Source organism: Canis lupus, chromosome 24 (genome assembly GCF_011100685.1).
Source record: "Canis lupus familiaris isolate Mischka breed German Shepherd chromosome 24, alternate assembly UU_Cfam_GSD_1.0, whole genome shotgun sequence".
NCBI classification, from domain to species: domain Eukaryota; kingdom Metazoa; phylum Chordata; class Mammalia; order Carnivora; family Canidae; genus Canis; species Canis lupus.
The window spans coordinates 37,186,387-37,327,972 of record NC_049245.1 but is presented as its reverse complement, the minus strand read 5'-3'; the positions used below and the strand labels follow the sequence as shown (position 1 = coordinate 37,327,972).

General features: G+C 49.7%; 3 protein-coding genes and 3 long non-coding RNA genes across 16 annotated transcripts in view; 3 read left to right on the top strand and 3 right to left on the bottom strand.

Annotated features, from left to right (window-relative positions):
• Positions 1–2,488, top strand: part of LOC119865561 — a 5,025-nt gene extending 2,537 nt beyond the window's left edge. For 2 of the 3 annotated variants that reach the window (XR_005377404.1, XR_005377402.1), the window contains one exon: positions 730–2,488. This is a non-coding gene — a long non-coding RNA (uncharacterized LOC119865561). The remainder of the gene's footprint in view (positions 1–729) is intronic. The other variant, XR_005377403.1, reaches the window with a different exon arrangement.
• Positions 2,489–33,920: 31,432 nt separating this feature from the next.
• Positions 33,921–37,836, bottom strand: LOC119865687. The gene is made up of 2 exons (XR_005377968.1): positions 34,703–37,836; positions 33,921–34,129 (listed from the first exon to the last, which is right to left on the bottom strand). It is a non-coding gene; the product is annotated as an uncharacterized LOC119865687 (long non-coding RNA).
• Positions 37,837–40,222: 2,386 nt separating this feature from the next.
• CEBPB (CCAAT enhancer binding protein beta) lies at positions 40,223–42,062 on the bottom strand. Its single transcript, XM_038572578.1, has one exon. It carries the CDS (start codon positions 41,962–41,964, stop codon positions 40,924–40,926), a length of 1,041 nt encoding a protein of 346 aa, XP_038428506.1. The 5' UTR covers positions 41,965–42,062; the 3' UTR covers positions 40,223–40,923.
• Positions 42,063–54,130: 12,068 nt separating this feature from the next.
• On the bottom strand, positions 54,131–69,472 carry LOC119877485. 8 transcript variants are annotated; one of them, XR_005377962.1, is made up of 6 exons: positions 69,225–69,472; positions 68,844–69,079; positions 68,349–68,523; positions 66,036–66,291; positions 64,716–64,941; positions 54,131–54,921 (listed from the first exon to the last, which is right to left on the bottom strand). It is a non-coding gene; the product is annotated as an uncharacterized LOC119877485 (long non-coding RNA). The 8 variants fall into 8 exon arrangements; XR_005377963.1 differs by lacking the exon at positions 54,131–54,921 and adding an exon at positions 55,121–56,281; XR_005377964.1 differs by lacking the exon at positions 54,131–54,921 and adding an exon at positions 67,727–67,885 and having other exon boundaries at positions 62,764–64,941.
• Positions 69,473–69,901: 429 nt separating this feature from the next.
• LOC611401 (plasmanylethanolamine desaturase) lies at positions 69,902–93,381 on the top strand. Of its 2 annotated transcripts, none has more exons than XM_038572579.1 (6): positions 69,902–70,058; positions 77,809–77,928; positions 86,961–87,052; positions 88,192–88,336; positions 89,669–89,881; positions 91,891–93,381. In XM_038572579.1, the coding sequence occupies exons 1-6, from the start codon at positions 69,935–69,937 to the stop codon at positions 92,010–92,012; spliced, it is 816 nt and encodes a 271-aa protein (XP_038428507.1). In that variant the 5' UTR covers positions 69,902–69,934; the 3' UTR covers positions 92,013–93,381. The 2 variants fall into 2 exon arrangements, with proteins under 2 accessions (XP_038428507.1, XP_038428509.1); XM_038572581.1 differs by lacking the exon at positions 69,902–70,058 and adding an exon at positions 73,160–73,292.
• Positions 93,382–102,334: 8,953 nt separating this feature from the next.
• Positions 102,335–133,382, top strand: UBE2V1 (ubiquitin conjugating enzyme E2 V1). The gene is made up of 4 exons (NM_001205096.1): positions 102,335–102,372; positions 120,944–121,092; positions 130,201–130,326; positions 131,575–133,382. The coding sequence occupies exons 1-4, from the start codon at positions 102,351–102,353 to the stop codon at positions 131,719–131,721; spliced, it is 444 nt and encodes a 147-aa protein (NP_001192025.1). The 5' UTR covers positions 102,335–102,350; the 3' UTR covers positions 131,722–133,382.
• Positions 133,383–141,586: the final 8,204 nt, after the last annotated feature.

Genomic DNA, 141,586 nt, shown 5'->3' with positions numbered 1-141,586 from the left:
TATGCCGAGTGCTTTAGGCTATTAACTCCTGAAATCAGGGTCTGAGCCATGGGGAGACTGGAGCATTGCTTTTGGCCCTAAACAATCTCCATTGTCACCCCCCAAAAGCTGCTCCAAGTAATACAAGTGCAAAGAGTGGTCCTGCTGTGCCCAGTTTCAAGACAAATCCTCACAAACCCCAATCATTCCCTAATACAGAGAGACTCTGGCCCACTACTGGATTTAACCATTTTACATTTTTACATAAGGGGAAGAGAGGCTAAGAGAGGGCAAGTGACTTGTTTAAAACACTTGGCAAAGACGGTCTTGCTTCTGAGATCTTTTCCTCCTCTGAAAGCTTCCAATCATGACTGGACCCCAAGCCTTTGCCTTGCTGTTCCCTCTTCTGGAATGCCCTTCTCCCAGAACTTTCTATGCCCAAATCCTTTTCATCATTCTGTTCCCTGAATTCAGGTCAGAGCAGCCTTCCCAGACCCCTACCCCAGGGCAAAGTAACTCCACCCCTATCTTTCTCTATTATATAACCATATTTTATGTTAGCCAGATAACTTAGCACTATCTAAAATTGTTCTGCATATTGGTTCACTCACTTCTATATCTTCCATATGCATACCTTTATGACCTAAGTGCCACGAAGCAGGGCTTTTGTCTGTCTTGTACACGGTTGCATCCCAGGGCCTGACGCAGCAGGTGCTCAATAAATCGCTAATTGACTCTGCCGTTACCCAGGGTCCCGCAGCGAGGACATGACAGAGATGAAGGGACTCTGTGGCCAGCTGGGGCCAGCATCTCTGCTCTCCAGGCCCAAGGCTCCACTGGGTCCAAAGAAATTGGAAAGAGAGGCAACCACAGGGCAAGCTGTCCATCCTGGCAGGCCCTCACCACAGCCACCGTGCACAGGATGAAAGGGTCCCACACCTCGCTGAAAAAGTACATTTTTCGCTGTTAATATTTCTGAGCTGGTGTAATGGTATGGCTTTGCCCCCATGGTACTGTTAATTTTTAGCTTGCATTTTCCTCTTTGTATTCTAGTTTCATTTTTCCAGGCTTGTGGCATTTCACAGACACTTTAAAGCTCATATGGCCGCATAAGAGAGAGAAAAACAGAGAGTCAGAGACCACAAGAGACAGGGAGACAGAGTCCAAAACAGAAGGAGAGACAGATGGGGACAGGGGGACAGAGAGACGGGGGAGTGGTGATGGCGGAGACGGAGGGATCTGACTCCTACATCTTACCTAACGTGCACCCCTCTGGAAGAATGACTTTAGCATTTAGTGAGCACTTACTATACTGAACACCCCGTGTGAGGGAGCACCTATGATTCTCACAAGCTCCCCATAAGGTGAGTGCTATTCTCGTTCTTATTTAAAGACAAGGACACTGAGGCAGAGAGGTCACCCGGCTCGGCCCCAGTCATATAGTCAGTGGGTGGGGAAGCCAGGTTTGGCCCCAGATCTGCCCCAGAGCCAAGGCTAACCCATTTCCTTCCAGAACAGGTCTTGGGGTCTCTGGGTTTGTTTTTGGGCAAGTCTCAAAATTACCTGTGCCAGCCAAACAGAGGTCCTGACCCAACAGGGCTGGGATGAGGCCCGAGACACTGCACTTCTAACAGCCCCTCAGGTTGGCCCCAAGTTGAAGATCCTAGATCACACTCCACTAACAGAGTTTAGCGGAGTCTGTTCCTATGAGGATCCCACCGGCAGCCACTCCAACCATCACCATACCCACAGGCCGGCCCCTTTTGGTTTAAATTTCTCAACACTTCTGTGGGTCTGTCCCCAGATTCCCAGGAATCCCTCCCCACCAAGCAGCCTTCTCCTGCACACAAAGACAGCTGCACAAAGATGTTCACTGTGGCATTGTTTACAGGAAAGACAAATCGGAACCACCTAAATGTCCACCAAGAGAGGACAGTGACATACCCTGCGATCCATGTAGCCATGACTAATGATGGCAGAGCAAAGCTCAAAATACACATGACATCTGATCCAGCAGTTCCACTTCTAGGAATATATGCTACGGACTTGCACATGGACACAAAGACATTTGCACAAGGCTAACTGTTGCAATTTCTAGTGGCGAAAGCCGGCAAGCACCTTGATGGCCAACAATGAGAACTGGGTCATTAAATCCTGATCCACTTCCCCAAGGGACGACTTCTAAAGAAAAGAAGGGCATTCCTTATGCCCTGACGTGGACCATCGCCAAGATCTACTGTGAAGTGAAAAAACAAGGCACATAAACAGAGTGTACCGTCTTCTACTATCTGTAGGAATGGAAAAAAAGAAAGAAAATCTATGCTTCTGTTTGTCTATGCATAGAACCCTTCTGGAAAGCCAAACAAAACGTCCTACGAGGAACTGAGCAAAGGGAGGCAGGAGGAAGACAGACTTTTAACTGTATGCTTCTTGTACCTGTGTATTTGGTGCCAGGTGAAGGTGTTATCTGCGGACAAATAGTAATAGAAGTTAAAAATTTGTTAAATGACGGAAGAGCCCTACATTTTTGAATGTGGGAAAATGCTTAGGATAAACTATTGAGGGGAAAAGGAGGTGTCCCAATTTATGTACTATAATATCCACATATTTCCATGCATTAAGGCAGGTATAGAGAAAAATGTCCAGGGAGACTGTCACCAAATCGTTAACATCCAAAGTCGCTGTTATTTATAGGCTACATGAGTTCATTCATGGAGTTCTCAAGACAGTGGGGGGAGGTGGATAGACTGGTGCTATCCTCATATCACAGATGGGGAAACTGAGTCCCAAGAAGTGAAGTCTTCTGCCCAAGGTCTCACAGCCCAGGAAGGGGGGTGAGCAGAGCTAGGTTGTGAGCCACAACCATAGGACTAACAGACCCCTCTCAATTCAAACTGGGTCATTTATACTTTTTCTTTGAATTTTCCAGCATCATTGGAAGTTGAAATGATGAGCCCACATCTATCCTTCTCTCTCTCCTTCTCTGTCTCTCTCTCCCTTCCTCTTCCCCACTCCTTCTAAACAAAGGTTTTAAGAAAAGACCCTCAGGATACCCCACACCCCCAAGTCCTCTTCCCTAGCACCTGGTACTTGCTCTTGAGCTCTAGATATGGAGAATCATGAGGGAGCTTTAAGAAAGGGCACATTACCTATCACGCAAAGGCGGGGAGAATGTTCCAGACACCAAAGAGACTTGCCATCAAATGTAGAGCCCAATTCTTGATTGGAATCTGAACCAGGAAAAAACAAAAAATAAAAGACCCCAGCAACCTCAATAATTTGGCCTTGGGCTGGACACCGGGTGACAAAAAAAGACAAAAAACAAAACAAAACAAAAATGGGTCAATACTAAATCTCTCAGATATAATAACGGCATTGGTTCTGTGCATTGTGCCAAAGAATGCCCTATTCTTCAGGGATGTGCCCTAAAGTGTATAAGGTAAAGTGGCCCGACGTCTGCAACTAACAGTTCAGTGGAAATCATGCAGAGAGACCGAGAATGCACATGAGGCCTAGCGCTGACAGCTGGTGAATCTGGGAAGGAACAATCCGAGCTTCATGGTAAGGTTTTTGCACTTTTCTGTAAGTTTGAAAACTTCTAAAATAAGAAGTTGAGGAAGATCAGTGGTTGTCAGCAGCTGGTGGTGGGGAAAAGGAATCACTACAAATGGGCACAGGGAACTTTCTGGAGTGAGGGAAATATCTATCTTGTTCATGGTAGTGGATATGGAACTAAGTTTGTAAAACTTCACAGAACTGTACACCAAAAAAGGGTGAATTTTACTGTATGTAAATTATACTTCCAAAAAGGTGATTTAAAAAAAAAAGTTGTGGGACAGCCATTAGAGCCCCAAACCTACATGTGCTCTGGAAGCACAGAGGGTCCTGCCTTGAGCCAGCCTCACCTGAGCCTGTCCCACTGTGGACCCGGGATGGGGGGATGGGGCAGTGGGGTTCAGCAATGCAGAGGGGATGGCCCTCCAGGTCTCGGGACCCACAGCCCAGCCTTAGGGAGTGTGCAAGCACCATCGGGAGCTTCCTCCCAAACCTCCTTGGCCTGAGTCGGGCGTCTCAGGTTCCCCAGGGCCAGCAGAGACGTCCTGAAGAACCTCTTTGTGTGGCCTGGAGAAATCGGGTCTGGGTGCCCCTCAGGAGGTGTCTCAGCCTTACCAGAGACAGAGGGTCAGCAGGAATGACCATTTGTCATCACTCTGTCCGTCCCACCACCACTGATACAGCCAGAGCTACAGGGACGCAAAGGAGGAGAGCAACTTGCCCAAAGTCACACAGCAAGTTAGGCAGCTCTGTCTGGGATAGATCATTCCTAAACTGAAGCTTTGCGCCTGAGCCTGCCACATCCAACCACCCCCATTGCTCAGATGGAAGCCCCAGGCCCAAGTCTGTATCAGGGTGCAGATTCGCAACATCTCCGGACCCCGGGCCCTGTTGCCGTGGTCCTATTTGGCCTGGTTCCCACCCGCTTGCAGTGGGGAGCAGGGAAGTCCTGACCACCATCCTCGGCTCCCACCCCATAGGGGCCAAGGGAGGGCAGGGAGGAGGAAGGGGTCCTATGCCTGCCCCCCACGGCCCCAGGGAGCACCCACATGGCAAAGAGCCACAGATTTTGCCCAGCCCACGAAACTCACCTCACCCAGAACCTGTTTCAACTCCTCCAGCGCTCCTTGGCAGCCGTGGAGGCCTCATTAAGTGATGCCAGCACCTCCCACACACCACCCAAAGAAGGGGAGGGGGCACATGCCAACAATGGAGTCCTATGGAACCCTCCCCAGAGACCCCCAGGCCCCTCGGAGGGCAGAGGCGGCGCGGTGCCCCGCCAGGCCTGGGGAACAGGGGCCTCGCGGCGAGACAGCCCTGCCACCTTCTCCCGGGCAGGCCCGCATGGGCCCCACAGCGTTGGTTAACCTCCTTAATTAACCGGCAGTGATTAAGAGGCCACCTTGGAAGGCCCCCAGGGCTTCAAGGAAGGCTGGGGGCCGGGAACTGGGGGCAGGGCCCCCCCAGCCATGGCAGGCTCAGAGGCTCCCCCCAGGTGGAATATGGGGAAGGAGCCCCCATCCCAGAGCAGAGGGTTGGGGCAAAACAGCCCATCCTCCTCACACTGGCTGTGTGATGCTGGGAAAGCGGCCTCACCTCTCTGTGCCTCGGTTTCCACCAGGAGGGAGGGCAGGGTGGCAGCGAGACTTGATTAATGACTGTTTGTGAAAAGGTCCGGGAGATGCTGCTGATAACAGGCCCGGCTATTATTCTGAGAAGGCATCGAGGAGTGTCTGAGCCCATAATTACCGAGAGGATGAAAACAGTAAGGAGTGAGGAGGCCTCGCCCGGCCCTGCCCGCTGCCCCCACACCCACCCCTCCACCCTCCCACCCTGGCAGAGGCCCCTCTCCAGGCCAGGGAGACCCAGGGAAAGGAGGTCTCAGACCCCAGCCTGGGCCCTGGGCCTTCTTCTCCTCCTCTTAGCACCTGGATTCTTCAACTATTTCCATCCGTCCTGCACTCATTCATTCATTCCACACATGTTTATGGAGCACCTACTATATGCCAGGCAGTAGAGCAGTGAACTAAACAAGCACGGTCCCTGCCCACAAGAGCTCACCCCACTAGAGGAGGTAGATGACAAATAAAATTCCAGCGAGGGAGCAAGAAGCAAAAAGAAAAAGAAAAGAAAACGTGATGTGGTGGGTAGCCCTGGGGGTGGGGAGGAGGTGGGGAAGGGACTTGAGCTCAAATGATCAAGAAAGGCTTCTCGAAGAAGGTGACATTAGAGTTGAGAAATGAAGGATAAGATAGAGTCGCCATGGAAGAGAGTTCCAGGCAGGGGAGCTGCATCTGCAAAGGCCCTGGGGTGGGAAACGTGTTGGAGGAGACAGGAGCAGAGAGCTCCGAGAAGGGGAGAATGTGGGAGGGGAGGTCAGAGAGGAGGCCAGGGTGGGGAGCAGATCGGCAGGGCTCTGGGGGAGCCAGGAGCCTGGATTGCATCCTCGGGCTGTGAGTAGCCTTGGGGGAATTCTGAGCAGGAAAGGGGCGAGCGCAGGATCCTCTCCCCGGTGCAGTCTGCAGGCCCCGCTCAGTGCGCACATGAAGCCTGAACTAAAATTCAAATGGCTGAAGATCCTAATGATGACCATCCTTCCTGTTCATAGAAACACTTTCCTACTTGTGGTTCCAATCCCGGCCTCACTACTTCCTGCTTCTATGACCTTGGGCCTCAATTTCCTCTCCTGTGAAATGACAATGAAAACAGAGTCTTCCTTTGAAAGGGGGTGGGACCTTCCCAAATCAAATGACAGTGATGAGATGGATGTGTCAGAGTCCCCAGCTAGACTGGGAGCACGTTGGGGGCAGGAACAAGGTCTGAGGCATCCCTCTCCTGTCAAGACCTGGGCGATGTCTGGGGAGGGGAGGTGACAAGCGGAGTGAATGTATAAGGTGGGTAGAGATGGCAAAGCGGGGTCGAGTCGAGCTGAGTGGAGTTACATCAAGGTTAGATGGGGTGAGTCGAGGACAGAAGGTGAACGGTGGGGGGTGGGGGGTTGAGCACAAAGCTGAGTGGGACTGACTCTAGCTGAACTGATGTGGGTGGGATTGAGGTGAGTCGAGGTGAACTAAGCTGAGCTGAATTAAGGTGAACAACTAGTTGAGATAAGGTGAGTGAAGTTGAGTTCGGTTGACTTGAGCTGGATCCATCTGCGTTCTTTACTGAATTGCACTATACAGAATTGAGGGGTACAGAGCTGCTGTATACTAAGTGAGCCACATCGAGCTGAGGTCCCTGGAAGTGAGTGAGCTGAGTTTGGTTGAGTTTTGAGTTGACATGAGGCCTTGAGTCATATCAAGTTCAGGTGAGTTTCAGCTGAGTTGAGGTAAACTAATGTTTCTCAGCTTGTCATGGCTGCTGTTGCCCCCCCAAGGAGCATTTTCAGACACATTTGTTTCCTATCTATGCCCCCTAAGAAATTTTTAAGGCCACAGATATACCATGTGGTGTGTGTGTGTGTGTGTGTGTGTGCTTTATTTGTCAACAAGTGTTCTTCCCCTCATGAGAGTCAATTTCTACCCTCCTGGGGACAATATGGCCCCCCATGCCCACTCCACTGCCCCTGAGGATGGGTCAGTTAGCTGTCCTATCTTCCTGGGGGGAGGGGCCTCTGACTCCGCAGAGGGAGCTATGAGGCTGAGGCCGAGGCCGGGCCAACCCAAGTTCCAATTCCTTTGCACGCTGCATGGTTCCCTTCAGCCCCATTTCCTCACCTGTGCCATGGAGCTAGAACAACAGAAGCAACAACAAACACAGGCCCTGCAGCACAGATGAGCTCAGCACGTTGACTTTAGCTGAAGGAGGCCCATGTGGTTGGAGGAGTGAGGAGGAGACAGAAGGAGGTGAGGTGCTTATGGGACATGACGGGGGAGTTTGGGTTTTATCCTAAGGGCAATGAGGAGATATGGGGGATTCTGAGCAGGAAGTGACAGGACGGCATGGAACTGAAGCTGGCACCACAGGACAAGGCATCTGATCGGCTGCACCGGGTCCCGTGTCCATGCTCTAGATACAAGGGAGGCTGGAAAATGAGTGTCAGAGTCTCGGCATCCTCTGTGGGAGGTGGAACCTGCTCCAAACAACAGAAGGAGTTTCAGATCGGGACAGAAAAAAATGCTCCAAAGTACCCAACAGTAACCAAAAAAAGAAATAGGCAGAGTGCTACAGAGCTGGTTAGGTGGAAGGAGAAAGGCCCAGGCTGGGCCTGGTAGAGGCTGCCCCCTGCCCCAAGAGCCCAGGCCAGCCCCTATGTGTGCAAAGCCACCCCCCAGTCTCCAGCCTAGGAACGGGGGTGGCCCTGGGAACAGACTGCTGGATCCCAGAAGCTTGTGCCAAGAGTCACTGCCCTCACTGCTTGCTTTAATCATTAAAAAGCTGTTACTTCAGTGTCCATGGTGGACCTAAGGGGCCACAGGTGGGACATCTCTCCAGCAATGCACACACCAAAAGACCTTCCCCACCCCTAAAAAAAGACAGGTTTCAACTGTGGAAGCAGCCGAGATGTCCTTCGACAGATGAATGGGTAAAGGAGATGTGGTCTACGTACACAATGGAATATTACTCAGCCATCGGAAAGGATGAGTACCTACCACTTACACCGAAGTGGATGCAACTGGAGGGTATTACACTGGGTGAAATAAGTCAATCAGAGAAAGACAATTATCATATGGTTTCACTTATACATGGAATGTAAGAAATAGTGAAAGTGACCATACAGGAAGAGGAGAAACTGAGTGGGGAAAAATTAGAGAGGAAAACAAACCATGAGAGACTCCTAACTCTTGGTTACAGAAGGGGAGACAGGGTGGGGGTGGGGGGGAACTGGGTGATGAGCATTAAGGAGGGCACGTGATGTGATGAGCACTGGTGTTATACTATATGTTGGCAAACTGAATTTATTAACTTTTTTGGCAAATTGAATTTAAATAAGATAATTTTTTTAAAAAGATGGGCTCTAGAGCCAAGCGGACATGGGGTCCCCCCATAGGCCAGTGACTTCACCTCTCTGAGACTCAGTTTCCTCACTGTGAAAGTGGCAAAAGCACACCTACTGTGTGCAGGGCCCAGAATGGGTATGTTATTCCTAAGCTCCTGAGCCCCACAACAAGCCAGGGCAGCAGAGCCAGGACTCGGACCCAGCCAACACGACAACCCTGCTTTTAACCACAAGTCCATAAGGCCAGGGAATGCCAATCACTACTTTTTGAGCACCTGCTCTTTGCCAGCCACTTTGCTAAGCACTTCCATGGATTCATGTGCTTTATCCTCACGATGAGCCCCATAAGGTTAAAACATCTCCACATCTATGTGAGGAAACCAAGGCTGTGGTGAGGAGGCTTCCTCCCAAATATGGAGATGTGAAAAACTGAGATTTACATCCAGGCCTATCTGAGGCTAAAATTCTAGTACTTTCCACTATGCTGATAGGAAGAATAAAAATAATGGCTGTCACGTATTGAGCATTAGCTGTATTCCTGGTCCTGCTCCGGGCATTTATTCGGCATCTCACTTAGTCCTAAGCACACTCTGTGAGGGGGCGCTATGATTAGCTCATTTTCCAAACAAAGAAACGAGAGACAGACAAAGAGGTGAAATCAAACAATTCACACAACAGGAAAGGGGCAAAGCTGAGATTCAAGCCCAGGTGAGCTGGTCCCAGAGCCATGCTCTCCATCTCCCCTCTGCATACCTGGCTCCAGACACACCTCCTCCATGAAGCCTTCTCCAAGCCCCCCCCTACCTCTGCCCCCCCCCCCGCCAGCCCCCATAAGTGCATGCCCCCTTAGCACTCAGGTGGGCTCTTCCCATATTTGTTGACCATGAGCGCCATCTTTCCTAGACGTTCTCCTTTGACACCCCCTCCTGTGTCTCTCCACCAGCTTGGCCCTTCCATGGGGGCCCCTTGACCAGCCAGAGCCCCATCTGCCTCATGATAATTAAGCCCCCAACTGTGACCTGTGTCCCTGTCCAGGCCCCATGCCTGGTGACCTCGGCTGGGTGTGGTGAGAGTGGGAGGGATGCGGAAGCAGCAGAGACATTGTGTGGGATGATGGGGTCCCCCCGCTGTCTGTCTGCTCCCTGAGAGAAGCTTTGGCAATCACAGAAGGCAGTGGGTTTACCAAGAAAAGGAGGAAGAAAACACAGGCAGAGGGCAAGAAGCTCATGGGTGAATCAACACCCAGTGGGCGGGTAGAACCTGGAGAGTGGGCTCCATGCAGTCGCTGGCCTAAAGGGGATCAATGGCCCAGGAGGGGGACCAAAAGCAGAAGGACCTCAGCAGAGAGAGGAGAGGTATATGTGTTTTGAGCACCCATGTGCCAACCGTTATCCACCCAGACCCATTTAGGGTAGGTATCCACAACCCCGTTTAGTTGTAGCAAAACACTGAAGATCAGTGACTGAAGTAAAGTGACTTGCCCAAGGTCACACAGCATCTAAGTGGTAGAGCAGGCATTTAAGTCTATGGCTCAGAAAAAGAGTTAAAAGTACAGCCTTAGGGACGCCTCACTGGATCTGTGGTTGAGCATCTGCCTTGGGCTCAGGGCATGATCCCGGGGTCCTGGGATCAAGTTCCGCATCGAGTTCCCCGCAGGGAGCCTGCTTCTCCCTCTGCCTGTGTCTCTGCCTCTCTCTGTGTGTCTCTCATGAATATAAATAAAATCTTTTCTTAAAAGCACAGTCTTTATAGTCAGACTTGGATTCCAATCTGGGCTTCCCCACTTGTAACCATGTGCCCTTGGGTATGTTACAACTCCTCTCTGGGCCCAGTTTCTCTATATGTACAATGGGCCAACCTCATGGACTGTCAGGTGGCATCTTTGAGCCAGCACAGGGTTTGTCACAAATCAGAGAGGGATACTGTAAGGCTACCAGTGTGATCTCAAGTTGAATGCCCCCATTACTAGGGAGCTCAGTTCCTCACAAAATAGATATTTTTCCCCCCGTAAAACTTCTCCTTATTTTGAACTAAATAAAACTTGCCTTTTCCTGGGACTATCCCAAGGTGGTCATGGAGACCTCCCTGCCCTCTGCTCCTCCTCTGGAAAATGGGATGAGGCCATTCTCTGCACGTGACCTTGCAGAGAGGGTTCAGTCACTTGACATTTACTGTGCTCTCCCTGTGTGCCAAGCAGGGGTCTCAGCACTGGCGAAACACAAATAAGACCGACAAAGTTTCTGATAGCATGGAGCTGATGCTCTACAGAGAGGAGACAGACATTAAACACATAAACCCCTAAGAAACATAACCACTAAATGATCATTTATTTGGACAATCTAAGTACCAGAAGCATCCAAACAACAGAGAACATTTAGAGTTTATTTTTGTTCATCCATTTTGAAAATGACATCATTGTATAAATCAGATAATGTTCCTTCTTAGCTCAAAACCTTTCCATGGCTCCCACTGTCTTCGGGATCAAGTCTAGATGCCCTGATGCAGCCTACCGGGCTCTGTGTGGATCTGGCCCTGCAGACCTCTCTGGCCTCAGCCTTCTGGCCACTCCACTTGAGCCACATGGGTCTCCCCACTGTTCCTCCAACACAACAAGCTCTTTTGGTTCTCAGGGCCACCAGGCATGCCATTCCCTTCACGTGAGGCTCTTCGTCTCACTCGCCACTTGGCCAACCCCTCAACATCCTCCATCCCAGGTAGACACATCTGGGCCCTGTCTTGCCTATCAGCTTGGCTCACTTGGCCTCCTTCCCCTGGCCTCTGCGAAAATCCACGCAAAACGGAAAGAAAAATAGCCAAGAAGGAGCGTGAGTCATTTGTTTACAGGCTAATTAATTACTAAGCTCGAAAACCTGATTTCCATTCTTCCTTTTTTCCCCTCTCTGCCCTTTGAGAATGTTTGGAATCTACATTGTTTCCCAACGCAAAAGTATGTCAAGTTTATTTTTAGCAAATGCACATGATGGCTGGGACTGTTATTCATCCCCCCCACCCCCCACGTCAGTGGGGAGCCAGCCACAGAGCCCGCAGGCTGCTTAATGCTCTTCAGATGTGGATCCTGGGAGGCCAGCAGGTCTGTAAGAGCCATTGTGGCGCCTGATCCCAGAGACCCTACCTGGATCCAATGCCCAGGGACTGGGGATGGAGGTTCCGGGCTGCAGTTTCTCCTCCTGAGCAGAGGTGGTGCTGTAAGGGCGGGGAGGCATTTGTCCCAGGCTGGCTGAGCAAATGCCTTTTCTCTGGACTAGCAAGTGGGTAGCCACTTGGGTATCCCAGCAACTTGTCCCTCCACTTCTTGCCTTTACAAGGGCAGTGGGAGAAGCCCAGTAGATTCACCTTTGGTTCAACCAGGGCAGAAAAGTGGTGCTCGTGCTCTGTCCTGCTGACACTGTGTGTTCTCTGTTCACTTCCCACCCCAACCCCACTCCCACCCTCCTCACTCCCTCACCCAACCCCTGTCCCTACCTCCAGTTCCCTGAGAGCCCTGGATGGGGGATAGTGGCAGCCTGTCGTGGGAGCCCTTGCCACAGGCTTCCTTCCAAGATGCCTGCCTCCAGCCCCTGTCCTGGGATGGGGGCCAGCCACTACCCCAAAGGGATAAGGACCTGTCTCCAACAGACACTGTTTCCCAGCAATAAAGGTGACAATATGACTGCAGTGTGGAAGACTCTCACCCCCAGAAGGCAGCACTGTGTCTATGGTGGTCTTTCTGTGTCCCCACTGCCTGGTATACAGTGGGTGCTCAGTAAAGACTTGTTAAATGATGGTGACCTGAGTTCTAGCCTCACTGTGCAATATCAGTGAAGTCACTTGCCTTTCCAGAACCTCAGTTTCCATCTTGCAAATAGGTAACTGACCCCTAACCCTAGAGCAGGGGTTGCAAACTGAGCTGCTACAAGAGCCAGTCAGAGACATAAAAGCACAGCAGGTATGTGTTGCGGGGTGGGGGCAACTGTGCCCGTTTCCTGCCTGTGGAACAGCCTCTGGGCTCCAGGGCACAGTGCATGTGAGCCCAGAGTTCCCAGACCTTCCCACGCCTCAAGAGAAGTGAGAAATCTGGATGTTTGTAGACAACATCCTAATTTTTCAGTGTTGGCAACTCATATAGGACTTTCAGCAAAAGCACTGCACAGGCCAAACCCAACACACCTCAAGGCTGACCTGGCCCACAGACCACCAGTTTGAGTCCTTGGTGCTTAGCATTTGTAGCTCACTGAGGCCTTGAACAGGCCTGTCACGCCTCAGCTTGGGACAGGGGGTTGGGATGGAGAAGGCAGCACCAGCCTCACCCCATGTGGGAGTAGCTATTATCCTGGCTTATGGGAGGGCCGGGCCGGACTCGTTGGTGCTGGGGCTGTGGGCATCGCCTGCAGAGCTTTGCCTTCCACTTAATTAAGGAAGCCGATAATAATCTAGGTGGAGTGTGGAGATAGGTCGAGAATGAGTTAGCAAACTGCGGCCGGTTGATTGTATCTATTGTAAAAAGCCCAGATATAATATCAGATTAGTACACTTTGTGTGCCTATTATAACACCATGTCATTATAGGATGTGTTATAATTAAGGCCTGAGTGGGCCCCCTTCTCTCCCTGACTTTGCAGGTCCAGGCACTGAGGCTCCTCTTAACTCCCTCCTGGCCATGACTGGTCCTGTAAACGGGGCACGTGAGGAGAACCCTGATCAGAGCCACTGATGCATCCCACAGGGTGCCAGGCCTGATGCTGGACCCTGGGGACAGTAGTGCGACCAAGGCAGACAAAGTCCTGTCCTCATCTCAGAGTCTGGGGCAGAGGAAGGCTGATAATTATGGAAGCAAAAGAAAACAGCACTCCTGACAAGGGCTCTCATGGAGCCGGGGAGAGGGTCTGGGTGGGAGTTGGGCCAGTGGGGAGCCACTTGGCAGGGTGGCAAGGGAATCTCCTTCCAGCTGCGACCCGCAGAAGGTGGAACATGCTCTGGGCACCATCCTCAAGCCACTGGCCGGAGGAAGGGGACTAGTGGGGTTTGCTGAGACATGATCTAGGCTGATGTGGCCCCTCCTGCCCACCCATTCACCGATGCAGCAAATCTCTGTGGAGCACCTACTGGGTGCCAGGCCCAGGCTGAGTGCCAAGGGAGCATGGGTGAACAAAACAGACAACAGTCCCTGCCCTGAGGAAGAGGACAATCTAAGGAAGAAGACAGACATTAAACAAACAAACAAATGTATAACAAGGACAAGTCAGGAAGAAGAATGAAGGGGCTGAAGGTGACAGTGGAGGTAACCTTTCACAGGTAGCCATGGGGTGGCTTTCGCAGCCTTTCACAGACCACAGGGTGGCTTCCCCTAGGTGGTGACATTGAGATATGATCTGAATAAAATGAAAAAGCCAGCTGCATGAAAGAAATGGGGAAGAGCATTCCAAGCAGAGGGAGCAGCAAGTGCAAAGGCCCTGGGGTTAAATCATACCTGGCATGTTAGGGGAACAGCAAGGAGGCCATTGTGGCTGGAGCCAAGTGAGCAAGGGAGAGAGAAAGGTGGAGATGAGGTCAGAAAGGCAATGGGGCCAGATGAGGCAGGGTCCTGTGGCCCTTGAAAGGACTTCAGCATGTGTTCTGAGACGGGAGCCTTGGAGGGATCTAAGCGGAGACAAAATCTGACTCAGGATCCACTTGGATCACACAAGATCCCTTTGGCTACATATGGAAAATGGACTGAGTTAAGGTAGGAGCATCGAGACCAGAGGGGAAAGGCTTTGAATCCCTTGTGGAAGTGGAAGGGGGAAACCTGGTTGGATTCTGGATGTAGTTTAAAGGTAGAGCTGACAAGATTTCCTGATCAATTATTGGATGTGGGGCAAGACATAAACAAGTCACCCCAAGGCCTAGACCTGAGCACCTTGAAAGGATGGAACTGCCATTTCCTGAGACTGGGGGCGCTATGGGTGGACTCAGTGGCTGGGTCTGCTGCCCACTCCCCGAAATCCCCATGTTGACCGCCACCCCAGCCTCTCCCAGGTCAGGGCTGCAAAGGGAGAGAGTGAGGAGTCAGCCCCACCCAGGCCTCTAGGCAGGAAAGGGGCACCCAGGGCCTGGCCGCAGGATGACACAACACTTAATAATTTCTCCGCCGTGTTTTGCAATGGGCACCCTTTATCGGCTAGTAAAGGGAGTGGGGTTTTGCAATCCCCCCAGTGGGTGATCATGGCTGGTGCCAGGCTGGAGGGATATCAGGCCAGGCCACAGGCATCTCCTTCTTGACCCAAAAGGATTGAGTCCCAAACAGGCCATCCAAGGCTCAACCATCATGGTGGCAGGAGGGCTGGGAGTGAGCACTGCCCTGAGACCCACTGAATTAAAATCCAGCCCTCCACTTGGCTGGTGATGTTGGGCAAGTCACTTCCCCCTCTGAACCTCAGCTCTTCCTCTGAAATAAGGGGAGTAATTAAAGGAATTATTTTTATTTAAGATTTTATTTATTTATTCATGAGAGACACAGAGAGAGTGAGGCAGAGACACAGGCAGAGGGAGAAGCTCCCCTGCATGGAGCTCCATGTGGGACTTGATCCCAGGACTCCAGGGTCACGTCCTGAGCCAAAGGCAGACGTTCAGCTGCTAAGCCACCCAGGTGTCCCTAAAAGAATTATTTTTAAATTACTCTAATACTGTTATCTAACATACTGTTTAACAAGTACTGAGCCCTGACTCTGTACCTGGCCCTGTGCTGAGCACTTTCTGTACAACATCTCATTTAATCCTTACATCAGCCAGGGCACATGGGTGGCACAGTCAGTGGAGCATCTGACTCTTGCTTTCAGCTCAGGTCACGATCTCGGGGTCATGATCTTGGGGAGTCTGTGCTCAGCAGGGAGTCTGCCGGAAGGATTCTCTCTTCCTTTCCCTCCGCCCCTCCTCCTGCTTGTGCACATTCTCTCTCTCTCTCAAATAAATGAATAAATCCTTTATAAAAATCCTCATATCAACCTTTAAACTGTTATTTTCCCATTTTACAATGTGAAAAGGAAGGCTCCGAGAGAGGGAGTCACTCCCCAGGGCACCCAGCCTATCTGGTGTGGAGCAGGGACTCAGACCCCAGCCTGTCTGACTTCAGGGCCCGGTTCTGTTGTTAGGAAGTCACTGCAGCTCTCTGGGGCTGTTTCCTCATCTGTAAAGTGGGAATTACAAGATCGATGGGATTAAGCCGTGCTTCCCCTCATGGGGTTGGTGGCACTTGGGGAGCACTTAGAACACTGGTGGTCCTTATGGTTATGATTATTCCCCTGGGGGTGCAGGGCAGCCAGGATGCCCTCCTCCCTCCCCTCGCTGCCCTGGCCGGGCTATGTGGAGCCCAGACAGGACAGGGCTTTGGGTCCCCACCATGGTCCGGATCACTCCTGCCTTCCTGCTGTGCCCCTGGGGTGACAACTCCCAGCACTCCAGGCTGGTTACAGGCCAGAGGGGGCCGCTGGCCAGTGCGTGGGGCACCTCAGGGCGGTCCTGTGAATGAGGGTCATTTATCCCACCCGACAGAGGAGGACCCCAAGGCTCAGGCTGGACACATGACGTCCAAGCCAAAGAGAAGGGGCCGGGGACGTGGCTCTCCCACCACTCCAGCTGCTGATGGCAAGAGCCTTCCAGGCAGTCTCTCTCTCTCTCTCTCTCTCTCTCTGCTTCCCCCTCTTTACCTCCCCTGTTCTCCCCTGTGTCTCTCAGGCCAACCCTCCAAGTGCGGCTCCCTCTGTCTCTGCATCTCCCCCATGTCTCTCCGCCCCCCCCCCCACCCTCGGGGCCCTCCCTCCTCCTCTCCAGACACGTCCACTGAGGGAAGGTGTCGGGCCACCTCGGCCACCTCGTTTGCTCGACACAGCGCACCCGCCTCCCCTCGCACACCACCAGCCGGGGGTCCACACGGAGACGCCCGGGTCCAGGGCCCGCAGCTCGCCGCCTGCCCCGGGGCCCCAGGTGCATCCCCGGCCCGGGCAAGGGCAAGCTCCGCCCACCGCCCGGGGGCGAGCGCTGATTGGCTCTCGGCACACGTGGCCCCGGCGCCCCTTGCAGGGATTGGCTGCGGCGCGGTCTGGAATGCGTCTGCGGCCAGTGAGATGGGGAAGTCTGCCAAGGGCCTTCTGGGAATAGTTTCTTCATTCTTAAGAGGACACGTGAGGGCCTTTTCCTGCCTTGGCGGTGGCTGTGCGACAGCCAGATGGCGGGAGCCTTGGCCCCGTCGTGGGGCTGTGAGGAGCTGGGCTGGGAGGCGACGGGCAGGACCTGGGGCGAGCGTGCCCAGCCCCCCGAACCTCCAGCTGCCCGCCGCCGCTCGCTCAGCCGGACAGTATTTATTGAGCACCTACTCGGTGGCAGGCTCTGTTGCAGGCACCGGGGATGCAGCAGGGAACTGAGTCCACATGATCTCTGTCTTGCATTCTAGCGGACAGACCTCGACTGAATAAACATGTGAGAAACTGTAAAAAGCAAAATAAAACAACAAAAACATGGGCCTTAATGAGGGCTGCAAAGAGAGATCCACGGAGATGAGACCAGAAAGGGGGATCAAGGAAGGCTTCCCTGAAGAGGTGTCCCTGAGACCTGGTTGCCCAGAAGCAGAGCCCGAAACAGAGACTGGAATGCAAGTGATTCACTAAGAAATGCTTTGGGGAGAAAAAGAGAAAGTGAAACAGGACATGCGGGGAGAGCAAAGCTACGATGTGGTCTCAAATGAAGTCTAGCTTCAGCCTAATCCCATGGGGGGTTCTGGAGCATGAACAGTGCTGCAGAGAGGATCCCACCTTGAACTTAGGGGGGCTGAGCTTTGTTCCTCTGACTTAATCCGTCGTGACTGTGTCCACCTCTTTGGGGGTAAGAGGACCACATAGGTGGGGCAGCTCCTCTTCTGCGACAGCTCCAGAAAGAACTTCTGGCTAGGAGCCCATAGCTGCCAACACTGCATGGCAGCTGACAGAGGAGTGCAGGGTCCAGCAGAAGAATATCCAGGTCGGTCATCACAGTACCCACCCCAGGAGGTCCCCCTGATCTAAGGTCTGGGCACTACCTAGGTAAGGAGCAGCAAGAAAAGCATTTTGGTAGTGGAAGCAGCATGTGCAAAGGCCCTGAGGCAGGCAGGAGCCAGATTTACTGAAAGGAAACCAAGGTAGCTCTAGCAGAGTAAATGAGAGTGAGAGTAACCAGGAGATTAAGAGACATGGGTCGTCCATCATGATTAGGAGGCTAATGCTTACTCTGAGGGCAGCAGGAGTCATGGGAGACTGTTAAGCAAGAGAGGATGGTGATCCAGCTTACGTTTTTTAAGGCTTCGTCTGGCAGCACGCAAAGAATAGACTTAGGGCTGAGACCAGGAGCAGAGATCACTTGGAGGCTATTGTAATCACTCAGGTGAATCACCCCAGCTTGAATGGTGGTGGAGGAAGAAAGCACAGCAAGGTGGGGACAGGGTGAGGCAAGACTCTAGGAGGTGATAGTAATGGCACCTATTGATCACTTCCCACGAGTCAGGTGCTATTCCAAGCACTTCACAGAGAGGCTCTCACTTAAGCACATCCCCATGAAGCAGAAACTCTTCTTCCCCCTGCTTCACAATGAGGAAGCTGAAGCATGGTGGGATCAGTGCCCTAGAAATGGTTCACACTCTCACGTGCCAGTACCTTCTGTCCCACCTCGAAGGGCCCAGGACACTTGTAAATCTCCAGCATCCAGGGGGACCTTGGGGCGGGACCCATACACACACACTCTGAACAACCCCTAGTTGGGAACAGGTGGGAATCCAGCCATGTGTCCCCACTTTCTCATTTCAGCCTCCTTGAGAAGTCAGTGTAATTACTACATCCATGGACTCCCAGCCACAGACTCCATTTCTACCGAGTTGCTCACTCTCTCCTAGGGGGCAAGACACCACCCTGTGTGACCCCATAACCCAGAGAGAGGCAGGGACTTGCCTGAGGTCATTCAGTGTGTCCCTGGTTGCAGGTGCCTGCAGCTGAGGTGAGGCCACCAGGCCCGGTGCTGTTATCTGTGGCCAGAGGCAAGAGGCCCAATGGGATACCTGGGCCCCTGATACAGGGGCCTGTGGTCCCAGCCCCTGTGAGGACAGACAGGCCATGCCCAGCCTAGAGATAATCAAGACCAGATTCTGGCCAGTGGTTCATTACAACACCATGGCTAGGGCCACCCGTGGAGTCTGAAGACTCAGAGGCAGGACTGGCTGGTGCTGGGGCTGGAGCAGGGACAGGGATGGAGAAGGGAGACCCAGGGGTCAGGAGGGTCCCTTTCTAGGAGGAATCCACACAGCAAAAAATAAATGTCCAGACTGCTTCTTGGTGGTCAGTGTGGCTTGCTCGTGGAATACCTGTGGTGTGTCAGGTCCTATGGGACACAGTGGTGACCAAGCAGACCTGGCACCTGTCCTCAGGGAGCCACACTTGCATGGAGGAAGCAGCCATCAAATAAGGAAAACCATTAAGAGAATGTGTAGTGCTGAGTGTTGGAAGGAGAGATGCAGGGGACTGCTCAGGAAAGTACGAAGGAGGCCTCCGCAGTGAGGAAACCTGGAGCAAAGGCCTGAAGGATGCGTAGGGAGAGCTCTGGGAGGAGGTGGAGGAAGAGGAGGCTAGAAGGGGATACAGCGAAGGCAAAGGTCCTGAGGTGGGCCAAGTGTGGAGTGTTGAGGGTAAGAGGGCGGAAGGGGGGGGGGGCCACAGTGATGCGGGAGGAGCATGAACAGATGGGCAGGTGGATGGTGAGGAAGTGAGGCCAGGGTAAGGAGCTCGGATTATAGTTTAAGGGCCACGGGAGCCACAGAAGGCTTCAGGCAGGAGCTGTGGCGGACGTGATTAGACCGGAGTGCAGCGGATCTGTTGTATAGGACGGTGTGGAGGGACCCCTGATCAACTACAGGTCCTAAAGCCTGAGGATCCGGGCCTCCTGGGTCTCCTCCCTCCCAGTATAGAGGGCTCTATAGCCAGCAGGCAGAGGCCAGCTGGGCCAATCCCAGGCACCCTGTGGCCCCTGGCTGTCTGCCCCCACCTGGACCTCCTAGGGAACATTCCAGACAGCGATTATCTCAGTTCTGAGCACTAATTAGCCCGATTTCACCTCAGGCCTTCCCAGGGCTGCTCTGAGAGGGCCCCCTGGGGAGGCAGCTTCCAGGTACAAGGTCCCAAGGGAGGGCTGGAAGGCCGAGAAGGGGCCCAGAGCTGCTTCCTAGGACTAGGCAGGCCTGCAGAAGGGTGGAACCCAGGGTGCTGGGGATGTGGCTTCAGCACCCAGAGCCCTTGGCCCACACCCTGCCGCCCTGGCACTCCGGCACCTTGGCCAGCCCCATGCACTGGCCAGGGAGCTCAGCCCCCACCCGCACCCCCACCCGCACCCCCACCCCTACCCAGACCCGGACCTGGACCCGGACCCAGACCCAGAGAGCTCCACGGTCGCCTTCCTCCTCACTGATTTATTTGCCTCTCTCAGCCTGAATCTGGCTCCTGCGTGTGCGTGTGTGCATGTATGTGTGTGTGTACGTGTGCACGTCTTTCTCTTCCTCTGTCTCTGTCTGCCTGGCTCTTTCACTGTCTCTCTCTCCCTGTCTCTCTTTCTTTTCTCTCTTTCTCTCCTCCCTGTCTCTCTCTCTTTTCCACTTCTAGCTCTGTCTCTGTGTATGTGTCTCTCTGGTTCTCTGTCCCCTTGTCCCCCCAGACCCTGGCTCACTGCCAGTCATTGTCCCCTTTCCCCTGGTCTCCAGCCTGAAGCTTGGGGGTGGCAGGGGTGCTCTTCGGGTCTCAGCCCCTCAGGGGCAGCAGGTGGGGGTGAGTGTCCCCAAGCAGCCTCCAGGCAGAGGAGTGAAGATGGTGTGCCTGCACAAACTGCTCCAACCCTGCCGGTTTTTCCAGCTCAGCCCCACCCTGGACCTGGGCCGCCCCCTCCCCGGGGACCCACCCTCCCTGGGCCCAGTGGGGCTGCTAGAAGGTGAGGCCCAACCAGGAGTGTCCTGGGAAATGGAAGCTGGAGCAGGATCATGCTGGCAAGGCCCAGGCTAGCAGCTTTACAGCACATTTACATGAGGGGAAACTGAGCCTCAGAGAGGGGCATAGGGGCATAGGGCATAGGCACACAGCTAGTTAGGGTCAGAATTCCAACCCCAGACTCAGGAAAAGATTCAGACACAACCAAGGGTGTTTTTCCTGCTCCTGGTCCCCCAAGTCCTTCCCCAGAGGCCACCCTGACCCATTTCTTGTATGTCATTCCAGAACTGACCATGCATATCCAGATTTCTCTTCTTTTATGAATGTTTTAACACAAGTGGTGAAACAACAAGCACTATTCTGCACCTGCTTTTTCACTTACCCATACCTTGGAGATCTTGCCTTATCAAGACCTTCTTCCTTATTTCTTATGCCTGCTGGGCCCTCCAGGGAGTGGACCAGCAGCAAGGTACTTCATCAGCTCCACCAAGGGACATCCCAGTTGTTTCTAGTCTATTTTGTTTTGTTTTGTTTTTTTAAAGAAAATGTCTCAACAGCCCCCATCCCCCACAGCACACACATGCACACGCGCACACACACTAGACCTGTAGGATCTAGTCATCCTGGAAGGTGCCAGTGAGTCTTGCCCAGAAATGAGCTCAAAATCCTGGAGAGGAGCTTGTTAAAACTGCAGATTTCGGGGCCTTCTCCAACGCACTTAAAACAGAAGCTTAGGTGTGGGGACCCCGGAATCGGCATTTTTAGCAAATACCCGCACTCCCCCACCCCTGGAGTAGAGGGACTCTGAGAGCCAGGGGCTGTGGACTGTCTGACCAGGTTTTCATGCTCTGTTCCTGGCTCATCAGGCTCCGGAGGGGATGCCTTGCCCTCCCTCTCAGCTGCTTCCCTTTGTTTTGTTCATGTGGTGCAGCTCCAGAAAAATTTGGGGGTGGGGGACAGAAAGGGTTTTATGCAGTGAAATAAAAGCAACAACGAAACAGAAAAACCGAAAGATAGGGAAACTGAGGCAAAGAGCAGCAACAGCACATGCCCACGACTCCACGGGCCTTGGTGTTAATAGGCAGCAAGGCTGAACTTGAACCCAGGTTTCTTAATGCTTAGGCCAGGAGTTTTCTGTTGCATTCCACCCACCTTGGTCCAGTCTCCTGTCAGCTGGCCATTGCCTACCCTTCCACCTGTTTCCTGCTCACACCATCACCCAGCCCACCCCTACCTGTCCAAGTCCATCATTTCTCTGTCCTACCACCAACCACCCATCCTTCATCCTCCATCCGACTATGTGCCAGGTGCCGTTCCAAGCACAGGGAGCAGAGCAGCAACACGACAGACCTGTTCCTGCCCCAGGAGCTTGTTGCCTCTGGGAGAAACTGGCCACAGACAGATAATCACACACATGTCAACCCCCAAACAGGGGTCCTGGCTGTGCACAGGAATAGAGGGGAGAGGTGGGGGATCCAGGGAAGCCTCCCTGAGGACCCTCTCCTCTGAGGATAAAGTAATGGGCTGGATTGAACCTGGTAAGAAGGGAAAGGAAAGAGTAGGAGCACTGGCAAGCTGCAGGGATGGGGGAGATGGAGAGAAGGTCCAGGTGGGAGGTAAGAAGCGGCCGGGGTGTAGGTGTGAGCAGGGACACACTGGACATGGTGAGGATATCCAACTGGAGTCCTACCTCTGGGGGTGGGGAGAGGGTGAGAGGCTCAGAGGGTCCAGAATAGAAACCCCAGAACAGAAACCACCAAGACAGGGATTGGGCTTCTGGGAAGTCCGTACTGGAGAGGTGCTAGGGAGCAGGGAAGCTCCACGCAGGGCCAGGTCCTGCCTCCTGCCTCTCTCCCCAGGACGACCAGCCCCAGCCTGTCCTCCCAGTCTGAACACTGTCTCCCTGGCCCCCCGCCAGTTCCCAGCTCCCTGCCAGCCCTGGCCTGGCCTCCTCCTCCCACTCACCTGCTGATCCTGTCCCACTGTAGGGGGGGGTGTCCTCCTTCCCCGCCCCCAGCTCATCAAGGGGCACCAAGCTCTTCGTGGTGGGAGGGGTGGCAGACGGGACCCCTCAGCCATCAACCAGCCTGCCAGGATCCCATTAAAGCTTAGTGGGTCACCCCATTCACAGTCTCCATGTATTCTCTACAGTAACGCGACGTTTACTGAGTGTCTACTCTGCACCAGGCCCTGGGCTCAGCACTTGCCACCAGGTCCGTCCCTGTGTTCCCTCCTCTCCCTGGCTGCCACCACCCCCTAACCCTGAGAGGAGGTCAAATCATAGGCCTCCTCTGCTCAGAAGCCCACCTACGCTCTACCCACATACACACACACCACCCTCCAGCCCCCGCCCCCCACTCTCTCCTCACTTACACTGGCCTCCCTGCTGCTCCCTGCACAGAGAAGCATGGTCCCAGCGCAGGACCTTTACACTTGCCAGTCCCTCTTTCAGGGACCAGATATCCCTATGGCACTCTGCCTTACCTCTTTCAGGTCTTTGTTTCAACATTCCCTTCTCTCAGCGAGGCCTTCCCTGAACCTCTAAGTGCAACATCACACACACACACACACACACACACCACTTCTCTCCTTCCTCTTCACTTTTCTCTACAGCACTGCCCATCTGATCAATACTATCCCCCACGGTGAACACGAGACAGGGATTGGGGCTGCTTATTTTGTGCAGTACTCCCGGGCTTAGCACAGTGCCTGCACGCAGTAGGTGCTCAGTGAAGTCACTCTTGGATCACATCTTTGAGAGTCCTCTGTGTGTTAGGCTCGGTGAGCCTCCCAGATACAGCAGAGAACGAACTGAAAACATTGTAGAACGAAGCTGCGCTTTCCAGTTGTGGGACTGCAGAAAAAGACCAGAGGCAGAAGGGTAGCTGATGCCACAGAGGAGCGCTCCCCCCAGAGCCATCCCACAGGCCCCTCCTAAGGACCCTGTGACATCCACACAGAAAATGCTGGGCTCCTTCCTGCTGGTACCAAATAGTCTGTGCTTTTACAAGAAACTCCAACTGACCCAAACCCACCTTGACAGACCCCTCAATTATGCAGAACTGGATGTTGCTGTTTGCCATTTTCCCTCGTTTCCATTAGCTCATTTACCAACCATTTACTTCCTGGGCACCAAGTGTGTGGGCATCGTGGGGTATGGTGACGCCCGCTTGCAGACGAGACTGATGCACAGAGACTCAGAAACAAGGAGTGAGATTTGAACTGGAAAACAGGGAGCAAAAAAAAAAAAAAAGAAAGAAAGAAAGAAAAGAAAAGAAAGGAAAAAGAAAACAGGGAGCAGTGTGAGGCCACAAAAAGACGTGCTTCCTGAGTGGGCACGGGCTGGGCTGAGTTGCTGACAATGGAGCAGCTCCTCTGGACCCAGTTTACGCTTCCATAAAAAGTTTATATTTTAAAAAATATCACAGAGGGGTGCCAAATCTCAGGGTTGTGAGTTCCAGCCCCACGCTGGGGCTGGAGATTACTTCAAAAATAAAATAAAATCTTAAAAAAATAATAATAAAATGATAAGTAAAATATAAAAAGTATAAGAAAAAAAAGGACAGCATTAACACTTAGGCAAGTCCTGCAAGTTTGTCCTGTCACATCACAAAATCCCGAGGAAGGGGCAGGTCCCAGGGTGTGTGATCCACGACCCACTGTAGCCTCATTGGAGATGTTTTCATGTTTTAAGAAAATGGATGTGTGTATATCAGGCTCCCTGCTCAGCAGAGAGTCTGTTTCTCCCTCTCCTTCTGTCCCCTGCCCTGCTTGTGCTTACTCTCTCTCTCTTAAATAAATACTCTTAAAAAAAAAGAAAGAAAGAAAGAAAGAAAGAAAGAAAGAAAGAAAGAAAGAAAGAAAGAAAGAAAGAAAGAAAGAAAGAAAGAAAGAAAGAAAATGGATGTGTGTGTTACTAGCATCGTTTTAAATCAAAATTTAATTGTGCAAGAGGCAAAAAGACAGGCCAGCCTGGGATCAAAGAGCAGTTGGTACCTACTGAGCACCTACTATGTGCTCCAGGGGCACACATTTAGGCCCGCCAAGTCCCTGTTTCCCCAAGTTTCATCATTTCTCAGCCACCAATGGAAGCTGGGAACAAGGAGGTCTGGGTTCCTTTCATTGCCCTCTGGCCTGGCACAAAGCACTTCTTCGCACTTCCCAGATAAGAGAACTAAGGTCAGTGAGGTTAGTGATGGGGACACCTACTTTAAAGAATGTTCCTGAACATTCAAGGACACAACGAAGGTGAAAGTGCTGAGCGACCTCGCCAGATGCCACAGTCGTTCCTGCCCAGGACTGGCTACATGAAATGCCAAGGCCCTGGTCCTGAAATCATGAAGAATTTCAAGACACCACAGCACAGCATTAAACCACATGCAGCGCCCTTCTGAGCACTGAGCACTGAGCACTGTGAGACCCCCCGGGATGCCCATCCCAGCCCTGCCTCAGCTCACCAAGAACTTTTTCAAAACCCAGAATGGAAAGTAAGAGAGTTTTGTAAGTAACCTCCAAGCAGTCTGAAAGCTCCTTTCTCCAGAACTTTCCATCCCATGCCAGCTGTCTTAACATGCAGGTGTTTGCGAAGCCTGAGGCCAACAGGGGCTCCCCCACTTCCCTATTGCTATTATGTAGCAATAATTAACAACAACAGCAGGTACCCTTTCTGGGTACTTAGTATGTGAAGGCATCATGTCAAGTTTTGTGCACATTGCCACCAATGCTATTAGGTACGTGCTGTCATGGACAGGCCGTGGAAGGAAACTGAGGCACACAGTGGGGGAGAGCCGCTCACCCCAGCTCACACAGCCAGATAGGGGAAGAGCTGAGATTCACACCCAAGTCTGTGGAGCTCGAGCCCACACACTGGCCCAGGAAGGAAGGCAAAGGCCAACAGGAGGCGGGCAAGGTTGGCAGGGCTGCCCTGGACTGGGGCATGAGGCTCTGGGGATGGAGCCGGCCTCTGTCCCACTGCCTCCTCACCCCACTTGGAGTCTCAAGCTCTGGGCTAGAACGGCCTCCACCAGGCATTGGTTTCGCCATCCCATCTCCACCAGGCCCCAGGAAGCCTCTGGGAACCAAACAGGGCTGTCCAGCCCAGGGAGTCCAGGCCAGAGCACTGAGTAAGGAAGCATACCCCAGAGTCACCCAAACCCGAGTTCAAATCCTGCCTTCGCTACCTACCAGCTGTGTGACCTTAGGCAAGGTAATCCCCCCTCTCTGAGCCCTTTTTTGTCCTTTTCAGTTTTTCTTTTGAACCTCAGGTATGAAAGGCTGAGTTACCCAGCTCCTCAATTCCTGACATGCTGTCATTGCCATGCGAGCCCCATCCCTGGTTTTATTTATCCCCTCAACTCTACTCCCCCTCCCCATCCACCTCATTCCCTGGCATTTGAGGTGTATCTGTTTTTTTTTTTTCACTTTGATTTTGACTTTCACTTGTGTAAAGGACAGAAGGAATCTACCTCAGTGAGTTTTTATCTCAGTGAATATTTACTTACATGTGGATAAATCCATATCACCACCATCCAAGTCAAGACAACATTTTGCAGCAGCCCAGAAAGCTCCTGCATGCCCCTTCCCAAGCAATAACTCCTCCACCCACAGAAGGAGCCACTGCTGTGACTTTTAATTCATCTGACCTGTCCTGGAAATTCCTATCAGAGTAATGACACAGTCCATGGTCTTTTGTGTGTGGCTTCTTTACCTCAGCGTAATATTCTCGATTTACCCGTCATGTGCATGAATCCATAGCTCCGTGGCACTGCTGAGTAGTATTCCATTTATAGACGTACTACAATTTGTTCATCTTCTCACGTGCTGAAAGACATTTAGGTCATTTCCAGCTTGGAGCTATTATAAATAAAACTGCCGTGAACATGCATACAGGTCTTCTTTGTGGACATATAGCTTCGTTCCTCTTGGGTTTATTGGAGGTTGGCTCTTCTGATTTTCAACTGACTGTAGCACAACTTCTGAGCTTACAGAAAAATTTTGGGAGTTATAAGGAACTCCGGGATGTCCTTTGCCCAGATTATTTACATTCTGTCCCACTTCATCATTTCCCTTCTATTTATATTTCTCTCTTGTCCTGAATTATTGAGAGTCAGTTGTAGATGTGATGTCCTTTGATGCCCAAACCCTCCAGCATGTGTCTCCTGACAACTCTCCCCCACGACATGCACGCAGCACGCAAACCCAGGACGCTTATCATCGATACAACACCACCATCAAACCCACATGCCACTTTCAATATTCCCTAATTGTCCCCAAAAAGGTCTTTATGATTTCTTTCTGGTCCAGGACCACACTGCACTTCCTCTCGTATTAGGCTCTTTCAACAGCTCCTCAGTCTTTCATTGACTTTTCTTTCCTTGATACTTTTGAGAATCACAGGCCAGCCTCTTTGCAGTATGCCCTTCACTTTGGATTTGCCTGAGGTTTCCTCCTCGCTAGATTCAGGTCATGCATCTTTACATGGACATCGTGGAAGTGATGCTGTATTCTTGTGTGCCCAGTCAAGTGGCAAGCAACTGTGATTTGTCCCACTGCTGGAAAATGGGGAATATAAAAGCTCCCACCTCACAGAGTTGTTACAAGAATTAAATGAGACATAGTCAAAGGCCCAAATTTATACTTATTATCTCTCCTGCATTTGGAGGGAGGGCCAGGCATGGGGTAAAGAACAAACCTAGGGCTGGCCCCACCCAGACCTGTCTCCTGGGCCCCAATCCTCACCCAGCCTCCTAGAACTTGCAGCCAGGATGCAAAGAGAGACAGGAATGCATGGGAGCCAGAATTCTAGTCAGACCAGGCTGGAGGCCCCCTGATGCTGGCTTAGTCTGACCCACTAATTGAGGGGGACCTGAGGCCCTGAGAGTGCACAGGACTTCCCCAATGTCACAGGGCCAGTCACTCAGCTCTGCCCAGCTGTTGGATCCTCCCCATCAGGGATTTTCAACTCAGGGTGACTTTGCACCCACAGGGGACACTTGACAATGTCTGGAGACATTTTTGGTTGTCAAAACTAGGGGTGTGGGGTGTGTGTGACTGTTATCTGGTGCATAAAGGCAGGGAAACTATAATGCACAAGTGTCCCACAACAAAGAATGATCCTATCCTGGGTGCCTGGGTGGTGCAGTCAGTCAGGCATCTGACTCTTGGTTTCAGCTTAAGTAATGATCTCGGGGTCATGAAATTGAGCCCCACTGAGTGCAGAGTCTGCATGAGACTCTCTCTCCTTCTTCCTCTGCCCTCCCCCATCCTCCCAATATACTGTGAAAAAAAAAAAAAAAGAATGATCCTATCCTAAATGCCAATGCTGCAGAGGTTGAGAAGCCCTGGTTCATACCAAACTAATGACAGCAGACAGCAGTGCACCTCTGGTCAACTTATGCTGCCAACTTTTTCCCAGGGCCCAACTGGCTGCGAAAAAAAAAAAAAGAAAGAAAAAGCAGTTTGAACCTTCAGCATCATCTGAACCTTAAGAAGGAGAGTCCTTCATGTACAACAAGGGTTTTGCTACCCAAGTCTGTTTTTGTTCTGAGTCCGCAAGGGTTCTGATCAGCACTGCTGGAGAAGGTTTGAGGCTGTCCCAACCTCTGGGGAGCTGAGCGGAGGGGCTTAGAGGGACATTAGGATCCCTGGCCTAAAAATGCAGGGAGTGGGGGAATCTTAAACCACCCCCTGCAGCCTGATTGCTGGGTGAGGGGGGTGGTTACACCCTGGAATCCTATCATCTTTTCTGGGCTCTGACTTTACAGACTCTGAGGTTCCACATGGTTCTAGCTCCAGGTAGAGAGAGACAACAAAGCCTGGGATGTAGCAGATTCTCCGTAAATGATAGGTTGGGAGTAAAGAATGAATTATGATGCTAATTGATATTATTGAGCATTTACTATGTGCCAGGCAGTATTCAAACACTGTGTATGTATCATCTCATTTAATCTCCCCACATCCTGTGAGAGAGGTTCTATTGTCACCATCCCCATGTTGCAGAAGAGGGAACACAGGCCCAGAAAAGTGAAGTTACTTGCCTAAAGTCACAAGCTGTTAAGAGGAACACGAATGAATAATAAAGAAATAAATACCAGTTCCCATATACATTAGCTTTCTCCTTCATATATTACTGAGTCAAAAGCCTGGTTCTAACTCTTCTTGGGGCCTAAGAACCCCAATCCAAGCCCTGGGGACCCCTGGTCCTCTCCAGGTCAGCTCCCCTCCCCCGCTTCACTTAACAAGACTCTATCCCTGAACCTAACCCCGAGGTAGAAACTTATGCCACATGAGATAAATAAATAAATAAATAAATAAATAAATAAATAAATAAATAAATAATAAAAAATAAACTTATGCCACAAAAGCCTGGGGACCCTAATGTAACGGGACCCTTTTGTTTATCAAGGGCTTCCTTTCCACCAAACCCCACACTATACAACTGGCAGGGATGTGACAAGACCCACTGCACAGATGAGGAAACAGGCCCAGAAGGGAGAGGTCTCTTATTCTAGATCAAACATCTAAGTGACAAAGCTGAGATGTGAACACCTGCCCATCTGACTCATGAGCCTGACAGGGAGATGGTGACAGAGCAGAGGGCAACAAGGGAAACTGTGACACTGGCAGAGGAACCATGGAAAGTCAGCATCAGTTCATCCCTCCATCACATTCTCCCCAAACTCCATCTCAGTATCTCAGGGGTTGTGATGTGGCAACATCAGTGTCTGTCACAAGGGGAACAGTTCATGACAATGTGGCAGCTACACACAGAGGCACATTATGAATCAGAACAAAAAGCAGTGAATTAGAGGACACAGGGCAACATGAAGTCATCTCTAAAACAGTCTTCTGGGAATCTACATTGCCTTCCTGCAAAATGTAACCTATTTGATACAGTTGTCCAATGTACCATTGTGTGAGCTGGAAAAAGGTTGCAAGCAGTCTCAATATCCATCAAAAGAAGACTAGTTAGGTAATTATGGTACCTCCATGCAATGGAATATTGTGTGATCATTAAAAAGAATAAAGTAGGGGCACCAGGGTGACTCAGCCGGTTAAACATCTCACTCTTGTTTCAGCTCAGGTCATGATCTCAGCACTGTGACATCAAGCCCCATGTTGGGCTCTGCACTCTGGGGAGTATAGCTGAGTTTCTCTCTCCCTCTCCCTCTGCCCCTCCCCCCAGCTCTCGTGCTTGCTGTCTTTCAAATAAATAAATAAATCTTTAAATGAAATTAAAATGAAGTAAAAAATTTAAAAATAAAATAAAAACAAAAAGAATGAGGCAGCTCTATAGTACCAATATGAACAACCTCCAAGATATATTCAACAATGTAGTAGAGACCAGTATGGACAGTGCTACAATGTGTGATGTGTGTGAATATCATGTGTGTGCCTGTGCCTACATGCTGTCATAGACCACCTGAAACAAGAAAAACTCTTGGGAAGAGAAGGGGAATGTGAGTGAGGGCCACTGGGGAGGAAGACCAACTTTGCACTATAAACCCTCTCATACCTTTTGAATTTCAGACAAGGAGTAGGTATTATATATTCAAATTAAATAAAAAATTAAAATAAAAATGTATAAATTCCATGCAGTCGTTGAACTGAGATCATCCACAAGAAACATGGCACAGTCTGGGGGCCAGAGCAGGATGAGTAGGGCATTGAACTGGGTTGGGAAGGGGTGGGCAGAGCAGGAAGTATGGTGTAGAAAAAGGAAATTGGTTAGGAGGATTGATGAGATAAGTATATACATTAAGAATAAGGAAAGTGAATATTCTTGTCACTTTGGGGGAAGATAGTTCCAAACACAGAAAGAGAAAATCAGAATAAACTCTGTGGTGCTGGATTGGAAGCAGAATTATCCATGAAAACTCATAGTTTTCTAAATAGATGATGCATAGAAGACAAAAGACAGATAATCAGATACAGAAATGACACAGATATAAGTATATGTCCGTGTACATACATACATACAGCCTTAGGGAGGGTCCGGGAGCAGTGGCATTCCAGAAGCAATGAGCAGATTTTGTGCTGAGACCATTCCTCATGGAGAGGAGCCAGGGCTCCTTGGAGAAATGGCTGATTCCAGGGCTGAGGCAGGGAAAGCACCACATAAGCTGGAGCATCACATGTCAGAAAGTAAGGAAGTACTCAGAGAATGAGGGCGACATGTCGGAAGGGCACAAAAGCCAGCTAGAAGGGGTTCCCAGCCTCCCCTTATATATTATTGCAAAGGAGGATAAAGTAACTTTACAGATGTGAAGCCTGGGAGATCTCTTCAATCATGTAATCAAAGTGAACACCAAAAAAATATATATATATTAAAAAAAATTTTTTATGAACACCATCATTCTCATTGCAAGAGGAAAAACTATAACCATGTGAGGTGGTGGATGTAAACAAAACTTATTGTGGTGATCATTTCACTGTATATATATCTATTGAATCATTACTTTGTATACCTTAAACTTATATGATGTTATATGTCAATTATATTTCCATAACACTGGGAGGGGAAGAGTGAACACCACTGAAAAGGGGACAAACAGAACATAGCATCAGGTCTGTGATTTACCTGCCAAGGATGCATAACCTGAGTCTGATCACCAGGAAACAGCAGACAAACCTAAAGTGAGGGACACACCACAAAATAGATGGCCTGTCATCCTCAAAAATGTCAAGGTCATGAATAGCCAGGAAAGACCAAAGAGCTATTCTAGACCAAAGGAGACTAAAGAGACACAGCAACTTGGGACACCTGGATGGCTCAGGGGTTGAGCATCTGCCCTTGGCTCCAGTCATATTCCTGGGGTTCTGGGATCAAGTCCTGCATTGGGTTCCCCTCAGGCAACCTGCTTCTTCCTCTGCCTATGTCTCTGCCTCTCTCCGTCTCTCATGAATAAATAAATAAAATCAGAAAGAAAGAGAGAGAGAGAGAGAGAGATGGCAACTAAATGCATCATGTGAACTGGATCCTTCAGGTTGGCAAGAGCTGAATGGGTCTAAGGAGACGGCAGTAATGCGCCGTGTTAATTTCCTGATTTTGATGGTTATATTGTGGTTATATAGAAAATGGCCTTGTTTGTAGGAAATGGATATCAACGTATTAGGGGGTGATAAGGCAGCAGGTCAGCAATTTATTTTTTTTTAAGAGAGGAAGAGGTGGTGGGGAAGAGCAGAGGGAGAGAGAGAATCCCAAGCAGACTCCTCGCTGAGCATGAAGCCCAAAGCAGGCCATGACCTCACAACCCTGAGATCATGACCTGAGCCGAAATCAAGAGTCAGATATGTAACTGACTAAGCCACCCTGGCGCCCCTATTCTTAAATAATTCAGGGGAGGAAAGTGTTCTTTGGACTGCTGTAACATTTCTATACATGTGACATCTTTTTCAAAACAGAAAGTGCTAGAGACTGAATGTTTGTGTCCTCCAAACTCATATGCTGAAATAACCCCACACAAGGGTTATTTCATGAACGGATTAGTGCCCTTATAAAAGGGACCCCAGAGAACTCCCTCACCCCTTCCACCATGTGAGGACATAGTATCTAGGAATCCAAACGCGGCTCCTCACCAGACACCAAATCTGCCACTAATTGATCCTGGACTTCTCAGTATTCAGAACTGTGAGAGAGAAAATTCTGTTGTTTTTTAGCCACCCAGCTTATGGCAGTCTGTTATAGCAGCCTAAACTGGCTAAGAAAAAAATTTTAAATAGAAAAAAAGTAAGAAATGGAATAAGATCTAGGGTTGAATACCATTAACAGGAATTAAAACATGTCCTCTCAGCATTTCCTGTGACTCAGCAAGCACTCCTAGGTATATGCCCAACTAAAATGTGTACCTAGGCTCTCCGAAAGACATGGAGTCTAGAATGTTCATCACAGGCCAATTCTAAAGAGCTAAAAACTAGAAACAACCTAAATGTCTCTCAGTCATAAAACGGGTAGATATATTGTGGTATATCCATACAGTGGGATTCTATTCAGTTAAAAAAAAAAAAAAAAGGAACAAATCTTGATACATGCAAGTTGGAGGAATGTTACAGTTACCAAACTGAGTAAAAGAAATCAGACACAAATGAATGTCCTGTGATTCCATTTATATGAAGTATGGAATAGACAAGACTAGGGGCGCCTGGGTGGCTCAGTCAGTTAAGCGTCCAACTTTTGATTTCAGCTCAGGTCAGAATCTCAGGGTTGTGAGATCAAGCCTCGAGTCCGGCTCTGTGCTGGGTGTGGAGCGTGCTGAAGATTCTCTCTCTGTCCCTCCCTCTGTCCCTCTATAAAAAAAGGAAACAAGCAAAAAACTAGTATTTGGTCTTAGAAATTGGGATAATGATTTCTCCTTTCTCCACTTAGGTGGTGATGGGAGTGGCTGTACCTAGAAGAGGGAAAGGGGTTTCTGGGGTGCCGGAATGGTCTGTTTCTTGATCTGGGTGCTGGTTCCATTCACGGGTCTATGCAGGGAAAACCCACCAAGCTGTATGCTTACGTCGTGTGCACTTTCCTGTCTGTGCATATTTCACTGAAAAGACATAAAACGGTCAGATGCACATATATAAGGACAGATACCAACCACAGTGAGGTGGGGCTTATGAGAAGTGGGTGGAATGGATGTGGGGAGCTTATGAGAAGTGGGTGGAATGGATGTGGGGAGCTGAGATGAAGGAGGGAAATAAAACTGCATTGCAGGCTTTGCAAGGACTGGTGGCAATCATATCTTCAGACTTGAAAGGGGTGACTGGCTAATGTTTCACACCTGAATTTCAAGACTAAAGGAAGGAAAGGGTCCCCATGATCCGTATGTCCCTCACCAGCCCCCAGGAGCATCAGCAAAGCAAGCTCGATGCCCACCCCGCATTTAGCATGAGGACCAAGGCGTGGCTGGAATGAGACAGTCCTGGCAGCCCCGACTCCTGCCCTAGTGTTCTCTCCTCCGGCGCCTTCTGATCCCCACCCACCAGTTTCCCTGAAGATCCTTCCTCCTCCCTGACCTCCTCCGTCCTCTCCAGGGCTCCAGGGCTAGGGCCTGTGAGGCAGGGATCTGGTGACAGCTATAAAAATAAAAGCTCACCCAGCCTGGCTCCCTGGCCTACAGACTCACCCCACAGAGATCCCAGCTGTGCTGGCCCCAGGCAGGCTAGCAAAGGTGCCTCCCAGGCCTGGCAGGCCAAGGGCTCCGTGGAGCAGGTGGTGGCGGTGGCAGCATGAGGCAGAGGGGTTATTCAGGGTGGTGTGGGGTGTCGGGTCCCAGCACAGCTGCCACATGCTCTGTGAGCTCCGCAGCAGAGACTGACCCTCTCCATTCCCAGACTGTGGACTTCCCTGGTGGTTTGCATATGGAGGGTGCAGGGCCAGGATTTGACCCTGTTGGGGTTAGCAGAAGAGAGTCTGTCCGTCCCACACAGATTGATTCCACTTGGGCAAATGTATCAGAAGTAGCTTCAGCAGCTAGCAACAGGAGGCCAGAATGACAGAGACCTTTATAAGATTTTTTTTTTATTTTTATTTTTTATAACACATAAACAAGTCCAAAGCAAGGCAGGCAAAGAGCGGTGTGGCTGTTGCACTACCATCGGGAACCCAAGTGCCTTTTATCTTCCGGTTTCATCACCCTCAGGAGGTGGCTTCCATGCTTTAATGCTTGCCATGTGCTTCAAGATGGCCCCTGAAGCTCCAGCCATCATATCTGGGTTCCAGGCATTCAGTAGGAAGAAGTTGCAGAGGTGGGGGGAGAGGGTACAGAGGAAGGAGTCAAAAGGAAATGTACCTCATTAGCTGAATCAGCCCCCTCTAAAGAGCTTTCTTGGAAACCGCACCTACAGCTTCTATTTATATTCATTAGTCACCCCTAGCTGCAAGAGAATCTGGGAAATGTAGTCTCTTAGGAGGGCACTTGCTCCCAACAACTTGTCCCATTGCTAAGGAAGAAGGAGGGGAGCCAAAGTAATGTTAGAGCTACATGAAGGGAAAATTCTGGAAGGGAAGAACTGCATACAGACCTCGCTCTACAATCACCCTGCGCGAATTTACCTGTCAAATCCTTACAAAACACCATGAGGAACATCATTATCTTCTTAGTACAGATGGTGGGAGGGAACGGAGGGACACCAAGATGTAGTCACTGGCCCCCAAATCACGCAGCCCAGGAAATGGGGGTTTCAGAACGAGAATGCAGGCAGCCCAATCCCAGCGCCGGAGCTCTTCACCCACCAAAATGGTAATGATGTTGTTAATAATAATGATGATCGCGGATACTTACGGTGTGCTGCACTGCTCTAAACACGTTGCATGGATTGACGCATGCGATCCTCACCACCTTATGAGACAGGTACTCTTATTATTCCATTTTGTGAGCACAGAAATTGAGGCACAGACAGGTGAAGTGGCTTTGTCCCAGGCCACAGAGCAAGCATTAATGGGGTTTATTTCCGGGCAGTGGGATTATGGGTGCTTTCTATTTCCTTCTTTTATTTATGCTCTGCATTTTCCAACCTTCTCACCAGGATCATGCATTGCTTGGGAAGTCAAATAAAAAGAAAACGCCTCTCCTGGGGTCCGGCCTCCTGCCTACCCCACAACCCTCTTCACCCCAGAGGCCTCAGGGAGGCTGGGCCCCAATTCCCTCTCCAGCCTGGCCTTCTTCTCCCTATTCTCCAGCACCGGTGCCCTCTCCTCTGCAGTCACAGCTTCCCAAGGAACTCTCCTCCTCTTGGCTCCCAGCCTTTGCTCCTCCAGTACCCCCTCCTGGCATGCTCTTCCCCTCATTCCTGCCTGGTGAACAGTTAGTTCTCTGTGGCTCCAGGCCCTAGGTCAGAGGCTCCTCACCCACGAGATCTCCTGGGCCCGGGCAGGCGGCCTCCCTGTGCCCTTCACCCACTGCTCTTTGCCTCCTCCTGAGGCCGAGGGGCCTGTTCCATCCCATCAACAAACTTGTCAAGGGCTTTCCAGGTGCCAGGGACACCCACTCATTCCTCCTCAAAACCGCCTCCCTCGACCTCACCGTGGCCTCCACACTCTTCAGGGAGGATCCTGCCATCCCTGTTGTCCTCTGTCCATGTCACACCTGGCTGCCTCCCCTCTAGCCATGCCAGCTCCCCGCTCTTCCCCTGACACACTGAGATCCGTCCTGCCTCAGGGTCTTTGCACTTGCTGCTCCTTCTGCCTGGAACACTCTCGGAACACCCTCCCCTTGTCACCCTCGACCACTGTCCCCCTTCATTTTCTTCTTTCTCCCATGCTAGAGTATCAACTCCAGGAGCCCAGGGACCGGCCCAGGCCCACAATAAGTGCTTGCTTGATACCGACTGAATACCTGAATGCGTGAATATACATCCGGGCCCAAAGAGGTTAGGTATCTTGCCCAAAGTCATTTGGCAAGTAAGGGACAAGAGTTCGGAGCTTTTTTAAAAAAAAATTTTTTTTCTTGGCCCGAGCATCTTACCCACTCGTCAAAGCCTGTAAAATTGAGGTTTTCCCATCTGCCCCCCATAGAATGCAGTTGACAAGCAGACAAGATAGCTAAACGGGGCTCACACAGGCATGGATTCTAATATCTATTCTGTTTTCTGGGGAAATAATGTTCCCTCCCAGAGCCTCAGGTCCCCACTCTGGAAAATGGGACTCCTACCTCTTGGCCTCAAGGACACCCAGGAGTGGCTCAAACTGACAGGCAGGGGCCCCAGAAGCTCCAGTCTCTCCAGCATCCCCCAGTCTCCCCTGCATATGGCCACAGCCAATACAAGGTTGAAAACCTCCAAGGAGGAGCAGCCAAATGGATAACTGGAGCTGCTGGGACTCCCTCAGGGGTCACCCAGAAGGTCAGCCAGGCCAGCAAAGGATGGGGAAGAGGGACATGACAGGAAAACAGAGCAAATGAGAAAAGTGGGGCCATAGGCAGAGACAGGAAGAGAAGGCTTCTCAGATGTGAATTCAAGTTATGAATTTGAATCTCACACAAGTCACTCATCAGGTGTTGGGGCAGTGACTTCGCCTGTGCCTCAGTTTCCCCAACTGGGGAAGTAGGATGATAAACAGCACTCAAGTCATTGGGTTACTATAAGAAGAGAAGCCATACAAAACATGGTAACAGCCAGCATAGTGTGCACATGCCCGATAAACCAGGGCCCGTCCCCCTCACTCCACACCTGGCTCCGGTGTCTGCTCAGATGCCACCTCCTAGGAGGGGCCTTCCTGGACCTCTCAGTCCCTCCCTGCCCCACTTTCCCTCCTTCAGAGCCCTTGACGCCACCTGTCATTACCCTCTTCTAGTTACTGGACACTTAGTGTCTACCTCTCCCCATAAATTGTCACCTCTGTCTTCATCACCATGTCCCCAGCACCCAGCATAGGGCCTTGCACCCTGCAGGTGCTCACTAAATGCTTGTCAAATAAATGGAAAAAAAGTAACTGGACAAATCAACGTCTCAGACACAAGGACAAAACAGTCCCAGGGACTGTGGGGGAGGAGGACACCTTCTTTAGGTGTTTCCATGGCGAAGTCTCCCTTCTCTTTCCTTACCCCAATTCCCACCACGGACAGGTTAGTGGTGCCACCTTGGACAGGTCCCTCGCCCCACTCTGAGCCTGTCCGCTTGGCAGGAAGATGCCCATAACTGAAGCCGCAGCCTCCAAGAAGTAGATGGGCTGCTTCAACAGGCAGTGTCTCCAGCTTTCACTTTGGAGCCTGCTTTTCTCCTTGGTGAAATCACCAGGCCGTGGGACAACCGCCTAAGATTATGAGGTATGAATGTGTTTTGTCAACTCTCCTGTCCTAAGCAAACACTGGTTGGGGTTCACAGCTAGCCTCAGTGGTCAACCCCACTAAATGGGTCTGTGGTTAACATGACCAGCCTTCTTGGGCAGAAGGATCCAGCAAGTCCATCTGAGCCAAGGCCTTGGAGTGGCGCTTTGCCCATCATGAGCACTGAACTCACACGCACTGTTGTTACTACTTCTCGAGGCTCTCTCTGGCCCCAGTGCCCCCTCCCCAGCCTACTTTCCTGATTCCCGATTACGAATGGCCTCCTCTCACCTCCTGCAAGCCTTTAGCACTCCTAGACTAGTGATCCATGGGGTGGCTGTTCTCCCACCTATGACATCTCCCAGTCCTCTGGACACAGCTCTGTCCACAGTGCTCCCGCACCAGGCCACCCAGACCACCAGCAGAGCCCTCAACCTGTTAACTTTTTCCCAACCTTCTTCAGATTGGTCTCAGGGCCAAATCCCCTTTCTTTTGCTTCCAAATTGGGAAACTGTGCAAGTCACTTAACTCTGGCATTTGGAGTACCTGAACTTGGGGCCAGGCAAGGAGTCATCCAGGCAGAGCCCAGGATTGGGGGCCAGGGGCCAGGGTCACAAAACAGGCTTTCAACCACAAGCTCTCCTCAGAGACTTGGCAGGGCCGGGGGGGGGGGGGGGGGGGGGGGGGGGGGGGGGATGTCAGACCTAACTTTGTCCCTGGCTTCACTCCATGCCTTGAAAACTAACCCCATTTTTGTGGGCTGCGGTTTACTTTTATAAAATGGGTATGAGGGGCGCCTGGGTGGCTCAGTTGTTGAAGCATCTGCCTTCGGCTCAGGTCATGATCTCTCAGTCCTGGGATTGAGCCCCGCATTGGGCTCCCTGCTCAGTGTGGAGTCTGCTTCTCCTTCCCTCTCCCCCTGCTCCTGCCCTCACTTTCTCACTGTCAAATAAAAAAATAAAATCTTTTAAAATAAAATAGGTATAACACCTTCCCTGGTGTGCTTCTGTAGATTAAATCTAGATGTGAGTGTGTAAATGGCTGTACTCAACACTGGACAGTGCTCAGGAAAAGGGAGCTTGGGGTTCTCTGTGTGGCTAGGCTGCTCCCCTCTCACCTCCTCTGGGTATAGCAGCAGCTACCAGCCAATCCTCAGTGACAAAGAGCGGAGCAGTTGTTGAGAAGATTCATTCCCAGACCATGACCTCTCCAGCCCCAGAAAGACTGAGCCACCTCCTTCCCTGGAGTCGGACTCCCAGCCTGGGCCCTTCAGCAGGTGGATCCTAAAGGCTGTTGAGCCAATGTGCTATCACTGGTACTGGACTGACTTCACAGCTCCAGGGACCCAACCAGTCATCCGACCACCCAGGACAGAGAGGAGACCCGCTTGGGGGTCGGAGGGAACAACAGAGGCCCAGGACCAAAGTGAGATTATCTGGGCCCAGTGCCCGGTACAGCCCGTCAGGGGCTGGGAGGGGGTAGGTGGAGTTTGCCTTGACCCTCAGCTCCATGATGGTGGGGGTGGGGGGGGGGGCTTAGTCTCTCTCCCCCATACCTGGGGCTCCCACATAGAAAGTATATCCAGGCCCCCAGAGGGACATGGAAGGGAAGAAGCATTTCCTCTTCTAAAACCACCACACCAGCAGCTGCTCCCAAGATCCCAGGCTGCCCTGGGCCCTTGGCAAACCAATCTTGTGAAGCTCCCATTTGACCCCACCCCTGAATTCCTAGGCCAGGGGGACCCCAAACCAACTTCGTACCTTTAGGGAAGTGACAAAAGGCTGCTCCATGGCTCTGAAAACAGCCCTCATAATAGTACCCACCTGTGCAAAGGTTGTTGGGAGGCTTACATGAGATGGGTTAGGTCCAAGATTTACTGGACACCCGACCTCTGGCAGGCGCTCGCCACATTCTCGCTGCACTGAAGACCGGTTGCCAAATGCCAGGAACCTCCCAGCAAAAAATAATAACAAGAGCAAACGCTTATATAATACCTCCTGTGTGCCAGGCACCGCGGGACGCCGAACGTGTATCCACACTAACCCCTCCGTGTCCATCCTCAGCTCTCAGGAATGCTGTCCAGGGCCGGAATGGCCGTGGGGGTGCAGTGCAGAGGGGCAGGGGGGAATCAGGGGACAGGGAAGCAAAAGCCTTGCCAAGGGGGTCCCTTCTGTCCCAGGGAATCAGAGACAGCGGGGTCCCAGGTTCCAACCAGGCTCGGCCACTATGAGCAAGCAGGTGAGGCCTGGACCCTGCGTCCACACCTGGGCAAAGAAGGCAAGGGGTGAACCTCCCAACCCGAGGAAAGGGAAAATAGAAATGTAGGAACCCTTCTCCCCCCACACCTCCCTCCACCTGGCCCAGCTTCTCCCCTCAGGCAGGCCAGGGACACACAAACACAAGCTCGCCCACACACCCAGGCTCCTCTTAAAATAAATATATACACACACACAGTCTTTTTTAAACAGCCCGCCCAACTACACTTACCAAAAAGAATCTGCTCCAACTTGGGCTCAGCAAGACCAAGACCCATACGCCCTCTTCCTACATAATGTGGCCTGCTAGCCGGATCCCCCAAACACCGGACCCTACAGAGGTCACAGACGTACAGGTCCCTCCCTCTAAACTCAAGCCTGGCACTCGGGACAAGCCGACCTCTTCCCAAGCAGGGTTCCGGGTCACTCCTCCCCAGCACTCAGGGGCGCTGAGTCACCCTGAGAGCCCCAGAAACCTGGCATCCCCCACCTCCAAGCACAGACCCTGGAGGGAGCAGCAGTGGAGGGAGGACCAAAAAAAAAAAAAAAAAAAAGCACACACACACACACGACACAGCTGTTAACACCGCCACCCAACCACCAAAAAACCCCCAAAATAATAGAAACCCCCCAACACACAACAACCCCACCCCCCCCTACCCCCCCACACACCCCCATCCAGGAAAGCACATCTAAAATCATCTAAACCAAAAAATAAATTAAAAAAAAAAAAATCGAAAGCCAACTACTGCCCCCAAAAGGCTTTTAACCATTCTCCAAAAAAAAAAAAAAAAAAAAAAAGTTTATTAAAAGTGTTCTTAATGCTTGAAACGGAAAAGATCCCCAAATATACAGACGCCTCTTTTCTCATAGAAATAGATTATTTTTTTTATAATACAAAAAAAAAAAAAGGACCAAAAAACAACAACATCAACGACATCAACAACAACAACAACAACAACGCATCAACAGCAACAAGCCCGTAGGAACATCTTTAAGCGATTACTCAGGGCCCGGCTGACAGTTACACGTGGGTTGCGTCAGTCCCGTGTACACTCGCGTTCAGCCATGTTCGAGCCGATTGCATCAACTTCGGAACCGGCCCGCCCGCCGGCGCCCGGAGAGGAGGCAGGGGAGGCAGCGAGCCTGTCACTCATCTGTGCACATAGACACGTCTTCTTTAAATAACACCACGGGCGGGCGCCCCGTCTGCATGTGCGGTTGGTTTGGACAAAAATATAGATATATATATATATATAATAAAATATTAAAATTACCGACGAGCTCCCCGCGCCGCCAAGCGCCCCGGTGCCAAAGTTTCGCCGGCGCCCCGGGGGCGGGGGCGGGGGCGGGGGCGGGGGCGCGGGTCCCCGCGGCGCGGCCGGCAGCGCGCGGGCAGGCGGGCGGGCGCGCGGGCGGGCGGGCGCGCGGGCGGAGCGAGCGGGCGGCCGGCCGGCCGGCGGGGGGCCGCGCGCGGGGGCCGCGCTAGCAGTGGCCGGAGGAGGCGAGCAGGGGCTCGGGCAGCTGCTTGAACAAGTTCCGCAGGGTGCTGAGCTCGCGCGACAGCTGCTCCACCTTCTTCTGCAGCCGCTCGTTCTCGGCCGTGAGCTCCAGGACCTTGTGCTGCGTCTCCAGGTTGCGCATCTTGGCCTTGTCGCGGCTCTTGCGCACCGCGATGTTGTTGCGCTCGCGCCGGATCTTGTACTCGTCGCTGTGCTTGTCCACCGTCTTCTTGGCCTTGCTCTTGACCTGCGAGGGCGCCGGCGCCGCCCCCGCGTAGCAGGCGGCCGGGGGCGCCTTGGCGTCGGCGGGGCTCGGCGTGCCGGGCGGGCTGGACGACGAGGACGTGGACAGGCTCCCGCTGCTGCCGCTCGGCACCGCCTGGTAGCCGAGGTAGGCGCGCAGCGCGTACGGGAAGCCAGCCGCCATGCCTGCGGCGCCGCCGCCCGGCGCCCCGGCCTCCTCCTTCCGCTTGCAGTCCGCGGGCTCGAAGCCCGGCTCCGCCTTGAGCTCGGCGGGCTGCGGCGGCGGCGGCGGGGGCGGCGGGTGCAGGGGCGCGAAGCAGCCGGGGTGCAGCGCGCCCTTGGCGGCCCCCAGGCGCCCCAGGCTCACGTAGCCGTACTCGGACGCCTTCTTGCAGTTCTTGCCTCCGTAGTCGTCGGAGAAGAGGTCGGAGAGGAAGTCGTGGTGCTGCCCGGAGGAGGCGGGCGCGGGGGCGGGCGCGGGCGGGGCCGCCTCGAAGGTGTCCGTGGCTGTGGCCGGCGCCGGGGCCTGCGGCGCGCCCAGCGGCTCCAGGTACGGGCTGAAGTCGATGGCGCGCTCGTGGTCGCCGATGCTGCCCAGCTCGCCGGCGGGGGGGCGCGGCCCGGGTCTGGCCGCGGGGGGCGCCGCGGGGGCCGCCTTGCCGCCGTACGCAGCAGCCAAGCAGTCCGCCTCGTAGTAGAAGTTGGCCACTTCCATGGATTTAAAGGCGGGCGGCGGCGGCAGGGGCAGACATGCTGGGTCCCAGGCCACCAGGCGTTGCATGAACGCGGGTGCCCGGGGAGGGGGCCTGGGGCTGCCCGCTCCGGCCGGCCCGCAGGTGGCGCGGCCTCCCGGCTCCGACCGTGGCCGCTGGGTCGCCGCCGCCGCCGCCGCTGCTGCCGCCGGGGGGCCGCTGCCGCCGGGGGGCCGCTGCCGGTGCGGGGGCTGACGGCTGGACCCTCGCGTGGGTCCTCTTCCCGGTCCCGTGCGCGGCTCTGACTCGCTAAAGTTTCTCCCGAGCCCGGTTATTTATAAGGCGACCCATGGCAACGGCTGCGTCACGCTGGCAGCCGCCCCGGCCCCTCCCGCCGCCGCCGGGACGCGGGGTGGCGGCCCGAGACCCCCGCGAGGGCGCCGGCGGGGCCCGGCGGCCCGACCCGAGAGCCGGGGCGCGCCCTCGGGGGGTCCGCGGGCCCGCGGGGGGGCGGCCTGACGCCCCCTGCCCACCCCCACCCGGCGGCGCGGGGATTGGGAGCGAGGAGGGGCGGCGCGACCCCGCCCCCGGACCGCCCCCTCCGGGCTGGAGGCCGCCCCGGGGGGGCCGCGGGGAGGGGGCAGCGCGACCGCCTTCCCCCTCCCGAAGCACGGCCGCCGCCCGCCCCCTGCTGGAGGCGGCGGAGGCTTCGGGACCCGCCGAGCCCGCCCGGACGCCCCACGGAGGAGGCCGGCGCTCCCCAGGCCGGATCCCGGAGACCCCGGCCCCGCCCCGGCCCCCCGAGAGGTGACCCACCTGCACCGTCCTTCCCCCGCGCGGCCGGCCCCTCCCCGCCCCAAAACTTGCTCCCAACCCCAGCCCTCGGAAGGAGGGGATTCCACGCTGGGGGAGGCCCCCCGCCCCTCCTAAAGGCACGTCTAACGCAAGGACCCCGGTGGGGGGCACTTCGGGGGAGAGCCCCACCGGGACCTCGGCCGCGGCGACTGCGCCGCCCCCAGCCCCGCCCACCGGCCCTGCCCGCCCCCTTAGACCACACCTGGGTCTTCTCTGGCCCCACCCGACCCTGACCTGGGCCCAGGGAGGTGGAAGGGGGTGGGTGGGGGGTGCTCGGCGGCCACGCTGCGTGACCTTGGGCGAGTCACTTCACTCCAAGCTCCTTCCATGAAAGTGCTGTTACGGTTATTATTATTAGTTGTATCATTGTCTCCACCACGGACTCCCAAACAGAAGGCTTAATTTAAGTTTGAGGTCCACTCTGGGAGGCACATCAGAAAGAAGCCACCTCCCTCCCACAGGGTACAAAGAAGCCCGGGGGGGGGGGGGCATAGGACACCCAAGGTCACAGGGCCTCATGTCCCCCACTAGTCTTAAAAGCTCTTATCAGAGCACCCTAAGACCTTTTTGCCAACCTGAGGTCAAAAAAAAACTATTTCTGAGGCTGGGGGTGGGGGTATCAAGCCAGACCCCACTGGGAGCCATGCGGGAGAGAGAAGGGACATCCCCCCCGTTGTTACCAAGTCCCTACTTTGTGTTGAGGGTAGGCCTGGACCCAGACTTTTTCCACCCTGGCAGGAGGATGCTTTTGCTACTCCTGGTACGCAGATGGGAAAACGGGCCGTGGCCCGTCCTGGATTTGAACGCTGGGCCGAGTGGGCTCACGGCGCCCCTTGCCCTCTGCAGCCCCATCCCTAGGCCGTTGGGGCAGCTCCTAGGGCCCACCCCTCACCCCTCACCCCTCTGCCATTCCCGGCCCGGGCCGCTGAGGCAGGAGCTCCCAGCCTGCCTGGGGATAACCCCCGGCCCACTGACCCCAGCCCTGGCCCTGGCGGGCAGGCAGGCATTGCTCAACCTTCAGCGTTATCTGCTGAGCTGGGGTGACCTCCGCCCCAGAGAGCTGGAGAAATGACATCTCCAAGCGCCCTTGGGGGGTGGGGGGAGCAGGGAAGAACAGGATGAAACACTGACCCGGCCTGCTGGCTTCCCGGGCCTTCCCAGCAGCCTCTGGGCCAGGGAGGGATCTGAAGCCCCAGGGCCATTCAGCCAGGCCTTCCGAGCTACAAAGTGGGACGCTCACACCACCTCCAAGAGGCCCTCCTGGCCCCACCTGCTAGTGAATTTCCTTCCCAGCCTATCACCAACTACCATTCCCCGGCTTGTCTAGCCTCCCTCGGTCTCCCCCCACACACACCCCACCCCTGCAAAAAGACTGCCCGCTCCATGAGGGCTGGCCCTCGGATACTGGAACTCTCAGCTGGGCATGATCAAAATTTACCAGTGGTGAAAGCATTTGCTGTTCCCTCTGGACCAAGAACACTGTTCCCCTAGCTCTGCCCAAGATGGCTCTTCGGGGCTCAGCCCAGAGGTTACCTCCAGGAAGCCCTCCCTAACCTCCCCATCCAAAGTCCCAGACCCTCAGTCACTTCTCTCACATCCCCATATTCTCTTTACCATCAAAATTATCTCACCTATGCCTGTGGCCTCCTGTCCCCACCACCCCCTCCCCACGTCACCCCGCCCAGGACGGGGATTTGGGTTTCATTCATTGCTATACCCCAGTGCCTAGAGCAGTGCCTGACACAGGGAAGTTGCTCAGTGAACGGAGGAGGTGGAGAAAGTGAGGTCACCCATGTGCTGGGCTGTGTAGTAACCTCGGGCCAGACGGCTTCCCTCTGTGAGCCTCAGCGGTCCCCTCACCCCCCCACACACACACATCTATCGGGGTTCTGGGGGGAGTGCAGTGAGACCTGGGGGGTCTGAAGCTAATTAGGGGATTTGCTGTGTGTCCTCAGGCACATCTTCTACCCTCTCTGAACCACATCTCGAGCTCTCTGCGTGTAGTAACTCATTTAACCCTCTTGATAACTTGTAGGAAGCCCATCCTATCATCTCTACTTTACAAATAAGGAAACTGAGGCCAAGGTCCCATTTAAGGGGTGGGAAGGACTAAAGTCTTTCCAGGCTCACCTTCCCCTTTGGGTTTGTAATAAATCATAATGGGTGTGAAGATGTAAACCCCATTTTCTGAATGGAAGAACTGAGACCCAGAGGAGGGTGCCCCGCGGTCACACTGTGAGTCAAGGGGCAGCCTGGATCCTGGTGACCAGATTCACCCATCAGGGTCTTGCTCTGGCCTCCCGGAGGGACCTCACCCACCAGACACTGAGCCTTTTGCCTCCTGCCCTTCCCTGCTCAAGATTCTCCACTCTGGCCTGACGGTGAAATCAGTGGCAGTAGCCACCCCAGGTGCCACCCCAGGTGCCTGCCACCCCAGAGGCTGCATGCTCGGGTGACGTAAGCTCTTGTTTTTACAAGCCCCATTGCTCAACGGGCCTGCCTGCTGCCACACCATTAACGCTCAGCCTCCCCTCCAAGAAGGGGCTGATGGGCATGGAACCACTGGGGCCCAGAGGCCACTAGCACACCCCGCGGCCCTGCACCTGGGGGGCCCGGTAGCCAGGTTCCACCTGACACCACCCGATTACCGACGCCCTGGTGTCTGTTGGAGCCCGGGGTGGGGAAGGGTCTCAAACGGGCAGCCAGGAGTCAAGTCCAACCCACAGACATGTTCAGTGTGACCCCTTGGTGTTTTGCTTTGTTGTCTGGGTTTTTTTTTTTTTTTCTAATGGATTTATTGCCAACATTTAAAAATCAGATTTCACATCAAAATTCCAATTTTCAGCTTCTCTTTTAAAACCAGAATCCGTGGGCTGGGCCTCTGTGGCTGCAAGTGTGGGCAGGAGCCAGGCGGGGGCTGTGGGGGAACAGGCTCTTTCCTACCCGGATACACACCCTCCTCTACCCCCAAACTGCTTTCAAAATCCCTTCCCCCAGCCTCTGCAGCTTTTCCTCGGCCCCATTTTCAGGAGGAGAAAAGCAAGGCAACTTGCCCAAAAGAGAGCCCTAATGTCACTCCTTTGACGCTTAAAGGTGTTTGCAGGGGGGAGAATTCAGCCAGCAGGTGGAAACATAAGGCTGAAAGAGGAACCATCGGAGATGGTCCGTGGCACTGTTCTCTAGTGGATCTGGAGGGGGGTGGCAGCAGAGGGTGGGCTTGGGTTCCTGTTCTGCACCCTCCTGGCTGTGACACCCCGGTCGCTGGTCTATAGAATGGGATAATCATATCCCCTCCAGGACGCCTGGGTGGCTTAGTTGGTTAAGCATCTGCCTTGGCTCTGGTCGTGATCCGGGGTCCTAGGATGGAGTCCCACAGGGGACTCCCTGCTCAGCAGGGAGCCCCCTTTTCCCTCTGCCTGCCGCTCCCCCCCCCCCGCTTGTGCTCTCACTCTCTCTCTCTCTCTGTCAAATAAATACATAAAATTTTTAATAAATAAATAATAAAATCCTCTGTTTGGGGCATTCTGGGCCAGGGTGTCCCTCCCACTGGCCCACTGTGACGCATGGGAGTGCATCAGACCTCCCCTTCGCCCCCAGAGGACCCGATCCTGGTAAGTCATAGAAACCTCATGAAAGCAAAGTAGGCAGATGGGAAACAGGTCCAAAGAGGGTTAGGACCTAGATCACAGGGTATCACCGGTAAAAGAGCCAGATTGAAAAGCCAGATCCCTGGTTCTACATTTTCTCCACTACACCTCTTCTTTGAAGCTTCACTTTCCCCATCTACCCAATGGGGCTGAAATTAGATCCCTGCGGGCTGCCAAGCCGATATCCTGGGATCCAGAGTTTGGGGGAGTCCTGGGAGATGCGCAGAGCTGGCTGGTGAAACTTGTCTGTGTGTATGCTGCCACCGTGTGGCGGGCTCTGGGGATGCAGGAGTGGTTAAAGGGCATCCTCTGGCTTTGGGATGCAGAGGTCGGCTTCGTGGCCGGGGCGGGTAGGTAGTCAGAGCGCAGGAGCAGGCTACGGAAAGAAGAACAATGTCCAACGAACTAATGTCTACAGACAAAAGGTGCTCATTTTCACTTAGTCACTCATCAAATATTTTTTGGCACCTACAGCGGCTCATGCCCTAGAAACATTCATGAACAAGACAGAGCAATTCGTTTTCATGGTGTTGACATTCCCCTTGGAGAAGACAAACAAGAAAGATAAATGAGCAGTGTACACATTGTGTTAGACCCTGGTAAGCAACCTGGAGAAAAATACAGCCGAGGAGGGGAATGAAGAGTGCTGGCAGGGTGGGGGGCATGCATTTTAACTTTAGGGTGGTCAGGGGAGGCCTCAGTGAGGTGACATCTGAGCAAAAACATGAATGCAGAGAGCTGTGAGGAAAGAGGGCCGGACAGGGGGCACAGCAAGTGCAAAGGCCCTAAGTAGCGCATGCCTGGCCCATGCAGTCCCCCCCCACCCCACGCTAAGCTCAGCAGGGGAGTCTGCTTGTCCCTCTCTCTGCCCTTCTCTGTGCTTGTGGTCTCTCTCTGACTTTCTCTCTCTCTGTCTCTCTCAAATAAATTTCATTTTTTTTAATTTTTATTTATTTATGATAGTCACACACACAGAGAGAGAGAGAGAGAGAGAGGCAGAGACACAGGCAGAGGGAGAAGCAGGCTCCATGCACCGGGAGCCTGACATGGGACTCGATCCCGGGTCCCCAGGATCGCGCCCTGGGCCAAAGGCATGCGCCAAACCGCTGCACCACCCAGGGATCCCCTCAAATAAATTTTAAAAAGGAAAATGAAAGAAAGAAATAGTGGGGGGCCATATCACACAGGGCTCTGTGGGGCACTGAATAAACTTTGGCTTTTACTCTAGGTTAGCAGGAGCCATGGAGAGTTCTGAGCAGAACAGGAACAGGATCTGACTTGGGTTCTAATGGAATCCCTCTGGCTGCAAGGGGCGGGGATGGACGCTACTAGCAGCAAAGGCAGAAGCAGGGAGCCCAGTGAGGAGGTACTTGTAGTCCAGTAGGCTCCACAAGGGTGGTGGCCACAGAGATGGTGAGAGAAGTGGTCAGATTCTGAATCTCTTTTGAAAGTAGAAGCTTCAGGATTGGGTGATAGATCAGTTATAAAACAGCCACACTCCATATGGACCTCTCCATAGCCATTTAAAGGGATGGGGTATATGATACCAGAAGCACCGGCCACCAAAAGAAAGAAGTAGATAAATCAGACGATGTCAAAATTAAAAACTGTGCAGCAAAGGGAAAAATAGAGTGGAAAGTCAGCTCTAAGGAATAGGAGAAAATATTTGTAAATCATGTATCTGATGGGTCAATATCCAGAATATATAAGGAACTCCTACAACTCAACAACAGAGAAACACTCAATTAAAAATGGGGGAAAATCAGAGCCCCTGGGTGGCTCAGATGGTTAAGTGTTGGCCTTCTGCTCGGGTCGTGATCCCAGGGTCCTGGGATGGGGCTCCTGCTCAGGGGGGAGGCTGCTTCTCCCTCTCCCTCTGTCCCTTCCCCTGCTCATGTTCTCTCTCTCTCTGTATCTCTCTGTCTCAAATGAATAAATAAAATATTTTTAAAAAATAAAAATAAATAAATAAATTAATAAATAAATAATAAATAAAAATAAAAATGGGGAAAGGACTTGCAAAAGACATTTCTCCAAAGAATATATGTGAATGGCTAATAAGCACATGAAAGGATGCTCAAAGGCGCTGATCATTAGGGAGATACAAATCAAAACCACAAGAAACCACCCCACATCCACTAGGATGGCTACCCTCAAGAAAAATAAGAGCTAACAAGTGTTGGTGATGATAATGGAGAAATTGTGCATCATACCATTGATGGGAATGTAAATTGGTGCAGCCACTGTTGGAAACAGCATGGCAGTTCCTCAAAAAATTAAAAATAGAACTCCCATATGATCCAGTATTCCACTCCTAGGTATATACCCACAAGAATTGAAAGCAGGATTTTTTTGTGGGTTTTTTTTTTTAAGATTTTAATTTATTTCACAAAGAGAAAGCAAGTGAATAAGAGCAGGGGTGGAGGAGTGGGGAGGGAGCAGAGGGAGAGGAAGAAGCAGGTTTCCTGCTGAGCAGGGAGGCCAGATGCAGGGCTGGGTCTCAGGACCCCGGGATCACAACCCATGCAGAAAGCAGACGCTTAACCGACTGAGCCACCCAGGCACCCCAAAAGCAGGGTTTCGACAATATACATGCACACCCGTGTTCACAGCAGCATTATTCACAATAGTCAAAAGGTGGAAGCAACCCAAGCATCCATCAAAGTAAATGGATAAACAAAATGTGGGATACACGTACAATTATTCAGCCTCTAAAAGAAAGGAAATTCTGATATACTACAACACGGATGAACCTCGAGGACATTATGCTAAGGGAAATACACCAGGCACAAAAGGACAAATACCGTATGATTCCTCTTTTTTTTTTCCTCTGAGATTTTATTTATTTATTCATGAAAGACACACACACAGAGAGAGAGAGAGGCAGAGACACAGGCAGAGGGAGAAGCAGGCTCCATGCAGGGAGCCCGATGTGGAACTCGATCCCAGGACCCCGGGATCATGTCCTGGGCCGAAGGCAGACGCTCCACTACTGAGCCACCCAGGTGTCCCCCATATGATTCCTCTTATATGAGGTACCGAGAGCCGTCGCCTTGATAAAGACCAGAAGGTAGAGTGACGGATGCCAGGGGCCAGGGGAGAAGGTGGGGAGCTGTTTAACAGAGACAGAGCTTCCATTCAGGATGATGAAATGCTTCTGGAGACAGACGGTGATGATGGTTGCACTACAGTATGAATATCCTTAACGGCACTGAACTGTACATTTAAAAATAATGAAGATGGTGAATTTCATGTTATCTGAATTTTATCACAATTTAAAAAAAATACAAAGGACATGACAAGTTTTCGTATGTCAACATGGAAAGGTACCCAGGGGCCCTATGAGGTGAAAGAAGGATGTAGTGGAGCAGGATCCTGGTGGAGTTGTGTTTGTCTTGAAAACATTTGCCATTAGCTAAAAAAGAATTTTTAATTACACGCAGTGTTGGTGGTGTGGGAAAACAAACAGTCTTACAAACTTCTAGTGGCTGTCTAAAGTGGTAGAGCCTCTCGTGGTAAGTTGGCCCAGAAACATCATTGAGCCCAGAAAGGCTGGACGTTTATCCTACAAGGGTGTCATAGCTGCATGAAGAAACGTGGACGTGACGATGGCAGGAGCTTGGGGACAGCACGAGGGAACACTATGCAGCTGCTGAGGACAAGGGAGAGGATCTAGACCAGGATGGGGTCTAGAGGATGAGGGGGGTCCTGCGTGAGCAAGAGGGTCTAGACCAGCACTGTGCCACAGAACTTTCTGGGTTGACGGCCATGTGCTACATCCGTGCTGTGCCACATGGCAGCTATGAGCCACCTGTGGCCAGTGAGCACTTGAGGCTAGTGTGATTGAGGAAATGAATTTTTAATTTTATTCCATTTTAATTGACTTTAAGTAGCCTCCTGTGATTAGTGGCTCTTGTATTGAACAGCACACATCTAGAACCAAGATCTGTCATTTAAAGGGGAAAAAAAAAAAAACTAAGGGATGCCTGGGTGGCTCAGTTGGTTAAGCATCTTGCATTTGGCTCAGGTCATGATCCTGGAGTCCTGGGATCTAGTCCCACGTCTGGCTCCCTGCTCAGTGGGAAACCTGCTTCTCCCTCTCCCTACCCCCTCATGCTTTTCCTCGCTATCTCTCTCTCTCTTGCTCTCTCAAATAAATAAATTCTTGGGATGCCTGGGTGGCTCAGTGGTTGAGCTCTGCCTTCAGCTCAGGGCATGATCCAGGGTCCTGGGATCAAGTCCTGCATTGGGCTCCCCGCACAGGGAGCCTGCTTCTCCCTCCGCTTGTGTCTCTCCCTCTCTCTGTGTGTCTCTATGAAGAAATAAATAAAATCTTTAAAAATAAACAAAAATAAATGCTTTTTAAAAAGAGAGAGAGAGAGAGAGAGAGAGAAACCAAGTGCAAGCCAGGATGTGTGGTATGCAAACCCCCACATAATTGGGAGGAGTTGCAGGAATTCACTCATGTGTTTGTTTGAGGAGGTTTCTCCCAACAGAAGGGTCATGAGAAACTGACAATGGGGGCAGCCTAGGGCCCGGGGTGCTCTGAATACTGTCGTATAATTACACACCCCAAAACTTAGTGGCTTAAAGCAACCACCATTTGGTTTGCTCACAATCCTGTGAGTCAGAAATCTGGGTGACTTGTCTCTGCTCCAGTGCTGGCTGCTAGTTGGAGGGTCCAGGGCGTTGACTCTCATGTGTCACACCTCAGCCGGAATGGCCCAGCTGGCTGCTGGCTGGCTGGAGCCTAAATCATCCAGTGCAGTCCTCAGTCCCTCGGTTCATCATTCCATAGTGTCTTCCTCCCCATGCGGTCTTCCCAGCACTGTCACCACACCACTTACACAGCAGCTGGCTGCTCCAGAGCACAAAAATGAAAAATGCTAGGCCTCCTTTTGGAGGTTAAATCCAAACCTGGCACCACCATTCCTGTCCCATCCTATTGGTGGGACTACACAGAGGCCGGCTTGCACCAGGAGGCAGGTTCACTGGGAGCCGCTTGCATTAAATCTTCCAGAGGAAGAGGGCTGGGGGCTGAGGTGGGAGGAAGACCTACATTTCCTTTTTCTAACTTTAAAACATTCACAATGGCTATGTGTTACCTTATCATTTGTTTGAGTTTTAGAAAGTCATACATTGCATGGACCTGCCTCCACACCTTTACCCGTGCTGTTCCCTTGGCCTCAACGCCCTTCCCTTCCACCTGCAGCTGAGACATGCCCAGAGAAACTTTCCCTGTGTGCTCAAGTCAAACGACTCCCTGTTTCCTCTACAACTCCCCACCCTTTGTGCCTCTAGGATCTTATTCTTCCCCTACTGGAGTTAGTTTGGGGTAATCCACCTCTCCCGGCAGACACTGAAGGACAGCTCAATTGAAGTCAGGTCTGTACACATGCACACACACACACACACACACACACACACACACACACACAGTGAAGTCATGTAGGTGCTGAGTAGGTGCTCAGTGATTTGGGGGCTCCACCCAGCAAAATACACACTTGCCTGACCCACGATCTCCCCAGCGCCCTGGGCCTCCGCGGGCACCTGAGGCCGCACTGTCTGGAATCACCACCAGGTGGCAGTAGAGGCCAGCTTCTAACCTCCCGGTGCCTCTGCTGGTAAAGCACACGCGGGTTGCAAAGCCTGAGAGGTCAGCGAGGCCAGGGCAGGGGGCCCGAAGCCCAGCCTTGAAGATAGCCCATCCTTGGGGATCCCTGGGTGGCTCAGTGGTTTAGCGCCTGCCTTTGGCCCAGGGCACGATCCTGGAGTCCCAGGATCGAGTCCCGCGTCGGGTTCTCGGCATGGAGCCTGCTTCTCCCTCCTCCTGTGTCTCTGCCTCTCTCTCTCTCTCTCTCTGTCTATCATAAATAATAAATAAATAAATATTAAAAAAAAAAGATAGCCCATCCTTATTGCCTACTCCCCTCCTCAACTTCAAATTGTGCCTCCCCTCCCCCAAGCAAACTGACTTTCAGTAGAGGCGTGCCAACCACCGGTAGATGCAACAAGCTGGAGGAGTCTATAAAATGTTGGCACCGAGTGAAAGAGACCAGATGCAAAAGAATACACCCTACACGGTTCCTTTTATATGAAGCTCTAGAATAAGCAAAAATGCATCTACGGTAGAAAGCATCAGAGCAGTGGCTGCCTGGAACCGGGGGTGGGGGGGCTGGGGGGGTGGGCAGGCTGGAATGGGGAAGGATGAGGGTACTTTCTGGACTGATGGGAAATGTTCTGTATTAGTTTCCTCGGGTTGTCATAACAAAATACCACCACGGATTAGGCAGGTTAAAACAACATACATTTATTCTCCAACAGTTCTGGAGGTGGGAAATCAGAAATCGGCTATGCTCCTTCCGAAGGCTCTGGGAAGAATCCTTCTTTGCCTCTTCCAACTTATTACGGTGGCTACCAGCAATCTTCGGCATTCCTGGACTTGTATCTGCACCCCTCTAATCTCTGCCTCTGACTCTGCGCAGCCTGCTTCCTCCTCTGTGTGTCTGTGTCCTAATCTCCTCCTTTCTCTCATAAAGACGCCAGTCATTAGATTTAGGACCCACCCTAATCCTGGATGATCTCATCTTAACTTGGTTACATCTGCAGGACCCTATTTCCAAATAAGGTCACAGTCACAATTACCAAGAGTTGGGACTCTGAACACATCTCTATGAGGGACTCGATCCAACCCCACCTCATGTGCTCTACCTTGGAAAGAGTTTGGACAACACAGGGAGATGCACTTACCAAAAATAATCAAAAGTACACCTAAGATTCGTGCATTTCACTGAATATAAGTTTTTTTTTAATATAAGTTTTATAGACAGAAATAAATATTGAACTCTAGCTAATGATATGCATGCCAAAGTGTTTAGGGGTGAGGTGTGCCTGCAACTCACCGCATTTAGTTGTCCTGACTCTTTTAATTGGGAACAATTCCTCAGTCTTTCTCATTCATGACGTTGACACATTTGAAGAGGACAAACCCATCATTTTGTAGAATGTCCCTCCTGTGTCTCTGTCTGCAGTTCCTTATAGTTAGACTCAGGCTCTGGACCTTTGTCAGGAAACACCCTAGTGGTGGTGTGTCTGTCCTCCTCCATGCCTGCCATCAGGAGACACCCAAGAGCCATTTGTCCCCTTAGTGGTGACGCCAATATTGATCACTTGGTCAAGATGATGTCAGCCAAGTCTCACTGCTGTCAAGTTGCTGTATTTTCTCCTTATAATGAGAAGTATCTTATAGGGAGATATTTTTAAGCCATCTAAATATCCTGTTAACCCTCCAATGTCCACTAATTTTTCACAGTTTCACTGATTTTCACTACTTTTAACATCACTTATGACATTTGCCTCAGTCTATTGCCATGTAATAAATGATCCCAAAACACAGCAGCTTAAGGCAATAATCATTCATTTTCTCACTGTTTTTGTGAGCCGGAAATACAGGAGGAATTTGACTGGAAAGTCCTGGCTTGGGGTCTCTCAGGAGGCTGCAGTTAAGGTGTTAGCTGGGGCTGTCATCACCTGAAAGCTCAACGAGGCTAGAGCATCAGTGGCCAGTAGGAAGGTAAGTGAGCCGTACATGAGAACCACATGCTTAACTTTTAGTTTCCCAGTACACACAGTTTTTTTTTAAGATTTTATTTATTCATTCATGAGAGACACAGAAAGAGAGAGAGGCAGAGACACAGGCAGAGGGAGAAGCAGGCTCCATGCAGGGAGCCCGACGTGGGACTCGATCCCGGGTCTCCAGGATCGCGCCCTGGGCCAAAGGCAGGCGCAAAACTGCTGAGCCACCCAGGGATCCCCCACACCGTTTAAAAAGTAGAAAATCATAGAGGTGAAATTCATTTTGTAATATACTGCATTTAATTCACTTTAACTCAAATCGCATTTCAACATGCTCTCAATGTAAAAAATTATTGACATATTTGTAGGGGTTTTCTTGTTTGTTTTAGATTTTACTTATTTACTCATGAGAGACACACAGAGAGAGGCAGAGACACAGGCAGAGGGAGAAGCAGGCCCCACACAGGGAGCCTGATGCGGGATTCGATCCCGGGATCCCGGGATCACGACTGGAGCCGAAGGCAGATGCTCAACCACTGAGCCACCCAGGCGTCCCTGTTGACGTATTTGGCATCTCCTTTTCCAGGCTGTCTTTGAAATTCAGTGTATATTTCTCACAGCACATCTCAGTTTGGACTGGCCAGAGGAAGTGCTTAACAGGAGGCATCGGTGGCTAGTGACTCGTGTGGGACAGCTCAGCGCGGAGGCACCTGCTTCCAAGATGACTCACTGACAGGGCCGTGATGGGAAGCCTGGGTCCCCCACCACGTGGGCCTGTTCGTCGGGCTGCCTGAGTGTCCCCACCACATGGAAGCACCTAGAGACGGTGATTGCAGAGAACGGCGAGGAGGAAGCACCTGCTTTTACTGACCCCAGGCTCTCACGCAGCATCACCTCTGCCGTATTGTACCATCAGAATCCAAGCACGGAGTCCTGCCGCCACGCAAGGGGAAGTGAGTTAGAGTCCCCCTGGAGAAGAAGAACGTCAAAGAGTCGGTGGACATGTCTTACAATCACCATACTCCCATTTATTTTTTTATTCATTTATATCAGGAGGGACCCGTGGATTTTTTTTTAAGATTGTATTTATTTATTCATGAGACAGAGGGAGAGGGAGAGAGGCAGAGACCCAGGCAGAGGGAGAAGCAGGCTCCATGCAGGGAGCCCCACGTGGGACTCGATCCCGGGTCTTCTGAATCAGGCCCTGGGCTGAAGGTGGCGCTAAACTGCTGAGCCACCCGGGCTGTCCATGGGACCCGTGGATTTTATTTTATTCCAGGGGTTATAAATCCATCACTACCATTACTTATTTCGATGCTCAAAGTGACCCAGATTCAGCCAGTCTAAGTCACTTTTCACTTTTCACCATGTCCCCATCATTCTCTGGGCATTCCTTTATTTCTGGGACAAGATGTTCCATGCTCAATTTTTACTTTTCTTACCCTAGCCCCAGTTCTTTTTACTGGAGAATGGTATTTTGAAACCAAAATCTGGGTGCTGTCCAACTTTTTTGATTTTCACCAATCTCACAGGCATAAAGTGACATTTCCTGGTTGTTTTCATTCACATATCCTATTACTCATGAGTTTGAGCCTGCTTCATTCGCTGAGCATTTTCCTCTTCTGCAAATTGCTGTTCACATCTTTTGTCCCTTTTCCTTTGGGGGGCGGCTGTCTTTCTGCTGTTGTTTATCTGCACGTTTCCTGTATGTTCTAAGCTCTGCAATTTCAGACCCTGCCATGTCTTCACACTCTGACACCTGCCTATTTCCTCTGTCCGTGATATCCTTTGGCCAGAATTCCTTAATTTTGATGTCATCAGGATAATGCAAAACAAAAAAAAAAAATTTTTTTTTTTGCCTTTTATATATTTGTGGGGTTTTCTGTTGTGGTAAAATACTGATAACATAAAATTTACCATTTCAGGGGTTGTTAATGGTACAATTCATTGGCATTAACTAATATCACATTGTTGTGCAACCATCACCACCATCCATCTCCAGAACTTTCTCATCTCCCTAAATGGAAACTCTGTCCTCCTCCTCCCCCAGCCTCTGGAAACCTCCATTCCACTTTCTTCTCTATGGATGTGACTGCTCTGGGGACCTTGAATAAGTGGAACCATACAATACTTGTCCTTTTGTGTCTGTCTTATTTCCCCTGGATAATGTCTTCAGGGTTCATACATGTTGTAGCCTGTGTCAGAATCTCACTTCTTTTTAAGGCTAAATAATATCCCATCATTCGGCGATACCACATTTTGTGCATCCATCCACCCGTCAATGGATATCTGTATTGTCTTCACCTGCTGGCTGTTGTGAATGATGCTGCTGTGAACAGATGTACGAGAATCTGAGTTCATTTTCAATTCTTTTAGGTATAAACCTAGAAGTGGAATTGGGGATCATATGGTAATTCTATGTTTTAACTTTTTGAGGAACTGCCAAACTGCCCTCTATACCAGCTGCCCTGTGTTTTGCGCTCCCACCAGCACTAAGCAGGGGTTCCCAGTGTCTCTACATCCTCACCGATACGTGTTCTTTTCCAATCTGGTGGGGGGGGGGGTGTTTTTGTTTTGGGTTTTTTTGTGTGTGTGTGTGAGAGCCATCCTAATGGGTGTGAAGTGATATCCCGTCAAGGTTTCAATTTGTGTCTCCCTAATGATATTATGATATTGAGCATCATTTCGTGTGTACACTGGCCATCTGAATGGTTTTTGTTGTTATTGTTTTGTTTGGGAGAGCGGTCGATTCAAGTGTTTTGGCCATTCTGAATCAGGTTCTTTATGCTTGTGCTTTTGAAATTTGCTTCATTTAAAGAAGTCCTTTCTCACCTCTAGGCATAAAATGACTTTCTAACTATTCTTCTACTAATGGCAGAGTACTTTTTTGGGGTAAAATATATATGATATTTATCATTTTAACCGTAAGTGTACAATGCCATGGCAGTAATTACATTCGCAACATTCTGTACCCATCATCACTCAATACCCCCAAAATTTCCCATTGTCCCCAACATAAACTCTGTCCCCATTAAACAATAACTCCCCATCTTCTCTCTCTCCAGCTCTGGATGAATGAATCTGCCCATTATTGTTCTTCTGTATCAACCTTATTTCCTTTAGAATAGCATTTTCAAGATCTCTCCACATTGTGGCATGTGTCAAAATCTCATTCCTTGGGCAGCTCCATGGCTCAGCGGTTTAGCGCCGCCTTCAGTCCAGGGCATGATCCTGGAGTCCTGGGATCGAGTCCCAGGTCAGGCTCCCTGCATGGGGCCTGCTCCTCCCTCTGCCTGTGTGTGTGTGTGTGTGTGTGTGTGTGTGTGTGTGTCTTTGTGTGTCTCTCATGAATAAAAAAAATAAAATCTTTTTAAAAAAATCTCATTCCTTTTTTATGATTTTATTTAGAGAGACAGCAGTGCATGTGGGAGGAAAGGCAGAGAGAGAGAGAGAGAGAATTTCAAGCAGACTCCATGCTGAGCATGGAGCCCAATGTGGGGCTTAATCTCATGACCCTGAGATCATGACCTGAGCCAAAAATCAAGAGTCAGACTCTTAACCAACTGAGCTGCCCAGGTGCCCCCAAATCATTCCTTTTTATGGCTGAGTAATATTGCACATGTGTCTCTAACTTTACCAACTTTATGATTTTCCCTTCCAAGTTAAGACTTTAATCCTTAGTAAGAGTCTGCCTTTGTTTGCAGTTTTATTTGGGGCCAGTTTCCCAACCCCGTCTTCGGAACCATCATCTCTGGTTTCCTGGGCCAGCTGTAGGGCTGCCCTCACCATGCAGTTAGTTCTCATACAACCGTGATGGACCCCAGCACCACTGCGTTCCCTCACTGGCCTGCCTCTCTGTGCGGCAGCACCTCGCTGGTGATCATACTGGCATGGGCCTTTTTTGGCTGGTCGGGGAAATCTCCTCTTTGCTATTCTTTCTTAAAGTTGTTTAAGGACTATCCAAGCCACATCCCACCAAATCCTCAGAATGCCCTGTGTCAAGGAGTGCAACCTTTTTTTTCCCACAAGCCAGGTGAGAAAACAGGCTTCAGGGAGGGGAAGTGACTTGATGGAGTTTACAGAGCTGACAAGCGGCAGAGCTCAGACAAAACAATGCCTGTCTGACTCTCGGGGCACCCTCTGGGTGCCGGGCCCCACGTGCCTCTCTCCTATCTGTAGCCCCCTGGGCTTTTAGCTTCAAGAAGGGGGAAAGGGTTGCAAAAGCCTGCTGTACTGGTCACCTTCCAGGTTGCTCTCCGATCCTTTCCTTGTATCAGGAAAGGAAACCACTGTGCATGTCAACAGAGAAACTTTCCAACAGGGAACTGGTTACAGGGGGGATAGAGGAGCTCAAAAGTCAAAAAAGAGGCTGTGAAAAAGCTCAGAAATACTCAACAGGAGTCACCACCACTTCTAAACTGGATGGAGCAAGGGAGGAGGAAATTATACAGCAGCCCCAGGACTGGGCTACTCTGCAAAACTGGAAACACAGCTCTATGATAGCACTAGGAGCCACCGCTAGTTGAACATCTACTATATGTCAGGATCTTCCACTGGTATTTTTTGCGCACTCCATATACACAGGGAGCAGCTCCCTCTGACCCCTGCTCAAACCTCCTCAGAGGTGCCCAATAATAATGCTGCCACCCACACAGATCCATCTCCTGCTTTATTTTCCTTTACAGCATTATCAATGGTTGAAATTGTATCATACACATCATTATTTGTCTATTGTCTCCCCCACCTGCCCCGCCACTAGACTGTAAGCCCCATGAAGGCAGGACTTGGGGCTTGATATATCTGACTGCCTGGATGAGAGTCTCAATCACCCGCATCATAGGTACTCGATGTTCCTTCAATAACTAATCAAGGGACACCTGGGTGGCTCAGTCAGTTAGATATTCAACTCTTGATTTCAGCTCAGGTTGTGATCTCAGGGTTGTGGGATCGAGACCTATGGGGGGCTCCATGCTCAGCAGGAACTTGAGATTTTCCCCCTCTGCCCCTTCTCTGTCTGTCTCTCTCTCTCTCTCTCTCTCTCTCTCTCAAATAAAGGAAACTAATCTAATGAATGAATTCTCTCCTCAGATCCTCACCAGACATCCATAAGGTGGGCCCATGGATCCTCATGTTATATAGAGGAAGAAACCAAAGCTTGGAAAATCCCGAATCTGCTCGCACTCACCTAGTTAGTAAGCAGTGAAGCTGGAATCCAGGTTGCCTCCTTGCCTCGGTGCCGTCCTTCCAAAATCCTTGCTCTGTGGCCTCCCAAACTACCCTCACAGCCACCCTGCCACCCTGCACCTCCCTGGTTCTGGAAATTCCCAGTGCCTTGGTGGGGTGGGCTGCAGTATCATTCTGTGCCAGGAGGTGTCACCAGAGAATTCCTGGTGGCCACAGTCCGCAGTCAGCACCCCAAAGCACGCCTGTGCAGCAGTCTATCTCATTACCTTTAAGGATGTTTCCAAGTGTCTCCCCCACGAACAAAGATGTAGCTATATCCTAGCACCTATGTTCATGAGCTACGAGGTGAGAATTTCCCTGGGAATGGAGTTCTAGAAATGGAGTTGCAAAGATCAGTGAACGCCATTAAACCGCGTAGATTCCATGAACTTGCTAAGCCTGCTTTACAGTGGAGAGGGTGGGGCCCCCAGGTTGTCCAGGGGCATAGGGCAAGTCCGTACAAGGGCCAAGTCTGAAACTGGCTCCTCTGGCCACAGATTCTTCCAACGTACTTGGTCAGATGCTTCCACGTAGACACAAGGGCAGTCTTTGTGCACTTTTTTTAAGATTTCATTTATTTATTCATGAGAGACACACAGAGACAGAGAGCGAGAGAGAGAGAGACACAGAGACACAGACACAGACACAGACACAGACACAGACACAGGCAGAGGGAGGAGCAGACCCCATGCAGGGAGCCTGATGTGGGACTCGATCCTGGGTCTCCAGGGTCATGCCCTGGGCTGAAGATGGTGCTAAACTGCTGAGCCACATGGGCTGCCCTCTTTGTGCACTTTCTTTTTTTTAACCATTTCTTTTTTTTTCTTAAAATTTATCCATTTATTCATGATAGACATAGAGAGAGAGAGAGGCAGAGACACAGGAGGAGGGAGAAGCAGGATCCATGCCGGGAGCCCGACGTGGGACTCGATCCCAGGACTCCAGGATCGCACCCTGGGACAAAGGCAGGCACTAAACCGCTGAGCCACCCAGGGATCCCCCTCTTTGTGCACTTTCATATGCATTTAGACCTGTGTCTAACTGTGCCTTCTGTCATTCAGTATCCATTCAGTCACTTCACAAATGCACAGGTAAGATACTGGATCCACGCTCTTTAAGAATGGTATCAGGGACCCAGGTTCTTTCTTTCCCTTTTTTCTTTAAAAGATTTTTTGGGTTTGTGTGTGTATGTGTGTGTGTGTGTGTGTGTGTGTTTTGTTTTGTTTTGTTTAATTTAGAGAGCACAAGCAGGGGGAGGGGCAGAGGGAGAGGGAGAAAGAGAATCTCAAGCCGACTCCACGCTGAACACAGAGCCCAAAGCGGGGCTCCATCTCACGACCCTGAGGTCATGACCGGAGACAAAATCAAGAGTCAGTGAGCCACCCAGGCACCCCTGAGACCCAGACTCTATTATAGTTTGTCCATCTTCAACTGGCAGCTTCCAACTCATGGCCCAATGTGGCTGCGCTACCACTACCATCACATCGACATTCCTGCCAGTGGGAAGTGGAGAAAAGGAAGCAGAAGTCGACCTCTTTAAGGGCACAAACCCAAATGTTTTGTGCCACTTCCACTCTCATTCGATTGGCCAGAATTCGTCACATGTCCTATACTGTTGTGCAGGAGGCCAGAACAGTAGTCAGTAGCTCACAGAGCTGGGCAGCTATGCTTTCTGCTAAATTCGGGGTCCAATAGCCAATGAATATATTGTCCACTCTGCCACCCATTCATTGCCTTTTTTAAAAATATTTTATTTATTTATTCATGAGAGACAGAGAGAGAGAGAGAGGCAGAAACACAGACAGAGGGAGAAACAGGCTCCATGCAGGGAGCCCAATGCAGGAGTCGATCCCGGAACTCCAGGATCATGCCCTGGGTCGAAGGTGGTGCTAAACCGCTGGGCCACCCGGGCTGCCCTCATTTTCTGAGCACCTAGCACGTATGACAGAAGTTGCAGCAGGCTAGAAACAGCACAGACTTTGGAATTTGATTCATCTTGGGTTGAACCACAATTCTGTCTTCCCGAGCTATGTGTCCTGACCTCTCTGAGCCTTAGTGCCCTCTTGTATAAAACGGAGATAAGAAAGTGTGTTTGTGCCACACGAAAGCATGTGGACTTAGCATTGGGCCCAGTGTGCAAGTGGCACCAAAGGAAAGGTACCTGCTTTTACAATGAGCTAGACCCTGAGCTGAGCTCCCAGAGGCCAGGGGTGACTCAGCAGAGGCCCTGCCCTTGATTCCAATGGGGAGACATTCCAGGACAGCTTCCTGTAAATAAAAGCCCAGAGACCAGTCAGCACATAATCCCGATGCGTCCATCGTGCATGAGTCAGAAACAGTTATGCCCGTAGGTCATAAAGTAGCAGGTAGACCCAAGATAACTGGTATCCTTCCAATCCCACCCCCCTCGGCCCCGGCCCCGTTTTACAGAACAGCAAACGGAGCTGAGGGAAGAGCCGTGACCGCAGCATGAGTACACAGTTTTATTTTATCAGTCTCCTCCTAATAGGACATGTGGGTTAGTTCCAGTTTGGAACGATCATAAATGGCCTTGGCTGCGCCTCCCTAGGCCTATAGGAGCAGGGGTTTTCCAGGGAAGCTGGGGAGAAATAGAATTGCTGGGGTGAATTGTAGACCTACAGGGTGCTCTGATGGCAGCAAAGGGAAATGTCTCTTCCCAATTTACTTTTCAGATCAGAGTTTCTCAACCCCAGCCCTATTGACATTTTGGGCCAGAGAATTCTCTGTTCTATGCGTGGTAGGAAGTTTAGCAGCCTCCCCAGCTTCTCTAGCTGTGAGATGACAATCGCATATCACCATCCCCAGTTGTGACAACCACAAATGTCTCAAGACATTGCCAAACGTCCCGTAGAGGTCAAAAGTATCCCCAGTTGAAAACCACTGCTCGAGATATACAGAGCCTGCAAGTAGGATTTCCAAGAACAGATTCTCTAAGCAGATTTATGGATGTTAGTGATTTTTGTCCTTTTGGGGCAGGTACATGTTTTTTTCTCTTTGAAAGGGGTATGATGACCCAGATAGTCACTAAAGATATCAGGTTATTATTGGTACAGTTAGTGGCATGTGAATATGGTGAATATGACAATAGTGAATATGGACAAATAGAAATTATATCAGAACATTCTGTGGACATTAAATTTCCTGATGTTGAAACCTGTTTCGAGCCTATGGATGTGTGTGAGCATGTTCTTGTCCTCAGGAAACACACACTGAAGTATGTAGGGGTAAAAGGACATCATGTCTGTAACCAGCTCTCAGATGGTTCAGAAAAATCATATATGCAATAGAGAAAATGATCAATCAGGTGTAGTAAAATCTTGATAATTGGGGGATCTGAGGGAAGGAGATACGGAAGCTTACTACCCTGTTCTTACAACGCTTCTGGAAAATTAAAATTATCTTAGAAATTATTTTAAAAGGATTTTACCACAATCATCTATGTTTTGTTTTAGTTTTTAAAACATGGTTTCAGGGGCACCTGGATGACTCAGTGGTTGAGCGTCTGCCTTTGGCTCAGGTCCTGAGATCTCGGGGTCCTGAGATCGAGTTCCATATCCGGCTCCCCGCAGGGAGCCTCCTTCTCCCTCTGCCTGTGTCTCTGCCTCTCTCTGTGTCTCTCATGAATAAATAAATAAAATCTTTAAAAATGAATAAATAAAAAAAAACATGGTCTTAATCTTATTGGACTCCAAATTCCTCTTGTCCCCTGAATAGTACACCAAGTACTTTTACACCACATGGCCCTTGATTTGTCACACCTACTGCCCAACATATCCTTCCTCACCTTTTCTCCCTAATTAAGTCTTACTCATCTTTGTTAAGTTAATTTTTCTAAGCCTCGTTTTTTTTTCCCCATAAAATGAGGCCAAAGAGCAAGTGTAAGTAAAATATCCAGCACACAGAAACAGCCACCTTCAAACACCAGTCCCCACACCTTTCTCCCCAGTCCCACCCTGATCTTGATCCTTACACTCTATAAGAAAGAAGACAAAAAATAATAATAATAATAATAATAATAAAAGAAAAAAGAAAAAAAAAAAAGAGGATGTACTGGTTTCCTATAACTGCAAAGTCCAGAAGAAGATCACACACAGATCAGGTAAGGTTTGCTCTAGGTGTTTAATGCTAATAATAATAATCGCTAAAATTTATTGAGTGCTTCCAATGTGCCAGGCACTCTTCTAACCACAATATATTTATTAGCTTATCTTCACAACAACCCCATGAGGTAGGCATACGTTGATTATCCCCATTTTCCACATTAGGAAACTGACATCCTGAGACAATAAATTATTTGCCCCTGGTCACACGACACACAAGTGGTGAGGCTGAGACTTAAACCTAAGTCTGACTAGAAAGGGAGCACTACTTTCAGGTAAGGCTTGATCCAGCCAAACAAAGATCTCACCAAGGAGCTGGTTTCTCTTGGTCTTTCCTCCTTGCCTTTTCCAGGAGACTCTAAAGATGACCCCCTTGTGGCTGCCAGCAGATTCTGATGAGACTTGCTTTCTCATTTATGTCCAATGGGGAAAAAGTATCTATGTCTCAATTCCATGCCAGGATCCTGAAATTCACTCCGACTGGGCCATCTAAAGTCACACACCCATCTCTGAACCAAACACCATGTCCCAGATATCTGGACAATGTTGCTTGGCTTATGTTAAAGAGGTGGAGTCTGCTCCATACAAACTATAGGCTGAGAAAGCAGGCCACAGAGATTCCTCCAAAAAAGTCAGGGCATTGTTTCCATGAAGGAGGGGGAATGGGTGTGGGCAACAGAAACAAATGGCTACATCCCCATGACTCATACACACAATAAAACACTTTAACATGTAGAGAAGACGAAGGCTTAGACTGAGGTTGGCTGTGCCATAGCCCAGGCACGCACCATCTGGGCAGTCTAGTCTGGCCATGACCCTCCACAGAAGGAGGATTTCCTGTCCATAGCCACACCCTGTGGTGGTAGCAGGGTCAAGAGGTAGGCGTTCAGGGTGTTGGCAGATGGCCTGCAGCAGGGCCAGAGCACAGCCTGGGCCACTTCCTTCCGGGTAAAAGGCCCTGCTGGGAACAGGGGAGATGGGAAGGAGGGGGTCTCACGGAATGACTTAGGGAGCAAGCAGCCCAGGTGGGCACACAGAGCCTCCAGGGGTAGCGGGCAGGGATACCTGGCATCCTGACATCACAGTGCCTCCCTCCTGTGCCTCCAAGACTTTTTTCACAATCAGGGAACGACCTGAACCTTTTAAGGTCCCGTAGGCCCCAAGCCCACTTTTTCTTAACAGTCTCCACATTCAGTCATTAAAAGCCAATAAGGCTCCTTCCCACCTCAGGGCTTTTGCACTGGCTTTTTGCTCTGTCTGGAACACTATTCCCCTACAGTCCCACATGGCTCCCTCCATCCCCTCTTTTGGTCTGCTCACCTACCTTTAGCCTATCACCTTCCCAGTGAGGCATTCCCTGGCTACCCTGGTTAACAACTCAACCTGCCCTCCATCCTCCCAGCTTCCAATCCTCCTTACCCTGCTTTGTGTGTGTGGTTTGTTTGTTTGTTTCCCAAAGCAGCCATCACCTCCTGGCATGTCAGCATAGTTTGGTACTTAGTGATCATTGCTCATCTGCCCCATCACTTCCCCAGGTATCAGCTCCAGGAGGCAGAGATATTTGTCTTTGTCTCCTTTCATTCCTGTTACGTTCCTAGGACCTAGAGCAGGTCCTGCTTCATAATACATGCTCAATAAATATTTGCTGAGTGAAAAAACGGATGGTAAAAATTAAAATTACAGTGAAACTCATTTTTGCAGTCAATTTGTGTTGTTTGGAGCCTAGGTGAATATGCATGAGGCAGGACTGTAAACATTCTCCTCATGGGGGGGAGGGGGGACTGTGTGTCACTAAGGAACATCTCTTGGGAATGAGACTCTGTCCCCCACAGGTCCGTCACCCCCCAGCACAGGGCCGGCTTGGAGCAGATACTGAAAATGTTCAGCCAGCATAAGCACAGTCAGATGGAGAAGTCTGCTGGCACAAGCCCCCATCACAGCCTCTCTGAGCCTCCAGCCCCCTCACGCATCATTCCTGTGGACCCTCCCTACTCATTGCACTGCCCTTCCCTCTAGGTTCACCTCATTCTCATCACCTCCTCTCAGCAGCTGACGGGACATTCTCAAAGCACAAATTGGAATCTCAACTCTGCGGGGCTCTCCGCTGCTGTCCTTGGAAAGGTCTAGATTCCTATGTAGGGCACCAAGCATGCTTTAAAATATAGGGAGGATGAAGGCTTAGTCTGAGGTTGGCTGTGCCATAGCCCAGGCATGCACCATCTGGGCAGTCTAGTTTGGCCATGACCCTCCATGGGAGGAGGACTTCCTGTCCATAGCCACACCCTGTGGTGGTAGCAGGGTCAAGAGGCAGGTAGATGTTCAAGGTGTTGACAGACAGCCTGCCCCCAGGAACTTCCATTTCTCTATAACTCTCCTCTCATGCTATACTCCAGCCTAGTTGATTGATTTTTTCCTCAATTTGGTGAGTACAATAATCTCTCATCACTGGATCTGTGCACATGCTTTTCCTATGTTTGGAAGCCTCTCGTACCTCACCTGACTCCCTTTCCCCAGCCAGTTCTTACTTAACTTCAGATTTCAGCTCAGTGATCCCCTCTTCCAGGAAGCCCGCCCTGATTTCTCACCCTGAAGTAAGTAGTCTTTACGTATATATTCCCATAGCTGTTTGCCTCTTTCATTCACACATTAATTCAACGCTTATTTGGCTTAAATGGCACCAAATGAATGACCTGGGTCCTTCATATCTCTGATCCCACCTTCCCCCTTTTCTCCTCTCACCCTCTGCTCCAGCTCCATAAGCCTCCTTGCTGTCCTCTGAGCACACCAGGCATTCTCCTGCCTCAGGGCCTCTGCACTTCCTCTCTTCTGGGTATCTTCATGGCAGCCCCTTCACTTCCTTTAAGTCTCCACTCAAGTGCCACATCCTTAGAGAGGCCTTTCTGACACCTTCTCCTTCCCATCTGGTGAAGCACTCCCTGACATTCTCCACCCATCTCTGCAGCCTGCTTCATTTCTCCACATCATTGGTCCCTTCCTGAAATGAGATTATCTTTTTTTTAAGATTTTATTTATTTATAAGAGACAGAGAGAAAGAGAGAGAAGCAGAGACACAGGCAGAGGGAGAAGAGGCTCCATGCAGGGAGTCCGACATGGGACTCAAACCTGGGATTCCCCAGGGCTGAAGGCAGGCACCAAACCACCGAGCCACCAGGGTTGCCCCGAGATTATCTTTTTATCACACTCCTTGCCTGTCCTTCTTGCAACCCTGAGGGCAGGGCCCTTATGTGTCTTGTTTGCTGCTGTACTGTCAGCATTTGGCACAGGATCTGACCCACAGCAATTCCTGGTAAAAGATTTGATGACTAAATGAACAGAGCAATCCAGATCAACATTACTTGGGGCAAGCCAGTGGAGGCTCCAGGTCCCAACACTGTGACACCTTGAGGGTGTCTGTCTCGGGCAGCTTTGCAGCCTGAGTCTCAGAGCTGGGAAGAACCAGAGAACAGAGACCTGAAGGAGGAGAAGGGGCCAGCCACATGCCTCTCCAAGGAGATGGTTGGCCAGGAAATAGGTATAGCAAGTGCAAAGGCCCTGCAGCAAGTGGGAGATGTTGGGAGAAAAGGCTGGAGAGTCAGCAAGGCCCAGATCAGCAGGGCCTTGACTGTCAGATGAGGGTGTGGATCTTATCCCAACACTTTCAAGTCAAGTGTAACACACAGGGAGGTGATGAATGTTTCTGCAGTGTCTCCTGCCTGCCAGGTACTCTACCTCTTATTGTGCTCACTGTGAGCCTTACTAAAGCCTATGAAGCATTATCTTTCCATTTAATGAAGGAAAATGGACCTACATTAGCTTAGAAACAGAGCTGTGGGCAGCCTGGGTGGCTCAGCGGTTTAGCGCTGCCTTCCGCCCAGGGCATGATCCTGGAGCCTCGGGATCGAGTCCCGCATCAGGCTCCCTGCATGGAGCCTGCTTCTCCCTCTGCCTGTGTCTCTACCTCTCTGCCTTTCTGTTTCTCATAAATAAATAAATAAATAAAATCTTTAAAAAAAAAAAAAAAAAAGAAACAGAGCTGTGAGAGTTTCAAAGGCTGGGCTCCTTCCATTGCCCATCACTGCCTTTGACCTTAGCCCCTCCCACTCATCCCCATCTCAGGCAGGTGATTCCCACCTCTTCTCTCCTTCCTGGCCTTTCTCTAACTTGGTGATCAAAAGCACATGTCATTTTCTAGGCCAGAAAGACAACTTGATGCTCCCTCAACATCTCTGCTTGGAACATCCAGCATGCACCTCACATGCAATATGCCCAAAACAGAACTCCTGGTCTCCCCCCTCCCCAACATGCTCCCCAGCTCAGTCAACAGCACCTCCATCCTCCCAGTGGCTCAGGCCAGGGACCTGGGAGTCATCCTGGACTTCAATTTCCCTCACCCCCACATCTCCTCGACTAGCAAATGCAGGCCACTTCACCTTCAAAACACATCCAGAATCAACCATTTCTCCCACGTCCATGATCACCCTCGTCTGACCCTCCATCCGCTCCTTCCTGGGCTATCGCAGTCACCTCCTCCTACTGTCCTTCCTCTGCACAGTCCCTGAATCCATTCCCTGCAGGCAGCCAGGGAGACCCTATTAAAATGTAAAGCCCAGGTTACTGTACAACTCTTTGCCAGAACTGCCCAACAGAACCTTCTGTGAGGATGTACGTGTTCTACAGCTGTATTGTCCAATTCATTTGCCACCTGCCACATGGGCTACTGAAATGTCCTTAGTGTAACTGAAGGACTTATAATTTTTTAAAGATTTTGTTTATTTATTCATGAGAGACACACAGAGAGAGGTAGAGACACAGGCAGAGGGAGAAGCAGACTCCCTGTGGGGAGCCTGATGTAGGGCCCAATCCCAGGACCCTGGGATCATGACCCGAACTAAAGCCAGATGCTCAACTGAGCCACCCAGGTACCCCCAAAGGACTGAATCTTTAATCTTAAATAGCCATACTCTGTTGGGAAGACTATGGAAAACAAGCACTCTCGAACACAGCTGTGGGAATATAAATTAGCATGTGATTCTAATCCCAGTATCCACCTACCTCATGGTGGTTTGTCTGTTATCTTCCCAAATGACAAAGGCAGTTAACGTTTATTCCAGCGACCCCACTTCGAGTGTGGCCTCTTGATCTACCTTCACATGCAACCGTGACATTACATAGAATGTTCACAACATCCAAAGACAGGAAACAATGCAAATGTCCATTCAATAGGCAACTGCAAAAAGTGAAAACACAACAAACTGAGAAATAAGACTTGCAAATCATGTATCTCATAAGAGGCCAGTGTCCAGAATACATAAGGAATTCTTACAGGGGTGCCTGGTGGCTCAGTGGGTTAAGTGTCTGCCTTCTGCTCAGGTCATGATCTCAGGGTCCTGTGATCAACCCTGCTAAGGGCTCCAGGCTCAGTGGGAAGTCAGCTTCTCCCTCTTCCTCTGCCCACCCCCCAGGTGCTCTCTCTCTCTCTCTCTCTCTTAAGTGAATAAAATCTTTTTTAAAAAGAACTCTTACAAAAAAAACAAAAAGAACTCTTACAATTCAACAATAAAAAGACAATCCAATTTTTAAATGGAAAAAAGATTTGAATGAAAGCATTGGGCTGCGCCGTAATTCAGTCAGCAAGCGTTTTACTGAGCTTCTACTCGGTGCCCTATGCTGACCCAGCCACGGGGATTCGGCTGTTTTTGAACAAAGCGAGTCCGGGTCCTCGGGAGCTGGTGGTTTTCTGGTGGGTGACACATGAACTGCAAGTTCACTGCCCGTGACAAGCGCTGTGAAGACAAAACGGGATGATGTCACAGTGACCGGAGGAGGGGGCAGCTTGGAGCAGGGAAGTCAGGAGGGCCCCTGAGGACACCGCGGGCAGAGGCTGCTGCTGGCTCTTGGCCCGGCGCCTCACGGATACGAAGCGCTCACCAAATCTCACAGCGACGCTCAAGGTCCTCGTCACCAGTGTAGTGTCCTCTCCCTCGGGAGGGCGGGAGGTCCTGGGGGTCGGGCTCGGCACGCTCCACACCAGCCGGCGCACAGTAGGTGTACGCACGGCCCTCGGCACCTCTGCACGCGGGGGCTGGGGGAGCTCGCCCGGGGACCGCGGACCCAGCCGGCAAGCGCCCTGCGAAGTGCCCACCGCGCGCCGGCTCCCTGGCCCGCGCCCGGCGCCCTCCACTCGCGCCCGGGGCGCACAGGAGGCGCTTGACAGTGCGCGCCGAAGAGCCGCCCGTGTCTGGGTCCGGCGGCGCAGCACCTCGGCCCATTGCACAGGCCGGCACACCGAGCGCGAGGTGGGCGGGGCCGGGGCCGGAGCCGGGGCCCGCCGGGGGCCGCCCGCCGCGGGGAGGGCCGCGCCGCCGCCCCGCGCTTCCGTGCCCAGCTGCGCCCAGCTGCGCTCCTGCCCCCCGAGCGCCGCGGTTGGCTGCGGCTCGGCGGCCGCTGATTGGCCATCGCGACCCCGGCGCGGCCTCCGATTGGCTGTGACGCGCGGCCGGGCGAGGCCCCCGCCCGCGCCGCCGCCGCGCCCGGCGCTGAGCGGTCATTGGGCGGCGTGATCTCGCCGCGGTGCCGCGGCCCTGCCGCCGCCGCCGCCGCCGCTAGCAGAGCGCACCGGGCGGGCCCGGCGAGCGGCCATGGCGGGCGCCGAGGACGGGCCAGGTCAGCAGCCGGAGCTCGACGAGGATGAGGCGGCGTATTGCCGGCGCTGGGGCGCGCAGCACGCCGGGGCCCGCGAGCTGGCCGCGCTCTACTCTCCAGGTAAGACCTCCGGGCCCCCCCCCCGGCCCCCGCTCCGGGCCTGCAGCCACCAGCCCGGGCTGCGGACAGCGACCCCGGGTCCCCCGATCTGAACCCCAGCCTCGGCTTCTCAACTTGTAAATAGCGCCCCCAAGTCCGGGGACCCCACCCCAGCGCCCCGTCCAAGCTCGAGCCGGAGCCCCAGCCACGGGGCTTTCTGGACGCACAGACAATCCCTATATCAGGGAACTGCCATATCAGCTCCCCGGGCCACGTACGGAGCTCCCATGGCACCCCCGGATCCGGATCCTAGCCTCAGAGCATCTGTGGCTGCAAAGAGAGCCCCTGGACTTAGGGACCCCCATCCAGGACCCTGTCCGAGCTGGAGGCAGCCCGTCAGCTACATGCACGCTCCCCCCTCCCCCCACGGCCTCTTAAAAGTCACATTCCATCCCAGGTCTCCCCGGTCCGGAATTCACAACCTAGGGCCCCATCTGTGCCCCAGCCAGGGCCCTGGGCAGCAAACAGTGACCTCACTCCCCCCCCCCAAAATCTGAGCACACCAGCCTCCCTGCTCTAGGAACCCCAACTCAAGGATCCCCTCGGCTACCTAGCGCCCCAAACGCCGCCCTTCCCCCAAGTCCCATTCTAGTTGTAGCTTCGGTGGCCACAGACCACCCCCTCCCCCAGCAGAGAGGAGCCTCATCTCTCACTCTATTCGGGAATCCCGATCGGTGAGGGCACTGTAAATCTTCCAGTTTAAGCTCCTCCCATATGCAAGCCCCAAGTCCAGCCCTTACTCCTTTCCCATTGCATATATTAGCCCCCTCCATTAGGACTTGGGGCCAGAGCCCCCCTCATTCTCCAAACCAGACCACAGTTTAGAGACCCTTACCCCCGTTCTGCCCTCAGACCATGATTCTTGGCTCCTTCGTGCTGTGCCTACTATTTATGCTCCAGCAAACACCAGCTTCCCCACGCCTCTCTGACTTCCAGTAGGGCCCAAGGGATCTCAATGCCTGGGCCCTCTGCCCCCAGGGGTTAAGGAAGTGCCGTTGAGAACTCCAGAGTCAGGTGACTGGAAGCTGCACAAGGCCCCTCTGCCTGGATGTCACCATCACATCAAGCTTTGTTTGTCAAATATTCTGACATCTTTCCTTATGCCGGGGGGACAGCCACCATACACAGCCCTTGGCCTGGAGTGGCCATGGGTTCACTGTCACCAGTGAGGCTTTCTACGCTGGCCAAGGTTTGCATACCATCTCTGCCATCACTGGATGTGTGACCTTGGACCATTTGCTTTCTTGTTGAATCTTAAGTCACCAGAGGCCTTTCTGGATTTGTAATTCTATGCTCTGGGTGTTATTATTTTCTTAAAAAAGACTTGGGCACCTAGCCCATGATGCTATGGTTTCTTTAGCCTATTCCCAAAACACCTAGCCTATGGACTTAAAACCTCCTACACTCCCTGGGACAGGCGGGACTTGGCATCCTGACTGCTTTTTGCTGCGTGACCTGGGCCAAGCCACTTTCCTTCTCTGCGCCTCAGTTTTCTCACCTCTCACATGGGCATAAAGTAAAGTTTACCTGTTCCTTAGTGTTTTGGGGAAGAGGAAACGAGTTCATCCACTTTGTTGCAGTGCCTGGCATATAGTAGGCACTCCGTATTGCTGACCCAATTGTCTGGTGTTTCCCTTGAGTCTTGGAGTAAGCTTTTCACCTCTCTGGTCCTCAGACTCACCACCTGAGGTTCCCAGACTGAAGAGTAAGAATTCAAAGGCCTCCTCCTTTGGTGTCCAGCTCTGCCCACCTGGGTAAACCTTACCCATTTTTAACCAATCATACTCAGTCCTTCTAAGCTCCCCCAGGAGACTCCCCTTTCTTCATTCCACCGTGATTGCATAGTGGTTCTGATTTCCCCAAATACCCTTCACCCTCTGAAGAACAGCCACGCAGGGATCTGAGGCTGCAGACAGCCTCCTGGATGCCCCAAGCGTTCAGTAAAGGCCTTACTTCTCTTGACTTGGGGCTGAGAGGAGGCCAGGAGGTGAGGAGTAAAGACTGGAGAAGCGGGAGGTTGGCCAGACTGATTTCTTCAAATTTCATAGGTCTCCCTTCCCCTGTCTCTCTTGCTCTCCTGTGTGGCCTTGCTGAAGTGCCTGGACCTCTCTGGACCCAACTTATGAAATGAGGAACCAGGCTCAATACATATGGAGCACCATCGTCATAGTCCCTGTTCTAGGCCCTGAGAGCAAAGCAGTGAATAAGACAGGAAACAAAAAACAAAAAACAAAAAAAAAAAACAGCTGGCATCTTACTAAACCCAGTAAATAAAGAAAATAGCTCACATGCCCAGTGGTGGCAAGCATTATGGAGCAAACACATAGCAGGAAAGGAGGAAGTGAAATGTTGCTGGAACAGTAACTTATTAGAGAGGGAACAGTTAGGGCCTCACTGAGTGAGTAATATTTGAACATAGATGTGAAGGGAGGGAGACCTGAAGATATTTCAGGAAGGATTGATTGCCCCAGACCAGGGACCCAGCAAGTGCAAAGGCCCTGAGGTGGGAGCATGCCCGGAGTGTTTGTAGAACACCAAAGAGTCCCATGGGCTGGAGAAAAATGAGCAAGGGGAGAGTAGGAGAAGCTTCTGTGTTCCAGGACTGAATTCTTGATATTCTTGGGGCCAGATGTGGATTGGCACCGTGACAGTTGGCAGCAATAACAAGGCAGTTAACATAGTTGACATTTACCAAGCACTGCCTGTGCTGCACATTCTCTTCAGATGCTCTCCTTTCATCTTCACTGCAGCTGTCTGAGGTGTCCCCTCAGTATTAACCCCATTGTCCCCACCCTGGCACCCGGAGTCTTCTCAGAGCCCAGCCCCTCCGTGTGTTCTTCCTCATGCTTGTCCTGTGTGAGATCAAGCTTGTATCTGCCCCTCCCAGAGGGTAGAGCAGTGAGGCCAGAGGCTGCCCTCGTGTGATTCGCCTGGCACTTCATGAACACCCTGTCCATCTCGAAGAAATTTCCCGAGGCAGAGCAGAGTAGGCCCTTGCGCACAGTCACACAGCCGGTTAGCAGCAGAGCCAGAACCAGAACACTGGCGGAAGGAGGGGGATGTTCCAGGTTCCGTGTTCTTGGTCTTCACTGTGGAAGTGAGGCAGCCCTGGGTGGGTGTGCCAGAGGGGACCAATGTTCCAGGTCACTAGAGGGCCGGTGATAGAGAGAGCAGGCCTGGTGTCTGCAGGAAGCTGTGAGTAGCCTGATGGGCGCGGCACCGGGTGGTGGCACCAGCGAGGGCCACCAAGGGGGGTGGCCTCGGCCCATCCCTGGGGCCTGTGGGTCCCAGGAAGCCACGGAGGGTCCCACAGTCCACCGCACTCCGGGTTTGGGGTTTGCAGCCTGCCCCATGCCAGGATCTGTGAAGGACCTGGGGCGCTTGGTAGGCCTCTTGGGCCACCCCCGGGGTAAGACTGGCCTCTAGCTTCCCTGCGGGTACCAGCTGACACCTTGCAGTGTGCATGCGCCCGGGGCTCTGGGGGTGGCTCCAGGGAATCACTGGGGCCGGCTGTCCAAACCACCCTGGCTTGACTACGGGCACCTCTGGCCCCAGGGGACACAAGGATCTCTTAGCTTGGGGTCAGGGGAAAGTCCCTCAAAGTGGGCCCGACTGAAGCCAGAGACATGGACCCCTTCCCTGGCCAGGCCTGGTCCCTGCCATTCCGGGCCGAGCTTTGTCCCTGTCTCCCACAGTCTCGTTCTTTTTCCACTTCTTTGTCTGTCCTCTCCGGCCATGCTCTTTGTCTTTTTTCTTTGTCTCCCTATAATCTCTTCGTGTCTCTGTTTTTCTCTCTTCCGGTCTCTCCATTTCTCATTTCTTCATGTCTCTGATTCCTGTTCTCTGTCTCTGATTATCTGTGTGTCTCTCTTCCTCTGTCTTCCTCTGGTTCCTGCCTTCTCTCCACTCCCGATGCCGGGAGCCATCAAAAGTACAGGTTATTCAGGGCTTGCCTGACCGAAACATGAAGAGGTGGGCCTGATGCCAGCCCTTGGCCGCTGTGGCCTACCCCCAGGAAAGCAAAGATGGCCGAGGCCTGGCGCCTGGCCTCCCTGACTCCTCCCAGCCCTCCACAACCACCGCACACAAGCCTGATCTCCCCAGGCCAGCAGGCATTCACTGCCATTACTCAGAGCCCAGATCATGGACCCAGGCCAGGCTGGGGGCCAGCTCCGGAAAACAAGGCCCAGCGCTCTGCCAGAGGTGGCCCGAGTGCTTGTGTCCTTCTCTCCCCCAGGCCTTAGTCTGCCCATCTGTAAAGTGACACCACTGAGACCATCTGACCCAGCAGACCCTGCCAGGCTGACTGTCCGTGCTGTGACTTTGGACCAGTCATTTCATCCCTCAGGCCTAGTCTCTCCCTCTGAAGGACAGGACAGATGGTCCCCAGCCCACGGTGTCTGGCAGGGGCTGGCTCAGCTCATCCCTGGCTTTATTCCTGGCCTACAGTAGATGCTCCACCAGAGACGTTGGGGGCCCCAGGGATGGGCCGAGTCCACCCCTGTTGGTGGCCCTCGCTGGTGCCACCACCCGGTGCAGCGCCCATCAGGCTACTCACACCTTCCCGCAGACACCAGGCCCACTCTGTCACCAGCCCTCCAGACAGATGCTCTAGTGAAACTCCAGATGCTTACTTCGTACCTGGCCTACAGTAGATGCTCACTTATTATACATGGATTTTTTATGGATCAAAGTTGAAGCACTTGGTCTGGGAAGGATCCAGATTCCAGAGGCCAACGACAGAAAGCATTTAGATGGGAAACTATTCCAATTTAGGGGACATTCTCCAAGACACGGGGAGAGAGTTGGGGGCTCTTTAGAACCAGGACACCTCAGAACATCCAGGCTAATGTGTCCCATTGACAAGCCCAGCATCCAAACCCAGCTCTTCATTTTCACCCACTGAGCCTCAATTTCCCCACCTGGGGAGTGAGATCATATAGCTCATCCCTGGAAGGATTGAGACTTAAATGAGGGACTGTGCTTCCAGCTCAAAAATGCAGATGACTGCAGGGCTGCCCCAAAGGTAGCCACCCAATAGGAGGTCGCAGGGGAAGTTGGGGACTCGGCTGAACCAGGAGCTCTCGCCCCATCCGGTGGGGGCAGGCAGCCACTGCTGCTCAGGCCTGGGGTGCCCAGAGCCTTCTCAAGGGAAGCAAGAAATTAGGAATTGTGTGTGTGTGTGTGTGTGTGTGTGTGTGTGTGTGTGTGTTTAAGCTGAGAGCAAAATGTGCCGGGAGCTGATCTGCGGCATCTTTGCTGTGGGCTGTACCCCGCACCCCACTGTGCTAGGCCTTGGTGTGTGTCACCCCCACATATTGCTGGCTCTGCAGGCTAGGGGTCAGGCAGGCAGGCTGGCTTGAAGAATCACTTTTCCTTACCCCCCTACCTGTACCCTGCAGACTTCTGCTTCTGGGTCCTACGTCCGGGCCACAAACAGGAACCAGAAAGGGGAAGGCCGCGCTGGGCCAGATTACAGTGACCCCAGGTAGGGGACGCTGGAGCAACAGGGTCACGTGAACCAAGAGAAACAGCCACTGACCAAGAAGTGGGATGCAACAGGTTCTAGGCTCGCTGCTGCTGCTGTGTGACTGCTGCTGGGGCCCTTGCCCTTGCTGGACCTCAGTGTCCTCATCTGTGCAAAAGAGGGCCAAGGGTAGACAGCCCTGAACATGCCCCTTCTCCCCTCTGACCCTCGGTCTTTCATATGGCAAAGGGAAGACAGCTGTTCTGATTCCAGCCCAGGGCACAGTATGATAGCATGGCTATCATGATAGCATGTGTACGTCCTGGCTACGGCCCTTCCTTCTGAGGTGCTTTGGTGAGGGGCACCCAGAGACAAAGCCTGGCAGTTGTCCTCTAAGATGATGTTCAGGAATTTGTTCATTCTGTGGGCATTTACTGAGCACCAGCTGTGTGCCAGGGCCCTGGTAAACAAGCCAGACGTGGTCCTGGGCCTCCTGTGAGTTCACATTTGGGTAGGGGCAGATAGATATCATAGGGGCAGTGACAATCCCTCATGACGGGCCCCATGTTGGGCGAGTCCTAAGAGGAGGCATCATGGATGGCCTCCTGGAGGTAGAGGTTCCAGGCTGAGATCTGTAAGGGCATTGCCAGAGACACTCCAGGTGAGAATGGAGTGAAGGAAACCGAGAGGACAGACACAGGAGGAACCCTCTCCATTTGCCACGTCCCCTTCGGTGGTTAATCACACATAAGGACCTGCCTGGCCATAGGATCCTAGTGTGTCGCTGGCTAGCTCTGCAGCCTTAGGTTACTTACTTGCTTGGGACTACTCTGACCCGCCGATCTCTCGTCTGCAAAAAGGCATCGCCTCAGCAGATACCTGGCACATAGCAAGTGCTCAGTAGATGTTAAACACTAATGATAAGGAAATTATTATCATTAAAGGTCTTCCATGCCCTTGGGACCAGCTGCCTGGGAAAACATCCCCAGGGGCCCTGTAGCACATTCTGTGTCACCCACGCAATGTTTTCCTTCCCTTTCATTTTTTTAAGTGTTAATTTACAATTACAAGAAAAGATTTTTGATAGAGGAGTACATTCACAAATATTAAATTCCAAGGGGAGGAAGTGAAAGCCAGTCTTGACTAGATAGCTTTTTCCTTTCTTACATAAATGGCTGCTGTTAGCGCTTTGCTTTTTTGCACTTACCTGTATGTCCTGGACATCCTCCATGTGCACATATAAACAGCTGCCCAGGCTTTTTTTTTTTCTTCCTGGCTGCAGAGATGCCGTGGACCAAATTAATTTGGCTGATCCCCCAGGCGTTGGATGCTTCCGTTTTTTCCAGTGTAGATACCCCAAAAGACACCTCAAACAGAGCTGCAGTGAGTGAATCAGCTTGTCTGAGCTCACATGCCTTTTAAAAATATGTGGCAGGAGATTTAAAAAGATTTCACACCCATGCCCAGATTTCTAGCTTCTCTTGGGAATGAGAAGCTTGAGCACCCTGGGCCTATACTCCCACCTGGCAGGAAGATGCTGGTGAGTGACCGTCCTTCCAAAGGGCTTGTGCTGCATCGCATGGCTCCCCACCCAGCTCACCTTACTCCACATCACCTGCCTGGCCCCCGGAGGCTTTGGGAGTTTGCAAACCTTCATCTGCACTGCCTCTTCTTTCCAGTGTCATGTTCCTTGACCCCCTGCTTCTGGCAGGAGCCCTAGAAGTAGTCATCAAGGCCCATTTCTCCTAAATCCCTGACTCGCTGGAGCCCTGCTTGCTGAAAGTTGGGCAGGATCTGTTCCTCTGGGGTTAAAAAGTGTTGGTAGCCTCCACCTCCAAATAACTACATACAAAAGGGGACAAGTGATGCCACCATGTCAGTTTAAAAAAAAGAAAGCACTCATTGAAGTTCCCTTGGGTGTCCCTGGAGTGAACCCACAAGAGCCCAGAAGACAAGTTCTGGTCCCGCCTGTCAAAGAATTAGCGTACGTAAGGCAAGCTTCATGGACCAGTGTCTTGGGCAGACTCCTCCCCTTCTTTGGGCTTCAGTGACATGATCTGTGAAATGGGTAGGCTGAAGCCTTTTCTACATGGCAGTCCCAGCGTTCAGCCTGTGGTTAGCACTTCAGACTCACTGAACACGGCGGAAGAGCTCGTCCTGGTCCAGCTCTGCCTGGCTTTGGTCCTCAGCCCCTTGGCCTTCGCCACCAGCCCTGCACTCACCTCTGGCCTCCTGTCCCCACAGGCAAGCGCTTCCAGGAGTGGTGCTGTGTGGTTTTGTGCTTTGGCCTCATTGCCCACAACGTGGCTCATCTCCTGCTGCTGGCCCGCTGGGAGCACACGCCCCTCGTCATGCTGGGTGTCGGTAAGTGCCTGTGGACCCTCTGCCTGCCTCGGTTTCCCCTGGGGTCAGGGACCTCCCTGGTGTCTGTGCCACCCTGATGGCAACTTGCACACATGTGTAATGGTGTGTGGCTGTGTGTGTGCATGCGTGTGCATGCGTCTCTGTGCACGTGTGAATCAAGTACATGCTGTGGGAACCCCGCCTCTGGTCCAGTGATGCCTCTCTTCTTCCTCTCACTTGGGCCAAAACCCTGGACATCATCCTCAGTTCCTTTTTCTTCTGTTCTACATCCAGACTCTCAGCAGGTGCCCTTGGCACTACTTTCAAAATGCACCCAGAATCCAAACATTACTCTCCACCTCGACTGTCCTCACTCTGGTCCGGCCACTGACTTCTCCTGCCCAGACTCTCGTGGGAGCCTCTTCCCTGGTCCCCACCTTCCCTTTGCCCCCACTGTCCATTCTTCGCTGGTAGCCAGAAGGATCCCATTAGATCCTTGATGAGGTCACACTATACCCCCATTCTCTGTATACATAGAATAAAACACCAACTCCTCGGTACAGCCTGGCCTCGGTTCCTCCTCAGACCTCATCTCCCTTCCCATCCTCTGGGGCCTCCACTCCCTCCACGCTGGCCTCTTCATTATGTCTCCACCATGTACTGTTAGACACACTCATATTTCAGGGCCTTTGCACATGCTGTTCCTGTGCCTGGAACTCTCTTCCCACAGATACCTGCCCAGTTCACTTCCTCCTCCAGGTCTCTACTTAGAGGTCACCTCCTCAGGGAAGCTCTCCCTGATGACCCCTCAAAAATGGCAGCCCTGCCACGTACCATCGCCTCAGCATACTCTGCTATACAATATATTTCTTTGCTCAGTATCTCTCCCTCCACTCAAATCTCAGATCCCTGAGAGTAGGCATGCTTTGTATTCACTGCTGCAGCCCCAGCCCCAAGCACGAGGCCTGGCACACAGTAGGTACTCAATTAATGTTTATTGAATCAGAGTGAATGAATGAGCAAGCTGTAACTACAGTACCCGCTGAGTGTTTCCCATTGGTCAGTCCTCCCCCATCCACAGCCAGGGAGGTGGGTGCTACACTGGTAATCATTTTCCAGATGAGCAAACTGAGGCTAATAGAAGGGCCAGCCAGTGTCCACCTCAAGCCAGAAGCACAACATAGTTCTTCATTCAGCATCTCCACTCCCAGGTCCCAGGGTGACTCCTTTTCTTCCTGTCCACGCACCAGCCTCCCCTCTGCCCTCGAACTCAGGCACTCATCACCTCCTCTGGCCCCAGGCTCCCAGGAGGAGGGGGCAGCTGTGCCCTTGGTCTGTCCGCCTGGGCCTCCCTAAGTGTTCAGCTCCCACAATCTCATTAAAAGCACTCTGGCCGCCTAAGCCAATAGTGCTCAGGCTGGCTAATAGAGCCATCTGGGTCTGCAGTGGGGTGGGCCTGTGGGGGGGGGGGGCGGGGGCCGGGCCAGCTGGAGGAGAGGGAGTTAACCCATCCGATGCTGGGGAGCCTGGGCCCCATCTGAGGAGCCACATGTGCCCCCTCGCCCAGGCCTGAGCGGGTCCCCACCTGCAGTGTCTCTGCCTCAGAGCATCACATTCAAGGGCAGGAATGCGACCAGCCTGAGCCCTGTTCCCCCATCTGGGGGTGGTTACCGGCAACCCCTGGGTTCAGGTCCCAGCTCCACAAGCTCATGGCTTGTGGGGCCAAGGTTGTTGAGTTCCTCAGCCTTGTTTTTACACCTCTACAAATTGAGGCTGATTGTGAGGGCAAAATACAGGTGTGCGTAGCAGCTGAGGGGCCAGTGACCAAGTAGAGGTGGGGAGGAGGCCCCACCTGATGTGTGCCGCTCTGCTTCACCATGTTTCCCAAGTGCCTGCTATGCACCAAGCCACACGTTGGACACTTGTAACTCCTAGTGTCAACCTAGTGAGGAGGTTTTGATCACTATCCCCTGAGAGGCCGAGACACTTGCCCGTTGGCCCTCCCTGGTGCAGCAGCAGAGTCTGGAATCATACATCCAGACCTGCCAGCTCTCGAGCCAGACTCTCCCAGCAGGGCCCCGTACAGTCTCCAGTTAGCACTGCTAGGAGACTATGTCAGAGCTCAAGTGGGTGTTGTGTGACCCAGGAGGATGGGTGTCCCAGGCAGGTCACCACCTTCCTGCCCTGGTCGAGATTCGAGCTTCCAGTCCCTGGCTCAGGAACCCTCTAGTTGTCCAGTCACGGCGTGTGACACCACTTCCCCCATCCCACACCTCTGCCTCTGAGCTGATAAGAGCAGACAATCTCCTGATAGTGGTATTTGCACAGTCCCTAATCGATTTAAGTAGCCACCCTGATTTGTGTGTTAACACGCAGGAGGCCAGGCACCGTGCCAGTCTGCAGAGCCTACCTCTAGCCAGGCACTATCTCCCCAGAGGTTCCGGTGCCCCTGGCAGGCCCTGGAAACCAGGGGAGGCGGAAGCATGAAAAGGTGCCCAGTTAATAAACACGGACAGATGATGCAATGCTGGCAAGCAAAATCAAGATAAGCGAACAGGCAGGAAAGAGTGAAGAGGTCAGGGAAGGCTCTTCTGGAAAAGTGAAGAAGGTGAGAGAAGAGGCCAAGCAGATGTGTGGGGGAGGGGCAGCAGGGAACAGCAGGTACAGAGGCCCAGAGGCTGGCGTGTGCCCAGTGAACAGCCGGGAAGCCAGTGTGGCTGGAGCAGATTGATCAAAGGGGGTTGGGGGGCCTGGGTGGCTCAGTCGATTAAGTGTCTGCCTTCTGCTCAGGTCATGCTCCCAGGGTCTTGGGATCGAGCTCCATATCTGGCTCCTTGCTTGGCAGGGAGCCTGCCTCTCCCTCTCCTGCTCTCCCTGCGTGTATGTGCTGTCTCTCTCTCTGTCAAATAAAAAATTTTTTAAAGTTTTTTTTTTTTTTTTTAAAGAAGATTGATCAAAGGAAATAGCCGGTGGCAGCTCGAGAGGCAGTCCGAGAGGGGCGCAGCCTCTGCAGGACTGTGGTCTGGACTTGGGGTTTTGTTCTACAGTCCATGAGGGGGCCACTGGTGAGCTTCCTGCAGGGAGCTGCAGGCGGGGAAGGAAGGGGGCAGGGAGGACCAGAGAGGCTATGAGGATGGTGGCCCAGACCCGGTAAGGCGGTGGAGGTGGTGAAAAATCATTAGATTCTCGGTGAGCTGTGTGAGGCAGGCAGCCAGAGTATCCCATCAGGTCAGCTGTGGAGGTGAGAGAGGGCCTGTCAGTGGCACCTCTCAGGCTTTGATGCAAGGGGTGAGGTGGCCACTAACTGAGGTGGGAAGAGGTGGCTTGAGGGGGGATGCTTGAGCTGCCTGCCTGGGAGCCAGGGCGAGGTACCGTACCGAGCAGGAAATTGGAAATCTGAGTCTGGAGTCCAGGGAAGGCAGCTAGAGATAGAAATCTGGGAGTGTTCACAGTAGAAGAGGTATTTGAAGCTCAGATGCTGACGGAGCGCCCCCAGGGGCTGAGTGCAAGTTCAGAAGAGGCCACAGGCCCCTCTGCCTCCATGCTGGCCGGGAGGAAGGACCGCCAAGGGGTTGGGCGGGGTTGCAGAGGGCAGGAAGAGAATGTGTCCCCAGAAGACGTGGGGGTCAACTGGGAGTGGTCCCTGAGCAGACCAGCAGGATGGGGCAGCGAGGGGACCACTGGATTTGGCCACATGGAGGCCATCAGTGACCTTGACAAGGGCAGTGTTGTGGTCAAGGAAGGTGTGAAGAAGTAAGTGTGCCTGGGAGCCTTGGCTATTTGCTGTACTTGAGGAAAGTGCCTGTGAGTTAAGTTGACACTCAAGGAGTCCGTAGGAATTTTCTGGCAGACTGGTAGAGGGGAGGGTGTTCCAGACTAGGGAGCCCAGGGAATGCAAAGACTGGCGATGAGGATAGAGGTCACATGGCCTCAGGTCAGGTGAGGAGTCAAGCTGAAAGCTGGTAAAAGGTGGTAAAGCCAGGATTTGGCCCAGACCCCCATGGAGCAGCCTTCAGCAGATAGCTCCTGTCTTAGCTGCTCTCGGAATGGGAGGGGCCTTGGAATGGGAGGGGGCTAACAAGTCACAGCTGGGTGACCTATGGCCAGATGAAGGCCCCAGGGCGCCCAAGGACTATGTCAAGGTCACCGGTGGGTTACGGTAGCCTGGAGTGAGTTATTTACTGTCCCGTACCCTGTTCCAGTGTCCCGCACATGGGGTGCCCCCAGGATGAGCCCAGCCCCAGCTGCTGCCACCTGCCCTGGGACAAAGACGCCCTGTGTGCTAGCCTCTGCCACCCCCGCCACCCCCCCCCCCCCCCCCCCCCCCCCCCCCCCACCCCCCGCCATGAAAGCCTCCTCAGGCAGCAGGCCAGGAGTCCTGGAGTCACTGCTCTAGAAACAGCTGCTTACAGAAGCCCAGGGATCACAGAGCCCAAGGAGGGGGGTGCTCCTTCTCTCCAAAAATAATTCTTGACATCTGTTCAAAGCACATATCCCTCCCTGTTCGGCAGCCTGCTAAGGCCAGGTGCTGGTCATTTGACAGATGATGGGACTGAGGCCTGGGGAGGGGGGTGATAGTTAAACTACTAACTGGAGCTCCCCCTGGGAGCACTCACTGTGTACCAGGGACTGACTTTATTAACCAGTTTATTAACCAGTTGTAAGGTAAGTGCTGTTAACATCCCCATTTCTCAAACCTGGACACAAAGGCTTGGTGTCAACGTGAACCAGCCTCACCATGGTCCCCAGCCCCACTTGCCAGCAGCCACGGCTGCCCTCACCATCTGAGTCTCATTCCTCCTCTGGAAAGTCGGCATATATGGGGACCCATCACTAGGGATGTGAAATAAGGTGATGCAGTTTTTCAAAAAGAGACTTTATTTACAGAAAACAAGCAGATAGTTCAGCGATTTCCCATCATATGTCCCCTGCCCCCACTTTCCCGTATTGTTAACGTCTTATATTTTACACTAGTGTCATACATTTGTTACAATCAATGAATGCACTGATATGGATACATTATTATAAATTAAAGTCCATAGTTTCTTCAGATTTCCTTAGTTTCTACCTAACATGTCCTTTTAATGCTCCCAGATCCCATCTAGGATCCCACTCACATTTATTTATCATGTTCCTTTAGGCTCCTCTTGGCTGTGACAGTTTCTCAGACTTTCCTTGTTTTTGGTGACCTTGACAATTTTGAGGAACCCTGGTATTTCATAGGATGCCCCTCTCTGGGAATTTGCCTGGGGTTGTTTTTTTTCTTCTTCTTCTTTTCTTTTCATTTTTTTTTCCCCAAAGATTTTTTAATTTATTAGAGAGAGAGAGCACAAACAAGGGGGAAGAACAGAAGGAAAGGGAGAAGCAGACTCACCACTGAGCAGGGAGCCAGAAATGGGGCTCAATCCCAGGACCCTGAGATCATGACCTGAGCCAAAATCAAGAGTCGGGCGCTTGAGCAACAGAGGCACCTAGGTGCTCCTTTCTGGTGCTTTTTTTTTTTTTTTTTAAGATTGTATTTATTTTATTCATGAGACACAGAAAGAGAAGCAGGTTCCCTGGAGGGAGCCCAATGTGGGACTCGATCCCTGGACTCCAGGATCACGCCCTGAGCTGAAGGCAGGCACTAAACCACTAAGCCACCCAGGGATCCCTCTGGTGCTTTTCATAGACCACATTCTGTTTTGGGGAGAGGAAGAGCTCAGAGGTAAAATACCATTTCCATCACATCGTAGCTAGCGAATGTACTATCAACATGACTTAGACTGTGATGTTGACCTTGACCACTTGGCCCACGGAGTGTTTGTCAGCTTTCCCCACTGTAAAGTTACCCTCCTCCTCTTTCCATACAGTATCTTCCCTGGAAGGAAGTCATTGTGAAGAGTCCATATTTAAGGCATGGGAGTTATGTTCCCCAATAATGCATTTTTAACACCTTTTAACACCATGTGCCTGGCACATGGGAAGTGCTCCGTAACTGTTAACCACTATCATACATATTGTTTTTATTATCATTCTTGTCATCTACCAGGATTAACTGCTTAGGACGATTAAGGAGATAAGATGTGTAACCGGCTTAGGAATGGCCGTGGTACAGTTTAGGGATTAAGAGAGATAAAACATTTAAGGTGCTGGCACAAGGTCTGTTACCTTTAAGTGCTCAATAAATGTTGAGTGAGAACAAATAAATAGCTGTCATCTTTACCCAAAGGAAATGCAAGCATATGTCTGCCTACAGACTTGTGTGTGAATGTTCACAGTGGCTTGACTCCTAGCAGCTGCACCTGGAAACCACCCAGACATCCAACAGCTAAATTGATAAACACACCGTGGTACATCCAGACAATGGAATACTGCTCAGCAATAAAAAGGATATGCCATGATGGAGATAAAGCAGGGAGATGCTACCAAGAGCATCTGCCTGAGAGGATGGATGTGCCAGGGGTTTTGGGTGATGTTTGCCCTGAGCTGAGGAGGAGCTGGCCACTCAAGGATCTTCAGGGAGGGATAGAGTGCCAGGTAGAGGAACAGCAAGTGCAGAAGACGCCCCTTGGCTTGGGGCGTCTGGCTGGCTCACCAGTAAAGCAACTGCCTTAGTTGAGCTCAGGTCATGATCCCAGGGTCTTGGGATTGAGCCTTCCATTCGGGCTCCGTGCTTAGCAGGAAGGCTGCTTCTCCCTCTCCTTCTGCCCCTCCCCCCTGCTTGTGCTCTCTCGCTCACTCTCTAATAAATAAAATCTTTTTTTTTTTTTTTTTTTTTTTAGTTTTCATCCATTTATTTGAGAGATATGACTGAGTAGGGAATAAGATTCTGGGATCATGACCTGAGCCAAAGGCAGTCACTTAACTGACTGAGGCACCCATAAATAAAATCGTCTCCCCTGTTCCCCTAGCCCAGGTCCACTCTTCTAGCACTGTTACCGAGGGGCAGGACTCCCAGCCTGGTTAGCATCCAGGGGTTTTTTCTGCAGCCTACACAGTGTCCCAAGGCCCTGGTCCCCTGTCACCAAGGAGCTGAGGACCCCAGCAGAACACAAAGAATCCTTAAATGGCCCCAGCTGGGCCTCAGAAGATTTCACAGGGAGAAACAATCTGTGCAGGAGAAGGGAAAGGGTTTGCCTCAAGTCCTGGGACTCAGAAAACTGCACTCGAAACTGCTTTTGTAACCTGCATGGTTCACAGCCTGCCCCCACCCCATCCTATCACTCTGCCCTAGTGGACAGTGAGCTCAGTGTCTGCTGCATCTCTGGCTCTAGAGTTTGGCACCCAGTAGTCCTCACAGAATGTTGCTTGATTGACAAAATGACCCCAGAACAACAATAATACTGTGTACTGAGTGTTTGCTATGTGCCAAGCACTGTACTCAGTGGTTTACATTGATTAATTCAAGGAGTATTTATTGAATCCCTACTAAGTACCAGGAACTGGGATGCAGCCATAAACAAAAGATTAAAACCCCTGCCTTTGTGGAGCTGACACTCTTGAGTGGGGAGATCATGAGCAAACAAAAGTGAAGCCCGCTGCCTGTGCACCAGGATAGGTGCTTTGGAGAAAAAGAAAGACAGGAGACAGGAAATGCTGGAAGATGGGGGTGGTTTTAATTTTAGATCAGGTGTTCCCAGCAGATGTTTGAGCAAAGACCTGGAGGAAGTGAAGGAGTGAGCTGTGCTACATCTGGGGAAAGAATATTCTGGGCAGAGGGAACAGCAGATGCAGAGAGAGAGATGCAGAGGTGTGTGAGGGTGTACAGGGGAAAGGGAATAAGCCAGAAGGGCTGAGATGGCAGTGAGCAGGGGGACTGATGCCAGATAGCACTGGGGTGTTACCTTGCACAGGTAGCTGGCCACTCTGCCTCAGTTTCTCCACTGTACAGGGGTGGTGGCGCATCCTGCTGTGTTAGATTTGGACCTCCAGGCAGGTTAAGAGCCAGACTGTGCCACTTGCCATCTTTGTGGCCTCTGCCCTAGTCACCTCTGTTCTCCAGGCTTCCTATTTCCACCGCTATAAGGGGAGCATGAGGACGGTCCCAACTTGGAACAAACTGAAAATCCACTGAGCTCAAGTGTGGAAAGCACTTGTGTCTAGCACTGAAACTGCTCAATAAATGGCAGCTGCTTCCTGTAGCTGTTTCCCGTAATCACCATTCCCATCTACCTAGAAGAAATTAGGGCACAGAGAGGTTAAGTATTATGCCCAACGTCACACAGCTAGTGAGAGACACCTAGGATTTAAGTCCAGATCTAACAGCTCTCAGCCTCTGTCTTATACTGACCCCCTCAAGTGAGTGAATGGTGTTGGGGTCTTTGAGGGAACCTCAGCCCAGTTCAGAATACATTGGGAAAGTCAAGAAGGAAAAGGCTGCCAGAAACCAAATCATGACATTTATTGTGATAAAAGCTAGGTCGGGGCATGCCTGGATGGCTCCGCAGTTGAGTGTCTACCTTCGGCTCAGGCTGTGATCCTGGGGTCCTGGATCTAGTTCCACATTGGGCTCCTGGCAAGGAACCTGCTTCTCCCTCTGCCTGTGTCTCTGCCTCTCTCTGTGTGTCTCTCATGAATAAATAAATAAAATCTTAAAAAAAAAAAAAAAAAAAAAAGCTAGGTCAGGGAGGAAAGCTCCTGTCTGCACCAGAGGTATTTCCCAACACCAGACCCCAGAAGGACATTTCCATCTAGTCACTGGCATCAAGAGCGAGCTTCCCTCTGTGGAGTGCTTGGGGGCCAGAGAGAAGGGCACGGTCAGCTCCTAATGGGGAAAAGCTGAGTTGGTCTGTGCATGCCCAGTTTATTTCCTCCAGACCCACCGAACAGATGAGTCCCCACAAATCCCCTGGACAGAGCAAGTAGAGGGACAGGAGTGTTGTGCCTCAGGTTCCATTCACAGGGAAGCAAGCAACCCAGGTAGAGAAGGGACACCCCCACCTCCCATAACAAGTGAGTGAGTGAGCCAGCCAGCAGGCGAGGGAAGGCAGACGCCCTGCCTCGGGGTGGAGGGTGAGCAGGACCGCCCCCTCTGGGTCCCCCAGCCCCACCTCACCCTCTCTTGTCCACAGTTGCAGGCGCTCTCATTGTTGACTTCTTGTCTGGCCTGGTGCACTGGGGAGCTGACACTTGGGGCTCCGTGGAGCTGCCCATCGTGGGGAAGGTGCGTATGCTGACCCAGGCCTGCAGTCCAGCAGGAGCTTGGGCTGGCTCACCTCGGGTGAGCTCCCGTCCTCTCCGAGCTTCCTGCTGCCCTGTGCGAAAGAGGGAAACCATTGTTCCAGTCTGATGTCATCTCCCACCCCATCCGGGACCCAAACAGTCTAGAAAACCCCCTGGGACTTTCTGGACGCAAAAGCATCAGGCATGGGATAATCCGAAAGCTTTGAAGCCCTTGAACTTGGGGGCGACGCCTTGTTCTCCTTTGCCAGCCCTGCTGCGCCTCACTGTGCGCTTGAATCACACTTTACCTTCTGTCAGACTTCTTGGGAGGTGACAGAAAGCCCAGTACAAGCTGGCTCACCCAAACCCAGGTACTGGTTCATGAAACTGGAAAATTCAGAAGTAGAGCAGAGGTGAAGTGCGGCGGCGTCCGGCAGCACACATAGTCATACCACGTTCTCCTGACTCCCTCTGGTCTCTCTCCGTGTCTCCGTCTGCTTTCCTCTCTGTTGGCTCCACTGTCACGTAGGCTTCTCCTTCACCGTCCTGCCAGGTCGGCCCTGGCAGTGGAGAGCCAGCTCTCCTTTCCCACGGTGAGAGCCAAAGTCCCATGGCGCTCTCCCATTGGCCCGGCTCGGGTCATGTGCCCATCCCTGCCAGCCACTGGGGCAGAGAGAGGGCCTGATTGGCCCAGCCAGAGTCACGTGCTCACTTTAAACTAGCAGGAGGCGGTCCGCCCCAGAGGAACAACCTGTACCTACAGAAGAGGAAGAGGGGGGAGGCTGTTCCCAGGAGGGGTGGGGCACTGGGGAGAAAGAGAGAAGGCCCCATGCCACTGTGCAGGGCGTCTGCGGCTGTGTTAGGGTGGAGTGGGTCTCCAACTCCCCTCACACCCCTGATGGGGGGACTGCGGCCCCAAGTGGGGCAGTAGTATCCCGAGGTCCCCACCAAGTCATTTCGACTGGCTTCTGCTAGAGCTGCTTAGACTGGACCCTGAAGCCCCGTGGGCTCTGCATCAGTAGCCTGGTGGCTTCTGTCATCCCAGAGGCCGGGAGGCGGTGGAGAGAGGCTGGCCACACAGGCTGACTGGGCCGATGTATCCCTTCTCCTCCCCCACCCCCTACCCCTGCCCTCACCCAGGCTTTTATTCGACCCTTCCGGGAGCATCACATTGACCCCACAGCCATTACACGACATGACTTCATCGAAACCAACGGGGACAACTGCCTGGTGACGCTGCTGCCTCTGCTAAACATGGCCTACAAGTTCCGCACCCAGAGCCCTGGTGAGTGTGCCCACTGGTGGTGGGCTGCAAGGGGTCTGTGGGGGCAGAGTCCCCTCACAACGTCATAAAAAATGTTTTAGTTATCAACATGTAAAATTGGGCCATTTGACATAAAAATCTGTGCTCCCAGCTTCTCTTGAACCATCCAATCTGGCCATCCCAGGCCCTTGTTCCTATTTGGCTTCACTGGGCGGGAGCGGAGCTGCAGCCACCACCTTTAGGCAGTCCCCAATGCTCCCTGCTGCCCTGCACCTGGACCACCTTGTGCATCTGCATTACCTGCCTGGCCCTGAGGGCTGCTGGCTTGGCTGCCCTGGCTCAGGAGGAAGAATGCCGGCTGTGAACTCAGGAAGCTCTGAGTTCTGATCTCTGCCCTCCCTATCTTGGAGAAAAAGCAAGTCATTTCACCTCTGTGAGCCTCAGTTACCTTATCTGTCAAGTGGGCAGAAGATGGAGGATATGCATTTCCTCTGTACCAGGTCTTATTCTAACAACTTGACACCTCATTGATCCTGAAAGGAGCCCCGCTCTGGTTAGATGTGATGAGTTTCTGTGGTATCATGGGTGCTGCAGTACCCACCTATATCCTCTCACTCAGGTATGCACCCATCCCCTAGCTGCCGTGAGTGGTGGCTGCCAACTACTCCCAGCTGTCCCCTCTGAGAACTGCCAGAGCAGGTTCCACCTCTCCCCTTGGGATAAGCCCAAAGCCTAAGCCCAAAGTGAGAGGGAAAGTCTACAGAAGACCAGGCCTCTTACCTCTGGGTGGGATCAACTCTGTAGACCCACTAACCCTCCAGAGCTGCCCCCTGGATCAGGCTGAGACAAGACTCCCCCCAACCCCATCATTGCTTAGTTCTCCCACTGCTTCCCTCACTCCCTGAGATGTTTTACTGAACAGAGGATGCGCCCCCCCCCATTCTCCCACGGATAAATTATGAGCACATGAACCCTTGTCTCAGGCTCTGCTTCTAGGGAACCCAAAGACTTACTCCCATTTTACCGATGATGAAGTTGAGACTCAAAGAGGCAGAGGCACTGACCCAAGCTCATATAGCCAAGAAGTGTTAGAGCACAGACCTGAACCCTGCTCTGCCTGACTCCAGAGCCAACATTTATAACTATTTCTTATGCTTACTCCATTATCTGCACACTGCACAGAAGAGAAGACTGAGGCCCAGAAAGGAGTCTGAACTTGCCTAAGACCATGGGGGAGGGTGGAAGGAGGCCTGGGATCTGCCCAGGAACAAGTGGTGAGGGCCAGGCCTGCGGAGGCCCTGCCCTGTGACAACTTTGTGGCCCTGTGGGCACCACCCTCTCCCCACCCTGCAGAAGCCCTGGAGCAGCTGTACCCCTGGGAGTGCTTCGTCTTTTGCCTGATCATCTTCGGCACCTTCACCAACCAAATCCACAAGTGGTCACACACGTACTTTGGGCTGCCACGCTGGGTCACCCTCCTGCAGGACTGGCATATCATCCTGCCACGCAAACACCACCGCATCCACCATGTCTCTCCCCACGAGACCTACTTCTGCATCACCACAGGTTCGGCTACAGGGTGGCGTGGAACAGGCTGTCCCCACCTCCAGCTGTAGCTCCATCCTCAGGGTCATAGGGCAGAGGTCACAGTAGGAGGTCATGTAATCCTTGCCCTGCAAGAACATGCCCTTACAATACTCGTGGACCTACTATGTGTCAGGCATTCTCCTAGGTGCTGAGGACACAGCAGTACAAGGGAGACAACCTTTCCCACTCCCACTGCCCACATCACGGAGTTATGATTCCACCCACCCATCCAGCAGATGTTTTTTGAGCACCTACTGTGTGCCATGCACAGTCCTGGGCTTAGGACACAGCACTCAACAAACAGGCACAGATCTCTGCCTTTGTGGCATTCCCACTCTAATAGGGGACATTCCAGACAATACATGAGTAGTACATTTAACAATGCTAACTGCTGTGGAGCAAATGAGAGCAGAGGGTAGAAGGAAAAGGGGGGAGACTTTGCCCTTGAGATAAGGTGGTCACCAAAGGCCTCACTGAGAAGGTGACATGTGGACTGAGGGAGAAGGTAATGCAGATCTGAAGGAAGAGCCCTCCAGGCAACGGGAACAGCAGGTGCGAAGTCCCTGAAGGAGGAACACACGTGCCTGGTTGGTTTGAGGAACAGCAAGGAGGTTAGTGTGGCTGGAGTGAAGGGCATTAGGGGCAGAGTAGAGGGGAGATGACAAAGTCAAGATGTGAGAAATGTTATAGGGGACAAAGCAGGGTGAAGGGCAGAGAGTCCTGGAGTGGGAAGGCAGGAGTCACTGTTCATATAAGGAAGTCAGAAATCTAAAAAAAGAAAAGTGAAGGAGGCGCCCCATAGCCAAGTAAGGAAAGACCAGTTCAGACAAAGGGAACAGCAAGTGCAGAGGCCCCGAGGCAGGAACATGCCTGGTGTGACTGAGGAACTCTAAGGAGACCCACATGCCATTGGCAGTTAACGAACCAGTACCAAAAGTAAATGGAGGTTTTCCGGGGCCAGCTGGCATGAAAATTAAGTGTAGCAGAGGTGCCGACGACACTGACAGCAAGCTAGTCCAGCTTGTCCAACTGGCCTCTCTTCCACAGGGGCCTTTCGGGGTCTCAGACCTCGCTGGATGTCCTTTTTCTCCCCCAAGGAATGGGGCTGCAGCCGCCTCCTTACAGACCACCTCCCCAGGGCCAGGGTGTGAATAGCATGACGGCAGATGCAAATTGCTCGGCATGTAATATATACTTGATGAGTTACTGCCCCTGGTTTTTACAGGGGACAGAACTGAGAACCACAACAAATATTTTTTTTGTATGTCCTAAAGTCATGTTCTTTGAGGGCAGGTGGAGGGATGCGAATTTAGGCTGTTGAGGAGCTCAGCTAACTAACTGCTCAGCCAGGCCAAGGGTCAATCCTAGTTTGGCCACCCACTCATTGGGAGACTCCCATCCAAGCCTGTCTTCACCTCTGGAAAGTGGGACTCATAGTACCTACCTCATGATTTGGGGGAAAAGCTGTAACAGAGGAAAGAAGATTGTAAGCAATGTTAGTGAGCATCTACTATGTGCCGCAAGATCAACAGTAGAAAAACATGGGTTTGGTTGGGTGGAGCAGGACATTCTAGTTGGGCATTGGGGAGAAAACCTAACACAAAACAGGAAAGTGGTGGATTAATGAGAATGGTTACAGGTCATCATAAAGGTTATAATGAAACAAAAGTGAGTGATGGGGTCAAGGAAGGCTTCCTGGAAGAGGTGGCAGGTGAGCCCAATGATAAGAAATGCTGCCACCACGCCTGATGCATAGTAAGCCCTTGGTGGGAAAGTGAGTGAGTTAGGGTATGGAGACATGTGTGAACAGCCCCTAAGCCCATGGGTGGGAGGGCCCCATTCCCAGATCCTCAGTCCACCCTTGTCCCCTGCCCCATACAGACATACGTACCTGGTTGCTCCTGCCCCCAGCCAAGCCAGAACTTTCCTTCCATCTCCTCTATTACTGCTCTCCCATTCAACCCTCCGATGCCCTGTTTTTACTGCAGGCTGGCTCAACTACCCCCTGGAGAAGATAGGCTTCTGGCGACGCCTAGAGGACCTCATCCAGGGCCTGACTGGCGAGAAGCCTCGGGCAGATGACATGAAATGGGCCCAGAAGATCAAATAACTCCTCCGAGCCTGCCACCTTATTGCCAACCTTCCCCAGCCCCTGTACCCCCAAACCGAAGCCATCTGCCAAATTCCAGCCTCCTTGTGCTGGCCCCCTCCAGATGGAGAGGACGCCTCCTGGGCTGGGCCCGGGCACCCCCAGCCCACCCCCTCGTGACACAGAATACTTGAGCCACTGATTTTTTCATTTCCTCTTTTTCATTTTCTTTCCTGGGCCCCTTCCCAGCCACCTGAGCTGCTCTGTCTCCAAGCCTGACTGCAGAAAAAGGAGCCCCGCTGTGCCAGCCCTTCCTTGGGTAGAGGGGAAACTCACCCACTCCCTGCACCCCTACAGCCCACCCCTACCCCTTCCTCACCGGGCAGCCCTTCAGCGTGGCTGGCGTTGGGACCACTGAGTCGTCTTAGCTGTCTCTCCTTGCTTGCCCCCAGTGGTTGAGGAGCTCCCAGGCATACCGGAGTGTCCCTGGAGCATTGCCCTGCCATGGCCCTGTGAACTGACCCTGAAGGCCTGGATGGCTGGACAGCCCCAGGCACCACCTGCATCCTAACCTGTTCACCCAAGAATGGCAAAGTGCAGCAAGGGTCTGAGGGCAGCCGGCCAGAAGAGGCAGGAATCCCCCTCCCCAAGCCCGGACCCCCTCTCTCCTCCACCTCCCCATCTGCCCATGTGATTCCAGCCAGAGCTGATATCTCTAATCAGAGGACGTCTTCACAGAGTGCAGCCCCTGCAAAGGGTCGTGGTCATTTGGAAGGGGACATGGTGTCCCCTCTGGCTAGGGGAATGTCAGAGAAGGAAGAATGGGGCTTTTTTTTTTTTTTTTTGGTTTTTTTTTTTTTTTTAAAGGTGCTTGCTTGTTTAATGTAAATAATAGAAAGCCTTAATATCTTTTCTGTAACACGGAGTAATATTTTAATGTCATGTTTTGGATGTACATAATATATTTATAACAAAGCAGCAAGAGTCTACTTAACCTTGGCTGCCTGGTGTTTCCTGGTTGGCTGGTTGGGGGGTGGTTAAAGATCCTAGAGGATAAGGCCCCACCCCTACCCCATTCCTAGCTCCTCTCCTCCAGCCTTAGGCTCAAATGGGAGCTTTGTCACCTGAGACAGTGAATTAACGTTGCCGTCTGCTCCAAACACTTTTGGAGGGGACCCACAACTGGATGAGGAATGGTCTTCCTGCAGGAGATCATGATAGAGTGATGAAGGCAAATCCCTATTAGTGTATTCCTTCAGCAAATGTTACTGGCACCTGGTGTGTGCCAGGCTCCAACCTGGACATTGGGCACTGCAGTGAACAGACAGACAAAGACTTACCCTGGCGGAGCTGACCTCCTGAAGAGAGACAATAAATATAAATAAATGCACATGTACATTCAGATGGTGATTTGTAAAGAAGGTAAAAAATAATCACATTGGAAAAGCAGGGTGGTCAGGGAGGGTCTCTCTGAGAAGGGACATTTGACCTGAGACCCGTGGGAGGAGATGGAGCCAGCTGTGGGGAAGAGACCAGCAGACTGGACAGTAAATGCAAAGGCCCTGAGGCAGGAACAAGTCTGAGGTTAAAAGACAGTGGGGCTGAACTGAAGTGAACAGGGGAAAGTGGATGATATGGTTGGAAAATTAGAGGCTTGTTACAGGCTGAGGAAGTTGGGAGACACTGGACATTTTAGACAAATGAGTATGTTGTTCATTTATTCATTGAACAAGAAATTCTAGGGCACCTCCCATGTGCTGAATTTCCCATGAGATTCAGTAGTGAACATACAGACATTACAATCAATATCTAGTCTGGGCTAGATAGTTTCTGCAATACTAGCAAAAAGGGGGGGACAGAGAAATGATAAAATACTCTTTAGAGTGGTCACAGATAAAGCTTTTGTAAAAATGTGACCCATGACTTAATTTTCCTTAAAGTTTGCCCACCACTAGATTTGTAACTGTCCGAGGGGACCACAAAAGGGGAATTAGAGTTCAATTCGTAAGTGACAGAAAATGATAGCTTAAGTAAAAATAGCCAGAATGATTTAACTCCTATAACTGAAGAGTTGAGAGGAGGTGGCTGTGACTTAAGATTTGGCAGGACCCAGGGGCTCACATGATTCACCAGACCCTGGTCAGTCTAGTTCCGCTTTTCCCTGAGTTGAGACCTGACATTGGACAAGCTCTGCAATCTCAGTGGAAAAAGTTTCCCCTGCCTGTGGTTGCAGCAAATGCCCAAGGCAGGCTTCTCACTGGGACAAATTGGGTCTCGTGGTGGTGAATGGCTCTGGCTGGCCGGGTTTGAAACACACCAACCTGGAGTTTTAGGGGTGGGAATGATACTTCCCAAGCCACAGGACTGAGAGGAAGGAGAGATGGTTTGTTCCCAAAAAGAAAAAGTAAGGTGTTGTCAAAGAAGTCTACAACAGATGGGACAGACAGCCAAACTTCAGAAGGATCAGATAAGCAGCCTTGGAGCTACAGAGGTTGGGTTCCTGCTCATTGGCCCTGGTGGCGAGATTTTTTTTTTCCAGGCCTCCCAACCTGTATTAATTACCCCCAAACAAGCAAAAAAAAGAAAGAAAGAAAGAAAGAACCCAGTCTGAGTCCAGAGAGATGAACTGACTTGCCCAAGATATCATGGCTAAGACAGAGCCATACCTCACACGCAGAACTTGTCTCACTGCTCCTAAATCCCGGGGGCTGGAAAAACACTTTCAGAACCAGGAGTTATGCTTTGTGTCTGGGAGTGTTGGGGTCATTTGTGAGATGGAGGTATTGCAAAAAAAGTGCCTAGGAGGGCTGGGCAGGGGAAAATGCTCATATCCACTGAACGCTTACTCATGCCAAACTGCACAGAGCTCCATGCATTGAATCTGAGAGGTGAGTACATGCAGCCCCATTTGCACACAAGGACAAGGAGCTGGGTCATGGAACAGGCCCAGGGTCACATAGCTGATAGCTGTCACATAGCTGGAATCTAAGCCCTGATCTGACCCAAAGCCTTTATGCTTTAACACCTGCTGATAGCCCCAGTGGAGGGATGGAGGTAAGGAGGCAGGTGGCAAGTGAGAAATGTGTCCCTTACTACACTCAGGATGAGAAAAAGCAGCTGACACTGCGGACCCAGATGCCCTGGGGACATCAGGCCCAGAGGGCAGCTGCGGCTCACATCAGCTGATTGATTATAGAGGAACTAGAATTCCAGACTTTTTTTCTTTGTTAATGCTGGCTCCATTTTTTAAGCATATGGTAAGCAAAATAAAACAGGTGTACGGGCTGACTTCTGCCCTCAGCTTCCCAGCTGGTGCAGGGATGGCCCGCTTTTCAGTGGAGTCGTGCTGCTATCTGGTGGTAGAGTGGGGCAGGTAGCAGTGCAGGGCAAACATGTATTTCCAGTTTGTCTGGGAATATCACGCATCCTCCTCTGTGCTGGCTTCTTCCTAAAGGTGGTCTGGGTGGGGCACCTGCCCCCAGGGTCTCACATGATTCACCCCCTTTTGAAAAACCTAAAAATTTCAAGCTATCCTTTAAATATTTTTTCTTAGGATTTTATTTTTTCATTTACTTGAGAGAGACATGGGGCTTGATCTCATGATCCCGAGATCCTGACCTGAACAGAAATCAAGCTGGACGCTTAACTGACTGAGCCACCCAAGCGCCCCAAACATTTTTTAATAGGTAATCCATTCATAATGTAAAGAATAAGAATAAATACAAAAATGATCTAGAGCAGGGGTCAGCTGACTGCCACTAGTGAGCCAAATCTGGCCCAGCTGTTATTCTATGGCCCCATGAGCATTTTTTGTAAGTGGTTGTGGGGAGGAAAAAAAGTATCTCCAAAAACATAAAGTTCAAATTTCAGTGTGGTGGTAAAATTTTACTGGCACACAGCCACCCTTGTTCATTTGCATATTGTCTAATACAGTGGCAAAGTTGAGAGCCAAATGGTCCTCAAAGCATAAAATACTATCTGGCTCTTTACAAAACAAACAAACAAACAAACAAAAACTTTTCCAACTCCTGGTCTAGAGTGAAGACTAAACTGTTCCCACTGGAGTTCCTCCAAGCCCTCAGTTTCCCTTCTCAGAGGCCATTATTGCAACAAGACCCCTGCAAGTCCCTCCAACAGGCGGCAAGGCATCCCTGCACCTGCTTTCCCACCATAGGTAGAATATTCCATATGCAGTTCTGCACTTGCCCTTTTCACCTAGTGTATTTTGGAGACAGTATTATATCAATGCTTCCTTCCTCTTTTTGACAGTGGTGTAGCATTCCAACTACAAGTTCAGAATGGACTTTCGTGTTTTAACTAGTCTTTTGTTGGACATTGAAGTTGTGTTCAGTCTTGGATAATATGAACTGCTATTTGTGTGCACAGGAGAACCTAAGTCTTCACCCATGAGGACCAGGAGACCTGAGGGGTCAGATCATAGAAACCGAATTGTTGGGCCCAGGATGTCTGTGTTCCATTTGGATAGCTTACACCAAATTGCCTTCCAATTACCCATCTAAACTCACCACTTTCATCACTCCTCAGCCTTTTGGCTAAGATCAAGTGTAAACTCACCACTTTTGAGAGTGCCAGTTTCCTCACACTCTTGCCAATGCACTGTGTTATCAAGTGTTTTGTTCTTTGCCAATCTGATAGGTGGTTTTAATTTGCATTTCTCTTACTCTATTTCACTGAATCTAAGAAACCATTGATTGTGAGATGCGTCCTGATTCCAGAGATGTTTGAATGTGAAAATGTGCTTAGAATCACTGAACTGCAATATGTTGAGTGAGATCGGTATCTTACCTCATTTCCTTACTTCTTGGGAAGCAGGGTAGTAGTAGTTGAGAGCTTTGGGTTCAAATCCCAAAGCTTGTGACTTTGGCCAAGTTACTAAACCTCTCTGTGTCTCTTTTCCTCATCTATAAGAAGGGATAGTAATGCTATGACCTTATAGGGTAGTTGTGAAGATTAATTAATATATGCAAAAACCCTATGTTCCTGGAACATAGTAAACGCTGCATAAATGTTTGCTATGATTAACATCTTTGTTTTGGAGTGTTTATCACTTTTTCACAATGAGTTGCAAGGGCTCTTTAAAATTGAGGGAAACTCATCCTTTGGTTCCACCCACCCCACTGCCCCAGAGCTCTGGTTCTTATTTATTTTTCCCTGACCACAAAAGTAACAGATGGTACAAAATTCAGACATTACAGAAATAAGTCATAGGAAGAAGCCAATGGAAACATCTCATGTCCATCAAGAGAGAAGTGAGTAAGTAAATTGTATCATGACCTCCCTACCCCACCCACTCCCATCCCTCTTGGGTTGTATACTTCAGCAACTTCATCAAATGTTAGATAAAACATCTTAATGCTAGGCTTCAGACACACCCCAGAGGGACATAATTCTATGTATGTGCCATGAAATGCCATTAGCAAGTGTGTCTCCCACACCCCATCATCCACAGACTCTTTCTCCAGGCATTCTGTTCTCTGCCTTACCAGTGCCCATGACTCCTCTGTCAACAGCTTGTCAGTTTTACTTTCTGTAGTTGGTATTATAAAAAGCTATACCAGGAGGTTGGGGGGTGTGTGTTCTTAACTATAAATGGAAATATAAACATAAAATTACACAATGTTACCTACAAGCTTCCTACTCAAAGTATGGTCTGTGCATCCCCTAGGCACTTGTTAGAAATGCAGAATCTCAGCACAAACCACCCCCCTCCAAACACACACAGAGAATCAGAATCTGCATTTTTAACAAGCCTCCTGGTGATTTGGGGGCACATTTGAGTTTGAGGAGTATTACTCTAAAAAATAATACTATAGGCTTTATAAAAACTATATGGCACTTTTTACATTTTGAATATACTACTCATGCCTTTCACATCACAGAGATTCCCAAACTGCCCAGATGTTTTCCCACCTTATTGAGAAGTTTTTGTTTTGTTTTAACATTTTATTTATTTATTTGACAGCGCACACAAGCAGGGGGAGCAGTAGGCAGAAGGAGAGAAGCAAGCTTCCTGCTGAGCAGGGAGCCCAATGCACTGAGCAGGGAACCCAATGTGGGGTTCAATCCCAGCATGACCTGAGCTGAAGTTAGATGCTTAACCATCTTAGCCACCCAGGCACCCCGAGAATAGTTTTTGAATGAACACTATTGTGGAACAGTCTACATCTGTTTCTCTTCACTGGGGCACTGTGCCAGCTTCCTGTACCAATTACGTATGCTTTTGACCCTAGGTCACAAAAACCCACCTTTAAGAGCAGCTGAAGCAATAAAGACTTATTATTTCATGTCTTAGGAAACCCGTTTGTAAGTAGGGGCGCCTGGCTGGGTCAGTAGAAAAGCATGCCGCTGCTTATCTTGCGGTTGTGAGTTCGAGCCTCATGTTGGGCATAAAGAGTACTTAAAAATAATAAAATCTAGAAAGAAAGTAAAGAGGGGTGCCTGGGTGGCTCAGTCTGTTAAATGTCTGCCTTCAGCTCAGGTCATGATCCCAGGATCCTGGGATCAGAGCCCCATTGTCAGGCTCTCTGCTCAGCAGGGAGCCTGCTTCTCCCTTTCTCCCTGTCTGCAGCTCTGCCTACTTGTGCTCTCTCCCTCTGTCAAACAAATAAAATCTGAAAGAAAGAGACAGAGAGAGAGAGAGAGAGAAAGAAAGAAAGAAAGAAAGAAGAAAAGAAAGAAAAGAAAAGAAAAGAAAAGAGAAAAAAGAAAAGAAAAAAAGAAAAGAAAATACAAGAAAAAAGAAAAGAAAGAAAAGAAAAGAAAGAAAAGAAAAGAAAAGAAAAGAAAAGAAAAGAAAAGAAAAGAAAAGAAAAGAAAAGAAAAGAAAAAAGAAAAGAAAAGACTTGTAGGTAAACGGCCCCAGGGTTCTCTTCAGCAGCTCAACCACATCCTGGGAGGTCCTAGCTCTTGCCATCTTTCTGTGCTAGCACCTCCTTTCTGCAAATACCTATGGTGTAGTTCTAGGTTTTTTGGCCTCTGGATCGTCACAGCTCCAACCATCACAACCTCCTTTTACAGGAAAGAGGAAAGGGGGCCAAAAAAAGCTTTCTCCCCAGCTATTCTCAAGGGAGCGAAACTTTCCAATCACCCTCCTCAGCTCATTGGCCAGCAAAGAACTAGGTGACAGGCGCACCGCTGGACCAATCGCTGGCAAAAGGAAACGGCCCTGCCGGGAACCGGCTCAGATTCACACCTGGAACTGGACCTTCAGCCCCCTCATCAAAACCAGCTGGCTGTGGGCACCCAAGGACCTGGTGCCTGCGGGCCGTCAACGGCGTCAGCACAAACCCTCTCCGGACTCCCCGCCTCCAATCTCGGTGCCGCCCAATTCAGTCTTTTCCAGGTAGTCAGGCTGCATTTTGCACAAAAAAAAGCAAACCCACCCACGCTTTGCTTCCAACCTCCCAGGCTCCACAGGTGCCCCGGGGGTAAGAGAACTGAATTCCAAACCTGATTTTACTCCTTCCTTGTTGCGTGATCCTGGGAAAGCATTCTAACGCTTCCGAGCCTCAGTTTCCTCATCTGACAAATAGAGATGATAAAAGCTACTTTGCGGGGGTCACTAAGGATTAAATAATAAGAAAAATAGTAGCTAATACTTATATAGCCCTCGCTCTTTTCTAAATTCCTTCGTTCCATTAACCATTTTAATCTTCCCAACGAGCCAATAAACAGGACTCTTATCCGCATCAGCTGAAGCTACCAGGTCCAGCGCGAGGCAGAGATGCGGCGCAGGCACCGGAGGAATCCGGCTCTGGGGACCCGCTCTGACTTCCCAGACAGAGGGCGGAGCCTCTCCGAGGGAGCTTCGGCGGAGAGGACCACAACTCCCGGCAGGCTCCGCGACGCCGCGAAACTACAGTACCCAGCATGCCCCCGGGCGTCAGGCTTAACCTATTCTCCTGCGAGGTCCTCTGCACAGGAATTTGCTTTACTGTCAGTTTTGCTTGCCAGAAATTCCCTACGAGAACCAAGGAATCTATGCGAGCAAACGTTTAGGAGCATCGTGGATAAGTTGGCTTGTGTTTCCATCCTCACTCCTCCACCTGTTAGCTCTGAGTCTTTCTCATCCTTACCGTGCGGTTATCCCTAGAATTTGCTGCATCCAGCTGTTGTGATGAATAAAAACTGGATATGAAGGCTTGGCAAATATCAGCTGTTGTAGTGTCTCCTCCTCCCTGTGTGCTAGAAGGTTTTATCAAAGCATTTTATCTCTCCAGCAACTCTATGAGGTTGATACCATCATTCCTCTTTTCAGAAGGAGGGGATTGATGCCAAGAGAGATTCAAATCTCTTGCCTGAAGTCACACAGCAAAGAGTAGGTGAAGGAGCACTGGAATCCAGAAAATTTCACTTCAGAGGTGAGTTCACTTTAGGAGACCAAATGCTTCCCACTTGCTACTTGAGGCTTTATAACAACCCAAAGTCCAGGGCAAATATTTTCTGTATTTTTCAAGATAAATTTGAATCACGTGATACACAGACTATCAAGTCGATTCCCTATTGCCAGTGCTTTGAAGGAGACACACATGGGGCTTTAAGAGTCAATTATAGCTGAACTGGACCTGGAGAAATCAGGGAAAGCTTCCCTGAGGGGGTGATGCTGGATCTGAGAACTGAAGAGTGGGAACAGCACAGGCAAAAGCCCTGAGTAGGGAGGGGACATGTACTGCAGAGAGGTACAGGCAAGTCTCAGAGGTACCGGCTGTGCCAAGGATGAGGGTGAGAGGTACCCAGGGTGCAAATTTTAGGAAAGTATTCACTTGCAGGATCATGCAAGTGCAGAGCTGAGACCTAAGGTTAAAAGTCTCCTTAAATGAGGCTTGAGTGTAAGTCCTAGACACCTCAGTGGTCTCACTGGTCTCAGTGGTCTCACTGGTCTCACTGGACCCTAGGCGCATGGCCTTTGGTTAGGGTAGCCATCCACGGTGGTTTGCCCTGAAGAGTTCTGTTGTTCTGGCCAGATAATACTAGGTCTCCTTTTCATCTGATGATTGTCTTTGTTGGATGAGAATTCATGCAACTTGTAGAATCTGTATTTTATCACAAGGAAATGGAGAGCCACTGAAAGATTTAACTGAAAGGTATTTTGAGCAAATTTTGGCTGCCATACAGAGAATGGATCATGGGGGCAAGAATAAAGGCTACTGGGGTCACCCAGGTGGAAGACAAGGGCAGCCTACCCTAAGTGGATGAAATAGATGGAGCTGAGAAATGCTTAGGAGGCACTACTGTCAAAACAAGGTAATGCACGGGATGTCCTGGATAAGGGCTTCCGGTTTCCTTGCTCCTCTGTACTGGAAGTCCTTGTCCTTCTTCTGCCAGTGTTTAGCTGTGTGACCTTGAGGCAGTCCCTTCACCTCTCTCAGCTTGTTTCTAAATCCACATCAGGACTTCTTAGACCGCTTATAATAAAAGATCAATCCCTTCTTGGATTTAACATACATTTGCAAATATGTGTCCATAGGACCTTTGCACATGCTGTTCCCTCTACCTCTTAATCAGTCTCTGCTGAATGTAACCACCTTAGGAGGCCCTCCCCGACCACCCCCTGCTGCCCCTTCCTAGGTTCAATCTCTATCCTATCATAGTTATATCTTTTCCTATTTCTTTGTTAACTAGCTCTCTGACTAGAATGTAAGCCTGTAAGAACAGACTTCAGGGATGTATATCCATTCCCAGGACCTAGCACAGCGCCTGGCACATAGTAGGTCTTAGTTAAGTATTTCTTTGGATGAATAAATGGATGAATGAATGAATGAATGAATGAATGAGTGGAATGCTTTCCTTGACACCTTAATGCCCCAAAACAAAGCTTCTCTGGCCCAGGACTCTGGCCGGGTTTCAAATTCTGATTCAGCCACCTAACCGCTAAGTTTAGATAAATCGCTGAACCTGCCCCTCAGTTTCATTTTTCACATTAATCCCGACCTGGTAGAGATATTGTGAGGATCCAACTAGACAAGGAAATGCACGAAGTAAAATAGGCTTTCTTTTCTTTTTTTCTTTTTTAGCTTTCTTCTGTATCTTCCACAATCGCGTCCTCCCAAGTCTGATCACCCTTGCCTTTCTCACCAAACACCTCAGTATCTCCTTCGCACCCGAGCCTGGAGGAACATGCAGGTTGCCGGGCCCTCCCGCACGCACATCATGTTTCCTTCCTCTGAAAAGGCAGGGAAAAAAAAAAAAAAAAAAAAAACCTTCCCGGCAACGGGTCGCGCGGTCCGCGGAGCGGGCGTCAGCAGCGGCGTCTGCGCAGGCGCGCACGCTTGCGCAGAACGGCCCGGGGACGGGCGGGGGGTGAAGAAGGGGCCGGCCTTCGAGCGACAGCGACGCAAGATGGCAGCCACCACGGGCTCGGGTGAGCTGGGGCGCCGGGCCCGGCTGGCCAAGGGGGCGCGGGCTTGGGCCGGGGACCGAGGACCCGCAAAGGTCCCTGCGGCGGGACCAGGGCCTCTGCGTTACCTCTGTCCGCTTGGCTCCGCGGTGGCGAGCCGGGCGGCCTGAGGGGGGAGGAGGAGCAGGCGGTGGCCGGAAGCACGGGCGGGGGCCTGAGGGGCCTGTGGGCGGCGCGGCGGGGCCCACAGGCTCCCCCGGGCGACGTGAGGGCCCGGCTGAGAGGAAGGACCGGCCCCAAGGCACCGCTGAGCGGCCGGAGCTAGCGAGGGGCGAGCCCCGAGGCATTCCTGAGGAGACGGAGGCTGGCGGCTCGGCGGGGACCAGGAGGTCTCCTAGGGGATGAGAAGGCTCCCCGAAACGGATGAGAGTCCTTTACTGGGTGCTGGAGGTCCGAGCGACGGGGCAGCCCCGGGATGTCCGTGTGGCAGGGACTTGAGAAAAGCCCTTAGGGAGGACGGGAGGAGAAAACGGGGTCTCGGGGGGTGACCGAGGATCCTGCATTGGTTGAGGGGACGGCTTCAGCGTTAGTTTGGGGGATGGGGTCAGCTGAGGAAATCTCCGTGTTGGTCGGGAAGGGGGCGTCTTGAGGTGGCTTTTCTGGGGGAAGGGGTATCAAAGCGCATCCCAACGGGACAAGTGAGAAGGGAAAAACGATCTCTCAGGTTCCAAAGGGATATGATCCCGTCATCATCAGGCTTTTACTTGAGGAGGATCAACTGAAGGAAGCTCCATGCAGTGGGTGAGAGTGAGGAAAAAAGTCCTGTTTCAGAGATTTTTTTCTTTCTTTCTTTTTTTTTGGGGGGGGGGGGGAGAAGCGTCCTCTAGAAGTGTCTGTTTTGTGGCCATTGTCACTCCCTAGCACTCCTTTGGATGTTGGTAAAAGATACGTGGGTTCAGCTCAGAGGTTCCCCATTTAGTGGATGGGCATGGGGAGAGGGACAAACGAAGACTCTGGATGACTTTGGGGCAGGAAAGCTGGACAAACCCCCATCTCCATGAAGCAGAAGAGGAAATAAAGGGAGCTGTACTTTGAGAGAGGGAGGTTCATCCAGTGCCTTGTGGTTTGAGGGAGGCAGCATTTATTCTGAGACTCGATTCCTTGTTCTGCACTCCTAGGATGGGCCGGAGGATCAAATCCTGAAGGGTCTGTTTCAGAGTTAACGTTCTACAAATGGACCTCAGGGGATGGACTCAGATGGCTTTCTCGAGGAGGAGGGGTAAAGATTGGCTGGGGGAGGTCCCCCAGAGGGGTTGATGAGGCAAGAAAGATTTTGGAAGTGCAGGATTTGGGGGAAGACTGAATGTCCCCCTATGGCGAGAGAGCTGTACTCTGAGGTACCAGGGATGTTGGCCAAGGAGGTCCTCACAGAGAGGGTGATGATGAGGGAAGCAAGCAGGGCCACGAGCCTGGGTACTCAAATCCTCTGGTTAGTTAAGGCCACAGCATCAGCACTGTTAAGAGAGGCTTGGTGACCTAAAGGAAACAGGGTGAAGGGAGTCCCTCTTTCCAGGGTGTTGCTCCTCTAGTACCCCCAAGAAACCATCCTTGTCTGTTACTGTAGCAATAGAGAGAATTGGCTCTAGGGGATCAGACTGAAATGACCTATCACAAGCTGCCTTTTATACTTAGAGCAGTGGGGTCCCCGATGAAGCATAGAGGAGACCACATATCCTTTTCCTAGATTTTGATTTTTAGCTGGAATAGTGCTGAGTCAACTCTTTTTTTTTTTTTTTTTTTTTAAAGATACTGCCACAGAAGAGAGAGGCTGAGTCAGGCCAGACTGCTGTGAGAAACTTCTCACCATAATAGCACCCCTGTCAGGTTGCTGTGAAGTGGGGGCTACAGTGTAACTGTGGCAGCCAGCATTATGGTCATATTGCAGCTCAGCCCAGTTTGCAGTCACTTGAGATTGGCTACCTACAATCTGGTTTAACAGCTACTTAATTCTAACTTCTTGAAGCCCTGCCAATTGATGAGTGCTTCATAAATGCTAATGCAGTCAGATAAAACATCGTCAACTCCTGTCTAGTGTCAAAAGCACTTGGCATGGTGTAGATAGCATAGAACAGGCTTTAAGGTGCTCTAAATAGTGGGCTTCCGAAAAGTCCTTTGTTTATTCAACACACATTTACTGAGGGCCTGTTATGTCCCACTGTGAATAGTGGACAAGATAGACATAGCCCCTGTCCTTGAGGAGCTTACATTCTAGTCAGGAGGAAAGCCATTCAAGGACTAAATAATTAAGCCAATTTCAGATAGCAGTGCTATGAAGGAAATTGTGTGATGTGATACAGAGTGATAAAAGTAGTATCAGGGAAGGCTTCTCTGAGACGATGGCATTTGAACTGATGTAAATGATGGAAGGAGCCAACCCTGCAGTGTATATCATAGGCAAGAGAGGTAGAGACAGTGAGTGCAAAGGTCTTGTGGCAGGACCAAGCCCGGTCTGTTGAAAGAACAGGTAAAAGGCCATAGTGTGCACAAGAGGCTTGTTAAGGAAATAAGTTGGGCAGATATGGCTTTAGGTTTTATTAAGTGTGAAGGGAAGCCCTCAAAGTGGCCAATATGAAGTAGCATTAGGTAAATACTCATTGAATGGATGAGTCTTAATGACAGGGTGCCTGGCTGACTCAGTTGTTAGAGCATGTGACATTCAAACTCAGGGCTGTGAGTTTGAGCCCCACATTGGGCAGGGAGCCCACTTTAAGAAAAAGAGAGGATTGACAGGATCTGACCTGTGCCTCTATGCAGTGAAGGAGTACAGAGTGCTGAGAGTGGAAGCAGAAGGGCCATAATTGGGTTAAATAAAAATGAATGTTCAGGCCTCTGCTTTCTAACCATGAGAAGTCTTTCAGGTTGTTCAGGGACCTTGAGGCCTTCCTTAGTCAGGTTTAGAAGAAGCCACTTGATTAATCTATGCCCCTAGTTGCCAGGAAACAGCCCTGAAGTCTTTGAGTTCAAGTTCCTGTAAAGGCCTGGCCTTCGTTTTTTGGTGGTGGTGGTGGTTTTGTTTTTTTTGGGTGGGGGGAGGGTTTTTTTTTTTTTTTTTTTTTTTTTTTTTTATGATCAGTGCTTTCTACACTTTGCTGCAACACCTTGCCACCTCCCGTGGTTCTGCAGTGCATGAATTCTGCATAGATCCTAGAGCATGGTACTGTGAGGAGCCTATGAGAATCCCTCAAGATGCCAGTGCTGTGACAGGTGACTTCCTCCTGCCTTGGCCAGGATTGCAGAATCGCAAGCCCTTGGTTGGCAGGCCCTTCCTTTCACCCAGCATCCTACAGTCTTCCCTGACTGTTAACCAGAAACCTGAGTGCCAGAAGAATAAGCCCTGGCTGGGCCTAATTTTAAATTTGCATTCACTAGAGTGGCCTCCTCTACACACTCGGCGTATGCAACTTTACCCATATGGGCAGTGGAGGTTAAGTAGTCTTCCATTCCATTCATGGGTGTTCCCAGAGAGCTGATGATGGGATATGAGAACCTGTAGTCTGTGAAGTTGATCTTGTTCCTGTATGTCTCACTGTGTAAGTATCTTGTGCTGATTGTAGCCAGCTGCCTTTTATACAACGTGGGCCCTGTGTTCAAGAGAACTGCCTTGTGATACTTAGTGCTCAGCTGGAGCACTCTGCTCCGGTGATGGTTGGTCCAGTACAACCTATTACTCTGTTCAGGGTGTCCCAAGGTTAATTTTGATGGTTATGATTTTCCCCTTCATGGTAACTTTCAAACCATACTTTTCACTCTACCACATTCTCTTTCTCCCTCCCCTTGTCTCTCACCTGGATTGTAGCTACAGTGCTTTGATAAAAACGAAATACAGAATATGAAGTCAGGAATCCTCTGTTTAATTCCAAAAGGCCCCAGTGAAGTACAGAGCAGTACATTTGGTGAAGTAAACATGTAACACTCTAAAACACTTTGGAGGGATCCCTGGGTGGCGCAGCGGTTTGGCGCCTGCCTTTGGCCCAGGGCGCGATCCTGGAGACCCGGGATCGAATCCCACGTTGGGCTCCCTGCATGGAGCCTGCTTCTCCCTCTGCCTATGTCTGTGCTTCTCTCTCTGTGTGTGTGTGTGTGTGTGTGTGTGTGTGACTATCATAAATAAATAAATAATAAATAAATAAATAAATAAATAAATAAATAAATAAATAAATAAAACAAAAACAAAAAAAACACTTTGGAGTTTCCAGGTAATTTGACTTACCTGTTATGTCATCTCATCCAACACTCCACAACCGCATGAACTAACCAGAGAAAATTTTGTCCCCACAGCATTACTGAGGGAAAAGGGTGGCTGAGTGATGGCACTCAGACTAGAGCCCAGGGGGTTTGGCTCCACCTCCCTCTCCAACCTGCTCCAGTACCATAGGAAAGAAATGGAAAGGCATGCATTTTTGGCGTGTTCTCTTCCTGGGTCTTGGAGTGTTTAATCTTGGTGAGAGAACGGGCTTTAATGAGAAGGATCTGACAGCTGTAGCAGGGACTTACAGCAGCCCTGGCCACTGTTTGTCCCATTCTGGGTAATCTGCTGTCCAATGAGTATGATGTCCATTTTTAAGGAAGCTCTTTCTTATACCTTATATTCTGCTCACCGGACTTGGAGCCCCTCATATCATTTACAAAGTAGGGCCTTGCTTTCATTTACACGCAAGGGCTTCAGACCTTTTTTTTTTTTTTTTTTTTTTAAGAAGGTAGGGAGGGTTAGAGGGAGAGAAAGAATCCTAAGCAGCCTCCATGCCCAGAGCGGAGCCTGACACAGGCTTGATCTCACAACCCTGAGATCATGACCTGAGCTGAAATCCAGAGTTGGACACCCAGTCAACTGAGCCACCCAGGCACCCCCAGACTAATTTTTGAAGTCCATTTCTAGGGTCTGCTGTGTACTAGACGTTGTATTAAATTCAGTCAAATTAAATGATCTCCTCACCATAGTCCTCTGAAACTGGTAACTGTCTTGAAGGTGAGAAATGGGCACAGATCCAGTGACTTGCAAAGCTAGGGTACAGAACCTGGTACCGTTCTGCTCCAGGGCATGTGCTCTTGGCCACATTATCATCCAGCCCCCATTGCCTTCTCTCCAGCTAGGCATCTCACATTTCTTCAGCCCCTGGCAGGTCTGTTGACACATTTCCAACTTGGCCAATTAGGGTTCTTTTATGGGTGGATAGTTGCCGCTCTCAGGGTCCTTTCCTTATTGTCCACCCATCACAAATGCAGTAGATATAACCCAACAAAAGATGCTAAATCTTCCTCTCTGTCTCCACTGTTGTCATTTCTGCCAAACCAGAACCATTTCTCACCTGGAAGACTGCAGAAGCCAGCTTCCAGTCTTAACCCTTTTCCAGTTCATTCTCTAGAGGAGGAACAGTGATCCTTTGCAGACTGAAAACAAAAACTGCCAGTCCACTGCAGAAAGCCTTAGAGTCTATAATCTCCCTACACTTTGAATCCAGTCATACTCTCTGGGGCCCAGAAGGCCCTCTTTGGTCTCAGTCCTGCCCACCCCCTGACCTCCTCTTGTGATATCACTCACACCTCTGCTCTTGCTCTAACCCCTTTGGAAAGTTCTGCCTCCTATTCTTCAGGTCTCCACTCTGCAGAAAGGCCATCCCTGACCACCGCATTCAGTACAGTCTTCTCAGTCATTATCACATCTCTCTTCTGTTCTCTTCTAAACCGCTCACCTTACCTGAAGTTCTCTTATTTGCATTCTTGCTTGTTTTCTGTGCTTTTCCACTAGGGTAGGATTCTAAACTGTTCTGAACTACTATGTTGTGGTACCCAGCATAGGCTCTGGCATAGTAGGTGCTCAGTATGTATTGACTGTTGCGGTGAATTAATCCAAGGTCTCACCTTGATATAGCCACATATGTAAATTTGATGTATTTGAAGAAACAATGTATCTGATAAGGCAGAAGCAAAAGTGACTCTTCAGCCTTTCAAAAAAGGAAAGCTCTTATCCTGATAAGTTGGTATTTCTAGGGGGACATTAGCATAGGCTTAACTTGGTCCTCTCCCGTAACTGTCCTGATACGCTTCCCACATCTTATTCTTTGTCTCCACCCCAGTCAGAGAAAATCTGGTCCTTGGTCACCCTAGTGTCAGAGAAACCCAATGCCTCGCATTTTGTCACCAGCTGTTTGTTGTCCCATTGTCTGGACTGTAAAGACAGATTGCCACCGTTCTTCCCCTAGATCAGCAGCTCTTAAACTAGCGTCCAGATCACCAGGATTACTTGTTCAATTGCGAGCCTCCACCCTTAGGGTTCCAGATATAGTACCTCTGTAGTGTGTTGTGGTGTTCTGGAATGGGGACTGCGAATTTACGTTTCTAATTAGTTCCCAAGTGATGTGTAGGCTGCAGGTCTGGGGACCATCCTTGGAGGACAGTTGCTGTAGAGGAGAGAAAGATTCTGCTCCTCTGGGCAGAGACTAAATAGGAGCCAGACTGCGCTCGCCACTGCTCAGGAATAAAAGTTACCTGCCCCTGACTTTATACCTACTTTTCAGGAACATTGAAGCTGGTACATCACTTTCCAGGCCTCCTTATTTTCCAAAACGGGAGCAGCACCAGACTCCTAGTTTAGTTCACTGTCTTCCTTAAATGGGCAACCAAACCAGTTTTAACTGGCAACTTTCTTTTTAAGAGAAAACCTATGAGGTCCTGCCAGGCAAGGGTTTTCCAGGACTGGCGTGCTACAGTAGCGGCTGCTTTGTGGTCGTGACTTTCCCAAAAGGTGTTTAAAGGGCTTCCCATCCATTTTGTACCACAAATACTTTACTATGTTGCTGTGTTTCAGAGTACTTCATTAAATGTTTTACTATGACATGGTGTAAAACCCTATCAAATATTCATGCTTTTTCAACCTGGTTGTTGTATTTTCTTTGTAATATCCTGCAGCTGCTGACTTTTCAGTTTATATTTAGCCAGGAGAATAACTGGCTGACTTTTGATACTGACACAGATCCAGGAAAAATCCTTCTGGAAGGAATTCTGAAGTAACAGGACAAATATTTTCTTTCAAGAAATCTTGGACTACTGTGGTATTTTAGCACCTTGGTGAAGTTATCTTAACATTTTCATAGTTAACTTTTTTAATAGCTTACTAAGATTAACATTAGTTCACTTTTACATCCTCTGTATTGTCTGTTACTTGAAGCTGCTTTTCCAGCTGCCTTTTGGTGTCAGATTCACACACAAATATTAGGAATCTTAAAATTGAGATTGATTCAGGGGATTAAAGTGCCATAGGAATTAAACGTACATTGGAGTATTCTTAAGTTTTTCTGATCTGTGATGCTTTTTGTTCTTTGGCATGTGTGGATTTAATTTTTAAATATATTCACTGAAATCTTTTGCTAAAATTAAGGTATCATGATTTTAAACCTATACTCTCTATTCAGAATGATATGAAGTCCTAACTTGTGACTGATATAAGATCTATAAGATCTCTGAAACTCCACGAGTCTATATATTTTTTTAAAGATTTTATTTTTATGTAATCTCTACACCCACCCTAGGGCTTAACTCCACAACCCCGAGATCAAGAGTCTCACACACTCCACCTACTGAATCAGCCAGGCGCCCCTGAACTCCACCAATATTTGGATTTGTCCCCGGACGTTCTAGCACTAGGGTGTAGTCAGGCCATTTGGAGTTAAATGTGCTTACTTTGTAGAAAATACTGATGTATTAACATTGTGTACAGTTTCTAAAGGGTGTAAAATATGAGTAACATGCTTTTATGTATATTTTATGAAACAGTTCATTTTGTAGTGAAGAATCCTTTGGCTTGTGTGATTTAGGTAAAAAAAAAAAACAAAAAAAGTTTTTCCTCATTAAAAAAAATGTAGGAAAAAAATAAAAATAAAAAAAAAATAAAAAATAAATGTAGGTTTCCCTAAAAGTCTCTATCATAGTTGATTTAAAAAATAAAACTTGTTACTCATTTTTAATTATCTCAAAAGACATTAGGTATCTCAGTTACATGGTATCATGATATCAGTGTTCAGTTTTTTTGGCCACAGTAGACCATGTTAGAGTTTATGGTAGCAAAGGAAGAGCTACTGCTGTTTCTTCAATCAGGAAACATTTATTGAGTACCATTGTATGCCAGGTAACATACCATATTCTGGGGAGGCAGGATTGAATGAGTCACAGCTCTAACTCGGGAAGCTCTGGGAGTGAGTCAGACCATAAAAAGGAAAGAAAATAAAATTTTAAGAAAAAAGAAAAGGTCCAGCACAGACATTGTGTGAGGAGGGTAAAGGGATATGAGTGAGGAGTGCTCTGAGAAGACCTCTGTAAACTGCCTGGCTTCAAAATTAAGATTTCTACTTCTCAAGATCTTTCAGAACTCAGTGTATAACTTACCTTCCGCTACTTAAAATCCATACTTTGATACTCTTTCTAATATTAAGACTTTCTTTTAATAGTGCTATGAATGTTTCCATGCTATATTTTCTGAAAGAAGATCCCTCGCTAACACCCAGCCACCCATTCATTCAGTCAACAAGCATTTGAGCACATACTCTGACACAGCACTCTTTGAGGGGTTGAAGATTTGGCAGTGAACAAAAAGATGAAGTTTTACTTTCATGGAGCTTATTTATATTCAGGTGGTGGGAGAGAGTAAACAACTAATGAAGGAGAAATGAATATATTTAAAATGTCAAGTGGTAACCATTGCTATGAAGAAAAACAAAGCAAGATAAGGGAATGGGAAATTAATTCAACCTTAGTGAGGAAGAGAGCCAGCCCACCAGCCATTCAGAGAATCCCCGGGGTGAGGCAAAGAGAGAGGGTGCCAGTTCTTTCAGGAATAGAGAGAAAGGTGGTGTGGCTGAAGGACAAGGAGCACGGGAGAGGGTGGTGGGAAATGCTGGGGATACAGGTGGTGCTCTGGAGGCAGGATAAGGCGTTCTGGTGAGTGCTAGGTGGGTGGAGGGCTGAGTAAGTGACTGGAGCGAACTTGTAAAAACTCACTGTGGCGACTAGAGGTCAGTAGGCTTAGCAACCAATTAGGATGCTGAAGGGGCCACAGACTATAGCGATCACAGTGAACAAGGCGAAAATGACCATATTTGGAATATATTTGGAAATGGATTGGGTATGGGATGTAAAGGAAAGCTTTCTCATCTTGACTCCAAGATGTTCGGCCAGAGCAATCTGGTAAATGTTTGTGCCATATACGGAGTTAGAGGAGTAGGTGGTTTTGGGGTTTTTTGGGGGAAGGGGGGGTGTTTTTGTTTTTGTTTTTTCTATTTCTTTTGAGGAGTACAAGGGAGTTCTATTTTGAAGTGTTTTTAAGTTGGAGAGGCCTCGTAGGCATCTAAACTGAGATTTCAGGGGGTCAGTTAATTGGAAATGTAAATTGTAAAGTCACCACCAGCCTCCTTAGTCTGGGTAAAATCTCTTGGCAGCCAGTATTTGGAGGTTAGGGAGGTGAGGCCTAGAAGCCAGTGAGGTAGGAAGAGAACCTGAGGCTCAGGGAAGCCCCTAGAGTTGCTGCTGGAGCTCTAGGAAGGGGGGTTAGGGGCTGAAATTCTGCCCAGGATTTGGCTAGAGGGTGCCTCTGGTGCCCCTGACCAAAGCGGTTTCGGTGAGTGGCTAGACAGCAAAGGCTGACTAGAGTAGGTGCAAGTAAGGTGAGGAATGGCAGACAAGGAGTCTAGATAACACTTTTGAGGTTTTTCTGCTAAGTAAGAAGAGACCAAGAAATGAGACGGTAGCAGAAAAGGGTATGGGATCAAGTGAGGGTTTTGGTCTTCGTTTTATGATGAATGATACAATGTGCTAATGAAAGTGATTCGATAGAAAAATTACTCTGCCAGATATTACACACAGCACTTTACAGGTTTTATCTCATCGATTCTTCTTGCCGCCCATAGAGACAGGAATGAAGGTGTCCCCATTGGTTGAGGCTCGAGGTAACTGCTATAGTCACACAGCTGGATTGCTAGGAAGCTGTGGAGCGAGGACTTGGTCCCAGGTCGTGTTCTTAAACCTCTGTGCAGAGATTATAGAATTGTCTCTAGAGTGTACTCTTAATTTTTTGTGTGTGTGGGGGGAGATAATTTAGCCGTTGCTCTGATGAACATTTAAAAAATAGAATGGTATGGGGCACCTGGCTGGCTCAAGTCAGTATAGCATGAGATTCTTGATCTTGGGGTTTTAAGTTCCCATGTTGGCTGTAGAGATTACTTAAAAATAGAACCTTAAAAAAAAAAAAAGAATGGTAGACCAAGTATCTTTGTGATTGTGTGTTTGTGACATCTAAAGATCTTTTATGTCAGTATACCATACAAGCATGGGTGACTTTTGTGCTTTGGGGGGGCAGGGCAGAACAAGAGTAAGGGTGAGGGCCAGAGCAAAAGAAAGAGAATCTTAAGCAGGTCCCACATGCACGGTGCAGAGCCAGATACAGGGCTTGATCTCAAGACCCTGAGATCATGAGCTGAGCTGAAATCAAGTCAGACACTTAACTGGCTGAGCCACACAGGTGCTCCTGTGCTTATTTATTTTAAATGGAGTTTGCATACCTTTTTAGCCTCACCTCCAACTCCAGTTTTGGATTTTTCAACAAGTACTTACGTAAACCCTGCTGTGTACAGGCTAGTTGTTTTTGTCACTTTGTGAAAATGAAAACTACCACCACAGTCATGCAAATATGCACTGCCTTAAATCTCTTAACATTCCTTCTGTTTCCCATACCCTGGGCCTATAAGAAGTTGATACAAGGGGGATCCCTGGGTGGCGCAGCGGTTTGGTGCCTGCCTTTGGCCCACGGTGCGATCCTGGAGACCCGGGATCAAGTCCCACATCAGGCTCCCGGTGCATGGAGCCTTGCTTCTCCCTCTGTCTCTGCCTATGTCTCTGCCTCTCTCTCTCTATGACTATCATAAATAAATAAAAATTGAAAAAAATTAAAAAAAAAAAGAAGTTGATACAATGTTCTGCCACAGTATTTGCTCTAAGCAAATGCTTCTGGCTTTGCATCCTGAGACATTTATGGTTGCATACCCCTAACCTGGCCTCTTATCCTTCCCAGCCCACCCTGAAGGTTACCCAGGAGATTGGTCTTATCTCTCCTCCTACTTGGAGCCTTCTGTGGCTCCCGCCTAGTGACCCTGGGGATTAATAAAGTCCAGCTTCTTGACGGTATGGCCCAACTTCTTTAGCTTTCGTCAAATTCAGAGGGGCCTAGGACCCCTACAAAGGCTAAGAAATATTGTCCTATGATAGGTTATATTTCTTATATCCGAAGTTTTGATACTGTTTTGTTTTATTGAGCTTTGTATGTATAGATCTTGCTTTCATAGTGAGATTTTATATTCCATTTGGGAGACTTCTGTTTTTATTTCTTTAATAGCTCCTCAAAGGTCTGGCATGGTACTGAATAAAAAGTTGGATATTATTGCACAGAAAGAAATTGTGTACATATATGTTACTGACAAATTTATATATGGAAATTTTGACAAGCAGATAAAAAGCCTAGCAAACTTTTTTTTTAAAATATTTTTAATTTTTATTTATTTATGATAGTCACAGAGAGAGAGAGAGAGAGAGAGAGAGAGAGGCAGAGACACAGGCAGAGGGAGAAGCAGGCTCCATGCACCGGGAGCCCGATGTGGGATTCGATCCCGGGTCTCCAGGATCGCGCCCTGGGCCAAAGGCAGGCGCCAAACCGCTGCGCCACCCAGGGATCCCCCTAGCAAACTTTTTAAATTGCAGTCCTTAAATGTGTGGATTTTTTGCTTGGAAGTGTGGAGTGAGCTCAGTTTTACTGCCATTAAACATGGTGAATCCCAGAATGGTACCTTACCAAGTAGAGTTCAGTAAACTAGTTAATCAGGTGCCAAGTAGCCACTTATGTGTAAATATCAGAAAAAAACTAAATGAACCACTCCATAATTTTATAATTCCTGATTTCTGCTAGCTGTTACTATTCCCCAGACTTTGCTGTTAGTCGGTTTTTGTTTTTGTTTTTTAAGATTTTATTTATTCATTCATGAGAGACACAGAGCGAGAGGCAGAGACAGACAGAAGGAGAAGCAGGCTCCCTGTGGGAAGCCCAATGCAGGACCCCATCCCAGGACCCTAGGATCACAACCTGAGCCAAAGGCAGATGCCCAACCATGAAGCCACCCAGGTGCCCTGTTAGTCAGTTTTTGAGTAAAAATGAAAGTTTATGTCTTAGTAAAAATGAATTCAAAGTGACAGTCCCTTTTAAAGCTATACAGTTTGTAGACTTAAACTCTTCAATATTTAGCTGTATAAAGGTTAACAGAGTACTTACCCATCCAATGCCAGATTAGGACAGTGTTTATCAATCTTTACTTTTCTAACAAAAGAAAGGGTTTAAAATATTCTCTGGGCTAAATCTAGGATGTTAAGGATCAAAGAGAATCTTGAGAACAATTAGGTGACCCCAAATGCATGGTGGTGGTCCATAAGCAGAACCTGACCCACAGACACTTGGCCAGACCAAAGGAGTGACTGTCCCCCTTGGACAGTTCTTAACACTCCTTGTTTTAAGTCAGACATTAAATTTGTAAAGCCATCCCACTCTTCTGATTTTCTTTTGTTCTTCGGAAACTGTAATTACTTCATAAGATATGTTATTTAATTCAACACGTGATGATTTATTGTGATTAGTTTTAAATGAATTAAATATTTTTTACATTTCTCAATTTTGATTTCTAATTTGACAGGTATCAATATCTATAACCCACATAAGCAAAGGCTCTTTGAAGTCTTCAGTAATTTTTAAGAGAGTATAAAGTAGTCTTGAGACCAGAAAAGCTTGAGAGCTGCTGTTCAAATGGAATGAATGCTTACTGTAATGAATCAATATATAGTACAATTATATTTATATGTATGTTCCAACTCTCGCTTGGAATGTTTTTTGACTACCTAATAGATACTAGCCAATCCAAAGTTTTTGATTTTTTTAAACTTTTATTTATTTATTTAAAGATTTTATTATTTATGAGACACACACACAGAGACAGAGACACAGGCAGAGGGAGAAGCAGGCTCCATGCAGGGAGCGTGACGTGGGATTCGATCCCAGGTCTCCAGGATCACACCCTGGGCTGAAGGCAGCACTAAACTGCTGAGCTAAAGCTAAACCGGGCTGCCCTAAACTTTTTTTTAAAAGTAGGCTCCACACCCATCATGGGACTTGAACACACAGCCCAGATATCAAGACATCAAGAGTTGGATGCTTAACTGACTGAGACACCCAGGCATCCCTTAAACTATTTCTGATGCCTGTTTTAGAACTTGAATCAAATTGAATGATCCTATAATGTCAGTACTGCAGTAACTGCACACTGCTTTGACCTGTGTGGTGCTCTGTGACTATTCCAAATGCTAACCTAAAATAAGTTGAACTGATTATTTCTTTGGTTCAGTTGTGTACATGGGCTTAAATTAAATGTCCAATCCTAGGGCAGCGCCGGTGGCGTAGCGGTTTAGTGCCGCCTGCAGCCTGGGGTGTGATCCTGGAGACCCAGGATCAAGTCCCATGTCAGGCTTCCTGTATGGAGCCTGCTTCTCCTCTGCCTGTGTCTCTGTCTCTATGAATAAATAAAATATATTTTTTTAAAAATGTCTAATCCTAATAGAAAGGTCTGTTGGAAGTATAGGATTAAATAATAGAATATTTTTACCTATTTCACAAGTAGAAATCAAACATCAGAAAAATAAAACTTGGGGGCACCTGGGTGGCTCAGTCTATTAAGCATCTGCCTTTGGCTCAGGTCATGATCCCAGGGTCCTGGGATCAAGTCTCATATTTGGCTCCTGCTCAGCAGGGAGTCTGCTTCTCCCTCTCCCTCTTGCCCTCCCCCTTCTCATGCTCTCTCTCTCTCTCTCTCTCTCTCTCTCAAATAAATAAAATCTTAAGGAAAAAAACATAACTTGAATTCAGTATTTGTTTGAAACTAGTACAATGAGCCTATGATCTTTGGATTAAGATTCCCTAATCAGATCTGGTTGTTAATGAAGAGACATTTCTAGCCATAAAGTTTTTGTTAAAAATTTTTAAAAATATTTTATTTATTTATTCACGAGAGACACACAGAGAGAAGCAGAGACACAGGCAGAATCTGCATGGAGCCCGATGTAGGACTCAATCCCAGGACTCCTGGGATCATGCCCCCAGCCAAAGGCAGGACGCTCAACCGCTGAGCCACCCAGCCATCCCATTTTTTTTTTAGACAGGCAGAGGGAGAAGCAGGCTCCATGCAGGGAGCCTGATTTGTTAAAGTGTATAAGAGAAATAGTTGTACTGGAAATAGTTAATCCTGCCTGATTGAAATACCTTACACAAAAAGGCACACATGTGTGAAATAGAGGTCACACACATAGCTTCCATTTAGTAATGAAGGGCTTAGCTATGGGAGCTGTTGTACTTTGCCATTGTTCATTTGTCTTAAACAAGTTTTAATAAAATTTGAAAACATGAACCACTTAAAATTAGTCACTTAGGAAAACCATTAAGTGAGATTCCTACCTCAGAGAATCCTTGATCTGTACTCTAATTAGGGGTCATATAACTGAGGCCCTGAGAAGATAAGGGAGCTTGATGGGTATCTAGGGGAACAGTGTTCCAGGCAGTGGGAACAGCAAATGTGAAAGCCCAAACGATGGCATTGTCTAGAGTATAGTTGGCATAGTTCCTAAATGTGTTTTGTTTGGCAAATAACAAGATCATCGTAAAAGAAATTAGAAAATACAGAAAGGTAGGGGATAGGAATTAAAGAGTGCACTTAAGATAAAAAAATAAAAACAATTAAAAAAATACAGGAAAGGAGTTGGAATCACCCATATACTTAGAGATAACCACTGTCACTGTCGGTCTCTCACCCATTCAACTTCTTTTTTTTTTTTTTTTTTTTTTAGATTTTATTTATTTATTCATGAAAGACAGAGAGAGGGGGGTGGATAGAGACATAGGCAGAGGGAGAAGCAGGCTCCCTGCAAGGAGCCCGATGCGGGACTTGATCCCGGATCCTGGGATCATGCCCTGAGCAGAAGGCAGATGCTTAACCGCTGAGCCACTCAAGCATCCCCCCCCCATTCAACTTTCTTAAGCTTCTTGAAATATTACCTAGCATCTGTATTAGTTTTCTAGGTCTGATAAAACAACACCACACACTGAGTAGCTTATACAACAGGAATTTATTTGCTCATAGCTCTGGAGGCTAAAAGTCCAAGATCAAGGTGTCAACAGGTTCATTTCTTCTTAGGCCTCTCCCCTTGGCTTGCCAAGGGCTGCCCTTCCTGTGTCTACACAGTCTTTCCTCCATTCACTTGTGCATCCCTATTTCTTTGTGTGTCTAAATTTCCTCCTCTTTTAAGGACACCAAATTGGATTAGGGCTCATCCTAATGGACTCATTTTATTTTTCATTTATGTGTGTTTGTGTTGTTGGTGTTTTGTTTTGTTTTTGTTTTAAGAGAGTCTGTATGCTGGGTAGGGAGGAGGGGGGGAGAGAGAGAATTCTAAGCAGGCTCCCTGCCCAGTGAGGAGCCCATCAGATGGAGATGGGGCTCCATCTGATGACTCTGAGATCATTACCCAAGCCAAAATCAAGAGTTGGATGCTCAACCAACTGAGCCACCCAGGGGCCCCTTTTATTTATATTTTTTAAGAGATGTTATATGTTTTTTAAGTAAATTCCATCTCCAACATGGGGCTTGAACTCAGAACCCCAAGATCAACAGTCAAATGCTCTACCTTCTGAACCAGCTACATGCCCCAATGGACTCATTTTAACCTAATCACCTCTTTGAAGACTTTCATTTCCAAATACTGTCACATTCTGAGATGCTAGCAGTTAGGGCTTTAACTTGCAGGGACACAATTCAGCCTGTTACACCATTTGATATTTATCAGTCTTCCTATCTGTATGATTTTGTGTTCTTTTGGTATTCATTTTTGTGAGAATAGGCTTATACATTAAACAGTGGTAAAAGCAGTAGTTGAACATAGTGATCCCGCTCCCCGCTCTACTGCCCAGAGAAATGAAGATTACTGAAGATTCAGATTTAACTCTCTCTGGACAAAAGGCATTGTATTGTTTGGCTTTTTTTTTTTTTTTTTTTTTTTTTGGCTTATAATGTCACAAACATCCTTTAGTTTTGTGTTTGCTAGAAAACACAATCCACTATAGTTGAATAATTCAGGTGACTATTTGGATTGAAAACACCTGGGTGGCTTAGCAGTTGAGCGTCTGCCTTCAACTCAGGGTGTGATCTTGGGGTCCCAGGATCAAGTCCCACATCAGGCTCCCTGCATGGAGCCTGCTTGCTTCTCCCTCTGCCTATGTCTCTGCCTCTCTCTGTGTCTCTCATGAATAAATAAAATATTTTTTTTAAATGCCAATGTTTTCCAAACGAACCATTCAAGTATACATTCCAGTTTATTCTGTTTACTTTCAGGTACTGTGTCGTTTATTTATTTATTTATTTATTTTATTTGTGTCATTTAAAACTACCTTCAAACAGCCAACTCTCTTGCTTACATTTATGTTAAGAAATTTCTTACCATCATTGTACATGGGAAATTTGTACATTACTTGCCTTAAATTATTCTTAAATACATAACTGTAAAATGAGGTGTTCATTTATGTGCCACTAGCAACTCCACCCTTCCACTTGCTTGGACAAAAGCCTAGAAGTCATAGGTAACTACTCTTTTTTCCTACTTCTCAAGCAATCTGACAGCAAATCTTACCAGTTTATACATAACTCCCAAATACCTGGAATTGTGCTGTTTCTCACTACCTTTACTGGTCCAAGCCAGTATTTTCTTTTGCTAAGATTATTGCCGTAGGCCCTAGCTCCCTTCATTTTATTCTGCACACAGCAGTCAGAGGATCCTATTTAAAAAAGCAAGTTAGATCCTGTCACTCCTCTGTTCAGAACTCCAGTGGCTTCTCAGGTCAGTAGTAGTTGGAGTCCTTAACGACCCACTGCTCTTCCATCTCACTGACTCAGTTTTAGCTGAATTAGGATCTTGCTGTTCTTTGACATCCCAGGCAAAGTCTTACCCAAGGGTCTTAGCATTTGCTGTTTCTTCATTGGAAGACCCCCCTGAGCTGTGCATAGGTCATGCTCCTTCATGTGAGGTCTTAGTCATGACATCTGGTCTCAGTAAGGCTTTCTGTGATCACTCCATTTAATGTTGTAGCTCTTCCCCCATTACTCCCTGCTCCAGAACTCCCAACAGCTGTCCTCCTATATATATATAGTTCGTATTTTTGTTTTGTCATTTTATGTTTCCCACTAGAAGGTAAGCTCCATGAGGACAGGCATTTTTGTTTTGTTCACTGCTTATTCCCCATTGCCTAGGAAAGTGCCTGACCTATAGTGGATTCTCGGGTATTTACTCCAGTTGAATGAATAGTAGCGGGAGTCCCACCTTAGAAAACACAAGGTATACTGGGAACACCTCCCAGTCTGGAGTCTCTCCAGTGGGTTTTCCTCCACGGTTACGTGGTAAGTGCTGCTCGCTTCATGGAGTTTGGCCAGTTGGGGGCTCAGCATTGAAGGCAAGAGAGAGCTTGTAACTTGTCTGAATCTGAGGGGTTTTTTCCCCCAGAGGTAATAGTTCAAATGCCAGGGAGGGAGGTGGGAGGAGGGGAGAGGCAGGCAGGATTGGTTGGGAGAGCATCCCTGGGAGAGTTACTTGGTGCCCAAGCACAGGAAGAAAATTGCTCTCCCTGCCCTCCCACAGCCTCGTCCCCTACCTGGCCCCAATGCCTCGGCTCTGTTCTGGAAAACACCCAGAAATGGCTCAAGCCTCAATCTGAACTCAGGTATAGTAGCTTGAACCTATGAGATGTGTTTGTGTGATTCCTTCCGTGAGCTACTTGCCAGGCTTTGGAATTTCAGAAACAAGTAAATCAGGGAACCAGCCACCCTCCTTTGGCTTTTTCATAAGAGAGAAACTGTTTTGAATAGTTGAAAATTTTATCCTTGGTGCCTTCAGTTGACTCTTAGCTGATCAAAAGGACACCATTTTTATTTTATGCAGCCCTGGCGGCTGTTCCTCCTGAGGTAGTTTGAGTGTCATTCCAACAAAATGCACACACACCCTTAACCTCAGAAATGTGTAATAAGAATGAAACAAAAGCAGTAGCCTCTTCTCTCCTGAGGCACTTAATCCTCATGATACCGATTTTGGTGGTTTTCATCTGTTCTGGACCCAAACTGATCAACATTTTGACATGTAAACTCTTGAAATTTATCAAAGCTGCGGGGCCGGGGGGTGGTGGTGGTCCTTCTAGGCTTGGTTCAGTGGTCACATCACCTGAAACAAAACCACGTGCCCCTTCCGTGTGGGTGTGCTGGTCGGTACTAGAAGCTCTGTAAGCAAGTTGGAGGGATGACAACTTTGAGCCATTTTTTGCATGTTAGCATCTTTATTTCCACGTAGTAATAATGAGCAGCTAGATCCAGGCTTACAGGTTCCCCTGGAGTTGCTAGTATCTTGAATTTCTTTCCATTTATTTTAGGAGTAAAAGTCCCTCGCAATTTTCGACTGTTGGAAGAACTGGAAGAAGGCCAGAAAGGAGTAGGAGATGGCACAGTTAGCTGGGGTCTAGAAGATGACGAAGACATGACACTTACAAGATGGACAGGGATGATAATTGGGCCTCCAAGAGTAAGCGTCGAGCTACGGCTATAAATGTCAATGTCTTAAATTCACTGTGCCTCCTTTTAAGAAATATTAGCCTTATCACGGAAAAAGCTCACCAATGGTATATTTTCTGAAATGTGGCTATTCTTTTTTGACCAGTTTCAGTTTATATATTTGAACCTCCTCTGATGCTGTTTAATCCCTCTCATGGTAAGCAAAAACCTGTTTAGACTCATAGTGTGAATTTACATAACATGTAGACAGGGAGGTGTGAGGTCATTACACCCTCACGGCTAGTTTAGAACAGACTCTTGGGCTTATCAAATAACAAGGCCCCAGATACAGTAGCCAGCGTTCCGAAGACAGCATCCAAACAAACTTTGGAACGCCTTCATGGTTGTGGTTTTCATTTACAGTTTCCCAGGTCTGCCACACACTCATGTCCTAATTCATCAGGCCATTCAGCAAAGGCTTATTGCCTGCCTGGTTGGCTCTGGTCTCTTCCAGGCACTATGAGACCCAGAGGCCTTTGCAAAGAAGACAGAGACAACAGGGATGAGAAAATTGACCTCTCTTTTAGAGCTTTGTGATTTGTGAGAGTTCCCAGGCTTTGTAGTACCAGCTAACTTTTTAGTGTACATAGTAAAACCTCCAAGAAATGTCATTGAATTCTCACAAGAACCTGTTGTTAAGAGCTACTATTGTGTTGTCACATCCAATTTTACAGGTGACAAAACAGAGAAGTAAAATTACTTGCCCAAAGTCACATAGCTGATAATTCCCAAAGGGGTTCTGAGTCTAGACCCTGTACTCTTAACCCTATGCTCCATTATCTCCTGTCTGTTTAGATTTTGAGTTTTCATGTGTTCCCATTATAGAATTTTCCAGAGTGTTAAGTAGTAATATGAGGTAGGAGTGAAGAAATAGATTCTCATAATGTGACACTTGTTTCAGACCATGGGAGATTCCGTCTGAATGTAACAGGACCTTTCCTGTGTGTGCTCAAAGATGGTGGCAGCCAGTCATTCTTTTCACTGTGTGCACAGGCTCTGCACCAACTCTGTGGGAAGGAGAAAGACATAGGATGTGGCCCTGGCTGAAACAAGGAAGAGGGTCATGTTCATTAGGTGTTAGGACAATCTACCGTTCATCTTGGACTATCGTAAATACACACAGTGAATGACTGGCTTTGCTATTTAACGTTGCTTCTTGAGTCATCTTTAACCCTGTGGTTTTGTTTTTTGGGTTTAAAAATATATATATTCAATTTACTGTTTTTTACTCATTTCTTTATCTTTTTAAAAAATCTCTGAAAACTAGGATTTATAAATCTATTAAATACTGAAGAAAACCTGATATAGAAAACTCGTTTCTTCATGGAGATCATTTCTTGCTGTTTCTGAAAGCCCACTGTATGGTGATGGCTTCCTTCACTGCATTTCTTCTTTTCCTAAGAATGGTTAGGTTTCTTGAGGGTGAAAACTATTCTTCCCTCCTCCTTGCTCTCCAGAGCACCTGGAAATGACTCGGAATGGGGCAGTTGTTCAATAGATTTGTTCATTAGCGGACTGATTTTCAGGTTCTAACAAATTAAGAATGGACCAGTGTACAACATTGCGAATACACTAAATACCACTGAATTATACACTTAAACAAATGAGCCACCAAATTCCATTGAAAATATTCTGTTCTACCTACAACACCTTAGGTTACCCTGCGTTTCAGTTTAACTCTTTCCACAGGGGGCTTGCTTAGTGAGTGGCTACAGTAGGCAGGATGCTTTCCACACAATCTCTTCATATACACATGACAGTCTTATCAAGATGTAATTCACATATCATAGAATTTGCTTACTGTAGAATACACCTGGAAAGTATACCGCTCCATGATTTTTATTATATTCAGAATTCTGCAGCTGTCACTAATTTCAGAACGTTTTCATTATACCAGAGAAAGACCTCTTTCCCCGTTAGCAGTTGCTCCCAACCTGTTCCCCACCCCTCTCCCTCACTAAGATAATCACTCATTTACTCTGCCCCTGTGGATTCGTCTCCTCTGTGCATTTCATATAAATGGAATCACACAACATGGGGTCTTTTGTGGTAGCTTTTACTAGCATGATGTTCTCAAGGTTCATACATGTTCTAGCACTTAACAGTAATTGAGTAGTTTATTCCTTTTGATAGCTGAATAATAGTCTCTTATGTGGATAGACCATATTTTCTTTATCCTTTAACTGTTTGATAGACATTTGGATTTTTTTCCTTTTTTTTTTTTTTTTTTTTTTTGCCTATTAGGAATAATGCTGCAGTGAATATCTGTGTGCAGGTTTTTTGTGGACATGTGTCTTCATTTTCTCTTAGGTGTATACCTAGGAGTGGAATCATTTGGATCATATGGTAACTTTATGTTTAACATTTTACATAACCACCAGACTGCTTTACAAAGTGGAAGCCGTTTTGCATTCCCACCAGCAGCTCCTGAGGGTTTCATTTTCTCTTTACCCTCACCAATGTTGTCAGTGATTGTTTTTTTACCCCTATATTTATACTTGCCCAGGCTCCCCAAGATTAAAAGCAGAGTTGTAAAAGGAACTGTCTGCCCTAGGTGCTTCCTGTGACCAGCCTACTAGCATACAAGGTATATGCTAGGCCTCTGGACTATCAACATAATCATTAAAGCATCCAAATAGAGCACTTGAGTAACTTATTTCCCTATTATATTTTTGTGACTATATAACTCAAAAGAAGATCCTCCATCAAAAGTGATCCAGCAATTCTAGGAATTTAGTTAGTTTTTTTTAATTTGTTGCCCAAAGGCCTACATATACAAAATTATGGAATGCAGCATTTTCAATTGTAGTGAAATATTGGAAGCCACCTCGGTGTCTTTCAGTAGACCATGTAGTAGGTACTGTTTAGCTATTGAAAAGGACGAGACATGATTTTTGTGTGCTGAAATGGAATTATTTCCATGATATTTAAGTGAAAAAAGGTACAAAGCCGTATAGAATATGCTGCTACTGGGGTGGTGAGGTGGGGAAGAGGAAAAAGTCGTACATATACCTGTGCCTCTGTGTGTTTATAGTACTTTTGGGGGAACATGAAAGAAGTTGTTGACAGTGGTTGCCTTCTTCAAAAGGGATCTAGCTGGCTAGGATCAGGGTAGAAAGGAGACTTATTTTTTATCATAGACTTTTTTGTACTCTGAGTTGCTTTAATTATGTGTGTTAGCTATTTGAATTTTTTATTTTTTTAAGAAAGCAACTTCTCCAAACCTAAAAGCAGAATTTCTCATGCGAGTGCCCTTTGCAGAATTCTGGCAAATGCCCAACTGTCCACAGCATTAGATGTGGATTATTTCACCTCTAACCACAGAGGTGCTAAGAATAGCTAGGTTACAGAGCAGTTTCTCAGCTTCAGTGCTATTGACATCTTGAGCTGGATCATTCTTTGTTGTGAGGCTGTCCTGTGCATTGTAGGATTAGCAGTACCCCGGGTCTCTGCTCACTAGATGCTAGTAGCACCTCCCTCCCCAAGTTGTGACAACCATTAAGGTCTCCAGATGTTGCCTAAATCCCACTCCCTGTGGGGGTGGGGGATGGGGGTGGGCAGACATTGCCTTGGTTGAGAAACACTGTTTATGTCTTGAGTTGTCCAAGATAATGTTTTTATGTGCGGGCTGGAGCCTGGGTGTGTGTTTATACACGTACTTATCTAAAAATACTGTGTGCGTGCTTGAGAACAAAACATAATTACAGGAATGTGTGAGGTAAAAGGAAAGTAATCCTTCCCCCTTTTCATCATGTTGCCCACAGAATGAGTGTTTCTACTGACTTTTGCTTTGGGTACACACACATAAGTACATATCCTTTTTAATAAAAATGAGACCTTGCTATATATACACAATGGTTTGAAACTTCATTTTTTCACTTAACAGATGGTGGATGTCTTTCCATATCGGTGCATATTGGTTTGTCTTTTTTTTAAAAAAGCTTTATGTAGCATGTGTGATCCATGAATATATCCTCCTAAATATTCTCAGACAATACAGAGTATGTCAAATAAGAAGTTCACTTTGTTCTGCTTAACTCTTTGAGTCAGTCAGGGAAAGAGAAACCATGCCAGGTATTTCAACAGAGAGAATTTAATACAAGGAGTTGATCAAATTAGTGTTGGACTGAAAAGGCAGAGAAGATACACTGTGGGGCTACAGAGATAACAGTGGAGCAAACAGTAACTCTGCCCTGGGGCTTGGAGGACGTGGGAGGCAGAACCGAGCACCCAGAGGAGAGGTCCCAGGAGGCAGCAACAATATCGGGGACACCCAAAGACATTGGAAACTAGAGCAGCTCTCCCAGCCTGGATGGGGGGCACATGCGGGCTGACACGACAGGAACAGAAGGCAAAAGGATAAGTACGTGCCTTCTCCTTTGTAATTTAGATTAGGATTGTGTGGTTAATTGGACAATTTAGTTTTTAGGTTCTAGAATATTCTAAGTGGCACTAGCATTGACTTGGAGAAATGAATGGTTAATGTTGCCTGAAGATAGGTCCAGTAGCTCACTCAGCAGGATATTCTGACTTGTGGAAAGAGGTAGAGGCGCAGTACAGAGGAAAATTTTGTCTTGTCAGTGTCTGGAGGGATGTTGGCAGGTGCCAACTCAAGCTAGCCCATCTTTCTCAGCTCCACTTTTGGATACTGGGGCTGGGACTCTGCAGACTACATTTTTCCTTTGCCAGCTGGCACCCTATTAGCTTCCTCCAGTTGGGGACGCAGGACAGTGCCTGAAAGGCAAGGAGAAAGGACTTTTTCCTTGTTTGCCTGTTCTGTATGCACCACTCTGGTAATGGCCCTTCATCTGGGCACCAGCTACTGGGGCTCCTCCCAGAGCCGGCTGGCTGCACCTCCTCCTCAGAGGTCGAATTCAGCTCTAGAGACCTCTGTCCCGGAGCCTCTAGGTCTGAAAAACCGCGGCTTATTCCCTTTATTCTCCCAGCCTCAAGGGGTACCACCTGCTTTCTGCAGGTTACCTCTGGTTAGCTCAGCTTCCCCTTTTATGTTTTCAGTCCAGTGACACCTGTTTAATAACAATTTCCCTGCGCTAAATTCTCTTAAAATTCTTAGTGCTGCATCTCATTTTCTGGCTTATCCTAACTGCCATATCCCCGCTCTCCAAATTCACTGTAAGCAGTGTTCAGTACATCTCCTTACACACCTCTTCCTATGTGGTTTCCTCCCTGTCCTCCTCCAGAGCCATATAGACCTTCTCACTTTTTGAAGGGCCCACACCTCATTCTCACACAGCACATTGCCCACATTGTACATCACATATAACTTGCAGGTGCCTGTGTAAGATTTCAGTTGAGTACCAGTCATCTGGCTTGACCTGATTGACCTTTTTATATATTGAGATTTTGTGATTTGCTTGTTTTGCAACCAGTGCCTTTCCTTTTGTTCATATCTCCTGCATTTTCAAGATAAACTTATTTCACAATACTTTTAGACTTACAGAAAAGGTGTGAAGATAGTATGGAAAGTTCCAGGTGTACCTGGAAGCAGGGGGAACCCTGCTTCCCATGTCATTAGCATCTAATATTGGAATAGTACATTTGTCACCACCAGTGGCCCCATATTGATGCATTGCTATTAACTAAAGTCCATGTCTTATTCAGATGTTCTTAGTTTTTACCTTGTGTCTATTTTCTGTTCCAGACTCCTATCCAAGATACTACATTATGTTTTGTTGGCTCTTGACAGTTTTGAGGTGTACTGGTCAGGTGTTATGTAGAATGTCCATGTTGGAATTTATCTGCTGTTTTTCATCATGATTAAGCTGGGATTCTCTCATATATGTATTTTAGGCCCAGGGCCTGTGGTGTCTAGTGGATGAAACAACCCATGTGTACATTAGTGTAGTCTCAGCTAGAGGGAGGTGTTTGTCTGCTTCTACAGGCTACATATTCAGCAACTGGGCTGTATGGAAACCTACCTCTTAGCAGTCTTTCCATGTGGTCTTTCCATGTGCTTGTCTGGGCCTCAGCCTTTGAAAAGGCTACAAAGTATCTGATTTTTGGAATATGCCCTATTTGTTCAATCATTCCTTTGCAGGTGGACATTTAGATTGTTTGTAGTTATTTTTGCTATTGCAGACAGTGCTCCACTTTTTTTTTTTTTAATGCTTCACATTTTTGTGCACAAATACAAGTCTGCCTGTAGGAAATTCCTAAAAATAGTCTTGCTGGTTTGAGCATGCCTGTTTCACATTTTGATAGGCACTACCATATTGCCCCATGAAGCTCAGGTCACATCCACAAAGTGGAAAGTGTTTCATGATCAAATAATGAATCTTAACCAGTGTTTCCTCATAGAATGTTCTAGCAGTTCTCCTTCAGGCATAATTCCTTTCATCAATGGAACCTTTTCAGCAGGTCTCTGGAGCACTAGTAAACAAAACAGAAAAAAAAACATAACCCTGTTTTCTACAAAAGTCTTTCTTTGTACTTTTTAATGATCCTTCAGGTGTCTCGATGTTCACTTGACTTGAGGCATTTATTAGTGTGTTCTAGGAAAGTTGCAAGTTGAACATCTATGGTCAGAAATTTAGTATTTCTTTTTGCTTTCTAAGAAAGTAATCATAGAATGCACATTTTTAGATTAGACTTCATAGTGTCAAGAGTAATAAGATTTAACACATGTAATAAACAGAATCCTGTTACCAGGCTGCTCACCTTCTTAACCATTTGATGCTGTTGTTAATAGGTAGAACGATTAGTGAAATCTTGTCAAGACTGATAAGCCACAAAACATACTAGCAGGTGAATAAATTGGTGCATCAGAACCTCCAAAATATGATATCAAATATTTTTTTAACTTATTTCGATATTTACCACAAGCGCATGCCTCCAGGGACTACTTTATGTAAGGAATTCTGTCTGAATTGTGTGACAAAACCATTGAGGATGAGCAGGCCAGACGTCCAGAGATGAACTTGGGATCCATGCAGTCAGCAGGTACTGTTCAGTGCATAGTTGCCAATGGAGATGGTGCTAGCCCCTGAGGATAGACCTTTTATCATATTTTCCACAAACCTCTGTTTGCTTCCCTTTTGTTGTATTGACTGAGTTAATTTTTGTCTTCCAAGGGAGCACCTTAGTTGCAACAAGCTCTTCATTTTATAAACTTGTAAAGAGCAATATTCAAGTCAAGAAACACTTGAGTACCAGTTCTGTGGAGGCCCCTGCCCTCCTTCATAGTTTATCCAGTCTGGCATGAGATGGGGAGTCAGGAGGACTTCTGCAAGGATGGTACCCTTGAGCCAAAGAGCTACAGGATGGACACAGAACAGCAAGTGGTGCCAGGACCCCAAGGGAGTCATAGTTTGGGGCTAGATGGAGAGGAAGAAGAATAAAAAGAGAGGAGGGCAGGGGTACACAGGGTCCCATCTGGGAATATGGTCTTCCTTTTTGGGTCACTCATAGCCATTAGAGGGTCAGGGCTGGTTCTTGATTTTGAAAGATCAGTCAGGCTGCTGTGTGGAGAACAGATTGTAGGAGGAGCAAGAGAAAACAGAGGCCTGGGGTGATTGAGACAAGGGGCCTGGTAAAGGGAAGTGGGTGGGTGTGGGATTACTCTTGGAGATGGAAGCTGAGATCTCCTTTTGATTGGAAGGATAGTGGGTAAGAGAAAAGGGAATTGTGGCTGGCTGCCAGGTTTTGTTTTAACCAACTGCTAGATGGTGGTGCCATTTATAAGGGAAGAAGAGAGGAAGAGCAGGTTGAGGGTGGGTGGAAATACAGAATTGAGTTTAAGTTTGTCACAGTTTGGAGTCCCTGTTAAGTAGATGTGAAAGGTCTTTATGGGTACATTATGAATGTCTTCTGAATCTTAAAATATGTTCCAGTTTTTTTCTTAGGGATAGACCATAATTTAGACATAATCTTTTCAAGGATCTTCTGGAATTTAGTCCCCCCCCCCCGTCCCCCCCCCCCCCCCCCCCCCCCCCAGACAGCTAGATGTCGCTGTTTACACAGGAGTCATTATTTGGGCAGGAATTCCTGAGGAAGGCAGGAGCACTGGTGTCTGAGAAGGGGTCCCATTGGAGGGTGGGTGGCCTCTGCCTTCAAGGGGACCAGTCTAATGAGGAGATGTCCCCCTTAAGGGTGGCCTTTAGATGTTTAAATGAGGACATCACCACTTCATATAAGACAGAAAGCTGTGGACTAACTTATCCCGTATGATGACTGAGCCAGGTGACATTTGAGCAGATGATGTTTGAACTGGGTCTTCTTTTTTTTTTGAATTGGGTCTTAATGGGTGTATGGTAGATGGTAGATAGTTCAGGTTGGGGCAGGGCCCTCTAGGCAGATGGAAGCTAAGACAGCACATTTTGCTGCTCGTCAAGTGGAAGTTACAGTGAAAAGTTCATTGCCATGGGCGACTGGCATGACTGTGTTTTTCTACAGAGCCACGGTTGGTGTTTGAAGGACAGTCTTTTCTCCCTGTAGGCCTGGCATCCTCGGCTCCCCACCTCACCCACTAAATACCTGTAGTCTCTCAGATTGATGAAAAGTTTGCAGGGAGAGATGATGTTGCCCACCACCCCAAAGTGATGAGGAAATGGGAAAACAGTTCTTGTATCCGCACCCACACCCACTAACTTTTGTTTAATTTTGAAGTTCTCAAAGTTCTCAAAGCACCTTTTCAGTGCTTTGCACATGGTGGTATTTACTGCATTGGCTGATGACCCTGCTGTGAGTAGACCTTTAATGTGGCTTTCCAGAGTAAAGAATGCCTATTACACACCATTGCCCAGAGCACAGGACAGGTCTGCAAAGTAGAGAAATTAATATAAAAACAAGTCCATCTGATTGGATTTAAATAACACTAACTTGAAACTTCAGTGATACTATTTTAAATTTTCTGCCTTTTTATTCCCCCAAGACCAGAATTGATATACACTAGTGTGGGGACAAGTTACTACTAATTTAACAAATAACAAGTAGACTATGTATAAATATAGGAAGTAGATACACCAGTTCTGCAGGCAGGAATAAATGGGGTTTCAAAAGATCTGCCTTTTTGAGTTCATGGTGTGTAATTGCCTGACATCTCTGTACCTTTTTTTTCCAGACAATTTATGAAAACCGAATATACAGCCTTAAAATAGAATGTGGACCTAAATACCCAGAAGCACCCCCCTTTGTAAGATTTGTAACAAAAATTAATATGAATGGAGTTAATAGTTCTAATGGAGTGGTAAGTTGTTTTTCCTGCCCATATTGTTCCTTTGGGTTGAGAGATGCTTTTTGTACTCAAACACCAGGAGCACTGTGGCCCTAATTCTATATTGGTGATTTGATAATCTTGATGATCTTGGTGATTTGATGATGAAATATATTGCAGTATGAACATATGCAGACTTGGTGTAAGGGCCTATTCCTCAGCTGTGTTTAAATCATCATTCGTGTGACACTTACTCTGGGCCAACACTGTGCTGCTTGCTTTGAGATAGGAGCTCATTCTGTCTTCATGATACACCCTCATGAGGTAAAGATGAGGAGCCTGAGGCTTGGAGCTGCAAAGTCCTATCCGGGGTCATAATTGTACTTCCTGAGCCTTATTTACAGGACATGCTATTTTTTTCCCCTTTAATGGCTTGCTTTTTCACATTCATTTTTACTACCATAAATGGAAAACCAGCCTCTCTTGTCATAGAAGGCAGTAATGGCAACAGTAAATACTACAGAATCAAAGTGACATTAATAAATGCCCCATGTTTCTTGCCAAAGGCTTTGAGCCTTTGAGACCTGCTCAAAGGGGAGATCAGCAAGTGTTGAAGGGTTTTACGTGTTAGCATTATGTGAGTTAAGCCTTTGTTTTGAGACACTCAGAAGACTTGAAAGAAAAGCGAAAAGATATGGGCTTGTTGCTGTGTGTTCAGTGTTTAATGTTGTATCTGAGCTCCACCAAAGTCCTGAACCCAAAACTCAACTCACACTTTGGGAAATTTCTTTTGGGAATTACGGTACTAACATGAGAGAATGTGACTCAGAGGCAGGGCCTTGTCACCAGAGTGTGGATTTGGGCCACCAGTTGCCTTTGCTCCTTACTGCACTGAACATTGTTATCATCTACCACCTGGGTGTAGAGCCAAGAAAGGACAGCCTTGAGCAGAGGCAGCAGCCAGTGCATCCAGGAGAGCAGGTCACTGTTCTAGAGCCAGCTGGGTGGAGTCTTGCTAAGTGTCAGGGCCATTTCTCTGAAGGTAGCTTTACATATCCATAGTTTCCTTCTCCTAAACAGTGAGGGTTCGGACACAAACAGGAAAAAACAGACTGCCCAGAGGGAGGGAGTCATGCAGGTAATTCTACATGTCAGATATGGTGGTGTGATGGGCATGTTCCACTTGAGAAATGCACTTTACTCCTATCTGCAGTTTTACTCCAGCATATAGTGATTCATTTGTTGGAGAGCCTGACAGTTTTTTTGTTTGCCTTTCTGTAGGTGGACCCAAGAGCCATATCCGTGCTAGCAAAATGGCAGAATTCATATAGCATCAAAGTTGTCCTGCAAGAGCTCCGGCGCCTAATGATGTCTAAAGAAAACATGAAACTCCCTCAGCCACCCGAAGGACAGTGTTACAGCAATTAATCAAAAAGAGAAACCACAGGCCCCCTCTCCCCCCCCATTCGATTTAAGCAGTCATTTTCCACAGTAGTACATTTTCTAGATACGTCTTGTAGACCTCAAAAGTACTGGAAAGGAAGCTCCCATTCAAAGGCAATTTATCTTAAGATACTGTAAACGATACTAATTTTTTGTCCATTTGAAATATATAAGTTGTGCTATAACAAATCATCCTGTCAAGTGTAACCACTGTCCACATAGTTGAACTTCTGGGATCAAGAAAGTATATTTAAATTGATTCCCATCATAACCGGTGGGGCACATCTAACTCAACTGTGAAAAGACACATCACACAATCACCTTGCTGCTGATTACATGGCCTGGGGTCTCTGCCTTCTCCCCTTCTCCTCCTGCTGGCTCCCTCCCTCCCTCCCTCCCTCCCTCCCTCCCTCCACCCACCCCTCTGTCCCTGCAACAGCCCTCCAGCTTGGGGTGGCTTGCTAGAATAGGCGTGAAGGTTTCAGGTCGCAGCCTGTGGGACTACTGCTGGGTGTGCAGGGGTGCTCCAGCTGCACCCCTGGTTTCCTTTTTTAAGTCTTAAATGATGCCCTCCCCCCTCCAAGCCATCATCCTTTCTCTTCCCATGACCACCCTCGGCCGAAGCATAGATTGTAACCCCCTCTGCTCCCCTCTGAAATTGGCCTTTGGTGAGGAATTCAGGGCTTTCCCCATATCTTCTCCCCCACCTTAATCGAGGGGTGCTGCTTTTTCCTTCCTCCTCAAGTCCCTTTTTGCACCATCACAACCCAATACTTCCTTGCTTTGGCCAGAAGCCATCAGGTAAGGTTGGAAAGAGTCTCTGACTTCCCTCGTTTAGTTTGGAACCACATTTACTCACTCTCCACCAGCCTGGGAATGAATATTGGGTCCTCAGCCCTGCCACCCTCTGCTGTCATCATCAGCTGATGCCGTTTTTTAGCTCAGGTTTTGATAAAGTGAAAAGAACAGTCACCAGGGGTATTCAGACCTGCCAGCTCTCAAAGTGCTTGGTGGTAAAACTTGGAGAAAGGCCACAGAAGACACTTGTAAGCACACACGATCCCTCTGAATGAATTGTTTTCTTTTCCTATAATTGCTTTTGCTTTTAACAATTGAAGAAGTTTTAAACAGGGTTCTCATGTGGTCATCTTACAATCCATTTGGGTCTAGTTTGGAATCTGACAACTGGAACGAAAAGAACCTTGGATTCGGTGCATACTTTGGTTTTGGTGCTGCTGCGTCTCATGGTCCTCAGCAGGGATCGAGAAAGAACTCAGTGTGCACAGCAGATCCCCGAAATTGGCGGGCTTGACTTCCTGGCAAATTGCTGCGTTTTTCCACTTTTCTGTTCAGGACCACTAAATGCTGAGATGTGGATGCATACCGAAATAAAAGCGATTCATTGTGTTCTAAAGATTTTTTTTTTTAATTTAGTGTTTGTATAAAACCACCTTTTGAAGCAGCAACTATCAAGTCTGAAAAGCAATCGATGTTTCCATTAATCTTTTTCTGGGGGATACCTTAGTTCTAAGGATTTAACATCCTGTAAGTAAAGTTGAACATAACAGTATTCCATAAGCAGCCTTTTTATTGTCAGACCATTGCCTGATTTTAATATAATAAAAAAGAAAGTGTGCGTTAATATTTAAGAAGCTGTGCCCTTCTTCCGCTTGGCATATAATTTAGGAATGGAATTTGACATCTTAAGATGCTTTGGGATTCAAATTGATGTCCTTAAATCAGGGGTCGGCAAACCTCCTTCTGCCAAGGGCCTACGTCAGTAAATACTTAAGCTTTGTGGGCCAAGAGACAAAATTGAAGGTACTGTGTAAATATTTATATGGTGAGAGAAAATGGATTTCCACAAAATTGGTTATTGATGAAATTCAAAATCTAGCAACTGAGTGCAGTTCTTTTCTAATGTTATAGGTCTAATGAGAAAAATTGAATTCTTTTTTTGGAGAGTAACATTTTGCTTCCTGGAATTTAAAGCTAGTATTCCTGATTTATCAAGTCTGTTGTAAATGTTCATCTGCAAAAATAGTTCTTCATCAAGGGACTGTACAGAAAGGCAATGGGCCAGATTTAGTCCATGGGCCACAGTTTGCCAACCCCTGTCTTACAAGATTATAGTGAGAAGGTTGGGGTGGTGGTGGCGGGTGATCTTTCCTTTAAGTAGCTTTGTGGGACTCTAGCTATTAAGCCCCCTCTAGCACCTAGTTACCAGCTGGATTTAGTAGTCTGTTGGGAAGGGAAAAATAAGGCTTTAACATGAATTTCTGGCATTTGAGACCAGAGTTTTGCCTGACAGTTGACAGTTTGTCTACTCCCTACACTGTAGGGAGTAGAAACGTGTCTGTGGCTGTTTTTATCCAGGATTTGAACTTCCTGCTGTGGTCCCAGCCACCAGCAGGCGTGACCTTGGTGTCCTGTGGCAGGAGCCAGGCCATTCTTCTGTGGCTGTTGGGGGCCAGGTCAGATATCAGAACCTGGTGCCTGGGTAGCGCCAAATTGTTCTTACTGGGTCACCCTTCAGAAAGCACTGCCCGATTTCTTCCAGATGGTCCCTAGGAGTCCTCCAGAGTGAATTACTGCCTTTCAGCTGTGGGTTCTTCACCTGTAGTACTTAGCTTCACCAAGGGAGGACAAGGACAGGAGATTTTTTTTGGGGGGGGGGAAGGGAGATTCTAAAATTATTTCAAAATGCGGCTGGAAAACTCCAAGGCAAATGCAGAGCTAACTCTAAAGGTAGCAGCTCTCACATGCTTTGTGACCTCCAGAGAGAAGAGCCATCTGGAATCCTAGAGTGGGCACCTTTCCTTCTTCATGTACGACAGAACTGACCTCAGAGTTGGGGGAAATTGAGCTGGAACTTTCTGTGATAGCTGAGCCTCATCTGTGGTTATGTCCCACAGTCATGTGATTTGCTTCTCATTGTTGCTGATGGGTTTACAGGTGGTCTGCAGTTTGGGCCTAAATTTAGGGCAGAGAAGAAACGCTTGTGTAGGGGGGCTGAGTGCGCTGCTTCACCAGGTGCCTCTGCTCACACCTCCACATCCTCAGCTCCAGTCAGGTCTTTGCTCTTGAGAGAAGACACTCCTGTTACTTTTCATTGTGTAGAACTGCAGGGTGTGGGGGTGCACGGAGGTCTCCAATGATCTGACCAGGTGGAAGAGGACATGCACCCTCAGATACTTACCAACAGCAAACCAGTGGTGGGTCTCCACTACCCCATGACTTTTGACCATAATCTTGGGACGAGAGCAGGGTCTTGAGCTGTGTCTCAGCCCTGCGGAGACAGTTCCTGGAGCCCTTGGGTGGGGTCACCCTGCGGTACTAGTGCCTTTAGTTGTGATAGGGCAGCATGGATGGTGTCCAATAAATGGCACAGACTCCGCAGGTCCCTCCCCTGTCCACCCTGGCCATCAGGGCCCCCTGCTCAGCCTCTTGCCCTTTTGAATTCCCTCCTTGCCTCCAGGGAGCTAGTGGATACTCAGCCACATTCCCCTTCCTTACTTACTTGTGCCTGCTTCATATTACTCCATCGTCAACCCCATAAAAGACTGGGGCCTAGCGTTAGGGATTTCCCATTCCTTACTCAACAGAGGAGGAAATTCTAAGGAAGGGCAGCTTGTGAAAGCAGGTCATTTTTCCAGCTTGTGAGTCATCATCTGGGCTGGGGGCTGTACAGATAGTTCTGAGCTGTGTGCACAATAACTGGACTCACCTTGAAGGCATTCTTGGGATGACATGAGGTTACCTGCTTTTGCTTTTAGTCCAGGCTGCCTCACATTGCCTAGAGGTGACCTTGGAAGAGGTGTTAGTGCTAGAGCCAACCTCATTGCTGCTGCCAGACGACTTCTTACCATGAACAAGAAGGCACAGGCTGCGCATTGGCGTTCAGGTGTGAGCCTGATGCGGTGCAGGTGGGTGGGGACAGGGGCGTGGAGGTGCTACTCAGTGTTGGGGATGTGAGTTCAATGAATGCCACATCTTTGGTTCACAGGAGAAACTGCAGATATGTAATGTGAAATCTAACACTAGTGTCGACGGACCAGCTTCTCATTCTATGTATAAACAAAGTACCCCTACGACTTGCAGGCCATGGGAGAGTTCCGTGTGCATAAGGCTCTGTCACCGGTGGCACCTTGGCCCTCAGGATCATTACCATGGTGGCCTTTGACCCTGGGAGCTCTGCCCAAGGACATGTGGTGGGTCCTCCGAGCAGGGGCATAGGTAGAAGGTTCTAAGAAACCAGAATTGCTGCAGGATCCACAGGAGACAGACCCATGTTTCACTGAGCAGATGCAGTCCACTGACATGCCCCATTATTTTAGTGCCACCAAGAAAACATGCTCTCAGTCACAAGTGCAAGACACTACTTGTGTCTGACTATAAGGAACTGACTATATACTGACTATAAGGAACCCCCCAATCCAGAAATGTTAAGATGTGGAAATGTCCAGTTGGTGAGAAGCAGGGTGTACCGTCATGATAAGGACAGAGGAGGTGGCCACACTTGTGACAAAGGACGGACACCGCCTCACATCCCCTGCTAAAAACCCTAGTCTGCAAGCCTGTGATGGGCAAACCTGACTCCCATTTCTAAATTTACTAAAGAGAGAATACGTGGGCTTAGAAAGGACTTCAAACAGTAGAAAGCGAAGGGATGGAAGGTGCAGTCCTCTCCGGCTTCTCACCCCATCCTGTCCAGACAAGCACCCGTGCAGCGGGCTCCTGTGAGGTCCCGTGCGCACGTGCAAACCAGTGCTGGCCCCCTCCCCGCCTCTCCTTCCCACTGGGAATGTGGCCTCCACTTTGCTCTCCCCCTGGATGTTTTCTCCCCAACAGGACCTGTCAGGATCCCTGGGGAGCAGCACGGAGGGAACAGGCGCATAGTCTGAACAGCTGCTGGGCACCCAGGACCCAGTGCACCCCCACCCGGTGACCCGGCCCTGACGGGACGCTGAGGTGGTCTCGTGGTTGGCAGCACTCACCGGCCTCAAGGCACACGCACATTTGTGTGTGCACGCTCGTACGCGTGTGCAGGCGCACATCTGTGGCGTCAAGTCCTGGGAGTGGGCTCCTCCGTCCAAGGTCATGGGCACTTCATGTCATTTTCAAGCTGCCTTGCAAAGAAGTACCAACTCTCCCCCACCTTTATTTTAAGATAGTTATTTACCTAACAATTTATGTATTTATTTGAACACAAGCTGTGGGGAGGGGCAGAGGGAGAGAGAGAGGGAGAAGCAGGCTCCCCACTGAGCAGGGAGCCAGATGTGGGACCCGATCCCAGGACCCTGAGATCATGACAGGAGCTGAAGGCAGATGATCAGCCCCCGAGCCACCCAGGCGCCCCCGCCTCCCCTTCCGTCGACAGTAGGGCAGGTCCCCCCACCGGTCTCTCTGATGGGACTTCCTTGCCTGCCCACCTTTGAGCTGAACGGCTGTCCCACAGTTTCCCGTGCCTGTTCTTACGTGTGAGGCTGCGTCTCCTCAAGCGGAGAAGTCCTGGTTTTCCCTCTCGACCACGGCCTGTTACCTTTTCCTGCTGATCTGTAAGCCTGCCTGGTTCTCACCGCCTGCGACGGTCACCCGAAGCATACACGAACGGGTCTGGTATACTCGGCTGCGTCGGTGATGGGTGGCCACCTTCACCAGCCATCAGGGGCCCTTCCCTCGTGGTCAGCTGGGGACACTTTCAGTCCCTTCCCCTTCCACCTCCTGGGCCTGTAAATGTACTGGGATGAAGACAGGCATGTGGCCAGCAGAGTGGCTTCCTGACACCACCCACAGCTTGCTGCCTGGCGTGGGTGTGTGTTCTGATGTGTCCTGCCCCCTGGCAGTGCTTGGGAAAGCACAGATCTCATGCCAACGAGTGGGTGCACTAAGAAACTTCGTGCTTCCAGAAGCCAGTTCTCAATCCACCACGACCTCCGCCGGCTCCCTGGGCTCTCGGCCTTGTCCCCATCTCCACACAGGCACAGCCAAGAGTGCGCTTCACTCCCTTCTCTGTGTGGCTGGCTCCCCGGCACCAGGACAGCCGCTCTTGTGTGTCCTCTTGAGAGAGACCTTCCCAATCCCCGGGCCTTCTCTGTCCCTGTCACCTGTGTTTTGTACTAATACCTAACAATTGGATTTATTAGTTTAGTTATTCCCCTTTCTCTCACTAGAGTGGATCTCATGCAGGTGAGCGCCTCATCTGATTTATTCCTGGGCCTTCCCCTCCCGGCCGTGGACATTGATGGGCACGGGGGGTGGGGGGGTTCTTGATGGCCTGTGAGGCCTCCGTCTGCCTCTGCCATGAACACTAAGTGACATTTGGGCAGCAGGCTGGGTGCGTGAGTGGGCCGAGGGATCCACTAACTTTGGCAGTTACAGGTGAAGCTTGTAAATGGTGAGTAGATGGAAGGACGCGCACACGAGTGCGTGAGTGGAGGGGAGATCTCCACGTCCTCTACCTGGCTCAGGTGGGCCGACCCTCACCCACCCCCCAGCTCATTCGTCTACCTGCTGTGCGGCCCTGGGGCCGGCTCCTTAGCCTCTCTCTGTGTCCACTCCACAGGGTTGTTCTAAGGATTTCCAGAGGTTTTACGTGTCGTGGGATTCTCACAGCCCTCGGCACATAGCAAACCCTCAGGAAACGTTAGTTACCTGCTGAACACTGAGCAGAACACAAGTTTCCCAGGTGCCCGGTTCCAGGCCCGGCCCCGCGCGCTGCCGCTACAGGCCAGCAGGGGGCGCCCGCGCGCTGCGGTCCGCTGCCGGGCACGCCTCGCTTCCCCAGGGCCGGCTCGGATGAGGCTCTCAGGTGGCTGCGCGTGCACTTGGCAAAGGGGGCCCTGCAGGGAGAGCCACCTCCTCCCCCACACCTGGACGAGCTCTACCCCGACTGCACCCCAGCTACACTCCAGCAGCGTCTGGCTGCAGGGGTCACAAACCCAAACGCCCCAGGTGTCACAGACACCAGCCACAGACCTGACCCGGGCCTCTGTGGACTGGAAACCTGGCCTATTTGCCCCTGGAACAGGGGCTCAGGACGGCCACATCTCTGGATTTTTCAAGAGAGAAGTCAGACATCAGGATTTAGTAAAATATCTCAATTTTTATGGTGGAAATGGATTAAAGGCTTTTTTTTTTTTTTTTTTTAACTTTTAACCACCAGTTGCCACCTCTGACCTACCTTTTAATGCTGCCTTGGAGGAAGACATTTTGAGATAAACCCATATCCCTCTGTTTCTGCACCTGCCCCCTCAGGTTCCCTCCAGGCCTCAGTTTGTAGGTCACCCCTGTCCTCTGGGTTGGGAGCCAACCCCCATCCCTGAACTTTCCCAGGAAAGCTTTTTTTTTTTTTTTTTTTTTAAGATTTTATTTATTCATGAGAGACACACAGAGAGAGAGGCAGAGACCCGGGCAGAGGGAGAAGCAGGCTCCATGCAGGGAGCCCGACGTGGGACTCGATCCCTGGTCTCCCTGGTCTCCAGGACCAGGTCCTGGGCCAAAGGCAGGTGTTAAACCGCTGAACCACCCAGGCTCCCTCCCAGAAAAGCTTTTATTCACTGGTTTGTTCATTCATTCATCCAGCAAGCATTTACTAAGTGCTTTCTATATGTTGACCACTATGGTGGGACACTGTAGGGAACAAAACCCCTTGCCTTCATAGAGCTCATGTTTGAATGGAGGAAATGGACAAAAGACAATGTCATTTTCAAAGCATTAAGCACATACCCAAGTACATGAACAGGATGGAAGGGTAACAGCACTGGGCAGAGAGGGACCTCTCTGAGGACGGGACTCCCAAGTGTGTGGAGGCCCTGCTATGCCCAGAACCTGGCAGGGTGAATAGTTCCAGGTGAAAGAAACAACACGAGCAAAAGCCCTGGGGCAGGAAGACACATGTGACATCATCACTTTAGAAGTCCGCAGTGCCTGACCCATCGCAAGCATTCTGTGAATGGATGGATAAGTAGACACACGGATGTGCTGTGCCAGGCCCTGTGCTGGGCACAGAGGAGGGGATGCCTGGTGAAGAATGAATGAATGAACAGACCCAGCCCAGCTGCTCCTGCCCTGGCTTCATCAGCTTGATCCCAAGCCTCTCTCACTCATGCTCTGGTCTCATGCGCAGCCTGGCTGGGAGTGAGTTTCCAGTTCTACCTCTGGCTGCAAGGGCCCCAGACATCCCCCCACATCTGGCCTGAGCCCCCTTTTCTGTTTTACAAACCAGCTCGGGGTCCACATGGGCTTGTCAAGAAGCACGGGGTGGAGTGGAGAGCTGAGCTGACTTCCCCGGGCCCAAGTGGGCAGGGGGTTCCAGGAACCTCAGGCCTGTCCTCAGAGAGAGGCAGTGATCTGAGGGCCACAGAAACCCCACCCCCTGGATGAAATGAGACCCTTCCTGATTGGTAGCCTTGTTGGCCCGTCTAGTTGTGAGTGAGGCCCAGAGAAAGGACACGTCTGTCTGTCTGTTTGACACTTATTCATTCAACAAATATTGGGAGGGCTTCTTCTTGCCAGGCACCGAGGGTGCAGAAGAGGATAGAGCAGAAAAGTCCCTTGCCCGGACACTGCTGTCATTCCGGGCATGGGAGATACAGAGTAAGGAAATAATGAATATACAAGATAACAAATGGATCGGGGCAATAAAAACAGTACAGTGAGCTAATATGATGGGAGAAAGGGCAGGGAGCTGCCTTAGGTGGGGGGTCAGAGAAGACCTTTAAGGAGGTGACATCTGAGCTGGGTGCTGATTATAGAAATAATTGGCAGAGGGAACAGCAGGTGCAAAGGTCCTGAGGTTGGCATGCGTTTGATGGGTTGACAGAACAGCAAGGAGGCCAGTGTGGCTGGAAGAGAGTGTATGAGGTTATGGGTGGTAGGAGTGAGATGGAGGCAGACCCCACAGGTCCTTGGGGAACTGCAGTGGCAGCATGGTGACTTCCTCATGAGGTGATGGGAGGGTAAAATGAGACAGTACAGGAAAGTCTCTGGAATACACTACGAGGCTCTATCATTACTATTATCACCAACTTCAATCATTCTCCCTAGTTCTGGGCCTCGGGACCACCCTAGGAAGGACCATCAGGTCTTTGAGGCCTTAGCTGTGGCCTGTAGGGTCAGTAGCCCCCTCTGTGGACCCGGCTGCCCCCCCACCAGGATCTGGGGGATGGGAGTGAACACAGGGCCCCGGGCTGCACGCCACCCTGCAGCAGTGGTCTCCTCTCCCCCGGAGCTGTGCCCTGGCTGCCGTGCCCCAGCCATTCACAATTTGGGGGCACCTCCCCCAGCTCTGCCCGAATCCTAGCCATGTTGGGTCACCCTGACCTGACCATTTGACCTCTGTGAGCCTCAGGCAGGGCCGCCACCTGCCCAGGCCGGCCCTGCCCCTCGCCTCCTCACCCCGCCCCCACAAGCGGTTGTGGCGCCCAAGCCATGGGTTCCTTGGAATGTGATTATTTTTCTTCCCAGATAATTCAGGCCAGAAGACTGGGCCAGCCACTTCCGGCCACACTGACCCCACTGCCTTCCTGATCTTTCTGTCCACAAACTTGACACTGTGGTCAGAGGCCTAAAGCCAGACCCTGGAGCCCCCATGCCTCCCCTTCTCGCCCTGGCCCCTGATCAGGACCCAGCTCTGGGAATCAGACTGTAAATACCAGGACCCTCAGCTGCCCCTTTCCCGCAAACCCCAGCTGAGAACATGCTGACCCAGCCGCGGTGTCTAGGGAGTACTGCACTTTACAGTTTACAGGGTGATTCCCAATCATAGAGCTCCCCAGGGCTTTACAGATAACCCAGGGATGTGTCAGCATCCACACCTCCATATTCATTCATTCAGCAAGTATTTAAT

Coding starts and splice junctions, on each gene's coding strand:
- CEBPB (XM_038572578.1), bottom strand. CDS start 41,964: ATGCAACGCCTGGTGGCCTGGGACCCAGCATGTCTGCCCCTGCCGCCG.
- LOC611401 (XM_038572579.1), top strand. CDS start 69,935: ATGGCGGGCGCCGAGGACGGGCCAGGTCAGCAGCCGGAGCTCGACGAG. Junction 77,929..86,960: donor CCTCGTCATGCTGGGTGTCG/GTAAGTGCCTGT, acceptor TCTTGTCCACAG/TTGCAGGCGCTCTCATTGTT. Junction 88,337..89,668: donor GTTCCGCACCCAGAGCCCTG/GTGAGTGTGCCC, acceptor CCCACCCTGCAG/AAGCCCTGGAGCAGCTGTAC.
- UBE2V1 (NM_001205096.1), top strand. CDS start 102,351: ATGGCAGCCACCACGGGCTCGG. Junction 102,373..120,943: donor GGCAGCCACCACGGGCTCGG/GTGAGCTGGGGC, acceptor CATTTATTTTAG/GAGTAAAAGTCCCTCGCAAT. Junction 121,093..130,200: donor TGATAATTGGGCCTCCAAGA/GTAAGCGTCGAG, acceptor TTTTTTTTCCAG/ACAATTTATGAAAACCGAAT.